This window comes from Eubalaena glacialis, chromosome 6 (genome assembly GCF_028564815.1).
Source record: "Eubalaena glacialis isolate mEubGla1 chromosome 6, mEubGla1.1.hap2.+ XY, whole genome shotgun sequence".
In the NCBI taxonomy this organism is placed as follows: Eukaryota; Metazoa; Chordata; class Mammalia; order Artiodactyla; family Balaenidae; genus Eubalaena; species Eubalaena glacialis.
In genome coordinates this window covers 69,373,089-69,490,734 of record NC_083721.1, presented here as the reverse complement: position 1 = coordinate 69,490,734, position 117,646 = coordinate 69,373,089, and the positions used below count along the sequence as shown (strand labels likewise).

Here is a 117,646-nt window from a genome sequence, read left to right as displayed (position 1 = left end):
GCTAGGAACCCGGGATTGCTGGGGGAAGTGTCCAAGTTTACGTCCTGTGCCTAATAAACAACTCGGAGATCTCCAATCACTTAAGCCATATATTGCTTGCTTCTATATTGGGTTTATTCTCATTTCTGTTGGGTTTATAACTTCATAAATTAGAGCGGGAGATAGGATAAGATTTAGGCGTAGTAGGGAACCCAGAGGATTGCCGCATGAAAATCATTTGTTTTTTATGTACAGTAAGTACAGCCTTGTTTAATCAGCCATTTTTTGTGTGCTTTACATACCCAATGAGGAAATTAAAAACGAGTCAATTTCATTCATGTATATATATACGATATAGATCTCTTTCTACTCTTTTGCCTGTTATTAATAGAAGAGCAATAAAGATATTTTGATTAAAGCTGGAAGATTTTTGCCCCCAAATGACCTAGATTCATCTCCAGTTATTATGATTTTGACTACACGAAGAGTAAACGAGAAGGGTGGAGGTTGTCGATCTCTTGACCAAGCAACCGGTTATTTTGATATACAAATCCAAAAGCCTGACAGCTGTCGGTTAGTGTCCTTGAAAACCTAAGTCAAGCGATTTGGCTTGTTTTGGTCGGGAAATGAGTCACAGGCAACTCAATTAAAGAACATGTGCCTGAGGTTCACATTGCCCGGTAGCCACGAAAACCAGGTGGAGTCATTTTGCTGCCAGAAGGGCAAGAGAGTCGGGAAGAGAAGGGGAAGAGAAGTGTGAGCTCTCCTGGTATCCAAGGCTAAGAGCGACTGCAGAGTAAGCAAACGCAGAGCCACTTTCCACTGCTCCGAGCCCCACAAAAAAGCAAACCATTCCCTAAAACTCCAATACTGTTGGGAGGAAGAAAGCGCCAAGGCGAAAAGGAAGGACTGGAGGAAAACCAGAAAAGAAGCCAAGAAGAGTTTACACCGGAAGACGATTACGGTCTGGGGAAAGTAAAAAGCACCACAACCGCGACCACGTGCTTACATTTCCACCACTCAAGAATCAAAATAAACCGCGTGGCCCCGCCCAGTGCCCGTCACGTGACTTTCACGCTCGTGCCGCTTCCGGAAGAGCCCGGTAGCAACTGCTGCGACTCTTTCCTGTGCTGCGGCTTCAGACCCCGGGTTTTGGCCTCTCCCTGACCCGGCTCCCGCTCCACTTCACTTTTGGGTTCGGGTGGAGCCCGTGTAGTGATCTCCATGGCAGCAGACTCCGGGGCGATCACTAATGAGGACTCTGAATCTGGAGAGGAAGAAGGTAGGTGCTAGGCAGAACTCAGACCGTGAGTACAACCCTGTGGCAACTGACTCTTGGCACCTCTCATGTGGCCGTTTGTCTATTCGGCCCTGCAGTAAGCTATGAGGAAAACTATTTGCTTTCTAGTGAACGTGGCTTTTTTCAAATTGTAGCACCCAGATTTTTGATCATCGTATAGGTCCAGTATCTCTCCATCCTGCCGGTGCTCTTTCACACATGAGGGTGTTGTGACTGTTACAGTGGATTGAACCACCCTTGAGATAAGTGGAGATATCTGGAACTTTTGTGAACAGGAGTATGATTTCAGTGGAATCCTGCTTTAGAGAACGGATGAAGTTTGAAGGCCGGTGAGCCTGAGATCCCTGTTAGCATTTATTGAATGATTGCTCCGTGCCTGGCACTGTTCTGGGTACTGCCATGGTATCCAGAGACTTTTGATTGTATATAACACTGCCTTTTCCGGGTTGAATAGAGGGGCCTAGAAAGGAAAAAGAATGACTAATGCCTGGTAACGTGAATACTATTAGTAGTGCACACTGAAAAAGTCCTGGGCAAATTGATGACAGTATAAAGTGAAAATGGTCAACCTCTTGAGTATTCACTCAGTATGGGCCTGAGATCCTTATGATCCTCTGTTTCTATAGTAACCTTACTTTCTTTCCCCAATGACAATTCCCCAAACACTTTATATCCTCTCTTCATCTCTTCCTCACTTCCAGCTGATGACTTTGCATGTCAGGTTAACTCTGCATCTAATCTACTTTTTTCCTCCTCTATCACACCTTTGTCCAAATCATCCACATTTCTCACCTAAACCACTATTGTATCTTCAGGCCTTGTGTCCCCATTTCCTTTCTTGTGCCCCTCCAATCTCTTCTCCATTCAGTGGCAAAAAGTGACACTCTCTTACTCAAAATTCTTCAGTGAAATCCATTGCACTAAGAACTTAGGTTAAAATCCAAACTCCTAACCACGGCCTACAAAATCCTTGGTCTGGGTTCTGCTGATGTCTCCAGGAGCATCTCTTGTCACTCATCACCCCCTCTGCTCTTACCTGCTTTTCATATAACTGGCTTCTTAGTCTTCAGATTTTAAGGTATGTCACCACCTGAGACCTTACCAGATTAACCTATCTAAAACAGTCATCGTAGTTTTCCCCTGACCCTTAACCCTAGATGTTTTATAATACGGCATCCTGCTTCTTTCATTTCACTTATCACAATCTGTAATTACTTGTTTATTATTGTTTCTTCCCTTAGACCTTAAGTACCTTGAGGGCAGAACATATATCTGTGTTATTCACAGTGTTTGCCCAAGCAGCAAATACAATGTCAGGCTCCTAGGGGGCACTTAATACATATTTGTTGAGTGAATGAATAAGAGAAACCCGTGCCAAGTCCAGAGGCAGGAGGAGAAAGAGCATGGCATAGTCCAGGAACTGAAAGAAGTTGGTATAAGGAATGTAAGAGACAGGGATCCTGAAGGGCACCTTATACCAAGTTAAGGAGTCTGACAGTGTGAAGTCTTTGAGGAGCTTTAGGTGGGGGAGTAATGGGGGAGGAACACAATAAGATTTGGTTTTAGGAAGATCACTGCGGCTGAAGGGTGGAGGATAGCTTGGAGGGCGAAAGACTGAAGGACAAGGTACTTAAACCCCCTTAGCCGCAGCATCCTCCTCTCTAAAGTGCATAACTATTGTGAAAATTAAAGATACTTGTAGATCATCTAGCATAAATGTCTGGCAGGAATTACATATTCAATAATGGTGACCATCTTTATTGTTAATAAAGAGTGCTGGCATTGGTGACTGACTGATGTTGAAACTGAGAGAAAAGAAATTGGAGATATCTCTGAAATTTTTCAGCCTGAGAAACTACATGTAAGTTAGGAACCTGAAGAAGAAGGAGGTGGTTGGGAGCACTGTTGAGTTTTAATGTGAATGCATAGCACTTAGGTTTGGGAGGATGATGCAAAAGAAGATGTTAAGCATGTAGCCGGGGAAGAGGAGGTTTTTATTCTTTATTCAAACACCATAAATTCACCCTTTTAAAATGTTTTTTAGTATGTTCACAAAGTTGTGCAGCCATCACTACTATAATTCCAGAACATTTTCATCACACCAGAAAGAAACCTGGTTCCCATTAGCAGTCACTCCCCATTCACCCTCTCTCCATCCCCTGGCAATCACTAATCTACTCTGTCTCTATGAATTTGCCTGTTCTGGGCATTTCATATAAATGGAATCATATAATATGTGGCTTTTTGTGTCTGGCTTCTTTCACACAGCATAATGTTTTCAAGGTTCATCTATGTTATAGCATGTACCAGTACTTCACTACTTTCTGTGGCTGAATAATATTCTGTAGTATGGATATGCCATATTTTGTGTATCCATTCATCAGTGGGCATTGGGTTTCCACTTTGGGGCTGCTATGAATAATGCTGCTATGGACATTTGTTTACAAGTTTCTGTAGGAACATATGTATTCAGCTTCTCTTGGGCATATATCTAAGAGTGGAATTGTTGGGCTATATGGTAATTCCATATTTAACTTTTTGAGGAAACTGGTGATTCTTAATCTTGAAGTCCTAAGGAGGACTGATGAAAGTATGGATTTGCTCCCCTGAACAATATAGCATGCGTACACATTTTTGCAGGTGACTTCAAATTTTTGTATTAAAGGATTCTCCGAATCCTATCTGTGGAACTTTCAACCCTATTTTAAACTGTCATCCTCCCCAGAAAAACCACTTTGGGGTGACTGCTTATTACCATTTCAAAGTAAGTTAAATGGGCAAAATCCTACTGGAAGAGAAGACTTTGCTTTAAATTAGATAAGGCTTATGTGAATAAAGGGTAAGAAAAATACATAGATTAAATAAATGCATGTGAAAGTTTCACTCTGTTTAGTATAGTAACGAATACTGTAGGGGTCATAGAAAAGGTAATTTTTGAGCAAACTTATTACCACTCCATTATCCAAAAATATTTGAATGTACACTATGAACAGGAGACTCTTTTGTACAGTGAGGTTGAAGATAGTTCTTGCTCTTAAATAGCCTATAAATATACTTTGTGGGAAAAGAACACAGATTAAAAGACTTGTAGTATAATACATATTCTCACGGCAGGAGGCAGTTAGGTGGGCTGTAAATATTACACGCATTACATGCTTTGGGGGTGAGAGGAGAAAGAATGAATACAGATTGGATTGGTCTGTGCTTCTGCAAGTAATTTGAAGGTTTGGCGTACAGTCCTCAGTCTGCACGCAGCCTCAGGTCCCACAGGCCCACTCTAAAGGACTTGAGCGCTCAAGAGTTCTGGTATCCTCGGGGGTCCTGGAACCAGTCCCCCTCGGATACTGAGGGACAACTGTAGTTTGAATATGGAAATGAATGGAAGAAGTTGTTTCTGGCGAGGAGAGGCCAGGAGTGGAAGTGAGTGGAGAAAAGCCCAAGGCACATAGGGGGCAGAGGGTGGGGAAAAAAGCGAGGAGACAGACTGGTGCTACTGGAGTGGAATGTGCAGGGTACACAGCTGAAAGGAGGAAGATTATGTCCTTGGAGACCAGAGAGGAGCAGGGTGAACCAGAACGTTGAAGTGAAGAAGAAGGAAGTCATGGGTTTCACTTTTCTCAGAAGAACAGGGTAAGGCACCCCCCTGAGTGAGGGAGTGGAGAGAGGTATTGGGGATTTGAGAGTGAAGAAGCTTTGTCAAGTTGCTGTTGGGACAGGGGTGATTAGGAGTCAATTAGTGGTGAATAGAGTGATCGGGAGCTGGAGAGGGAACCCGTGGAGGTGAGCATGAAATCGTGGAACTGATCCCTTTGTTTTGAGACTGCTGTGAGCATGCTCAATAGTTCATTTTACAAAAGTGGAGAATACAAATGGTTAATCTTAGTAAAGTTTTATGCATTGTTAAAAATGAGCTGTGAATTCAGAAAACATTTATTTGGTGTTAGTTTATGCCAAGCCCTGTGCTAAGCTCTAGGGATATCAAAGTAACGGGTTTGCTTTCAAGGATGTGATTTTTTTTTTTTAACTGAAATATAGTTGACATACAATATATTATTTTCGCGTATATTACATAGTGATTTGACATTTGCGTGCATTATGAAATGATCACCACAATAAGACTAGTAACCATCTGCCCCATACAAAGTTATTACAATATTATTGACCATGTTCCTTATGCTGTATATTATATCGTCATCATGGCTTATTTATTTCATAACTGGAGGTTTGTACCTCTTAATCTCTCCTTCACCTGTTTTCCCCCACCCACACCTTCCTCCCCTCTGGCAAAACCGCCTGTTTGCGCTCTGTGTCTATGAGTCTGTTTTTGTTTTGTTTGCTTGTTTGTTTGTTTTGATTCCACATTAAGTAAAATCATATGGTATTTATCTTTCTCTGTCTGACTTGGCATAATACCCAATAGATCCATCCATGTTGTTGCAAATAGCAAAATTTCTCTTTTTTTTTTTTATGGCTGAATAAAATTCCATTGTATGTATATGTACCACAAGGATGTGTTATTTTTTTTGTCTGAAGTAACAGCTTGGAAATTATTAAAAACAAACATGAGTAAGCAGAGCACAGAGGATTTGGGGGACAGTGAAAATACTTCGTAGGATATTGTAGTGGTGGATATATGTCATTATACTTTTCAAATCCATAGACTGCACAACACCAAGAGTAAACCCTAAGATACACTGTGGACATTGGGTGATTATGATGTGCCAGTTTAGGTTCATCTTTGGTGAAAAATGTACCATTCTGGTGAGTAATGTTGATAATGCGGAGGCCATGCATGTATGAGGGGAGGGGGTATATGGGAACTTTCTGTACTCCCTCCTGATTTTGTTTTAAACCCAAAACTACTCTTAAAAAAATGGACTTAAACAAACAAACATGAAACTACTTACTGTTAAGAATCAACTCGAATTCTGAATGTGAGATGTTACTTCTAGGATCATACATTGGTTGAAGCGTTTCAGTGAAATTAAAAATCAATACTTTGAATCTGAATCTGTCTTTCAGACTGAGACTGTATTTGTTTACATTGGGCTCTGATAGTTTAAAATTTTTTTGATTAATTTTTTAAATTGAAGTATAGTTGATGTATAATATTATATTAGTTTCAGGTGTACAACATGATTCAGCATTTTAACAGATTATACTCCATTAAAAGTTATTGCAAGATAGAGCTTCCCTGGTGGCGCAGTGGTTAAGAATCCGCCTGCCAATGCAGAGGACAAGGGTTCGAGCCCTGGTCTAGGAAGATCCCACATTCTGCGGAGCAACTAAGCCCGTGCGCCACAACTACTGAGCCTGCGTTCTAGAGCCCGCGAGCCAGAACTACTGAGCCCACATGCCACAACTACTGAAGCCCACGCCCCTAAAGCCGTGCTCCGCAACAAGAGAAGCCACCGCACTGAGAAGCCCGTGCACCCCAACGAAGAGTAGTTCCCGCTCGCCGCAACTAGAGAATGCCAGTGCGCAGCAATGAAGACACAATGCAGCCAAAAAGTAAAAAATAAATAAAATAAATTTTTTAAAAAAGTTATTATAAAATAATGGCTATAATTCTCTGTGCTGTACAATATATCCTTGTTGCTTATCTATACATAGCAATTGTATCTTTTAATCCCCTACCCCTAATCTCATAGTTTTAATTATAGCCAAGTTTATGCCTTGGTGAAGAGAAGGATGCATCCTTTCTAACCGTTCTTCCAGTCATGCCCAAGGAAATATCTCATTCCAGAGTTACATGGACTTGAGTTTCCTATGCAGCTTACACTCCTGCAGAACTGGATTTATTCCTTTTCAGTTAGAGGTGCCATACTCTCCATGTCATTCTTGTTCTCATTTTTTAAAAGGGCAGGAGGAGGCAGGGAAGTTTGAAGAAAAACACAAGCCTGTGTGATCTTAAAAAGTAAAAAATTCTCATGCTAGAGCACTTGTGTAATTTACATGTAGCTAAGGTACTTCATATTTGATAACGATAATATTAGAAAAACAGAACTGTTCAGTATTTTAAAAATTGTGACAAGAAAACAACATAAAATTTATCATCTAACCATTTTTAAGAGTACTGTTCAGTAGTAAGTGTATTCATATTAATGTGAAACAGATCTCCAGATCCTTTTTGTCTTGCAAATCTGAAACTCTGTACCCAGGAAATAACTCCCCTTTTCTCTCTCTCCTCAGCCCCAGGTAATTGCCATTCTACTTTCTGTTTGAATTTGACTATTTTAGTATCTCATGTAAGTAGAATAATACCATATTTGTCTTTCTGCAACTGAGTTTTTACACGTAACAAAATGTTCTCAAGGTTCATCCATGTTGTAGCCTGTGACAGTATTTCCATCCATTTAAAGGCTGAATAATATTCCACTGCATGTATAAACATTTTGTTTATCCCTTCATCTGTCAATGGATGTTTGGGTTGCTACCACCTTTTCGCTATTATGAATAGTGCTACTATGAATGTGAGTGTCCACATACCTCTTCAAGACTCTTCTGTTGAATATTTTTGATGAAAAGAGATGAAATAACCAGTTTATTCTGAATTACGGAAAATTTACTTAGTGGAAGCTGAAGAAATGGAAGCACTTTGGTAGAAATTTTGAAGGTACTTTGAAACATTTTAAAGAGCTCCAGTCTTTGAGGCACCAGTCTTTCAAGTATTAACTTCACTTAAAATATAGATTTACTTTTCTTGCTTTAGGTTTAGGAACTTAAAAGCACTATGAGTCATTTTCTGGTTCATAAATGGATTAAAGTGAGGAGGAGAAGACAATTTTCTGGGTTAACTGGGCAAGAGTTACAAGTGTAAGAAGATGGGAAGAAGAGGATGGTAAATGTCCAGGATGTAACTGTCTCCGGTCCCCAGCCTGAACCTGGTTGGGTGTTCACTACCACAGCGAGCATTGGTATTGGCAAGGTCATGTCAACACAGCCTCAACACTTTGTGGTTTCTTCATCGGCACCACCGTCTAGATCTTGAAATCCAAAGGGTTTATGACAGTTCAGCAGCAGCAGAATTTTCTTAGTTCGTATTGACATTTTAAAATAGTGACTATAAAATTAAAATCATCTTTGGTGTAAGTTTTACCATTCGGTCTTCAGTCTGAACACAGTCATTTTGTTAAGTAGTACTTGCATAATTCCATCAGCATTTTTCTGACCTGATCTAAATGTTCATTTTTTTTTACCCTGATATCTACCATTCCAGATGGTAGATGACCCTTGTGTGTATATACAGTAGTCATCAGATTGATGAAGCCATCATAGGCTTACCTGTATATATTTAGAAATAAATTAGCTCCCAATGCTAGGACCCAATTTTTTGTTCATACTGTATCACTGTGGTGAGTCTCTGCATTGTAACTTGAGGCTTACTCTGATGTCACCTTCTGAAAATTTTTTAATAAAATATAAAACTATTAAATTTAAAATTAATAGTTATTAAAATTATACCTGACATGAGAAGTGAGTTAATTTCAATTTCAGGATCTTTGTCTTTGTTGTGTTCTATCAATATTAGGAGCATATTCTGGAAACTTGGTATTTCTTGTCTTAAATTCTAAATCTCAGATACAAATCCAAGCCAGATATTAATTGACTGAAGCCAGATTGCTAGCAAATTCAGAGAAATTAGGTTTCAAATTATCTTGTCCTTTGCATTAATTAAAGAAAAAATTAACTGAGAAAAAAGTAAATTGCTTTTTGATGGTGTTTCACCATCTCCAAAGAATTGTTACCAAAGCTGTAATAAATCGTCTGAATAACATGCTACATTTGGAGGGAGAAGAGACTATTGTGCGACACCTAGATCACTAATCATTTTTTCCAGCAGTTTCTAAGTCATCTAATTAGAAATTGCTACTTGCTGCAAGTTTAGACCTAAATACATTTACTCTTTAAAGGCTTTTGAGGTTGCTTCAGAATTTTTATAGCTCTTTGCAAATATCCCTGGCATGGAATGACTGGGAGCATCACTAGGCTACTTAATTAGTACAGTGTAGATTGTATTCTTCTTTAAAGAAAATCGTAACACTTAAATTTGTTAATTTAATAGCCCAGTTCATTGTTGATTAAACGATCAGAACCCAGATTACTTGTATCTCACAACCAGCTGATTGTTTTATTTCACTGATAGGCCTGAAATTCTGCAAGTATGCTGATTTCCTGTTATGGTGAGCATCCTACTGATCTACTCTGCATACGCTTTATAGCACTTTTCATTCATTTAGCAAATGTTTGAGCATTTAATATATTCCAATCACTGGGCCTGGTACTTTCTCAGCAAACTTTAGTTTTTAGGGTCTCCTATTAAATAACCTTTGGGATGTTTGGCATTTTTTGATCAGATCATGAAATACTTTTTTAGAAAATTTAATGTTATGTTAGAGGAAAAAATATTTATTTACTTCTTTGAAGCTCCTCTGTCAAAACACTACTCATGTGTTACTAATGCCCACGTACTTAGGTGTACAAATATGAGAACTGTTTTGAAAACATTCAAAGCCATGTGATCTATTGGCTCTGATTTAAGATAAGCAGCATAAATAATTCGTCACCCCCAAAGGACTGGTGCTTCTGTTTTTCTCTGCCCTTTAAAGTTCTAGAAGCAAAATGTTCAAAGCTTGAATATTTTACAACCGTAGAACTGAAAGAATGTTACAGTGAATCAGCCATGATTCATCCAGCCTAAGCCACAGAGCACTCTCTAGGGAGAATATGGTTGTCCTTGAAAACCATAGCCCCAGAAGGCAAGGTGCTATACCAGTTATGAACTAATAACAGAGTCCTGTCTATGAGTTAGTGTATTTATGTGAAAGGGTTCAGGGGATAGAATTTTGCTGGCTTTGGTTCAGGGGCACAAAGATGGACATCTTTGCATTCTTTCAGCCGGTGTTTGCAATTTCCTGGGCCTTTCTTTTATCTGTCGAGATGGTTAAACATGATGTCTGTTTTCCAGGCAAGATACAGGAGAGGAGGATAAGGGGGAAAGGCTGACTCAGCAACTTCCAGATGTATCTCTGGCCACTCCTATCTGCAAAGGAATCTGGGAAATGTAATTTTTCAGCCACTCCCATTGCCCAAAGTTCTGTTAGTGAGGAAGAAGGAACCAGTAGTGGGTAAGGTAGGCAACTAGCAATCTCTACTATAGGTATTAACTACTCCCCCCACCACACATACAAACATGTGCACAAACCAGAACATTCCTCTCTCCCCAACAGCACATGTGGATTTATTATCTGTAGATCCATCTAAAGCTTCCCTGCATCAGCTTATCTTTTCGAATTATACTGTCCCGCTGTTTTTAGTGCTAGTGTTAAGTCCTACAGTTTTAATTCTCTGGAAGCAGGATTATGTGGTAGAAAGAGCATTGGACTTGGAATCAGGGAACCTGACCTATAGTCCTATCATCACTGGTGTTTTGACCTTTGACATCTGAACTTCCATTTCTTCATTTGGATAATGGAAATAAAATACCTTCTCTACCTGTGTTTTACAGGCTTCTTAGAGGATCCAATGAGCACTTTTAATGTATATAAAAGTGTGTGGCAAATAGTAAAGGCTTATACAAGTAAATATATGGTATTGTTATGATGATGATGATCAAAACCAAACTCTCATCTTCCCAACAGAAGGAGATGTCACTCCTAACCTTTCTCTCGTGGCAAGTCACAAAGTCTGGAAACCTCAGTCTTCCTTACAGCTGCATCTGCCTCCTACCCCACATCTCTTCAGTCATAATAGTCTTTGACGTCGTTCTCCTAGTATTTCTCCATCTCTACCATTTCTGCCTTCCTCACTGCCACCCTTTGTTGTTCAGGGCCTTATTACCACTCTTCTCACTTGGCTGTTGCAATAACTCTCTGAGTCAGTTCCAGTCCCTACAGCTCCACACATTTCTACAGAGCCCTCATTTTTTTTTTTTTTATAAGTTATATTTAATTTTTATTTATTTATTTATTTATTTATTTATGGCTGTGTTGGGTCTTCGTTTCTGTGCGAGGGCCTTCTCCAGTTGTGGCAAGCGGGGGCCACTCTTCATCGCGGTGCGCGGGCCTCTCACTATCGCGGCCTCTCTTGTTGCGGAGCACAGGCTCCAGACGCGCAGGCTCAGTAATTGTGGCTCACGGGCCCAGCCGCTCCGCGGCACGTGGGATCTTCCCAGACCAGGGCTTGAACCTGTGTCCCCTGCATTGGCAGGCAGACTCTCAACCACTGCACCACCAGCAGAGCCCTCATTTTTATTATTAATGAATTGAATGTACCAGGGGACTGTACTATGGGAGAAATATTTAGTAAATTATTTTTCTACTTTTGAGACATTTGGTTGTTTATATTTTCAGGTTTTTTATTATGATAATAGATATTTTATGCATATATATGTACATATATATAGTATAAATGAATATGTGTGTAGCTTATGATTATTTTGTTAAAAGCAAATTCCTCTAACATGAGTTATTAGGTTAATGGGTGGTTCTTTGAGACTTTTGCTTCATTTTCCCAGTTGTTTCCCAAAGGGTAGTACTAATTTATATGTCACAAACAACAGGTATTATCATGAATGTATTGCAGCTTTTCATGGTCTAGCAAAACTTTAAAAATATATAATAAAAAATGTGGCTTGTCCATTTTCATACACAGGGAATCCAGGCACTCCAAGTCCAGGAAGACTTGGTACATTGCAATCTAGGTAACCCTGTGCTTACATTTATAGGCTGGCATGGGTTAAGACCTTTTTTAAACAATTCCTGGTTACAGCCTGTTTTCCTTAACAGGGCTCTTCAGTACGTAAAGGTCACTTAAAGATAAACTTGGGCCTTCTTTTACATAAAGACCTAAGAGTGCCTTCTGTCTTCCCTACTCCACGTAGCCCCACCTCTTGCACTTGCCCATCCCCTGAAGCACCCGCACTGATGTCCTCTCATGAGAGCCCTGACTACACAGAAGGGGCCAGAGTGTTCTCAGATGTCAACTGCTGAGGGCTTAGAGCCTGCTCGCTTTCACCACTGGTTTAGGAGAGGTTTCCGAGTTTTGCCCTTGTCTGAGAAAGGAGGGCCAAACTGACCTAAATTTTCATTTTCTTTAAAAAACAAGCCTCACATTCAGACAAGTACAAATTACTCAGGTTCCTCGATGAGTCCTTCTCCATCCCTCCTTTTTTTTTTTTTTTCCCCACACACATTGTATTTTATTTTTACAAGAGATAAATAGACTGACACCAAGCATTGTACATGGATGACCACAACAAAAGCAACAATGATTGCAATTACCAAACATGAAACACACTCATACTATGTCATAATATTGACATTCAGTCCAGTAATCCTCCACTGTAACAGCTTTACTTTGCAGTGAAAATTGATTTGTATATTCTTTGCCTCTGAGTCCTTGTGGGATTTTTTCTTTTTTTTTAAATTCAAACAAAGTCACAAAAATTATACTCATCCTCATCAGTTCACTCAGTCCCACGTAATTAATTTTTTTTTTCATCTTGATCTTTTGTTAGCACTTTTATGAGCTCATCAGTTTTTCATTAGAGTTCTGAAAATGCTTATTCATTCAGTTCAGCAGTACAGTCAGTTACCAGAAACCTGTACTTGTCAGAGTCTTTTCCATGAATTTCCTGAAGATGAAACCCTTTTATAGGAACACATTTACAAAAGCATCAGAGTACACCCAGAACTGTCTGTAAATGACAAAAGACTTAAAAATGACCACAGTTAAAGATTTGATGAAAGTTCATCATAATGCAGTTGACAAGAAAATTAGTTATTTCTGAGATATACATTTTAAAGTAATAACTAGGATTATGACTTATCACATTATACCAGAACATATAAGATTTTTAGAAATTTCATGTAATGTCTGAAACATTTAACATATTTCCATACAAATAATCCAATGAAAGTTTAGTATTAGTTGTTTTGTTTGTTTGTTTATACTGCAGGTTCTTATTAGTCATCAATTTTATACACATCAGTGTATACATGTCAATTCCCATCACCCAATTCAGCACACCACCATCCCCACCCCACTGCTGTTTTTCCCCCTTGGTGTCCATATGTCTGTTCTCTACATCTGTGTCTCAACTTCTGCCCTGCAAACCGGCTCATCTGTACCATTTTTCTAGGTTCCACATACATGCATTAATATACGATATTTGTTTTTCTCTTTCTGACTTACTTCACTCTGTATGACAGTCTCTAGATCCATCCACGTCTCAACAAATGACTCAATTTCGTTCCTTTTTATGGCTGAGTAATATTCCATTGTATATATGTACCACAACTTCTTTATCCATTCGTCTGTTGATGGGCATTTAGGTTGCTTCCATGACCTGGCTATTGTAAATAGTGCTGCAATGAACATTCGGGTGCATGTGTCTTTTTGAATTACGGTTTTCTCTGGGTATATGCCCAGTAGTGGGATTGCTGGGTCATATGGTAATTCTATTTTTAGTTTTTTAAGGAACCTCCATATTGTTCTCCATAGTGGCTGTATCAATTTACATTCCCACCAACAGTGCAAGAGGGTTCCCTTTTCTCCACACCCTCTCCAGCATTTGTTGTTTGTAGATTTTCTGATGATGCCCATTCTAACTGGTGTGAGGTGATACCTCATTGTAGTTTTGATTTGCATTTCTCTAATAATTAGTGATGTTGAGCATCTTTTCATGTGCTTCATGGCCGTCTGTATGTCTTCTTTGGAGAAATGTCTATTTAGGTCTTCTGCCCATTTTTGGATTGGGGTGTTTGTTTCTTTAATATTGAGCTGAATGAGCTGTTTATATATTTTGGAGATTAATCCTTTGTCCGTTGATTCGTTTGCAAATATTTTCTCCCATTCTGTGGGTTGTCTTTTTGTCTTGTTTATGGTTTCCTTTGCTGTGCAAAAGCTTTGAAGTTTCATTAGGTCCCATTTGTTTATTTTTGTTTTTATTTCCATTACTCTAGGAGGTGGATCAAAAAAGATCTTGCTGTGATTTATGTCAAATAGTGTTCTTCCTATGTTTTCCTCTAAGAGTTTTATAGTGTCCAGTCTTACATTTAGGTCTCTAATCCATTTTGAGTTTATTTTTGTGTATGGTGTTAGGGAGTATTCTAATTTCATTCTTTTACATGTAGCTGTCCAGTTTTCCCAGCACCACTTATTGAAGAGACTGTCTTTTCTCCATTGTATATCCTTGCCTCCTTTGTCATAGATTAGTTGACCATAGGTGCGTGGGTTTATCTCTGGGCTTTCTATCTTGTTCCATTGATCTATGTTTCTGTTTTTGTGCCAGTACCATATTGTCTTGATTACTGTAGCTTTGTAGTATAGTCTGAAGTCAGGGAGTCTGATTCCTCCAGCTCCGTTTTTTTCCCTCAAGACTGCTTTGGCTATTCGGGGTCTTTTGTGTCTCCATACAAATTTTAAGATGATTTGTTCTAGCTCCGTAAAAAATGCCATTGGTAATTTGATAGGGATTGCATTGAATCTGTAGATTGCTTTGGGTAGTATAGTCATTTTCACAATGTTGATTCTTCCAATCCAAGAACATGGTATATCTCTCCATCTGTTGGTATCATCTTTAATTTCTTTCATCAGTGTCTTATAGTTTTCTGCATACAGGTCTTTTGTCTCCCTAGGTAGGTTTATTCCTAGGTATTTTATTCTTTTTGTTGCAATGGTAAATGGGAGTGTTTCCATAATTTTTCTTTCAGATTTTTCATCATTAGTGTATAGGAATGCAAGAGATTTCTGTGCATTAATTTTGTATCCTGCTACTTTACCATATTCATTAATTAGCTCTAGCAGTTTTCTGGTGGCAGTTTTAGGATTCTCTATGTATAGTATCATGTCATCTGCAAACAGTGACAGTTTGACTTCTTCTTTTCCAATTTGTATTCCTTTTATTTCTTTTTCTTCTCTGATTGCCGTGGCTAGGACTTCCAGAACTATGTTGATTAATAGTGGTGAGAGTGGACATCCTTGTCTCGTTCCTGATCTTAGAGGAAATGCTTTCAGTTTTTCACCATTGAGAATGATGTTTGCTGTGGGTTTGTCATATATGGCCTTTATTATGTTGAGGTAGGTTCCCTCTATGCCCACTTCCTGGAGAGTTTTTATCATAAATGGGTGTTGAATTTTGTCAAAAGCTTTTTCTGCATCTATTGAGATGATCGTATGGTTTTTATTCTTCAATTTGTTAATATGGTGTATCACATTGATTGATCTGCCTATATTGAAGAATCCTTGCATCCCTGGGATAAATCCCACTTGATCGTGGTGTATGATCCTTTTAATGTGTTGTTGGATTCTGTTTGCTAGTATTTTGTTGAGGATTTTTGCATCTATATTCATCAGTGTTATTGGTCTGTAATTTTCTTTTTTTGTAGTGTCTTTGTCTGGTTTTGGTATCAGGGTGATGGTGGCCTCATAGAATGAGTTTGGGAGTGTTCCTTCCTCTGCAATTTTTTGGAAGAGTTTGAGAAGGATAGGTGTTAGCTCTTCTCTAAATGTTTGATAGAATTCACCTGTGAAGCCATCTGGTCCTGGACTTTTGTTTGTTGGAAGATTTTTAATCACAGTTTCAATTTCATTACTTGTGATTGGTCTGTTCATATTTTCTGCTTCTTCCTGGTTCAGTCTTGGAAGGTTATACCTTTCTAAGAATTTGTCCATTTCTTCCAGGTTGTCCATTTTATTGGCATAAAGTTGCTTGTGGTAGTCTCTTAGGATGCTTTGTATTTCTGTGGTGTCTGTTGTAACTTCTCCTTTTTCACTTCTGATTTTATTGATTTGAGTCCTCTCCCTCTTTTTCTTGATGAGTCTGGCTAATGGCTTACCAATTTTGTTTATCTTCTCAAAGAACCAGCTTTTAGTTTTATTGATCTTTGCTATTGTTTTCTTTGTTTCTATTTCATTTATTTCCGCTCTGATCTTTATGATTTCTTTCCTTCTGCTAACTTTGGGTTTTGTTTGTTCTTCTTTTTCTAGTTTCTTTAGGTGTAAGGTTAGATTGTTTACTTGAGATTTTTCTTGTTTCTTTAGGTAGGCTTGTATAGCTATAAACTTCCCTCTTAGAATTGCTTTTGCTGCATCCCATAGGTTTTGGGTTGTCGTGTTTTCATTGTCATTTGTCTCTAGGTATTTTTTGATTTCCTCTTTGATTTCTTCAGTGATCTCTTGGTTATTTAGTAACGTATTGTTTAGCCTCCATGTGTTTGTGTTTTTTACGTTTTTTCCCCTGTAATTCATTTGTAATCTCATAGCGTTGTGGTCAGAAAAGATGCTTGATATGATTTCAATTTTCTTAAATTTACTGAGGCTTGATTTGTGACCCAAGATGTGATCTATCCTGGAGAATGTTCCGTGTGCACTTGAGAAGAACGTGTAATCTGCTGTTTTTGGATGGAATGTCCTATAAATATCAATTAAATCTATCTGGTCTATTGTGTCATTTAAAGCTTGTGTTTCCTTATTAATTTTCATTTTGGATGATCTGTCCATTGGTGTAAGTGAGGTGTTAAAGTCCCCCACTATGATTGTGTTACTGTCAATTTCCTCTTTTATAGCTGTTAGCAGTTGCCTTATGTAATGAGGTGCTCCTGTGTTGGGTGCATATATATTTATAATTGTTATATCTTCTTCTTGGATTGATCCCTTGATCATTATGTAGTGTCCTTCCTTGTCTCTTGTAACATTCTTTATTTTAAAGTCTATTTTATCTGATATGAGTATAGCTACTCCAGCTTTCTTTTGATTTCCATTTGCATGGAATATCTTTTTCCATCCCCTCACTTTCAGTCTGTATGTGTCCCTAGGTCTAAAGTGGGTCTCTTGTAGACAGCATATATATGGGTCTTGTTTTTGTATCCATTCAGCAAGCCTGTGTCTTTTGGCTGGAGCATTTAATCCATTCACGTTTAAGGTAATTATCGATACGTATGTTCCTATGACCATTTTCTTAATTGTTTTGGGTTTGTTTTTGTAGGTCCTTTTCTTCTCTTGTGTTTCCCACTTAGAGAAGTTCCTTTAACATTTGTTGTAGAGCTGGTTTGGTGGTGCTGAATTCTCTTAGCTTTTGCTTGTCTGTAAAGCTTTTGATTTCTCCATCAAATCTAAAGGAGATCCTTGCCGGGTAGAGTAATCTTGGTTGTAGGTTCTTCCCTTTCATCACTTTAAGTATATCATGCCACTCCCGTCTGGCTTGTAGAGTTTCTGCTGAGAAATCAGCTGTTAACCTTATGGGAGTTCCCTTGTATGTTATTTGTCGTTTTTCCCTTGCTGCTTTCAATAATTTTTCTTTGTCTTTAATTTTTGCCACTTTGATTACTATGTGTCTCGGCGTGCTTCTCCTTGGGTTTATCCTGTATGGGACTCTCTGCGCTTCCTGGACTTGGATGGCTATTTCCTTTCCCATGTTAGGGAAGTTTTCGACTATAATCTCTTCAAATATTTTCTCTGGTCCTTTCTCTCTCTCTTCTCCTTCTGGGACTCCTATATTGCGAATGTTGTTGCGTTTAATGTTGTCCCAGAGGTCTCTTAGGCTGTCTTCATTTCTTTTCATTCTTTTTTCTTTAGTCTGTTCCGCAGCAGTGAATTCCACCATTCTGTCTTCCAGGTCACTTATCCGTTCTTCTGCCTCAGTTATTCTACTATTGATTCCTTCTAGTGTAGTTTTCATTTCAGTTATTGTATTGGTCATCTCTGTTTGTTTATTCTTTAATTCTTCTAGGTCTTTGTTAATCATTTCTTGCATCTTCTCAGTCTTTGCCTCCATTCTTATTCCAAGGTCCTGGATCATCTTCACTATCATTATTCTGAATTCTTTTTCTGGAAGGTTGCCTATCTCCACTTCATTTAGTTGTTTTTCTGGGGTTTTTTCTTGTTCCTTCATCTGGTATATAGCCCTCTGCCTTTTCATCTTGTCTATCTTTCTGTAAATGTGGTTTCTGTTCCACAGGCTGCAGGACTGTAGTTTTTCTTGCTTCTGCTGTCTGCCCTCTGGTGATTGAGGCTATCTAAGAGGCTTGATGGGAGGCTCTGGAGGTGGGTAGAGCTGACTGTTGCTGTGGCGGTCAGAGCTCCGTAAAACTTTAATCCACTTGACTGTTGATGGGTGGGGCTGGGTTCCCTCCCTGTTGGTTGTTTTGCCTGAGGCAACCCAACACTGGAGCCTACCCAGGCTCTTTGGTGAGGCTAATGGCAGACTCTGGGAGGGCTCACGCCAAGGAGTACTTCCCAGAACCTCCGCTGCCAGTGTCCTTGTCCCCACGGTGAAACAGAGCCAGCCCCCGCCTCTGCAGGAGACCCCCCAACACCAGCAGTTATGTCTGGTTCAGTCTCCCCCAGGGTCACTGCTCCTTCCCCTGAGTCCCGATGCACACACTATTTTGTATATGCCCTCCAAGAGTGGGGTCTCTGTTTCCCCCAGTCCTGTCGAAGTCCTGCAATCAATTCCCACTAGGCTTCAAAGTCTGATTCTCTATGAATTCCTCCTCCCGTTGCCGGACCCCCAGGTTGGGAAGCCTGACATGGGGCTCAGAACGTTCACTCCAGTGGGTGGACTTCTGTGGTATAAGTGCTCGCCAGTCTGTGAGTCACCCACCCAGCAGTTATGGGATTTGATTTTACTCTGATTGCGCCCCTCCTACCGTCTCACTGTGGCTTCTCCTCTGTCCTTGGACGTGGGGTATCCTCCTTGGTGAAGTCCAGTGTCTTCCTGTCGATGATTGTCCAGCAGCCAGTTGTGATTCTGGTGCTCTCGCAAGAGGGAGTGAGAGCACGTCCTTCTACTCCGCCATCTTGGTTAATCCCTCCCATCCCTCCTCCTTTTGTCAGATAGTTTAGAAGAAGGTTGGTTGAAGGGGGAATTTGGATTATTCATGAGCTTTTCGTAATTTTTTGAGTAAGTGTAATTACAGATTAGGTAACTGAAATAGAGGGTTTAGCTGATTGTACTAGAGAATCATAAATTCATGTTTTGGGGATCAGAGTATGAAGCATTTTTCAACTTTCCCCCCAGACTTTCATCTTGAGATGTCTTTAAAGAGAAACTTACTTGTTCTTTAATTTTTTTTTTAATATATTTTTTAATATATTTATTTATTTATTTTTGGCCGCGTTGGGTCTTCATTGTTGGGTCTTCGTTGCTGCGCGCAGGCTTTCTCTAGTTGCGGCTAGAGGGGTTACTCATCGTTCTGGTGCACGGGCTTCTCACTGCGGGGGCTTCTCACTGCGGTGGCTTCTCTTGTTTCAGAGCTCGGGCTCTAGGCGCGCAGACTCAGTAGTTGTGGCGCACTACTGTGGGCTTAGTTGCTCCGTGGCATGTGGGATCTTCCCAGGCCAGGGCTCGAACCCGTACCATCTGCATTGGCAGGCGGATTCTTAACCACTGCGCCACCAGGGAAGTCCCTACTTGTTCTTTTATTTAAGAAATATTAATCTTTACCCTCCTATCTGGGATTAACATTCTATGATTGAAATTTATTGAAGTCCTCAGTAAGTCACAGTGTTAGTTTGTGCATATTCCCTTGTACAGTTTATAGATGCAGTCAGAATCAATGATTAACACTGATATCCACCCTAGCACATATTTTATCTTTTTAAATCTTGAAATAAAATAATCCCCTCTCCTGCTCCCCATCCACTGCTGTATGAATGCGGTAGTCTTTTTGGCAAGAACATGTGCTATATCAAGTAGAATTATTGCTGAGTTCAGCAACTCTAGTTGTTCAAGAGTAGGTTCCATCAGCATTTCTTACATAATTCTCTATTTAGGAAATAATATTTTCAAAAAATTGCATCTTTTAAATGTATATAAATACTTGGAAAGCCTTTTTAAAAAAACATTTTTGACATTGAAGATTGTAAATATTTTCCAACATTTACAATTTAATATTTGAGAAAAATCATTGAAGAATTATGGCTGTTTGAGGCCAAATATTTATGTCAACAGTAATAAATGAAGAGTAAATGCAGTGCAATTACACAGAAAGATTTGCCGTAATAGAAATGATATTAGCTATTTATTCTTCATATTATATGAAATAACTTTTAAGTTATTTATTTCTCTCCCTAGGTAAACATGTCAAACCTTTTACACCAGAGAAAGCGAAAGAAATTATAATGTCTTTACAACAACCTGCAGTCTTCTGTAACATGGTTTTTGATTGGCCAGCCCAACACTGGACTGCAAAACATCTTTCTGAGGTCCTTCAGGGCAAGCAGATACGATTCAGGATGGGAACGAAACACACAGATACAGGTAGGACTACAAGGAATCATCATCATAATGTCTCTTCAATAGCATCCCCATATTCTCAACCGTGGTTTCTTTATCTCTAGAGAATCCTTTATTTCAAATCCTCTTTTGGACCATTTTCAGATGGGAAAACTTCATTAGAAATTTTAAAAGGACAGTTTAAGATAATTTTTTTAGACTAAACAACCTATAATTTATAACCCCACATAAAATGTATTTGTTCATGTATCATGGTTCATTGATCATAGTAGACACTTAATAATAATAAATATTTGTTAATGTGCTATTATTTATGTGATTGAAAGAGACCAATACTAATCTAACAATCCCTTCTACTTTTGACTCATGTACAATGTGTCCTTTTATTTGTGGCCTCACTCACTATTTATAGTGCTCAGTCTGGGTGTAATTTTATCTCTCCGCTGTATCAGCTGCCTGACCTCTATTGCATTACATAAATGTGAAACATATGTGAAGCTGTTTTTTTCATCCTCTTAAGCAATTTGATTTATGCCAGCTCCCTCTTCTTCCCTGAAGACTTGTAACAGTTTGATTTTTTGCCTTAAGCCAGATAAAGCAATTACTGTTACTCTAAAAACAGTTTATAGGAAAGAAAGAGTTTACATTAGAAACTGTTTCTAATCTAAAGAAGTCCATGACCACTGTCTGGCTTCAGAATATGTGTTTAACTTCTATTTAAATATGGGTAAATTTTGTAGTCTAGAAATTCATAGTGTTTTAAGCATTGTTGTGAAGTGGCTCTAAGAATATCTATTAATAACTCAGAAGGAACCAGAAAATTACCCAGTTTCTCTTCCAGCTTCTCCAAGCTTCGTTTTCTCATGTTGATCTTCTAGTATATCTCATATAATTATTGGGTTTTTGGTGTCTGGAACCCCTTTGTACTCCAGTGACAGGTAGAGCAGGATTAATAGACCCGAAACTCTTTGGCATCTCATTCTAGTCACAGACCAAAATGTTTATTGTATTTTTAAATTAAATGCTAGACCAGCAGCAGCTATGTAAAAATCAGCTTGTGCGCTTTTCTTCTTGATTTTAGTCAGATAAATTTTCCACTCATTGAAGGGTCTGTTAAACAATAATTTGAAGAAAAATAGAAATTGTAATTTTTTTCACCTCCTGGTTAGACTCCAAATACAATACTACTACTAAGAGCTATTGAGAACTATTGTGTCAGGCACCGTTCTGAGGGCTTTATACATATTACCTCTCTTAATCTTCTTCAGACCCACTTGGAGTGGTACTATTATTATCCTGTTTTATAGCGGAGATACAGTAATTTGACATTTTAAAGTTAGTACTCCAGCATAGAAGAAAAAGGGAAGTAGAAAGTCTCTGCAATTGAGAGAAACTGCTCTGAGTTTTTACTAAAGACGATTTGTTCTTTTTTAAAATTCAGACGAAATTCACATAAAATTCACCATTTGAAAGTATACAATTCAGTGGTTTTAACATCTTCACAATGTTGTGCAACCACAACCACTATCTAATTCCAGAACATTTTCGTCACACTGAAAAATCTGGTTCCCATTAGCAGTCACTCCCCATTCACCCCCTTCTCCAGCCCCTGGCAATCACTAATCTACTTTCTGTTTTTATAGGTTTGCCTATTCTGGGTATATATAAATGGAATCATACAGTTGTGGCCTTTTGTGTCTAGCTTTTTTCACGTATCATGTTTTCAAGATTTACCCATGTTTTAGCATGTATCTGTATTTTCTTTTTATTGCTGAATAATATTCCATCATATGGATAAACAAAATGTTTATCCATTCATCAGTTGATGGACATTTGGGTTATTTCCACATTTTGGCTATTATGAATAATGCTGCTATGAACATTTAGGTACACGTTTTTGTGTGGACATATGTTTTCACTTCTCTTGGGTTAAACCTAAAAGTGTAATTGCCGAGTCATGCAGCAACTATGTTTATCCTTTTGAGGAACTGCCAAACTGTTGCCCAGAACAGCTGAACCATTTCACATTCCCACCCCAACGTGTGAGGGATCCAGTTTCTCTACATCTGTGCCGATACTTATTCCATTTTTTATTCTAGCCATCCTAGTGGGTGTGAAGTATTATCTCATTATAGTTTTGATGCATTTCCCTAATGACTAATGTTGTCAAGCATCTTTTTATGGGCTTATTGACCATTTCTATATCTAATTTGGAGAAATGTCTATTCAAATCCTTTGCTTGTTTTCTAATTGAGATTTTTTTGTCTTTATGTGTGTTTTTTTTTGTTTTTTTTTTTTTTGTCTTTTTGTTGTTGAGTGGTAAAAGAGATCTTCATATATTCTGGATACTAACTCTTATCAGATATATGACGTGCAAATATTTTCTCCCATTATGTGGGTTGTCTTAATAATTTGTTCTTTTTAAAGTTATTTCTTTGAGTATAAATACAGTACTTCCACAAGCAGTGTAGGGTAGTGATGTAAGAGAGCTGACTCAAGTCAGCTTGCGTGGGTTCAAATTTTGGCTTATTCTGTGACTTTGAGCAAGTCACTTAACTTTTCTGTATCTTAGAAATGTTTTCAAGATTAAATGGGTTCATATTCATTAAACATTTAGAACAGTGCCTAGCACATAGTAAATGCTCAAAAAATATTATTTAAAAATAGAAATAATTTAAAAAATTAAAATATACCTTCTCATTTTAGAGAACACTGGAAAAATGGGAAGACCCAAAGAAATTTAAACACACTTAGTCCTATTACTTAGAGGCAATCACTAATTACATTTTGATATATGTCCATGCAAGCCTTTCTGTATTTTAAACATAAAATTGTGTTAATTTTAACAGCCTGTGTTTTCTCTTTTTTTACTTAACATATTCTGAGCAGCTTCTCTTGACATTAAATATGACTTTTAAATGGCTACCTAATATTCCATTGTATGGTAGTACCATAATTTATTTTTAAAATTCTCCTATTTTGCTTAGATTGCTTAGAAGTTTTAAATTTATAAATAGGACTGTACTGAGCATGTTTGAAAATAAATCTTGTCCAAGTTTCTGATTGTTTCCCTAGGATAGATTCCTCGGAGAATGACTGGGTCAAAGGGTGTGAACATTATCGCCAGGAGCAGCACAATCCAAGAAGCTTCTTATGCCAGAAACCTCTGAGCCATTCTGATGGCCTCTCTAAGCGGTGTCTGGTGACTTACACCCAAAGTATCCAGCATCCACCTGCTTCTCTGTCTGAGGCCATCCTCCAGTTGGGGTTACCCTGCTCTCTCACCTCCGTGGTTGCAATAGCCTCGTCCTTAGTCCCTGTGCACTCCCTGCCCTCCCGCCTCAGCCATTCTTCATCCTGAAACCAGAGACAGTTTAAAAGAAAGAAAAATCTCATCTGCTTTCCCTGTTTAAAACCCTTAGATGGCTTCCCATTACCCTTAGGCTAAAGACCAGCATTTTTGTTATGGTATAGAAAGCTCTGTTTGCCTCCTCAGCTTAATTCCTCTTTCTGAGCTTGGGGCAAAAAAGCATTTTTTCCAGTTTTTGTATTTCCAGAGATTTGCTTTTTCTTACTTCAGGGCCTTTGCATACACAGTCTAGCCGTTCTTCTCTCTTTTCCCACTTCCCCTTACCCCAGCTTTACCTAGTTAATTGCTCTGCTTCCTTCAGATCTTAGCTCAAAGGTCGTTCCCTCATGGTAGTCTTTGTGACTGCATCTCCCTCCCCCACCCCCCAAATCAGGTGTTACTATTAAGTTATCTCAGAGCACCTTGTATTTCTGAGTAACACTTAGCAAGCACAGTTGTAATCACATGGTTAGTTGTGTAAGTAATTATCTGTTTAAAGTCTCTCTTCCCCTCAAGAGGGCCACCTTGTAAGGGCCAGGGCCATGTCTCATTATTGGCTGAGCACCTAATATCTGGATAGTCAGACATCTATGGAGTGAAAGAATGAAAGACCTTTGATACATGAGGCCAAGTGCTTTGCAGAAGGGTGGTTTACATTTACTTTCCTTTCAGAACATGCAAGGGTGCCTGTTTGGCCACTCCTTTGCCGAAACTGAAATTTATGTTTTTAAAAAACTATCTTGTTGATAGGTGAGAGATGGGTGTCTCGTGACTTTAATTAACATTTCTTTGCTGGTGATGTTGAACATATGTTCGTGTTTATGAATAATTGGTATTTTTGTCTGGTAATTGTTCTTTCACTTATCCTTATTAGGGTTTCAGGGTTTGGCGTTTTTTTAATAAATAAATTCCTTATGTTAATATTAAGAATACTGTGTTTGTTTACTAATGTACTAATGTACTAAACAAATGTTTCCCAGTTTATTGTTTGCCTTTTGATTTTTGCTTCATATTTTTTATAGTAAAGTCAAATAATATTTCATTAATATTTTTATTCTTATATATTTTATTTAGAAATTCCTTCTGTATCCTGACAATAGATAAATGTTCTAATATTTTCTTCTAATAGCTTAATGATTTCTTTTTTACATTTTACTCTTTATCCATTCCATATTTATTTTAGTATGTGGCGTTCACTGACTTTTTCCCAAATAGTTAAGTTGGAAATAACATCTTTATTGTAGTACCATTTACTGAGTAATCCTTTTTTTCCCTATTGACTTTGAAACCATCTTTATTATATTACTATATTCTTGTATATTCCAGCATCTGTTTTTGGACATTTTATTGAGCTATCAGTTTTGGGGCCAGTAAAACACTTTTTAAAAACTATTTTAGCAACTGGTATATATTTTAATATTTGAAAGAACAGTTCATCCTCCCTAATCACTCTTCTTTCTCAGTATTTTATTAGATACAATTGAATTTTATTCCTCTAAACGAATTTTAGAACTAAACAGTGCGCCCACATTAAACAGTGAATGTTGCCTGCCCTCAAGCCATCAGCCACTGCAGCTGCCTCCCCCCCCATAATGGTGCTCCCTGAGGGGCATTCAGAACGGAGAAAAACAGGATCCTGGCCCTAGATAGTTAAGGTGCATATCAAAGCAATAATATCAGTGAGCCAAGACTTTTGCATCTTCCCATCCATAGAAAAGCACTAAAATCATTAACTTGAGATGTCTGGTTTTTTTGTAATCAGCAGTAATCGTTTGATGTTCGACTCTTTTTTTTTTCCACGAAAACTCCTGTATATCCTGGCACCTCCCTTACCTCTTTAGAACAGTTCCTCAGAGCATCTGAGAGGCCGTCTCCCAGACTATAGTCCTCACTAAGATACCCGAATAAAACATAACCTGCAACTTTTAGGTCATGTGTTTTTCTTTTTTTCTTTCAGTCAACAGGATTTTAAATGAAAATTCATGAAGTGCTATAAATTACATAATTTGGAAAGAATCTACCTTGTGACAATACTGTATCTTCCTACATAAGAATGTGTAATCTTCACTTACCTAGTTTGTTTCACCTCAGTAAAAAGATTTGGGGAAAAAAAAAGATTTGGAGTTTTCATATAAGTCTACAAATTTCTTAAAATATTATAAAATTTTTATAGCTGTTAGGAAATATTTTTGCCTCTTTTGTTTTTCAAACTGTGATTGATACACAAATAAAAGCCATTTATTTTTTGCATGTTTATTTTTTATCCAGCCAGTTAATAGTGTACATAGTTTTTTAGTTTATTCTTGTGGGCTTTTTAGTAAGACAGGCATATGATCTTACAAGCAATGATAACTTTGTTTCCTTACTGTTGAGCATATTTATTTCTGTTTTAGGTCTTGGTTAGAATTTTTCTAGAATGCTTGAAATAATAGTATTAATAATTAGCATATTTGACTGTAATGTGTCTCTTAGTTTATTTTAGGAAGCAGATAATGACATCACAGTAGCTCTTTGAAACATTTTGGATCAGATTCATTTGCCAACATATATTCTCAGTGACAACACTATACTTCAGCTGGCAGTGATTTGGCAAGCAGATGTAGAAATAATCCTAAACATTTGTTGATAGGGAGTGGAGTAACAATCAAAAGTCATACTCAGTACCCACATTCCAAGTGTTTCTTGCTTGTGAAGTGATGAAGTCTAACAAAATGGAGAAATATTTGTTTCACTGCTGTGCAAAAAATATTTTAGGACTCCCTTTTATGAGAGTCAAAAGCAAACTCAATTTATACACTATTTCCAAATCCTAAACTCAGTTGAGCTTCCTCTTACCTAACATTTTGACAGTAAGTAGGATGAAAGTTGCAGCTGCCTAGGCTACATTAATGTTAAACGAAAGAACAATAATAAGTTAGAAAGGAATAATTCCATTGCATAGAATAAACTAAGAAAAACAACTGTACTACCCAGAAAGAAATTGTCATGATAACAGAATGAAAACAGTGCCTTTGGTGCTATTATTACCAGGAATGGGTGAAAAGATTCTATTTTGAAATCACTATGTAAATGAAAAAGTCTGTCATCTTCATTCATTCCATTCATTGTAATTTTCCCCTGACAGTAACAGTTCTCACGTGTAGTTTTTTGCATTTTTAGATTTTCATTCTTTTAAGTACAGAACTTGCTGTGACAGAAAATGAAGTCTTCTGATGAGGGTGCAGTACGGATGTGCCTGTGAAAATTGGTCGTAACTGAAAAGTCCTCAGTCTACCCTAGGGGCAGGTGGCTCAAGCAATGGCTTTAGTATTCCGTTGGATCAGTTGGATTGAATTCTGTGAAGTGAAAACTTACAGGACAGTAGAATGTGTTCAGGCTCACATTGGAGCTTACTGAAATGATTTAGAAATGATTCCAGCACCAAGCAGCTTTCTTGCTACATGGGTTTTTGTTTGTTAAAAAACCGTGTATTCCAATGCTGTTATGGTAAATTCTTGATGATGATGTTGATAATATTAAGAGCTTTTATATATTGATGGGTCAGTGTGTGCCAGCCACTATTCTAAATGCTTCTCAAAAACTATCAAATTTAAATAGTTCTTAAATCTGCAGGGTTTTATCTTTTAGATAAATGTAGCCTAGTAAAGTTTTCCTGCTTCTTAAAGTCAGGTGACAAGTTGATGAAGTAAATGAATTAAGGGTGACACACACCCTCCTCTCCATTATTTCTCTGCCATTATAAGGTTTTAGGATAAAGAGAGGAAGGAGAATCAGGATTGGGATAATCCTAAACAGTTTGGGTAGAAATGGATGGAAAAGATAAAAGATGTTTGAATATCCTTTTCTTCCTACTACCAATTCAGCTAACTTTTAAAGTGCCCCAAGTAAATATATGAATGAATAATAAAAAGTACTAAATAGTGTCTAACTTTTACTGAGCGTCTGCTATGTGTCTAGCATTGTACTGACTGATTTACATGTGTTAGATCTACATCTCCTCTTGAAAGGATTTCATGTTTTCCAAAATAGATCATAATCAGGTTTCTTGAATATTAACATCCCAATGTACATTTAAAGTATTCAGCTAATTGTAAAAAAAAACTCATTTCATCACTATTTAGAGGAATAATTCTGGAATAAATGAGTTCTACCCGTAATAACAAACCACTATGGACAGACAGACTTTTCTTCAAGCTTTCCTGATCAACCCTCATCTCCGTGGTCTTTGCCTTTTCCTAGGTGTCTATGGCACAAAATTTGGCATCTAGTTATATGATGCCTCAAATTCCCTATTATTCTGGTTGAAGTTTTCTTTTTATCTAAATATAGTCTAAACTCAAGAGTATTATCTATTTCTTTTATGTTCCTGCAAGCCTGAGCACAATGCTAGTTACAAATTAGGTACTTAATAAATGATTCTGAAATAAATGGGTTAATGAATAATTGAACAGACTTTAAATTGCCGTTGTCTACTTAATGATTGAGGAGCTCTGTATGATAAATGTGCAGTATAAAGTTGAAACTTTTCAAAAGACAGTTTTTTGTTGTTGCCTTTTTTTAAAAATTATTTGAAGAAGTAGTTCTCAAACTTTTTGGTCTCAGGATTCCTTTAGACTTAAAAACGATTGAGTACCCCAGTGAGTGAGTTTTTTTGTCAATGTGGGTTATATCTAGTGATACTTAGCATTATGAGAAATTAAAACCGAGACATGTCTACTTAAAGAAAAATGCTCAGTGTAAGAACTGTGAGTTTAAGTTTTATTCAGGGTCTTAAAGGACTGTAGCACAGGAGATAGCCTCTCAGGAGCTCTGAGAAAACTTCTCCGAAGGGTAAGGAAGAAGCCTGTATACATATGATTTTTGGCTAGGGAATGTGTGCAGTCAAGCAGACATCTTGGTAAAAGATTACTGCTAGTCACAAATAACAAATATCTACAGTTAATGATTTTAGTGCTTTTCTTTAGGAAGATGCAAGAGTCTGGGGTCATTGAAGTTCTTCCCGAGATATACATCTCACTATCTACGAGGCTTGCTTGTCCAAAGCACAGAGCATGCTGTTATGGTCTTAACTTCCTCTGTCTGAAGCACAGAGTGTTTCATCCTATTATGTCTTAATTTCCTCTGAGAGTGCACTGGTTGGTCAGTGACTGCAGTGGGTTACGACTTAATCCTTGTAGAACTGTTTGGTGAGCAACGCTCTTTGTTCTTCTTTGTTTCCAGACATTTAAAAATATAAGAACATAAGCACATAGTCCACTAGCTGTCGGAGCAGTGACGTCAACACAAGTTGTGTAGCCCCTGGAAAACTCCACCATACTCTTGTGAGAGAATAAGTGTGAAAAGGGCAAATACTGTCGTAGTATTATTATGAAAATAGTTTAGACCTCACAGACCCCTGAAAAGGTCTTGGAGAAGTGATAAACTAAAGTATTCCACTGGATTACTGCATCAGGCTATAGAAAGGGTAGTCTTTAATCTTAAGGTTAAAATTATGGTTTTTACTTTTAAATTTAATCATGAGTATTGTTAAGTGTTGTAAATGGTTCTAGTTATTTAGCAAGTACATAATTTCTAATTAATGTTAAATAATAGTTAATACTTCTTGGTTGAAATTATCCTCATTTAAGAAAACAACAACATTTGGAAACTGTTCAATGCACATTTAAAGTTGGGTTCTCTTACATTGCAGCTCCTCAGTTTGAAACCACATGTAGTTACGTAGAAGCTACGCTTGAAGAGTTTCTGACCTGGAACTGTGACCAATCTAGTATTTCTGGACCGTTTAGAGACTATGATCATTCCAAATTCTGGGCTTATGCTGACTATAAATATTTTGTCAGTTTATTTGAAGACAAGACAGATATTTTCCAGGTAAGTCAGTACATTTCTTTTAATCATAGTATAACTTGTTCTTGAGAAAAGATCACAAATTAGAATCTCCTTGGTACTTTTTTCCTCACTGTCTTTTTCTCTGAAAAGTAGTCACCGTGAGTCTTGACTATCCTATTGACTCAAGCCCAAAGATTTGTTCAAAGGAAGTATAATGTTTGGCCTACAAAGATGAGCAGCCTTCTTACTATTTTCCTAGTCACCAAACTTCCTGCACACTCTCTCCTTTGCCGTTAAACAGCACCTGAGCCGATTTGGAGTATATCAGAAACATAGACTGTGTGTACAACTTCCTTTCCTCCTGACCTACATCTAAGTCCTTGTTCTGTCAGTGAGGCAGATGGAGGTACAAAGCTGATTACATGAAGAAGCATTCAAGCATTCCTAGAATCCTAGAAGCCTTCCGGGCTGCTGCTGCCATCTCTCTCTGCTCTGGGGTGTTTAGTACAGGTTTATGGCCTGAAGCAGAGAGTGCTGGGCTCCCAGTGTTTGACTGTAGAAGTCCTGCAGAAGGATGGGGGTGTTTGCAGAAGTAAGAATGTGGAAGTTCTCTGCCATGCGTTGACATAACTGACGGCAGTTTGCAGACTACCATATCCTCTTTTCAAAGTGTTTTCTACCGCAAACTGCCAGTTCAGTTTGTGGGGTGATTTTGCAAACTCCCTGCTCTGGTTTCTGTGTGTCTTAGGCATCGGCCAGGAATGGGAGTAGTCCCAGAAGGCTGTTTGAATGACTCTGCCTTGCCCAGCATCAGGTCAAGGTTCTAGAGTCCTTCATCCTGCTCCTACAGGATATATTTTGCCATCACAGCAGGGTGTTCACCCACCTGCTCTTCTCCTGCCAGTCACCACCACTCTCCCTCTGGACTTTTCCTCTCATACAGGCTGATTGTCCTTGGACTCTTGAGTCATTTTCCATTCTGCTTATATTTTTTCTTTTTCACTTTGAGTGAAGGTTTGGATGCTGGTGCTTTCATAGTTATAATATTATCATACAGCTATCAATACTTTGTATCTTTCCTTTATTAAATTTTTTAATGTTTTACTTAAATTTTGGTTTTTGTAAAAAAAAAAAAAAGGAAAAACACATCACTTGCCCCATAATTGTTAGTTGAGGATACTTTTTTTTCTCACAACAATAAAAGAAATGCATTGGTTTTGAAAACATTCAGTAGATGTTTTCTGAATCCAAAGTCTATACCAAATCTATTATTTACTCATTTTTATTATTTATTTATTTTTTCCACACACACACACACACACACACACACACACACACACACTGTATTTTATTTTTACAAGAGATAAATAAACTGACACCAAGCATTGTAAATGGATGACCACAGCAAAAGCAACAGTGATTGCAATTACCAAACACGAAACACACTCATACTATGTCATAATATTGACATTCAGTCCTATTTACTCATTTTTAAATGATAATTTTGAGGTAATTTTTTTAATAACCTTAATTGTGATTACTCTATGGATCTTTAATCCTAGACCTTTTAGATATCATAGTTAACTTTTAGAGTATCTTATTAATATTTCTCATACCCTAACCCACCCTGTATATTAGACTAGTACTTTATTACTCCATATTTCAGGTAAAACACTGTAATAGTAATATTTATCAAGTACTCATACTTGGTGCTTTTCTAAGTGCTTTACCTTTATAATCCTCACAGTAACCCTATGATTTAATAATTATCCCCATTTTAAGAAAAATGAGGGCTTCCCTGGTGGCACAGTGGTTAAGAATCCGCCTGCCAATGCAGGGGACACAGGTTTGAGCCCTGGTCTGGGAAGATCCCACATGCCGCGGAGCAACTAAGCCCGTGTGCCACAACTACTGAGCCTGTGCTCTAGAGCCCGCAAGCCACAACGAGCCACAACTACTGAAGCCCGTGTGCCTAGAGCCTGTGCTCCGCAACAAGAGAAGCCACCACAATGAGAAGCCTGTGCACCACAACGAAGAGTAACCCCCGCTCGCCGCAACTAGAGAAAGCCTGCAGGCAGCAAAAAGACCCAAAGCAGCCATAAATAAACAAACAAACAAATAAATAAATTTATAAAAAAAAAAGAAAAGTGAGGCACCAAGAGGTTAAGTAAACCTTTTCTGAAATTATACAAGTAAGAAAAGAATAACCTAAGCAGTCTGCCTCCACGAGCTTTAACTACTGCACTATATGCCTGCAGAGGGTCTGGATACATTCAGTCCTGTGAGGACTCCCAGCTAGGATGAAGGACTTCTGTCTGTGCTGAATCTAGGCTCACTCTGCCTTGGGTGAATCTCTAATCTGACCCCATCAGTTGTTCTGTTTCAGGCCAGGCATGGTAGCACTGTGCAGAAACGTGACCTATTTATTAAGTGTGGGTATAAAAGGCAGCCTTTTGATAATGTGCTGGAATTCTAATTGAGCCCTTATAAAATATGATATTTTTAGTTAATGAGTTTTCTTCAGCTCACATTATGGTGATTAATTCTCTGGATTAGAACAGGCAAATCTGCTATGAACAACCAAGTCCATTAAGATTATGTCATTTTTTTATCTCAAAGTTTTCTGAGCATGAAGTGATCTTATATCAAAGGTACCTAAGTTGTTTTACTTTTACCACCATAATTCATTCAGTCACTAAATCTTACTTCTTATTGTTTCAAGCCTTCTTCCGTCTGTCTTAAAATGGTGGGTAGTTAAACATTAAAACTGATAAATTTTTTAAATGTTTATTTAAAATAAACTCATTGTATGTGAATTTAAGTGACATTTTTATGAAAGTAATTATATTCCAAATTTCTTTTTAATGTTATGAGAGTAGTGGCATTGTTTTACATTCTTGTCTCTTTAGTGTCTGGCTTAATAGAAGACAGCTGGTTTCTTCTGTCTGCTTCATTCAGTCTTGCGATCTGTTGGTTTGTTTTAAGTATATGAAGAATATCTTGCTTTACACAAATATGCAGCTGAAAAAGAGAGGAGCATTTTGGCAACCTTTTTAGATAATTGTGGATTTTTTTAATACTCCACCAAATTTGGGTTGTTTCTACCACTAATGAGTAGTCTCTTAAAGGTTCGTTTGTTGCAATCAAGAATCTGAACCCATGATCAATGAACCCTTCATAGTCTTTCAGTAAAATCCATTGGTCTATCTTGCATGGAATGGATCTTTTGTAATACTTTTCATTGTCCATTTGGAAAATATTGGTTTACTAAGTTATATAGATCTTCCAAATGTTGATGCATCTTTGTATACTTTATTATAAAAAAAGTGACATTTGTTAATAGCATCACCATTCTCATCAGAAAAGTCTTTTAAGTTTTAGGAAGCTTTCTAGCTGATGAGTTTCAAGATACAAGTTTCCAAGATAATTTTTATTCTGTTCAAAATATTTTCTAATTTCCCTTGTGATTTTTTCGTTGACTTATGGTTTACTTAGAAGTATAATGTTTAGTTTGCACATATTTGGGGATTTTCCAGCTGTCTTTCTGTTATTGATTTCTAATTTAATTCTGTTGTGTTCAGAGAACATACTTTGTATGATTTCAGTCCTTTTAAATTTATTGTTTTATAGCCCAGAATATAGTCAATCTTGATAACTTGTACACTTGAAAATAATGTGTATTCTGCTGTTTTTGTCTTTTATAAATGTCAATTAAGTTGATTGTTCATGTCTCCTGTATCCTTACTGATTTTCCTTACACTTGTTTTACCCATTATGTAGAGACAGGTATTGAAATTTCTCAACTATAATTGCATATTTATTTCTTTTTCAGTTTAGGTTGGTCAGTTTTTGTTTTGCAGCTAGTAACAGTTTAGGTTCATGCACATTTAGTATGTCCTCTTAATGGATTGATATTTTATCAAGATGTGATGATCCTCTCTTTCCTGAGTTCTTCCTTGTTCTGATGTCTACTTTGTCCGAAGTCTGCTTTGTTTAGTTTGCCTTTGGTTAGTGTTAGCATGAAGAAGGAGTACTTGCTATATGCTTCCATTTATATAAAATTGTAGAACTTGTAAACAAATTTATAGTGACAGAAAATAGATCAGTGGTTATGTAAGAATGAGGGGGTAGAGAGAGGTTACAAAAGGTTATGGGAAAGCTTTTGGACATGATCAAAATGTTTGTCATCTTGATTGTAGTGATGGCTTCTCAGGTGTATACGTATGTAAAAATTCATCAAATTGTACACTTTTAATATACACTGTTTATTGTACATCAGTTATGCCTCATAAGGCTGTTTAAAAAAAAAAAAAAGAATGCAATGCTATTAGTACACTTTGGTTCCACAGCTTGACAACAGCAGTTTTATTCACCATTGTTTTTGTGCCATCAGTGCAAATGTCAACACAGTGAAATAGGAAAATAACATCTTAGTAGTAGTATGAAAATAGTTTCAACCTCACAGATCCTCTGAAAGGGTCTCAGGGACCCCCCAAGAGGTCTGTGCACCACTTCGAGAACCTCTGGTCTACATCATCCTTTCTGAAATTACTCTCCTCTAGTTCTGACTCCTCCTCTAATTATTTCTAAAACTGTTTCTTATGAAAATATTGAAATATGTTAATTATATTCACAAACATTTCATGCCTTTAAATTGTGTAAGGATAGTAGCATTTAAGACTCTCCCCAGTATGACTGACATGACCTGTCTCCTCTGCATATGTCCCTGAGTAGTCTCCTTGCAGAGTGCTGGACCACCGTGTTCTTTCGTCTTCTGGCCTTTGCTCATGCTCTTCTCAATTTCTCCCTATTAAAATTCAGCTTCTTAGGGCCCGGCTCAGATTCATCCGTGGCTATGAAGCCTTGTCAACCACTCGTACCTACATCCATCCATTCCTTGCCTTCATTCCTGTACTTTTTATTTGGATTGTTATTTAAATGGCGCGTGACATAGAATGCCTGTGACTTGTTTCTCTAACAGCATTGTAAGCTCTTTGGGAACAGGGACTATGTTGTATAATTTTTTATTCCCCCAAACTGCTAACATAGTGCTGAATCCATAATGGGTATTTGAATGATTACATAAGTGTATTTTTTTCCCCTAGTCTTACCATTTCTTGTTCTGCTATTTCTCTGGTCTTTAGGGCCCTTCAGAGGGTGTTTTAACTTAAACCCCACCTTCACCCTTGTCCAGTTTTCTGTGGCTTCTAGTTAATCAATTGTAGCATTTGTCAATCTTGACAAGAAATTCTTGGCTCTCTTCAGCCTTCTAACGAGTTTTATAAGTTTTTACTTAACAGCTTCTACTTAAATTCATTCAGTGATAAATATGTAATATTTATATATACTGATAAATACACTGGTAAATATAGTAGTATTGTTGGAAAATATCCTGTAGCCTTAAAGGTGGCCAAAAATTATGATTTTGACACTTAACTGACTTTCATATATGGCAAATGAAATTGGCCTCGTTATTTTTTTTAGCTATACATTATATCATTGACTGATCTAAGTAAAGCATCTATTTGGAACATTTTATTCTCTACTTCGTGAGGAAGGTAGGGAATTTGTGACAGTACCATAAAATTTCTTTATCTCTGACTCATTAGGTAAGAGTGACAGGTGTTACATTTTATAATCATCTATAAGTATCATCGTAATTGAAGCTATTAAGAATCAACGTATAGCAAAAGGGATTTGCCCCAAGAACATTTCCCAGGTAGATTCCATTTTATGTTGTGATTCAGGTTGACTGCTGAGAGTCAGGAGCCTTGTTAAGTCACCAGGACACAGAATCTCAAAATGCAGCACATGGAAGATTAGTTCTAGCCTGTCTTGGGCTTTATAACATAGTTATGAGAGTATGTTGAAATGAGCCAGGTGGTTTAGTAATGTTTAAAGGGGTTTCATGGCCCATGATGCTTTCTGATGAGGCAAATTGGAATGTAAGAATTTGGGTATTTATCCAAGCCTATCTGTGGGTAGAGTTAACTACCTCTTTTCTGTTTGTTACCTGAGGTAATTTTTTCAAGGAGAAAAGGGCCTTAAGTACTTGCTAATTTATAATGTTCATTTAAGGGGCTGTTTGAAGTATTTATCCTTTATAAGTTTTACATAGTAATTATAGTTAATTATACTGTTTTAAAGTTCCATTTTTGTTGGGTTTTTTTTCTTTTTTTATTCAGATGTAAGTTCATTACAGTGTTATGTATATTCAGTTTTCCTGTGTGTATGATCTAGGCATGGAGAATAAATAGAATGAGACAACTTTTAACGTGATAGATAGACTCCAATTAACCATGACCACAAGTCACCCAAACAGCCCGGTAAAAGAACAAATAGTTTTGAATTGGGGTATTCTCAGAGCCTAGAGCTTACACTATCTAGGCTCTGAGAACACTCCAACTCAAAATATACCATTTTTTAGTGGTAAACAAATTAAGGATGAATTATTTTCTGGTAATGGTAGGCTTTAAAAAAAGCCACTATTCTGTATTATCAGTATCTTACCAGTTTTTCTTAAGTTCTTTGGTTAAAACCGTAAAATTGGGCTTCCCTGGTGGCGCAGTGGTTAAGAATCCACCTGCCAGTGCAAGCGACACGGGTTCGAGCCCTGGTCCAGGAAGATCCCACATGCCGCAGAGCTACTAAGCCCATGCGCCACAACTACTGAGCCTGCGCTTTAGAGCCTGCGAACCACAACTACTGAGCCTGCATGCTACAACTACGGAAGCCCACGCACCTAGAGCCTGTGCTCTGAAACAAGAGAAGCCACTGCAATGAGAAGCTCGCACACCTCAAGGAAGAGCAGCCCCCACTCGCCGCAGCTAAAGAGAAAGCCCGCACGCAGCAACGAAGATCCAATGCAGCCAAAAATAAATTTTTTTAAAAAAACCTGTAAAATTATGGAAGATTTGGTTGCTTGTACAGCATTTTTTAAATGGTGTTTGAGTCTGCAACAATTATTTAACTTGTTAATTGGAACAGGTTTACGAGCGACTCAGTTTCAGCATAAAATTAGATCTAGTCACCTAGATCAGTAACTCAGCAATTTTTGAACATTCGTTGAGCTGTGTTAGGTACCGGGGATGCCAACTTGAATAAAAGACTTGGCTCCCGTGGGAGTTTAAAGTTGAATGTGGAGCCAAGCCTTAAGACAGAAAAGTGTAAAATGTGCTATTAGACTTTAGTACTTTTTCTGACATTATTTTATCATTTAAATGATTGTAATAGTTTTAGAATATTATGTATAATCAAGAAGATTGAAGCATATACATTTTCTTGAACTTTTAAAATTACAACCAGATTTTTAGATTCTCTTATTTAAAATGTTGGAGACAATTTTATTAAGCAATTTTAAATTTATTTATTTATTTATTTTTGCTGTGTTGGGTCTTCGTTTCTGTGCGAGGGCTTTCTCTAGTTGTGGCAAGCGGGGGCCACTCTTCATCGCGGTGCGCGGGCCTCTCACTATCGCGGCCTCTCTTGTTGCGGAGCACAGGCTCCAGACGCGCAGGCTCAGTAATCGTGGCTTACGGGCCCAGTTGCTCCGCGGCATGTGGGATCTTCCCAGACCAGGGCTCGAACCCGTGTCCCCTGCATTGGCAGGCAGATTCTCAACCACTGCGCCACCAGGGAAGCCCAAGCAATTTTTAAAACTCATCCTCATTGCTGTTATGTGTACTTAAAGGAATCCAGTTTCAAAATATTGGGATAACAGAAAGTAGATCGGTGGTTGCTTGGGGCTGAGAGTAGAGGCAGGCAGATTGAAAGCACAGGAGTAAGAGGGAACTTTTTGGGGTAGTAGACGTATTCTATATTTTGATCATGGTGGTGATTATTCCAGTATATACATTTGTCAGAACTTGTTGAACTGTAGTCTAAAATGGGTACGTTTTATTGTATATAAATTTTACCTCAATGAAATTAATGTAAAAAGAAAACTAGGCAGTGGAAAAAATATTGGTTCTAAATATTTCCTTATGTTGGTATTTAAGCAGTTTCTCCCCAACTAACTTATCTTCACAGGTAGCACAAAAGTGCGTTGTCATCCTTTATGTCCTGGCTTTTTAATTGGGAAATATGATCACTCTATGTACACAAGAAATAAAACCATTATTATTTATAAATTACATATTATGTTCAGGACATCATGACAAGGCAGAACCATCCAAAGGAAAGAGGAGAATAAAGTATCTGTACTACTTTTGTGTTATAAACCAAGTTCATTTTCTTTGGCCAGCCAGTTTTCAACTATGAGTAAATGATGAATTTTGCTTATAACTCTCATTTTGTACAGAAGCTGTGCCATATTTGGTCTTGAAACACTGTAGTGTGTTATTTCCATCCCTCTTCTCTTAGGTGTCTTTTTTTTTAATAGTTTTTTAAAAATTAATTTGGTTGCACTGGGTCTTAGTTGCGGCAGGCGAGCTCCTTAGTTGCAGCAGGCTGTCTCCTTAGTTGCAGCTTGAGGGCTCCTTAGTTGTGGCTCGAGGGCTCCTTAGTTGTAGCATGCAAACTCTTAGTTGCGGCATGCATGTGGGATCTAGTTCCCTGACCAGGGATTGAACCCGGGCCCCCTGCGTTGAGAGTGTGGAGTCTTAATCACTGTGCCACTAAGGAAGTCCCTCTCTTAGGTGTCTTTAAACTGCAGATAAATTTCCCAGAATATGTCTGGGAAGAGGCCAGGAATTGAGGCTGATAGGAAACCATTGGGGTTGGATGTGGGGGAGGATGAAAAAGCAGGACTGAATTCCTGGTTAATTCCTTTAAGTACTGGGGTAACATGTGATATTGTCTTCTTCTAGAATTACCCCTAACCACTAGAGTATCTAATGGACTACTAAATTACAGTACTGCAGCCCTACATTAGCACTTCCATAATAACTGTGGTCTTATTTTTTAATTAAAGAGTTGATTATCAAGACCTTTTGGTTCTTTTTACTCTTTTGCTGTCTTTTGTAATTTTCATTGCTTGTGTTCTACACATTTTATTTGTATATCAATTGTTTGGACTCAGAACTTTTTTTTTTTTTCCTGGAGGAACAGTGCAGATCTTGGCAGTTAGTTCTCCAGGCTAGCCTGGGGAAGCCTACTATATTTATAATATGCTCAAAGAATAGTACCATGAAACTCTCCCTACTTCCACCCCAAAGTGTCTACAGGCGTATTTCTTCAAGGATATGTTTCTCTGATATAGGGTTTAGGACTAGCATAAATGCAAACCCAAGATAAAGGCTCTGTCAGAATGAGATTATTGGGGAAAGACAAGGTTCCATGGGTTAACCTCCTGAATCAATTTGGGTTAGGCTTAGTTGCTTGTAACAGAAATCTCAGAATGGAAGTTGCCTAACTAAACGCATAATGGTGAATTTTTTCCTCACCTAAGGAAAGTTTGGAGGTATGCTGGCCGGGGCTGGAATGGAGGCTTTGTCATCCCAAAGAACCCAGCTTCTTCCTGTCTTTCTACTCTGTCTTTAGCATGTGGCTTCCAAGAGAACCATCACACTGTATTTCAGAAAGGAGGAAGGAAGGACAAAAGTGTACTCCCAGCTCTCTGCCTCTCTTTTAAGGAACTCTCCCAGAAGTCCCATCCAACAACTTCTGCTTAGTGGTTAGAATTTAGTTTCATGGCCCCACTGAACTGCAAGGCAGGCTGGAAAACGGATGTCTCTTAGCTGGGCACGTTATCTCTCTGAATAAAATTGGGAATGAGATATTAAGAAAGGTAGGCAGTTTATGGCACACTCTGTTCATGGAAGGACATGAAAAATTGAAGCAAGATTTACAGTTTCTACAAAAAGTGCAGTTATTCCAGGGCCTCTGCAGGCAGCAAGTATAGGGACTAGAGAGAATTGCAGCATTAAAGGGAGGGTTCCAAGAATGAGTCTGTACAGCCATCCTTAGTGCATAGCTAAGAATGCCCTTGTCAGCTGGGGAGAGAGGATTTTGAAGCCAGAGGGATTTCTTAGGCAGCCATAGGGCTGGCAGTTTCAAGGGGGGGCCCCTATGGCCAGATCCCTGGGGCAGGATGATTGATGGTCGTTTTATTTAGTGGTTAAGTTGATAGGTTAGCAATCTGCTCTATGTCTCACTGAAGAGAGGAAAGGAAAAGAACAAAGTTCATATGTCTCTATTAAGTACTAATGCATTAGTACTTACTGAGGGATCAAGACAGAGAAAGACAAAAGCAAATATCAAGCATTCTTGACCTCTTAGTTTATTGTACAGTTGTGTGATCATGATAGAATTGCCTTCTGGCATATTGGGGAGGGGGTAATTGATTTGTTTATGTTGTTATTTCAGGTTGGTGTCTTCAACTAGATTTTAGAGTTCTTGATAATAGAGATGTTTATGCCTTACACTTTTTGAGTCTCCATCCCCTATTAGCATATCACATATATTATCGGTCAGTAGTTTTTGATTCTAATAGTTGTGCTATAGCAGTGATTCTCAACTCTCCCAGATCTTGCACTCCCTTTATACAGTTTGTAGATAATACAATTACCTACACATGTAATTCTTTTAAATTGTTAAGATACCTTACCCATAATATAAAGGAGAATTTTCGAGGAAGTAATTTATAATAAACAACATATATTTTGATGTGTTAATGCTCAATAACTACACTAAAAGACATAACAGCATAGTCAAGTCCAGATGTGTGATTAAGTGGACCTCCAAAGCCAACATATAATCATTTTGAATGGATAGTCCATTTATTCCAGAAACCAGGCCCAACCTTGATGCACGCTGTGGTCTGGGATGCTCCTCTCTGATGTTGCAGACCCGGAGGGAGCTCGCTGAGTTCTCTGTGACGCTGTCGCCGGTGGCTGTTGTCAGCCACTGTGTGTTGGGAGAATTGTTTAGACTTGGGCACTGGCCTGGGATGACCAAGGAGCTCCAGGACCATACCCACCAGACCTGTATTTTCCCAAGAAAAAACTTCCAGAGGCAAAGCAGAGTAATAAGTCTTCCAGCCAATTAAAAAACATGAAGCCAAAGCTGAGGGTAGATGAATGCAGAAACTAGATTCAAGCTCTGTTGTGTGCTGTGGACTCTGCCAGTTGCTGGGGTCTGTGAGGTGAATATGTGTTCAAAAGACAGAAAATAACTGTAAAATGTGAATAATTGTTTATTCACTCTACAGACACCTGTTTTTCAACTACTGTGCTAGGGCTAGAGAGTCACAGACAGCCTTGGTCTCCTCTCCTCAGGGAGCTCATATTCTATGGTGAAATCAGACAAGTGAGTCTAACCGATTGTCGTAACTGTTATGAAGTAAACAAAAATGGGCCAAAATTAGTACAGCAGAGGAACTTCTAAAAGAGTAAGTTGGGAAGCCTTCTCTGAGGAGGTGATATTTAAGCTGATTCCTAAAAGATGAGAAGCTAGCCAAGTGAATGGAGGGTCAAGAGCTTTCTAAGCAGAGTGCAAAGCCCTTGAATGTGAGAAGAGTTTGCCTTTTTGGAAGAAAAGAAAGAAAGCCATTGTGATTGAAGGCCTGGCCAGTGAGACTGAGAGGGTTAGAGGCGTCAGAGAGGTGAGAGGGGCCTGGTCATGCAGGCCCATGATAGAGGGCATTTGGATCTAATTCTAAGTGCAGAGCAAAGGGGGGACAGGACTTAATATTTCAAGATCACTCTTTGCTGCTTTGAGGAGAATGGGTCAGACAGGCAAAGAATCAAAGTTCTTTGGGAGAGAGAGACCAAAAGAGAGAATGACCAGGTTGCATGCGGCAGGGGAGGGAGGGGGCGGGGTGGGGAGTGTGGAAGGGTTCAAAGACATGACATTTACATTGGGTCTTGAAAGAGAAATGTGAATTGGGGTGTGGGAAGGGCAGCGAGGAGACCAGCCAGGCAGAGGGAACAGCAGAAGCAAAGGCAGGGAGGTGTGCAGCCCATGCTGGGAGAGCAGTAGAGAGGTAGTGTAGCAGTGGTCTCATACCAGAACCTGCATCCCCTTTACTGTTCTGAAATGCAGTTTGCAGGTGATATAATTACTTCCACAAATAACTTTTAAAAACTATTAAACTACCCCAGCTATAAAATACAGGAGAATTTAAGCAGAAGTATGTGATTTAATGTGTAAATATTCAAGCGTCACTATACTAGAAGACATAATGAATTAATCAGATGCTTGTACCTACCTACAAGGAAAAGGTTCAGTTTTGAAGAGTTAATATGAAATTCCATAGAATATCTCCAATATTTTATATTTAACATTTTGAAATGAGGCTAAATGAGTATGTTTGTATCTATACACATAGAGTCACCATGATGAGACAGTACGGGCACAGACTGATATTGGTGTATACATTGCTCAACCAGATATCATATGAGTTCCAATGCTGCTGGTGAGTTAATTTTTCAAAGCGGTGAACAACTCTTGATGAAGCTGCAGGAACACAAAGTACAATCCTCCCTCGACTTACTTAGTAATTGTGTTTCTAGAAAATTCAGTATGTGTTAAAACCATGCTAAAGTCCTTTGAGGATATATGAAATTAAGAGTCAGAGCTCTAATCTCAGATAATTAAGATCAGATTTTTCAGTGTTATGAAAATTGTGCAAGATACAAAACTTCTGTTGTTGTGTTGAGCTGGATCCCTGACCCCCATCCACTGAATACCAAGGCACCCCCATCCTATTTATTATGACAACCAAAAATGTCTCCATGTTTTTTAACAAAAGGACAGAACTGTCCCTCAGTTTCCACATCTGTACAGTAGATATAACTACCTTCAATCTCATAAGGATTAAATGAGATGATACATAGAAAATGTTAGTATCAGGGCCTGTCCCACCATATGGATTCAATAACCTGATAGTTAGCAGCTGAAAATAGAGGTTTAGCAGTTGAAAATATAGATTTAGTCGTAAATAGAAGAGAAGTTAGGACTGGAGATGAAGGTTTAGGAGTCATGTATGTAGGTTCATTTAAACATTACAAAACACCAGGCAGAAACTTAACATTCAATTTAACAGGGATAAAAGTAGGGTCCCATGGCCTTCTCCTAAACTCTATAACGTCAAGGATGAAGAGATATGGCTAGGCAACAGTTCATAAGAAAAAGGCAGTCAAGCCTAGATTAGCCATGGTATAATTCAGCTGCTTTAAAACAAAAAACAACAAAAAAACTGTCTGACAGTGTAGTAATAGTGTAATGTCCAGATCATGGAATGTTGAGACCCATATGCAAGGTACTACATAGGCTCTGTCTGGGGTTCATTTTGGGAGCCAGGCTTTAAGAGGGCTGTTGACAAAGGTAGTCAAGAGGAGAGAAACTGGAAGGAAAATTTAATGCTACTGAGTCTAGATATTTGAAAAAAATGATAAAGGAGAAGACATGACCATTTTTCAGATAATTTAAAGACAACAGTTTTTGGCAGAAGAGAAGATAAACCTGTTGTTTGTGGAAAACAAATCTAGGACCTTCTTCTGGAAGTTACAAGAAAGCAAATATTGATTTTGTAGTAAGCAATCAACCAGACGCTTGCTCTTTTCAGGGATGATGTAGAATAGAATTTCATGGATAGAGATGATTTCTAAAGACTTTTTCAACTTTTGAAGTGGATGTGGGAATAGACTCCAGGATGGATCACCCCCCCAGTCACCTGTGTTAGTTTCACTGATGTGGCTGCCTAACAGGGTCACTTGTTTCTAGCAAGACCCAACGCAGATTCCTCCTGGGCCTGCACTCATTTCAGAGATTTGACTACCTGTAAGTAGCTGAACTCAATTGGCAAGAAAGTCCCAACTCTCAAGAGCCCGTGGGGAAAGAAAGCCAAAATAGGTAACACTCAATGCTATCTATTTTCTGACAAATTTACTTTGACTTACTCTCTCTCTGCCTCTTTCCCCCAAACCCTTCACCCTCTGGTTTTCCCAGCCAGTTTGCAGCTGAATTTTAGGTCACCCTGATCTAATCATTCCAAAATAATTTTTCCTTTTTTAGTCATTACTCTGTTAGATGAGAGGTCAGGGAAGCCTCACGTCAGTTTTTCATATAGTCACCCCCAACCTGGTAGAAAAACTTTCCTTCTGTGATTCTTTCTGAAGTAGTGCTCTAGAACAGTTTCTCACCTGGGGTTGGTCCACCGACTCCCTCAAAGTGTATGTGAAAGAGTGTGTGTGTGTGTGTGTGTGTGCGCACGCGTGCATTTCTCTGAGGAGAGGGATATCGGCATTCATTAGACTCCCAAAGGGGTGTATCTGTAAGAAGATTAAGAGTCACTTAAACCAGCCTCTTCTTAGGTAAGACAGATCCCCATTTTTTGTTTTTATATTGCGTGTCTTTCATCTACCTTTAGTTAAATTCCAAACTGGGGTGTGGTGAATTGTTCAACAAGGACCAGGTTCATTGGAAGCCTCCCTAAGCTCCCTGCTTGGACTGGGAGCCCTTCTTCTGTGATCTTAGAGCGCTCTCTGCTCACTGCTGTGAGAGCACTTTCTGCATTATATCGGAAGGGTCCATTTATGGGACTATCTTCCATTATGAGATTTGAAGGGAGGGCCTGTGTTGTATTAATTTTCATATTCCAAACATTCAACATCATACCAGGTATGTAATAGATGCTCAAAAATGTTCTTGACCTGAACCATTTACCCATAATAAGCCAACAGATTCTTCTTTCCCTCCCAAGCAGCCAAGGTTTTAAGCACTTAACCTGAGCCAGGTATTATGTTAGGCATTGGGAAAACAGAGGTAAGCTCGCTTCACGGAGCATATGGGCTATATCCAGAGGGGACATGATTTTTGCCACCCCCTGGAGCTGCTGCACGTGAGCCATATGCGTTTACAATAGTGCTGACCTTGCAAAAACTCCCCTTTTTATAACAGATATTAGTTATATGCACATATTCTATTTTTATCACTCAAAACAAAAATGAAAAAGCTTTTTCTAGTCTTCCTTAAAGCCATCCATTAAAAATGTCTCTCCAAAATCCTCTTTCTCTTTGAGTAGTGTTAATGTTTTGCCTCTAAAAAGAGAAAAGTTTGACGATACTGATAAAGTAGTGTCAGCATTTAAGACCATGTTCTGCACATAGAAGTGTTTTTTGTTTTGTTTTGTAAAATTCAAAAGGAAAAATTCATGATTCAAAAAAAATAAAAAAGAAAGCAAAACTTTCCTGCCTGGTTCACTACTGTGTTCTTTTTCTTTTTCAGCTTATACATATCTTAAATTCCATGGATTTGAGTTTATGTCAAACTACGTTCGTAGTTTTCTAACTTTTATTTAAAAGCAGGAACACCCTCTCTTCAAACCTAAATAAAATCAAGCAGAGCAGTTTGTTGAAAGAAAGAGCCTTTGCTGCTACCCCCAGTGCCCTCAGGGGATGCCAGGGAGCCTGGTTTGAGAACTACTGGACCAGATGGTATTTATGGATCAGTAGTTGACTTGGGCAGGATCTGTCCACAGAACTAGACATAAGGAGTGCCAAGTTGAAAGCACTGTGCTGTCTCTTTTTCAAGTTCTTTACACTTAAAGAGTTAATGACCTTGAGGAGCACAGCAAAAGTATTTCAAAAGATATGCTGTGTCTCTACCTGGAGACTCTAGTTTAGTAGGTATGAACTACTATAGATGCTCCAGCATCTCTAATTTTAAATAACTCCACTAACCTAGGAGAAGGCTTCTTTCATGTGGTCTTTGAAAGTGCAAAAAGTTAGTACATTACTTATGCCTCAAAATATCTGCACTGCTTAGAGGGAATGTGCCTTTTTGGATTCCTGAGTTGAGCTTCAGAGATTTAAAACAATACTTCTATTTCCATTGCAGTCACTGTTCCTGCTGCCTGAGCCACTTCCCCCATATATCTGCATAACTGTGTCTAGTGTTTATTGTCGGTCTCCAACCTCTGGGTGGGCGTTTTTGTCTATTTTGTGCATTGATTCATCACATGCTCTAGAAGAGTGCCAGGCATGTTATAGGCAGACAGTAAATATTTGTTGAATAACTACTATTAGTGGGGTTATTCAGATATGTTATTGGTTAAAAAGACTTCTTGAATTGCTCTGGAAACCTAACCTCTTCCATCTATAGCGATTTCTGTAAGAGAGTGTTCCAAGTGCCCAAAACCAGATGTGTAAGTGAAAATGTGTAACACTCCTATACAACAGAGTTGGTTGGTTCTTGATGGTCTGTGACTTTATTTTCAAAACAGGATGTGATATGGTCTGACTTTGGGTTTCCTGGAAGAAATGGACAGGAAAGTACGTTGTGGATCGGCTCCATGGGGGCCCATACACCCTGTCATCTGGACACCTATGGTTGCAACCTAGTATTCCAGGTACAAGGAAGGTAATGCACATGTGCATGCACATGCATGAGGGAGAGAGAAAGAGAGAGAGAGTGTGTGTGTGTGTGTGTGTGTGTGTCTTTGTGTGTTGCACAGGAAGAGGAATGAGTGTCGGGTAGGGGGCAGGACTCCCTGCTCCATCCTATCAGCCTGCCTCATGACCAGGGCAGATCTCTTAACCTCTGGTTCAGTCTCCTCCTTTGTGAAATAAGGGGAACAGTATAGATGGTGGTTTCTGTGTGTTGTGTCTCTCAGCCATGGTCAGGATTACTGTCAGAAAGCTGATCCTAGAACTCTAGGAGTACACTCCCAGTTCAGCTAGACAGTTGTCTGCTTAGCTCTATAATGTAAGAGTCTGCATTAGTAGCTGTAGAGTGTAGGGGGTGGGACTTGCTCTCTTGTTTTAGGAGAGCAGTGGGAAAACGATGACCGCTCGCGCCCGCAGGCTTCGGCAGTGCAGCATGAGATTGCCTTGTCCGTGCACGCGTGTTGGCTTTCCAGGAGCAGGAGAACGCTGTGACTACTCATGCTCACCAGCCCCAGCCAGGGGGCAGGGATGTGTTGCAGCCTCCCACACTCACAGACTTTAGCTAGGGAGCAGGAGAATGCCGGGACTGTTTGTGCCCACCTGCCTGTGCCAGGGCTGGGGAAGTGCTCTGGTCACCGGAGCTCTCTGGCTTCAGCATTGTGGCAGGGTAAAGCCACAGTTGCTCGCCCCTGCATCTGAGCTTGCCCACCTGTGCCCGCAGGTTAGGTGGGGAGCACAACAATGGCGTCTGCCGGTGCTTCCATCCCGGGGGAGCATTTCCATCATTTCCCACCCCTTCGGTGGATACTTTCAGATTCTAAATGACTTTCCTTCACGTATAGTCTCAACACTTTTCAAACTGCTGTTGTTTTGCTAGGGTTTGGGGCAAGTGAGATGTACGTGAACCCTTTACGAGGGGAGTCTCAGTTTCGTGTAGCACTTGGGGACCCTTAGACATCTGTCCTGTTGGTTTCCTAAGCCAGCTGTTAGGGGGGCTCATCTCTGTGGTATAGATCCCAGGGGCCGGGGCTCCTGACGTGGGGTGCCAGCCCCTCACTTCCCGGGAGAAGCCCTTGTCTGGTGAGGTCCCTTCCTGTTGTGTGCCACCACGCGGGGGCTGGGGGTTTTGGCGGGAGCGTCTCTCTGCCTCTCCTGCCCATCTCGATGTAGTTAGTCCTTTTTATTCTTTATTGTGGAGCAGGTGTTCATCTAGTTCTCAGGTTCTTTTCAGAGGGAACTGGTCTATATGTACATGTGTATTTTTTTGTGTCTGTGGGAGGAGGTAAGTTCAGGGTCTTCCTCTGCTGCCATCTTGAACTGCTCCCCCCACGTGTGAAGTACTTTGAAAACTATAAAACTGTATGAGATAGTTCCTCCTGGATTCCTCAGGTCTTTATTAAGCAGCCTAGAACGTCTAGGTGCATTATTAATGCACTATGGTTGCAGCAGTGAATCAAGTGTGCCTGGTCCCTGCCCTTATGGAGTTAATAGCCTGAACCTTAAACTTGGTTAGAGAGGACATCATTTTAAGTAGCTGCTTTCTGTGTGTTCTGAGTGGAGAAATAAGCCAAAGAAATTCAGTTGGAAAAACATTACCAAAAAATACCTGGGTTCTTTCTGTGATATAAAATTAATATAGCTTTACTTTAACTTTGTCGTAGACCATATTTTCTGGCCTCATATAGCTCTGGAGTAATAAAATAACTAACTATTCAGTAAGTATTTATTGAGTATCCTGCCGTGCAGATACCACGTGTTACAGTAGGAACAGAGGTGAACAAGTAAGACACCTCTCTGCCCTAAGAGCGTGTATGTACAGTTAGGGTGCAGGGAAGCCCACGGATTGCTGTGATATATCTAGGCAGAATGAACATGCCCTTGAGGAAGGTTTCGTAGAGCCATGGAACTGAGAAGTAGAAGAGAAAATGTTCCTGTTGGAAAGATTAGGGAAGATTTCAGAGGGGAGCTGCCATTTGGGATGGGTTTCGAAGGGTGGGTGAATGTTCAAAAGACACAGGTGGGAGGAACAAAGGGACCAGCATGAGCAGAGCCCCAGGAAAGCGTGGGGTATACAGAGGGCCCAGTGAGTTGTCCGTGTAAATTGTGCATTAGAGACAGAGGGATTAGTAGGAAAGGCAGGGTGGAGCCTGAGGGTCTTAATGCCCAGGCAAATACTGCTTAGTCTCTGTTCTTTCAGCATCAGAACCAAGAGGTTTTTGAGCCAGGGATGACATGATGATTGACTACCTTTTCTGATTAAGAACACAAGGATGCATATATATTACATTTTAAACCTAGCAGAGCAAATTGTATGGGATGGTTATCATCGTGGCTGTTCCTTTGGGAAACACAGCTGTAGTGCAGGGGTCTGGAGATCTGTGACCTAGTACTGGGTCCACCACTCACACCAGCCCAGTGAATGACACTGAGCAAACCCTGGCTCCCTCTTCCACTTCTTTGAATGTAAGATTAGACTGATGATCTCTTAAGGGTCCTTCCAGCTCTAACATTCTAAACATCCTAAATGCCAAAAATTCTCCCAAACTAGTCATAGGTCCAGTGGGAGGGAGCAGCTTTATCATCTCTAAGGCAAAATAAGACTTTATATTTCCTAGTTTGAGAAGAGCAGTCAGCTCTTTTGAAAGGACATGTTTTGAAAGGACATGATAGCCCCTCTGTAACTGCCAGGGGTCACTAGAGGGCTTTAGGGCTTGTCTCAGAACTAGGTTCTTTTCCCTCTCTCTTTGCTTCCCCATCTGTGTATTTCTGTCTGTCTGTGTCTCTTCCTTTTTCACACTTCTCCCTCCTTTGCTTCAGATGTCCTCCCTCTGTTGGCTCAAAGTATTGGTGTGTCTAGTGTTTTATGAGTTAAGGTTTATCACTTCCATTTTTCAAAAAATTTTAAAGTGACTGAAACATTTTACAGTTTTCTTTTTGAAAATTCCTATATTATACTACTTTTTAGTTGTGTGGCATCATTCGTGCATTTCTCTTCCTTAATGGATCAACTTAACAAATGTTTAGGTTAAGGAATTTACAACCCCAATAGGGAGAAGTCTGGAAACTATTTGGTGGGTAGTTACTCTGGATGAATGGTTACTCTGTATAAGAGAAGAATACAGAGATTTCAAAGGGTAGAGATTATTCTGGGGAGCTCTAGACTCAGGGATGGAAACAGTTTATGAGGAGGCTGACTTTGATTTGAGATAAGAAAGAATGATCTTACAAAGTAGCTCCTGTCCCTGCAAATAGGCTGCTCAGGGCATCATGAGATACCCACTGGTTGCTGCCCTTCCTTTACCAGGTGTCTGCAGAGGAGATTCCAGCCCCGAGTGAGAGATGGGCCAGGTGACCCCTGAGGTGGCTCCTTTATTCCTTTATGGATTGAATGAAAATGAGTGAAAATGAGCACTTAGCTGCTGCCTTCTTACATGTTTTGTCTCAAGTTTAGAGTACTAACTTGTATCTTATTTTTTTAACTAGGAAAAGATGGCATCTCTTTCCTCCTGAAGATACTCCTTTCCTTTATCCAACTAGAATCCCTTATGAAGAATCTAGTGTGTTCAGTAAAATCAATGTTGTCAATCCTGATTTAAAATGTTTTCCTCAATTCTGGAAGGCTCGAAGACATATGGTTACCCTGAGCCCCGGACAGGTAATGGGAGCTTTAAAACATTGGTGACCTGTCAGTGGACACCCCAGCTATATCTTCTTTCAAGTCTTTATGCCACGTGCCTCCCTACCACTACAAATAACAATGGTTCCTTCCCTGCTGCTCTGCTATTGGAACGTAGCTTCCCCAGCTGTAGGCCTCACATACAATCCCTGCTTCACAGGTCATGGGAGGGAGATGGGAGGAGGGAACACAGCTCCTCCTGCTGGTGAAGAGGAGAATGGCCTGTGGAGGAAGATCCAAAAGCTCAGTTATTTTTATTCAGGTTAAGAGAAGGTGTCAAGGCATGAGTACTTGAACATTTCTGGAACATTTATTCACAATTAATATCTGTTCAACCACGATAAAATCCAGACATACAAACACAGGTTCGAATGCATCCAGTTAGTAGGCCAACAAAGGCAGAATGAACTAAGAACGATTTAGGGTTTTTTGTTTGTTTGTTTGTTTTAATTGAAGTATAGTTGATTTACAATATTGTGTTAGTTTTTGGTGTACAGCAAAGTGATTCAGTTATATATAGTTTTTCAGATTATTTTCCATTATAATTTATTGCAAGATATTGAATATAGTTCCCTGTGCTATACAGTAAATCCTTGTTGCATATCTATTTTATGTATAGTACTTTGTGTCTGTTAATCCCCCACTCCTAAGTTACCCCTTTCCCCATAACCAAACATGATAATCGTAAGTTTGTTTTCTATGTCTGTGAGTCTGTTTCTGTTCTGTATATAGATTCATTTGTATCACTTTTTAGATTCCACATATAAGTGATACCATATAATATTTGTTGAGAATGATTTGCTCTTAAGCAAGAATGGATGTTACTTTTGTAACTGACTGTCTCTGAAACATTTCCAAAGGTTTAGTACTTAGTGCTGCTACCCAGTGGGGAATATCACCTTTACAACACTGGCATTTGCTGTCTGATATTTTATTAACATTTGCAAGGTTTTCTTAGTCTCTTAAGGAGATTTTATTCCCTTGATTATCCCTCTGACCTGCCTGTGTTCCTTCTTTTGCTCCCTTCTCACTGGCTCTTCCTGCTGCCTTTACACGCGAGTGCTCCAGCTCGAACGATTTGACTAAGTTTCCTCAACCCATCAGCAGTCATTCCCCATTCACTTATCCCCCCCAGCCCTTGACAACCACTTCTCTGTTTTCTTTCTGTATAGATTTACCTATTCTGGACATTTCACATAAGTGCAGTTGTGCAGTCTGTGGACTTTCGTGTCTGGCTTTTTTCACGTCGCATAATTTCCTCAAGGTTCATCCAGGCTGTAGAATGTTAACAGCACTTCATTCTTTTTTATGGCTGAATATATTCCATTATGTGGATATACATTTTATTTATCCATTAAACAGCTGATGGATATTTGGGTTGTTTCCACTTTATGGTTATTATGAATAATGCTGCTAGAAACATTTGAGTACAAGTTTTCGTATGAGCATATGTTTTCACTTCTCTTGGGTACATACGTAAGGGTGGAATTGCTGTGTCATATGATAACTCTGTGTTTTTTAACTTTTGGGGGAATTGCCAAACTGTTTTGCACAGCAGCTGCACCATTTTACATTCCCACCAGCAATTTATGAGGGTTCTAATTTCTTCACATCCTCACCAACACTTGTTATTTTCCGTTATTATTATTATATTACTACAACTATAGCCATTCTAGTGGGTGTGAAGTGGCTGCTAATTCTTTTTTTCTTCTATTTTAATAGCCAAATTCGAATGAGTATTTCTGTCTATTGTATCAGTTTTCCTTACATCATGCTGTTTCCTGAATCCACCGTAAACTGGCTCTCTCTCTTACCACTTTACTTGAAAGTATACTCTATGATAGGACATTCATGACCTCCTAATGACTAAATCCAGTGGCTGAAGTGGACGTTTTTAGTGCCCAGTTCTCTTAAAAGGAGCTCTCTTCCCATCTCCACCTTGTCCATAGCAAGTGCCACCATTTTCCTAAATCCGAAGCCCAGAAGCTTCAGATCATCTCCATCTGCTGTACTCAGCCTTCCACAGACTCCTGTAATGGCTCTGGATAAATGCAGTCCTTCTTGACTCTGCCCATTGCTTTCGTTTGCTATATCTTCCTATTTAAATCTTAACACTTAATTTAATAATTGGACCATTGCAAGAATCTCCTGTCCTTCCCAGACTCTCCCACAATGTCACTGTTTTAACCATCCCCCTACTCAGAACTTCTCAGCAACTCAAAATGCCTACAGGATAAAATCCAGATTCTTTATTCTGAACTCAGGGCCCTCCACTGGCCCTAACCTGATTCCCCACTTTATTCCCCTTTACTCCTTCTGCAGTAGTAAGACAGGCCTACTTGCTGTCCCTCGACAGTCCCACCTCCCTTGCCCGCTTCTCCCTCCTGGCATGTCCTCATTCTCTCTTAATCCTGGTTCAAATCACACTCCCTCCATCCAGGTTGCCCCTAACCTCCCTAGTTCATGCCTGCTTCTCCCATCTCTGAAGGTCTCTAGCAACAGTGTCCACTCCTCTGATTTACCACTTACATAATTTGTAAATTATATAAGTGGTAAAAAGTGATTTACCACTTTTCTATATATTATTTTTTCATTGGCTAGACTTTAGACTGTGAGAAGGCAGAAACTATGTCCTATGTGTTTACCTCTGCCCTTTCTCAGAACTCATACAACTATTATGTGATGGAAAGGAGGAAAAGTTACAATCTCAGAATCCTTTACTAAGATTTGGATGCAGACAGAGAAGGTCCAGGATATAGGAGAGTAGAGACTGGAGAAGCCAGTAATATCCTTTGTAGAACATGCAAACTTGTTAATTTAAGAAAAGGAATAAAAGGATTGTGGGGTTTTTTTTCTTGTTTCCCTTTCCTATTACAATATTAGTATAAATTCATTTGAATTCATTTTTTTTCCTTAGCAACTTCATTTAAGATCTGATTCTGACATAAAAATAAAATGTTCTGTTCTTGTGCTAACCGTTTTTTGTTTGGTTTTCAGGTTCTGTTTGTCCCCAGACACTGGTGGCATTATGTGGAATCCATTGATCCTGTCACTGTCAGTATAAACTCATGGATTGAGCTGGTATTTTTTTTTTTCTAACAAATGTAATCTCCCTGCTTTTAAGATATACAGTGCCTGTCTATAGAACTTGGTGATTAATTTTCACCAACACTCCAGTGTTACTTTGTTTTGCTGTGCCATAATTTATGTATTCTGTGCTCTGTTGATGGATAGTGAGGTTGGAAATAGGATTTTTGTGACACACTATTCTCTTTCGTTTAAGGGCACAAAATGGGCCCTGATGTTGGTGTGCCGGGTCTTCTCCCTTGACCGGTGTTGTTAGGAGAATCATGTTGGGCCTGGCTGGATCTGCCACGTGTGTCCCATGTTGCCAGTCCCATCCCACACCATCTGGGCTGGAAATACCTGCTTCTTGGTTCAGGGTCCTCATTAATAATTGCAGAATTCTCAGTCCTGACTTACTTACACATTTTCTCAGAGCAGTCTTTCAGTGCTAGGTGTTATCATTTTATTTCTCCCAAAGGCTTTTCCCCTCCAATATGCTGTGCTTAATCCTGGTTGCCTTGCTCTACTTGACAATTAGAATGGCTACTCTTATGGCTCAAGTCTGTCTCTTCCACCTGAGGTGTCATTGCATCTCTGTATGCTTTAACCAGAGGCTTTGACTGCACCTGTGCCCTCGTTAACCTGAGGCCTTGAATGCATCTCTGCTCTCCTGTACCCAAAACCTTGATTGCATCTCTCTCCTCTCTTTGGCTGCTGCGTCCTCACCTCACTCAGACTTTTCTTATCCTTAGATAATGGGAAGGGCTTTGGCACAGTGGGAGCATAAGGAATACTGTAACAGGAAGCTCTATTGTGTGGCTTAGAAAAGAGTCGTAACCCTTGGATGAGAAGTATAATGGGAGATCAATAGACTTACAGTTAGAAATTCTGCTTAACTGATTGCCTTGCTTGGTATCCACCTTTCTGCTCCAGTGTTCAGAATGTCCCTCTGAAAAGAAGTTGGTCAATTATAGTACTTAAGTCATTTATTTTCTTTTTCTCAGAGATCACATTTTTATGTTGCCTGAAGTCCAATGTCTGAAATCCTTTAATAATATGTATTTGTCTAGTTTTCCAGTTGTTTATGGTAGGAAAGTAATTAAGTTACTGTTACTCTATCACAGCCGGAAGTGGACATCTCAGCTGAATCATTTTTGTGCCCATTATCTGAAATATGTTATTAATGTTTACATTTTTTTTAAGATAAGATTTCTTTGTCTCTAAGGGTAGTCAACATACTATTCTTTAGTGCATGGTCTTATACATATTAAATAAAAAATACTAGGTGCAGCGCAGAAGGAGAGCCACTGCAGGCCAGCTTCTCCAACTCCGAAGGCACTCCAGGGATTGGAAACCATGAAATCCAAGCATCAAAGTGAATGGCTTAATTTGCTATACCTCAAACCATCTTCAAGTGTTAATTAAAATTATCCACAGAACACTGAATCAAAATTAAAATTAAACACATATATAGAGAAGCAAGAAGACCTACAATCCTGCAGCCTGTGGAATGAAAACCACATTCACAGAAAGACAAAATGAAAAGGCAGAGGGTTATGTACCAGATGAAGGAACAAGATAAAACCCCAGAAAAACAACTACATGAAGTGGAGATAGGCAACCTTCCAGAAAAAGAATTCAGAATAATGATAGTGAAGATGATCCAGTACCTTGGAAAAAGAATGGAGGCAAAGATTGAGACGACGCAAGAAATGTTTAACAAAGACCTAGAAGAATTAAAGAACAAACAAACAGAGATGAACAACACAATAACTGAAATGAAAAATACACTAGAAGGAATCAATAGGAGAATAACTGAGGCAGAAGAACGGATAAGTGACCTGGAAGACAGAATGGTGGAATTCACAGCCGGGAACAGAATAAAGAAAAAAAGAATGAAAAGAAATGAAGACAGCCTAAGAGACCTCTGGGACAACATTAAATGCAACAACATTTGCATTATAGGGGTCCCAGAAGGCGAAGAGAGAGAGAAAGGACCCGAGAAAATATTTGAAGGGATTATAGTCAAAAACTTCCTTAACATGGGAAAGGAAATAGCCACCCAGATCCAGGAAGCGCAGAGAGTCCCAGGCAGGATAAACCCAAGGAGAAACACACCGAGACACATAGTAATCAAATTGGCAAAAGTTAAAGACAAAGAAAAATTACTGAAAGCAGCAAGGGAAATCGACAAATAACACATAAGGGAACTCCCATCAGGTGAACAGCTGATTTCTCAGCAGAAACTCTACAAGCCAGAAGGGAGTGGCACGATATATTTAAAGTGATGAAAGGAAAGAACCTACAACCATATTGTGGATTATTCTACCCAGCAAGGATCTCATTCAGATTCGATGGAGAAAGCAAAAGCTTTGCAGACAAGCAAAAGCTAAGAGAATTCAGCACCACCAAACCAGCTCTACAACAAATGCTAAAGGAACTTCTCTAAGTGGGAAACACAAGAGAAGAAAAGAACCCATAAAAACAAACCCAAAACAATTAAGAAAATGGTAATAGGAACATACATATTGATAATTACCTCAAACGTGAATGGATTAAATGCTCCAACCAAAAGACACAGGCTTGCTGAATGGATACAAAATCAAGACCCGTGTATATGCTGTCTACAAGAGACCCACTTCAGATCTAGGGACACATACAGACTGAAAGTGAGGGGATGGAAAAAGATATTCCATTCAAATGGAAATCAAAAGAAAGCTGGAGTAGCAATACTCATATCAGATAAAATAGACTTTAAAATAAAGAATGTTACAAGAGACAGGGAAGGACACTCCATAATGATCAAGGGGTCAATCCAAGAAGAAGACATAACAATTATAAATATATATGCACCCAACGTAGGAGCGCCTCAATACATAAGGCAAATGCTAACAGCTATAAAAGAGGAAATCGACAGCAACACAATAATAGTGGAGGACTTTAACACCTCACTTACACCAATGGACAGATCATACAGAAAATTAATAAGGAAACAAAAGCTTTAAATGACACAATAGATCAGATAGATTTAATTGATATTTATAGGACATTCCATCCAAAAACAGCAGATTACACGTTCTTCTTAAGTGCGCATGGAACATTCTCCAGGATAGATCACATCTTGGTTCACAAATCAAGCCTCAGTAAATTTAAGAAAATTGAAATCATATCAAGCATCTTTTCTGATCACAGCACTATGAGATTAGAAATAAATTACAGGGGAAAATACGTAAAAAACACAAACACATGGAGGCTAAACAATACGTTACTAAATAACCAAGAGATCACTGAAGAAATCAAAAAATACCTAGAGACAAATGACAATGAAAACACGGCAATCCAAAACCTACGGGATGCAGCAAAAGCAGTTCTAAGAGGGAAGTTTATAGCAATACAATCCTACCTCAAGAAACAAGAAAAATCTCAAATAAACAATCTAACCTTACACCTTAAAGAACTAGAGAAAGAACTACAAACAAAACCCAAAGTTAGTACAAGGGAAGAAATATAAAGATCAGAGCAGAAATAAATGAAATAGAAACAAAGACAACAATAGCAAAGATCAATAAAACTAAAAGCTGGTTCTTTGAGAAGATAAACAAAATTGATAAACCTTTAGCCAGACTCATCAAGAAAAAGAGGGAGAGGACTCAAATCAATAAAATTAGGAATGAAAAAGGGGAAGTTACAACGGACATCGCAGAAATACAAAGCAACCTAAGAGACTACTACAAGCAACTCTATGCCAATAATATGGACAACCTGGAAGAAATGGACAAATTCTTAGAAAGGTGTAACCTTCCAAGAGTGAACCAGGAAGAAATAGAAACTATGAACAGACCAATCACAAGTAATAAAATTGAAACTGTGATTAAAAATCTTCCAACAAACAAAAGTCCAGGACCAGATGGCTTCACAGGTGAATTCTATCAAACATTTAGAGAAGAGCTAACACCCATCCTTCTCAAACTCTTCCAAAAAATTGCAGAGGAAGGAACTCTCCCAAACTCATTCTATGAGGCCACCATCACCCTGATACCAAAACCAGACAAAGATACTACAAAAAAAGAAAATTACAGACCAATATCACTGATGAATATAGATGCAAAAATCCTCAACAAAATACTAGCAAACAGAATCCAACAACACATTAAAAGGATCATACACCACGATCAAGTGAGATTTATCCCAGGGATGCAAGGATTCTTCAATATACACAAATCAGTCAATGTGATACACCATATTAACAGATTGAAGAATTAAAACCATACGATCATCTCAATAGATGCAGAAAAAGCTTTTGACAAAATTCAACACCCATTTATCATAAAAACTCTCCAGGAAGTGGGCATAGAGGGAACCTACCTCAACATAATAAAGGCCATATACGACAAACCCACAGCAAACATCATTCTCAATGGTGAAAAACTGAAAGCATTTCCTCTAAGATCAGGAACAAGACAAGGATGTCCACTCTCACCACTATTATTCAACATAGTTTTGGAAGTCCTAGCCACGGCAATCAGAGAAGAAAAAGAAATAAAAGGAATACAAATTGGACAACAAGAAGTCAAACTGTCACTGTTTGCAGATGACATGATACTATACATAGAGAATCCTAAAGATGCCACCAGAAAACTACTAGAGCTAATCAATGCATTTGGTAAAGTCGCAGGATACAAAATTAATGCACAGAAATCTCTTGCATTCCTATACACTAACAATGAAAGATCAGAAAGAGAAATTAAGGAAACAATCCCATTCACCATTGCAACAAAAAGAATAAAATACCTAGGAATAAACCTACCTAAAGAGGTAAAAGACCTATACTCAGAAAACTATAAGACACTGATGAAAGAAATCAAAGATGACACAGACAGATGGAGAGATACATCATGTTCTTGGATTGGAAGAATCAATATCGTGAAAATGACTATACTACCCAAAGCAATCTACAGATTCAATGCAATCCCTATCAGATTACCAATGGCATTTTTTACAGAACTAGAACAACAAATCTTAAAATTTGTATGGAGACACAAAAGACCCCGAATAGCCAAAACAGTCTTGAGGGAAAAAAGCGGAGCTGGAGAAATCAGACTCCCTGACTTCAGACTATACTACAAATCTACAGTAATCAAGACAATATGGTACTGGCACAAAAACAGAAATATAGATCAATGGAACATGATAGAAAGCCCAGAGATAAACCCACATATCTATGGTCAACTAATCTATGACAAAGGAGGCAAGGATATACAATGGAGAAAAGACAGTCTCTTCAATAAGTAGTGCTGGGAAAACTGGACAGCTACATGTAAAAGAATGAAATTAGAATACTCCCTGACACCATACACAGAAATAAACTCCAAATGGATTAAAGACCTAATTTAAGACCAGACACTATGAAACTCTTAGAGGAAAACAGAGGCAGAACACTCTTTGACATAAATCACAGCAAGATCTTTTTTGACCACCTCCTAGAGTAATGGAAATAAAAACAAAAATAAACAAATGGGAACTAATGAAACTTAAAAGCTTTGCACAGCAAAGGAAACTATTAACAAGACAAAAAGACAACCCTCAGAATGGGAGAAAATATTTGCAAACGAATCAACAGACAAAGGATTAATCTCCAAAATATATAACAGCTCATGCAGCTCAATAGTAAAAAAACAAACAACCCAATCAAAAAATGGGCAGAAGACCTAAATAGACTTTTCTCCAAAGAAGACATACAGATGGCCAAGAGGCACATGAAAAGATGCTCAACATCACTAATTATTAGAGAAATGCAAATCAAAACTACAATGAGGTATCACCTCACACCGGTTAGAATGGGCATCATCAGAAAATCTACAAACAACAAATGCTGGAGAGGGTGTGGAGAAAAGGGAACCCTCTTGCACTGTTGGTGGGAATGTAAATTGATACAGCCACTTTGGAGAACAGTATGGAGGTTCCTTAAACTAAAAATAGAACTACCATATGACCCAGCAATCCCACTACAGGGCATATACCCAGAGAAAAACATAATTCAAAAAGACACATGCACCCCAATGTTAATTGCAGCACTATTTACAATAGCCGGATCATGGAAGCAACCTAAATGCCCATCAACTGACAAATGGATAAAGAAGATGTGGTACATATATACAATAGAATATTACTCAGCCATAAAACGGAATGAAATTGGGTCACTTGTAGAGACGTGGATGGACCTAGAGACTGTCATACAGAGTGAAGTAAGTCAGAAAGAGAAAAACAAATATTGTATATTAATGCATATATGTGAAATCTAGAAACATGGTACAGCTGAACCGGTTTGCAAGGCAGAAATAGAGACACAGATATAGAGAACAAACATATGGACACCAAGGGGGGAAAGCAGGCGGGTGGGGAGTGGGGGCATGAATTGGGAGATTGGGATTGACATATATACACTAATATGTTTAAAATAGATAACTAATAAGAAACTGCTGTATAAAATAAACTTTTAAAAATACTATACATGAAAAAAAAGAAAGAAAGAAATTCTGCTTGCAGCACGCTGTATTGGAATCAGAGCAAATATCAAGGTAGAGTGCATGGAGTTCACTTCCACTCCCAGTGCCAAAGTCACGTCTACAATAGCTTTACAGATGCTTTGCCTCCCAAGATAGCTCATTCCATTGTGGAGCTGTCATCTGCCTGCTTGTAACCATACCCATTACTTCTAAAACTATACAGAATTTTTTTTTCTGTTTTAACTATTTGAAGGGGACACCTTTTATGGCTGGCGTCTTTCATTCAGCATAATGTTTTCAAGAATCATCCATGTAGTAGCATGTATCAGTACTTCATTCCTTTTTTTTATGGCTAAAAAATTTTTTATTGTACAGATATACCACATTTTGTTTATCCACTAATCAATTGATGGACGTTTGGGTTGTGTCTACTTTTGGTTATTATGAATAATGCTACTGTTAACATTTGTGTACAAGTTTTTGTGTGGATGTATGCTTTCATTTCTCTTGGTGTGTACCTAGGAGTGTAGTTGCTGGGTCATATGGTACATCAGCCAAGGCAGGCCAACAGGCTGGAAATTCAGACAAGAGTTAAAGTTGCAGTCTGGAGTCCAAAATCTGTAGAACAGGTTGGCAGGCTGGAAGCTCACTCAGGATTTCTGTTGCAATCTTGAGGCAGAATCTCTTCTCCAGAAAACCTTAAATTTTACTCCTATGGCCTTCAACTGATTGGATGAGGTACACCCACGTTATTGAGGATAATCTCCTTTTACCTAAAGTCAGCTGATTATAAATGTTAATCGCATCTATGAAATATTTTGACAGTGACAAACTTCACAGTGACAAACACTAGACTAGTGTTTGACTAGACAGTTGGTCACCATAGCCTAGCCAAGTTGACTTATAAAATTAACCATCTGGTAACTCTAAATTTAACCTTTGGGGAATTGCCAGGCTGTTTTCCAAAGCAGCTGTACTATTTACATTCCCACCAGCAATTTGTGAAGATTCTGATTTCTCTATATCCTCACCAACACTTGTCGTTATCTGGCTTATTATAGCCTTCCTAGTGTGAAGTGGTATCTCATCTTGGGGATTTGCTTTTTTTTTTTTTAATTTAATATTATGTTTCTAAGATTCATCTGTGTTGTCACACGTAGCTGGTCATTCATTTTCACCATGATATAATATCCTCTTGTGTTAATGTACTACAATTTGATTCATTTTTCTGTTGATGGATATTAGGGTTGTTTCCAATTTCTTTTGCTTTTATAAATAGAATATTCTTGTACACATGTGCAAGAGTTTCTCTAGAGAATATGTATATATGTATATATATAGGAGTGGAGTTGCTGGTCTGTAGGGTACACAATACTCAAGTTTATAAAATAACGCCTGCATGTTTTCCCACCATCAGCAAGATTTCTGTCAAGCACATTTCTCCACCATCTGGAATTATCAGACCCTCTTTTGCCAGTTTCATGGGTTTCTTGATTTGCATTTCCCTGATTATGAATGAAGCTAAGCCTATTTTCTTGTGTTTTTAACCTTATAATTGTTCTTTTTTTGACATGTTTGTCTTCATGCCTTTTGCCCATTTAAAAAAAATTAGGTCATTTGTCTTATTGATGTGTGCAGATTCTTTATATATTCTGCATATTCATCTCCTATCACTTATATATGTTACAGACATCTGGCTTGTTTTTTCCTTTATGGTATCTTTTGATGAACAAAATTATTGATTTTAATGTAACATCACTAGGAATTCCCTGGTCGTCCAGTGGTTAGGACTCTTTGCTTTCGTTGCTGAGGGCCTGGGTTCAGTCCCTGGTTGGGGAGCTAATATCCCACAAGCCACACAGCGTGGCCAAGATAAAAAAAAGGATTGCCAAAAAAAGAAAATTTTACATATATATACACATATATATATAATGTAATTTATCATTAATGCCATAGTTTATACTTATTGTCTCTTTAAAAAAACATATTTAGATATTTGGTCATCTCATTCTTGTGGCCAAGAATGTTTATTATAATTATTTCCCGTTCCTCAAGAAATTAGCTTATCAAAGTGATCCTCTATAGCAGGGGTCCCCAACCCCTGGGCTGCGGACCGATACTGGTCCACGGCCTGTTAGGAACCGGGCTGCACAGCAGAAGGTGAGCAGCGGGCAAGCGAGCAAAACGTCATCTGCCGCTCCCCATCGCTCCCCATCGCTCACATTACCGCCTGAACCATTGCTCATGTTACTGCCTGAACCAATCCACCCCCCACATCCCATGGAAAAACTGTCTTCCATGAAACCAGTCCTGGTGCCAAAAAGGTTGGGGACCACTGTTCTACAGGGATTATTCCTTTGTATGTAATACTTTTTTTTTTTAACTTTAAACATGTCAGAGAATGGAAAATATTGGGAAAAAAATCGCAAGGTGGTTCATACTTAAGGTCTATGTCTTATAGACAGGATACACGCTTATATTTGGTTGGTGAAATATTCTAAAACTCTTCTAGATGGCAGAGGAGAGTGAATACATAAAAATTGTGGTCTGCCAACAACATATTCCTTCAGTAACAAAGCTTATGTTAATGAGAGAACAGAACACACAATTAAGAGACTCTACTCTGTTTTAAGCAATGAGACACAGAGACAAATGAAAAAATGTGTCTTTTTTTTAACCTTGATTTAGGAAGAGGACCACCAAGCCCGGGTAGAAGAGGCAATCACCCGCATGCTTGTGTGTGCCCTGAAAACTGCAGAGAATCCACATGATACCAGAGCTTGGTTAAACCCAACTGAGGTAGGTCCCTTCTGGTTTTCATCATGGCAGTTAGTATCCTGTGATAAACCAATCCCGGCTGGAAAATTTGTTTTCCAATTTATGTAAGTGCATATAACCATTTTAAAGAGTTTTTCTTTTTCCTTAGGTTGAGGAAACATCCCATGAAGTCAATTGTCGCTACTTAAATGGAGCCGTTTCTGCTTTTTTTGATCATTATGGAACATCTAAGGTAGTAGAAACCCAAGCGCTGAGCACAAACGGAGAGTACGTGATAAAGGAAGAATTAAATGTGCACAACCACGTGAAGGTAGAACAAACTAGTAGCCACAGCTTAACCTTGGGAACAGTAAGTCAGGAGGCAGCAAGTCCCTTTGGTCCTGATCTGGTTCCTGTGATACCAGGTTCCCAAGAACCACCCTCAGAAAGAGGAGGCATGTTTGAAAGTGATGGTGAAGACTTTGTTGACAAAAATGGAAAACGCTTTGGAAAATTGCATTATACCAAGAGACGACGAATGATGAGTGAAAGTGAGAATGCAGTAGTGGAACAAATTGCTTCAAATAGTACTGTGGCCCCTTCCCAGACATTCCTTTCTACAGATGACTTGCTGGATTGCTTGGTGAATCCACAGGTAACCAGGATAGTGGCACAACTTTTGATTCAAGGAAGAAGTTTGCGACTCTAATAGAAAATGACTTTTTCAATAATATTTTAAGAATATTTTAAAAATAATATAGTTTTAAAATAAAAGATGAAATGGCAAAAGGTCAATTTGCATATGCTTATAAATGTCCTGTTCTCACCTAATTAACATTTTAGTCTCTTGCCACCTTCTTGCATACACATTGCTCTTTGGACAACCTGGCTCTTTGTTATTGGTAGGCCTCTTTCTTCAGTGCCTTTGCCTTTCCTTACCTATCTCATCAGCCTATCATCTCAAATGTAAGCCCTAGTGTTCTCACCAAGAAATAGTCTCTCCATCATCAGGGGTCACCTGCTGCTTGTTTTTGTAAATAAGGTTGTATTGGAACACAGCCATGCCATTCATTTACATATTTTCTGTGGTGGCTTTAGGGTTACGGTGGCAGAGTTGAGTAGTGACAGAGGCAGTATGGCTCGCAAAGCTGAAAATATTTTAAAAGTTTGCTAACTCCTGATCTAATGCATCCATTGGGTGAATTCTAGCTTTTTGTGGGGGAGGGGTGCAGTTGTTAATTTCAGTAGCTATCATGGACTCTTTGTCATAAGATGGTGTGGGAAGATTTATTATTGTTTTAAGTTCTTGACCTCTTAATTCAAATGCAGGTTGAAGTCTAGCCTTGATCTGAAGTGATCACATTTCTCACATCTGTGGGATTCTCACTGGGTAACCCCTGTAATCCAGAGCAGAATACCAATCAGGAGAAAAGTAGGTGGGGGCCCAATAAGAGGCCTCCTTGTGGAAGGAACTGGGACATCTAGGAACACCAGCCCTGGAATAAAAAGGACCAAATGCTGCTGACTTCTGAAACTAACTAAAAGCTTGGCTTAGTGAACTTGATCCCACTCTCATTACATTTGCAATACGTGGGGATAATTATTATCATTACCGTCTAAGTAAGAATTTAAAAATTATAAAAACATATTGAACTCAGTAACCATTCAAAACAGAAAAGACACACAAAGTCACCTTTTAAGAAGAATTGACTACTGGCCCCATCCTTCTCAGGTCAAACTGACGGTATCAGTAAATCCCAAGAGAGTACATACTTTCTGGGAGAAAGGAGGAAGGGAGGTGAACATGCCCAGGAAAAGAAGGGTCTGAAAAAAGACCCTTCTGTAGCACTTACCACCATCTGACCACTATATATTTGCCTATTTATTTGATTACTGTCTATCTCCCCCAACGAGAATGTCACTGCATGAGGGTTTGGACTTTGATTATTCTATATTTGCAGAGTCTTGATCACTGCCCAGCACATGGTAGGTGCTCCTTAAATATTTGAGTGGATTTTTTAAAAAGGAGACCTTGTTGGCCGATACTCCTTCAGAAACACTGGGGCAGAAGATGTTGTGGCTAAGGGTGAGATGTCTGTTACCTGTGGTAGGTATATCCCTATCGCAGAAATAGACATTTGTCTTCAGCTATATATTTTTTTTACACCTGCCCTCACTGAGAGCTCCTCCATACCCTCCTTCACACAGAATTCCCTCACCCCCTCCCTCCCCCAGGGTTCCCTCACACCCTCCCTCCCAGATATTTTATTATATTTGCTACTACTTGGACCAGTGTTTTTCAAGTTGTAGATTGTGACCCATTAGCAAGTCATAAAATCAATTTAGTGGGTGAGACCAGCATTTTTTTTTTTAGTGGAGCAGAATATGTAATTTCAGTGAATTCAATAGTAAATAGAAGTATTATTTGTGAAACTGTCCAGGAAAAATTATTTTCAGTGTAAATATACTTCATAAAACTTTTCAGTTATATCTGTGTACTGGGCCTGATATAAAATGTATTTCTTAGTGTATGTTGGGGTCAGAAAGGTTTGAAAGCTGTTCTGAAGGCAAAGTATTGATTTCAGTTAGAGGTAATAGTTTCTGGCATGCAGAGACCTGGGTAGAGAGTTAAGACATTGATATGAATGCATTTGAAATGTAAATGGGTGTTGGGAGATGATAATTTCCTCATTTTATAGAATAGAGATTATGACACAGCAAGAGATCCTGGCTGTCTGCAACCGGGGAGTGTGGGAAGGAGAAAAGACAGTCAAAGGGGGAGATGGTCAGCCACCAAGTAGGGTCCCATTTCATCCTGCATTTCTCAGATGAGCATGCCCGAATGAGTGAACTCAATTATTAAATAAATATTAATACTTTGACCCTCCAGAGGTTAGAGGGATTGAAGTGTTACACCTAAAGGTTACAGTATCCACGTATAAGCAGGGTGATCTATCCGGTAGGCAAAGTAGCTAGGGCCCCTGAGCTTTTAGGGTCTACAGAAATGTTTTAGTTTCTTTAAAAATAAAAAAAAGAATATAATCTAGTTTCGATTACATTCATGTTTATACCAATGCAGTAGCGAAGTATCATGTTTAATACTTTTCATGGAGTAAGGGGCCTACAAAGGCAAAATTGCCTGGGGCCCATGAAAGTCCTAAGCAGCTCTGGGTATCAGGGATATCAGAATCATTTGAGGGGCTTGCTGAAGATGCAGATGTCTGGGCACCACTCTAGAGCTATAGAATTTGCCTCCTTCGGGATGGGCCAGAATTTGCAGTCTCAGCAAGCACCTGAGGTGCTTCGAATAGCAAAAAAGTTTAAGACTCTCTGGCCCTGGAGTAGACCACCAAGACCTAACACAGGCTCAAAGTGGGCTTGTTTTAGCAGGGGCTACTTGTTGGGGTCAATCTGCCCTTCAGATTTACTGAACTAAAGCTGTACTGTGCCCTTCCTGTAGTTTTCAGCTGAATGCTATTGATAACTGTGAGGAGCCCTTGATGCTGTCATGTTTAGTTGTGGTCTTTTATCAGCACTGGCCTGTGTTTATCATCAAGCTCTCCTGTATTTGCCCTAAAGGATAAAGATGTTTAACCACCAAATAACATTTTCCAAGCATTTTATTCAAAAAGGAGGAAATATTTATTTTAAAAAATTTTTATTGACGTATAGTTGATGTACAATATTATGTGTTGCATGTGTACAGTACAGTGATTCACAATTTTTAAAGGTTATACTCCATTTATAGTTATTATAAAATATTGGCCATGTTCTCTGTGTTGTATGACATATTTCCTTAGATTGAGGGTAACTATAACATTTACGGACTGAATCATCATACTTGGTGCAATACACCCTGATATTCAGCCTTGCCTAAGTTAACCAAACCACTGGAGAACAAGAACAAATTAGAGAGCGGGTCTCTCCTTTTTTATTTCTTACATTCATTGTCAAGCCCAAGTTCAGATGCCAGTGGCTGGGAAGCTACTCCTATGCAATAAGAAGTCTTTGCCAATCCACTTAAAAAACAGCGACAGCAAGAAAAATTTCAAGATGTCTGTGTTTAATGAAGCAGCAACTGTGGCCCCCTCAACCTCCTTTACTTGAAGTGCAGGCATTGTTCCCTGGGGCCAAGAAAGAGTGCCTTTATCCTCCTGGTGACCCCTAGCATCCAAGTTCACCATCTGTCCTGGCTCCCCATGGGCATAGCTCTGGCCTCTTGGCCTACAGAGCTTCAAATGAAGAGACTCTACAATGAAAACCAAAGCCAGAAGGGACAAGGCCAAGGAAATATGAGGATAATTCACAGATTGTCTGAGATATTCCTGAATCAGTAACATTAATCTAGAAGCCATGTTCTACAGTGGGAAGAGCAAGGGGCTTGATGACATAGAGACCCAGATTCAGTTGCTGGCTCTGAGGCCTGTTACCCAGGTGACTTAAGGCAAGGAAGCTTCTTGTGTTCTGAGCATCGGTTTCCTCAGCTTTAAAATGGGGATATAATTCTTACCTCACAAGACTGTTTGGGGGAAGAAAATAAATACTGTTATGTGAAAGCACCTATTATAGTACCTGGTTAATCTAGGCACTCAATAAACAGTGTTAGAATCTGAAATTTACCTGAGGAAGTTAAAAAAGAAACTTTCCATTACTATCCTATAGCTACTGAGTTAGCAAATTAGTAATATGACTGCTTAATTCCTTTGGTTTATTTATGCACAAGGCTTTAAAATCATCAAAAGCTAGGCTGCCAAGGAAAATGTGCTATTTAATACCCTTAGATTCATTTAATCTTAACATAGTAGAAGGGGTTCATACTGAAAATACAGCAGGCATTATCCCTTTTTTCCACTGGGCAGAACTAAGACCATGAATAAAAGTTATAAAAAGGCAGATTTGGGTTCAACATTAGAAAGTACCAATTGGAAACAGGGCTGCTGCACTGCCCAGCTCCATGGGATACAGCTCACCTAGTCCCCAAGCTAGACCACAGCCCCCTGGACTGTGCAGGACATGGCTGCACTGCAGTCCCAGAGCCCTGACCGGAGCTGTCCCACATGTCCATAGGCTGCTTTGTGAAAAAGCTCCCTGCCATGGAATCTCATCGATTTGAGGCAAAGTGACAATAAGTCAAGGGTGTTGATGAGATGGTTCCCACTTTGGTTAGGAGTCTGACAGGGCTTCTTCATTCTTAATTGGTTTATGAAACACTTATGGAGCACCTACTGTACATCAGGCACAGACCTCAGCCCAGGGATAAAGAAGATTAGACACCATCCCTGCACCCAGGGAAGACAGCAGCCCCACCCACTTAGTAATACTGTGCTCCCCACAGCAGTATGGAGTCCTGACATGATACCAGCTGTCTCTCAGTGGCAGCTGAAATTGCATCACTGTGTCCTCTGCCTTTAAGATTAATGTTATTCTTGTATGTGGACTCTAGAAAAATGGTACAGATGAACCTATTTGCAGGGCAGGAATATAGATGAAGACGTAAAGAACGGACATGTGGACGTGGAGGGGGAAGTGGGGGTGGGATGAACTGGGAGATTGGGATTGACATGTATACATTACCAGTGTAAAACAGATGGCTAGTGGGAACCTGCTGTATAGCACAGGGAGATCAGCTCAGTGCTCTGTGGTGACCTAGATGGGTGGGATGGCGGTGGGGGGGGGGGAGATCCAAGAGGGAGGGGGATATATGTATACACATAACTGATTCACTTGGTTGTACAGCAGAAACGAACACAACATTGTAAAGCAACTATACCCCAATTTAAAAAAACAGATTAATGTTATACTCTCCCCTCTGGAAATAAACACCTGTACGTCTACAGATTTGATATCCATGGTTGAGGACGCACAGTTGTAACTCTAAGTTATCCAATTAAATTCTCGAATTTATTGCTCTCAAGATAGGTTCATTCCAGTTTTGAAAGAGAGGCTGGAGAAAGTCTGATTTCAGTGACAAGGGTCCTCTGATCTTAGAAAAAGTTGTTAAGAGAAAAAAAAACTACAGCTTGCTTTACAGTTAGCTATGTACAGATGAATAATATCTTCTGCAAAAGATACCAAAATGTTAACATCTAAAAGTAATGAGGTACTCTGGGTAAGCCTGGTAGTCATAAAATACCACAAATAAATTTGGATTTTGCACACAATCTGTGACAGTGTCATACGAGTCAGTAGGATTTTGGGGGTCCTTTAGAGGAGGCACAATTAATGACCTGTTTCCAACTGTGTAGGATCCAGTGAGTACTCGCACATAATACATACGTTTCTTCCCATTTATGTCCGGTCTGGAGTATGTATCACTGGCAGAATAATGGGCACTGACAGCAAAATAGGTTCCCTTTCCAAATACCGTAGCTGTGAAGAGAAAAAACATCTTTAAGGATTTCAATTTAGTCTATAATTTGACGTGTTGACCCAATATGTCAAATAATGTTAAAATAATGTTCAGTTCTCTCTTAAGCTTCTTTTAAATTTTTGTGTGTGTTTTTTTTTTTTTTTTTTGGTTATGTTGGGTCTTTGTTGCTGCGCGCGGGCTTTCTCTAGTTGCAGCGAGCGGGGGCTACTCTTCGTTGCGGTGCATGGGCTTCTCATTGTGGTGGCTTCTCCTGTTGCGGAGCATGGGCTCTAGGTGCCCAGGCTTCAGTAGTTGTGGCACAAGGGCTCAGTAGTTGTGGCTCGCGGGCTCTAGAGCGCAGGCTCAGTAGTTGTGGTGCATGCGGCATGTGGGATCTTCCTGGACCAGGGCTCGAACCCGTGTCCCCTGCATTGGCAGGCGGATTCTTAACCACTGCGCCACCAGGGAAGTCCCTGGTTTTTTATTCTTAAAAATCATTCTCCCACCCTGGAGGGCCAGTCAGTCCCTTCGGGATGAAATATAGTGAGTCTAACCTAAAACTTTGGCTGTAACATGGCCCCCAACAATGAGAGAACACAACACCATCCATACTGTCCCCAGCCAGCTTGGGTTCTCATGGCTGACACCTCATTTGAAGCAGCCAGATTACTTGCGTCCTTACCATTTTTTCCAGCATAACTGCGGTTAAAGCCTTTTCCGTTGACAAGTGTCACTGAGTCGGCATCTGTCCCATGGAAGAGCAGCTTCTCATTTATTAATTGGCCATTTTTGGCATCCATGTTGTTTTTCTTTGTCTGGTAGTGTTTCCAGAGCTCTGGATTCTGGATCCTCTCAATCTGCAAATCAATAAGGAAAAATTTTCCGTCAATGCCAAGAGCCCTTGGCAAGATACAACAGATGAAACATGACCATTATTTTTCATAAGTATATACAAATTACAATAAACAGCAAATTCAATGCCAGATGGCAGCTTTCTACATTCAGAAGTCTTTTTAGATCCAGAGTTTCACAGAAACAGGCCTTGGTAAGAATGTTAATTTAATTTTAAACATCTTTTATGTACCACATGAGAGCAGACAATGTTTAGGATGTTAAGTCCTCATGATATGAACTTGGCTAACCAAAGCCTCTTCAACTCCTAACTGCTCCTGTTGCCATCTACCTCACTATGTCACTTTGTCTCTCTCCTCCCGTGAGAGAGTATTCTAATAGTGGGAGAAGCACTAGTGTCTAGGCAAGAAGGAAATTAATTAGTGAAAATTAATCTCTGGTCCAGTTGGAAGAGTGGGGCATGAATCCTGGTGGGAGGGGATCTGGTTATAGACCAAAGTGGCCATGCTTTGACCATACTCTTTGGCCTCCAGGGCTGTGGTAGAAACTCCTTGGGTCTTGGATTGCAGATCAGTTTCTACACTCCCCTAATCACAGGGTGGTGGCAGTTTCATAAGGTTGACTTGGGAAAGAGTGAAGGGTGAGTAAGGGAGGCAAGGACCCCCATGGACAGGCACAAGGTGAAGGTTCCATGTGGTCAGAATCTTCCAGTCCAGGGAACTCTCGAGTCTGACACTATTATTACCTGCCTTTATTGGGTTCTTCTTCTTTTTTTTTTTTTTTTTTTCAGTTTTGGGTTTCCCGTTTTTAAGATACAGTTTGCGGGCTTCTCTGGTGGCACAGTGGTTAAGAATCCACCTGCCAATTCAGGGGATGCGGGTTCGAGCCCTGGTCAGGGAAGATCCCACATGCCGCATGCACCACAACTACTGAGCCTGCACTCTAGAGCCCGCGAGCCACAACTACTGAGCCCTTGTGCCACAACTACTGAAGCCTGGGCACCTAGAGCCCATGCTCCGCAACAGGAGAAGCCACCACAATGAGAAGCCCATGCACCGCAACAAAGAGTAGCCCCCGCTCGCCACAACTAGAGAAAGCCCATGTGCAGCAACGAAGACCCAATGCAGCCAAAAATAAAAATAAATAAAATAATTAATTTTAAAAAAAGATAGCTTGCCCTCTAGTTCCAAGTCTCAGCATTATCATGTAGTTTGTTGATCCAATTTATAATCTTAAATTTTATTTTTCCTTTTACCTACAACTAAGTTTCTAATCTTCAAACTACTTCCAATTTATTTCTATTTACTTTAAATCTTATTTATTTTACTCATTTTTAAAAGCCTTAAAATTTTATTCATACCGAGTTTTGCAACCATTCTTAATTTCTTAGTCCTTTTATTCTTGTTTCTCACCCTTGTTTAGTATATATGCTGCTGAAGTGAGCACAAACCCTTTTAAAATTTAATAACCACACAAAGAAAATTATTTCAAGTAATTTTGAACACAGTAATTGAGTCTGTATTCCTAGTAGGATAAATTCTAAGCTTTACTTAGGAGGCTTATTTTAGCAGCAGGCTTCTGGCTATGATAGACTACTTGTATCAGACCAAACTTCTTGCCAACAACTACAAGAAGAGCTAGTGGGAAAAAAGTCTGTTTGAAGGCAACAAGGATTTTAGCCAAGTTCCTGGAAAGAAGGGAAGTGCAGAGTAAAACAAAGTCAGAAGATAATAGAATAACTTCTTCAAAGTGCTTAAAGAAAATAACTACCAATTCAGAATTTTGTACCCAGCAAAAATATCCTTCAAAGAATGAGGGTGAAATAAATTTTCAGACAAACTGAGAGAATTCATCACTACCAGACCTGCACTAGAAGAAATACTAAAGCCAGAGGAAAATGACCCCAGATGAGGCACAGAAATACAAGGACTGAAAAGCAGTGGGATGAAAGGGTAAATATGTATATAAAATTATATACATATTATATATACACACACACACATCTGAGTCACTTTGCTGTATACCAGAAACTAACACAGTATTGTAAATCAACAATAGTTAAATAAAAGTAAATAAATAAAAAGAAGCTTCTTTGATGCCTCACCTACAAAATATATTCTTGCAAAAAATATTCATCTGAATTTACCCAAGCCTTTCAACCTAACTCCAAGTTTACCAGAAATAAAGCGGATAGAGGAATAAATTAAATGACACCATGCGCAATCAGACAAATCTAGAATCTATAAGAAAACTGCTTGGATTCTTAAAAAATCTAGGCGAGGCAGAGCCAGAATGTGGAACATTCTACAACACAACTAGCTTAAACTCTTCTAAAATTTCAATATCATGAAAAATAATGTTTAAAAATGCAGGAGTACTGTTCTATATCAGAAGAGATGAAGGAGACACAATGACAAAATGCAATGTGTGAGTCCAGATTGGGGGCAGGGGTTGGGGGGAAGTTATAAGAAAGCTGTTTTGAGCAACAGGGGTGATTTGAATATTGACCTTCTATTGGATATTATTATAAGGGATAATAATATTTGTGTTATTTAAGAGAATGTTTTTATTCTTAGGATACATATGCTATAATATTTAGGAGTGTCATGATATCTGCAACTTACTTTCAATTGTTTCAGGAAAAACAGAGAGAGTGAGGGAAAAAAAGCAAATGTTACAAAATTGTTGAATCTAGGTGGAAGTTCATGGGTGTTAAAAAATCTTAGTCACAAGACATGACAGTCATGGAGGATGACAGACCACCCATTTTTCATGTTAGCGCTTTTGCACTACTAGACACCTCCACAGAGGTGCCTTAAGTACAACCTAGCTCTGCTTTTACTGGTGTCATAGACTGGGATTTCACATAAGATTTTATTTGAAAAAAGGGTTCCACTACAAAAGGGTAGTGAAGTCATTTCTCTGGTGAAGGTCTGCCAACACACAGTAAGACTCCAGGGCCCACTGCAGACATTTCTGGTCAACTGGGTGGTCCTGCTCAATTTGGACTTGGCATCTCATCACAATGTGCCAGTCAGCCACTCCCAGAGGACTGTAATTGGTATCTTTAATGAAACTTATTGTCTCAGAACCAGACCATGAAAGAGCTGCGTACTTGAATTACATTTTCTTGGTACCACATATAATTGTTTTGCTCAACATACAGGGATCTATCTATTTGGCAAGGTTATTTATTCTTCCAGTCTTATTAAGGTATAGTTTACATTCATATAGCACTGTATAAGTTTAAGATGTACAGCATAGTGGTTTGACTTACATATATCATGAAAAGATCATAAGTCCAGTGAACATCCATCATCTCATATAGATACAAAATTAAAGAAATAGAAAAAAAATTTCTTCCTTGTGATGAGAACTCCCAGGATCCACTCTCCCAACAACTTTCACACATAATATAGTGTATGAAAGCACTGTTGATTATATTTATCATGTTGTACATTACATCCCCAGTACTCATCTTAAACTGCAAGTTTGTACCTTTTGCCTACCTTTCATCCAGTTCCCTCTCCCTATACCCCCTGTCTCTGGTCACCACAAATCTGATCTCTTTTTCTATGAGTTTGTTTTTTTATTTTTGAAGTATAACTGACCTACAACACTATGCTAGTTCCTGTTACACAGCATAGCGATTCCATACTCCCATATATTTCAAAATGATCACCAAGATAAGTTCAGCCATGATCAGTCACCATACAAAGATATAATTATTGACTATATTACCCACACTGCACATTTCATACCTGTGACTCAGCTACTGTGCAACTGTAAGTTTGTACCTCTTAATCTCTCTAACCTATTCCTCTCCTTCCTACATTGAGGGATGAAAAAAAAATGGTATAAAATTTGAAATTGAATTTATTGTGAGGATGATTTTGAAGATATTCTCTAGTACTTATTCACAGGAGAACTCTTTCAGGAGTCAGTCTCAGTATTGTGAAAAACTGTTGAGTCTCCTGATCAAATGCTTTGCTCTTTGATTTATGGACATTATGAATCTTATAGCTGAGTGTTTACTTCTTTGCTTTGTCTACTAGGAAGATCAAGGACAAATTTGAGGGCCTCCTCTAGTAACTATCTAGGACTTCATGTTATGTATTTTTGTGAACTAACAGTACCTCTGTAATTATCTTAATTTCTCTGCCCTACTTTTCTTTTTGTCCATATTTATGTTATCTGAAGGTATATCTTTGTAGGACACTTCAAATCTTTTTTGAATTATTATGTAATAATAATAATATTATATGTATTATTAAGTACATGAATAAACAGAGTGGTGGCAGTGCAAATAGAGAATAAGAGAAAATTTGCAAAGAAAGACAATGCAGGCCTTACTGGCAGACTTGTTATTACAGATGAAGGGAAGGTACTCAAAGATCTCTAGCTTTACTCAGAAAGTGGTGGAACCAAGGACAGAAAGCAGGAAGGAAGGGGAAATGATGAGATGAGTTAGATTTTAGGGAAATTGATTTAGCAGACATATATTCAAGTGGAGACATTTTTAGGCCACTTGGGAACTCAAGTTCTAGAGCTTGAGTCAAAGATCCAGGTTGGTGATGTTGATTTGAGAGCTATCAACACTGAAATAATAGCTGCAGCCAAGAAAAGTAAAAACATTCCCTGGCGAACTGCAGAGACAGAATACCAAAATATAAATCCTGTGGGTTACCTAGGATTAGGGGTTTAGAGGAGGAACCATTTACATGGTTAAACCACTGGGTTTAGATGCCAGTGAAAATGAAAGGAACATTAGTTAAAGAAGGAGAAGAAAGCATCAAAATAATACTGTCCTAGAAGTCAAGGGAGAAAAATAATTTCAAAAAGGAAACTTTCTAAACTAATGTTTAAAAGCAGAAGATGCCAAAATAAGGGAAATGAACAGGGAAAGGACCGCTGGATTATCAAGGAAGCAAGGACTGTTGATCTGTGAATAGTGGGGCAGAAGCACATAATCCTGATATGATTTGCTAGTTATCAACTCCAACTTTGCTAGTTATCAACTCCAACTTTGGAGCCATATCTAAGAATTATTAGCTTGCTTCACAAAGTAAATATATATCTTTATTATTCTAATATATTACAATCTAATATTATATTGTAATAACTGACACAAGAATTTCAATGTCTCAGTAATCATAGTGACATGAGTAGAATCTAGCATTTAAAACCTAATTGCCATAAAATATTCTAATTCTGGGTAAAAAATGTGATAGGAAGTGAATGAAAATGTATTTATCCAGGACGATGATACCTCTATTTCCACCGTGTAGAAACTCCACGTCAGCGGAAGGCTTACCTTCTCTATGATGAAGTCTGCACAGGTCTCATTAAACTTGCTTGCCACAGTTTTGTATTCTGAATTATCAGGCTGTAGCTCAACCACACAGACTTTCTGCTGCTTCATATCACTCCAGTATAAGGGGATCTCAACTGCAAAGTAGACATTTGAAAACTCCCTCGCACCTAGGAAGGCTCATCCGCATAGTCCACATTCCTGGTATGCTTCGAAAAACTGAGTATCATGTGTGCTCTTGTTTTACAATCTCCTAATTCAAGGTGTTCAAGAAGCCCCTTATCTTTCTAGAAGAATGTTTTCAAAATGTGGACCACAGATAACCCACCTCAGAACCAACTATAACGCTTGCTTAAAAAAACCTCACAGATCTACCGAATCAAAATCTCTGAGGGTGGAACCTGGGTACCTGCATCTTAACAAGTTTGATCATGCTCAGATTTGAGAACTGTTGGTGTAATATAACTCAGCTGCATATTCTGTTCAGTCTCTAATCTGTCATAATTTAATAATTTTACATATAATATAAATGATTTTCCTACAGTGTTTTCAATATATAGTCATTAATGTTTTGCTTACAAGTGCATGGCTTTTTGCCAGAACTCACCACAACCACCAGGCCCTCCACATCTATTCTTTCATTATTCTTCACAGCACCCTTAAGAGTTGGGTGGGTGGGAGATTTTGCTACATGGCAGGTTGTGGTGGCAGCTCTGTCTCCCCGTCTGCTAAACAGAATACTGTATTTAACTTGTCATTTCCCCAGGGTTGCTCAGAGTCTGAGGAATTCGTTCACATTGATCTCTCAATGTACTGAAAGCCAATTTAGTAGTTTTCAGTGGGGGATTTATGTGTCAAAGGCAGGAACAGCTGACTACACAAGACAAGCATTCCCTTCTCAGGAATCTTGAAGACTGCTTCCTGATGTGTGTGTGTCAAAGAATCTTATCCTCAGGGCAGAGGAGCTAGTGACTTCTGGGAGAAGGTCCTTCAGGCTCCCCATCCACTCTGGGTCATCAGTCACAGACACAGAGTGCCCACTCTCTGACTAGGCTGTCTTCAGTCTTTTGTTCTAGAAAGCCTTGGGCTACTTTACAGCCCATGGCTTTCCCTTTCCTGACAGAAGCAGCCATTACCTCCCCAGCAAAACTGGCTCCGGGAAGCTTGTAAACTGTAGAGATGAGAACAAATGCAACATTTGACTATCGTTACCATTAAGATAATAATGATCAGCTGTTGGGTGCACCCGTGCTGTATTTTCATGGCCAAAGTGTAAGCTCCTTCAGCTGAGACCAAGTTTTCTATTTTCTTCTATAAGGGTACTTGGATTTTATCTACTTGAACAACATTTTGATGTATGTACAACACACATCACAGGCATAAAGTAATGGACAACAAGCATGATAGTTTGATTCACCTTCAGATTTTGTATGGCGCCCAACAGGTAAACTCTTTCCCTTTGCATCTGTAGCAAGGTATGTTTCCAAGTCCACTGTGTAGCTCTGATGATTAATTTTAACAACAATTGTCTTTCTCTTTTGTTTCTTTGCATCCTCCAGTTGCATATTGGTAATTTTGTCAAAATTATGAAACTTGTTATCGTCCTTATATTGCCATTCCACAAAATCACTGGTACGATCTGCCAGGTATTCCTGTTCTTTGGACAATCTAACTCTCTTGATCATGTCCTCAATTGCATTTCTAACCTGTATCACATCTTTGGTAATTCCAGAAACCTCAATCAAAGGTCTTTCACGGTCCAAGGAAATGGAAATATTTAACTTCTTCTGAAGCTCATTCAATTCCCGATATTCCTTTACATCAAAGTTTTTGATACATTCATCTTCACTGGTGTAGGGACACTGTTCCTTTTGAATGAGATCCTGTATCCAGAAGAAGACGTTTTCTACACTTTCTACATTTTCACCACACACCTGAAAAACTGCTGATTCTGTTTTCTTTTCTAAAACCAAAGGAGTCTGTTTTGGGGGAGATTTACTTGAGAAGCCCAAGAATGCTAAAAAAGAAAAGAAAGGAAGATTAGCTCTTTCTCTCTTTCTTTCTTTCCTTCTTCCTTCCTCCCTCCCTCTTCCCTCCCTCCTCCCTCCCTCCCTCCTTCCTCTCTTCCTCTCTCTCTTTCTTTCTTTCTTTGTCACCATGCTGTACATTACAACCCTAGGACTTGTTTATCTTATAACTGGATGCTTTTACCCTTTTGACCAACTTCACCCATTTCACCCAACTCCCACCCCCCTCCCTGCACCCACCGGCAATCACCAATCTGTCTTCTGTATAAGTGCTATCATACAGTATTTGTCTTTCTCTGTCTTATTTCATTGAGCATAATGCCCTCAAGGTCCACACGTGTTGTTGCATGTAGCAGGATTTCCTTCTTTTTTATGCCTGAGTAATATTCCATGTACACCACATCTTCTTTATAATTCATCTTTCAATGTTTCCATGTTGTGGCTATTGAAAATGCTGCTGCAGTGAACATGGATTCCAGAGAGTGATTTCATTTCCTTCAGATAAATACCCAGAAGTGGAATTGCTGGATCCTATGGTAGTTCTACTTCTAGACTTTTGAGGAACCTCCATGCTGTTTTCCACAGTAGCTGCACCAATTTACATTCCCACCAACAGCGCATGAGGGTTCCCTTTTCTCCACATCCTCACCAACACTTGTTATTTCTTGTCTTTTTTTTTTTTTTTTTTAATCATTTATTTTCCCCTATGTTTTCTTCTAGGAGTTTTATGGTCAGGTCTTAACATTTGAGTCTTTAATACTTTTTTTTTTTTTTTTTTTTTTTGCTGTGACACGTGGCATGTGGGATCTTAGTTCCCTGACCAGGGCTCAAACCCATGCACCGTGCAGTGGAAGCATGGAGTCTTAACCACTGGACCACCAGGGAAGTCCCTTGTCTTTTTTTTTTTAATATATATTTTATTTATTTATTTATTTGTTTGTTTGGTTGCACTGGGTCTTAGTTGCAGCAGGCGGGCTCCTTAGTTGCAGCTCACCTGCTCTTAGTTGTGGCATGTGAGCTCTTAGTTGCGGCATGCATGTGGGATCTAGTTCCCTGACCAGGGATCGAACCTGGGCCCCCTGCATTGGGAGCACGGAGTCTTAACCACTGTGCCACCAGGGAAGTCCCTCCCTTGTCTTCTTGATAATAGCTGTTCTATCATGTGAGGTGATCACTCATTATGATTTTGATTTCCATTTCCCTGATGATTAATGATGTTGAGCACCTTTTCATGTACCTATTGGCCAGTTGCATATCTTTTTTGGAAAAATGACTACTCAGATACTCTATTTTAAAATCAAATTGTTTGGGGTTTTTTCTATTGTTGTATGAGTTCTTTATATATTTTGGATTTAACCCCTTATCAGATATACGATTTGCAAATATTTTCTCCCATTCAGTGGGTTCTCTTTTCATTTTGTTTATGACTTCCTTTGCTGTGCAGAAGCTTTTCAGTTTGATGTAGTCCCGCTTATTCATTTTGCTTTTGTAATTTTAGTGTCAAATCTAAAAAATCATTGCTAAGACCAGTGTTGAGGAGCTTACCCATATGTTTTCTTGTAGGAGTTTTATGGTTTCAAGTCTGTTTGTTCTACTTCAGTGAGAAGTGCCACGGGAATTTTGATAGGGATTGCATTGAATCTGTAGATTGCTTTAAGTATTATGGATATTTTAACAATATTAATCCTTCCAATCCATGAGCATGAACTATCTTTCCATTTATTTGTATCTTCTTCAGTTTCTTTCATCAATGTTGTATATTTTCATGATACAGGTCTTTCACCTCCTTGGTTAAATTTATTCCTGGGTATTTTATTCTTTTTGATGCAATTATAAATGGGATTGTTTTCTTAATTTCTCTGTGATAGTTCATTAAAGATTAGCTATTTCAAGTCAGACAGAGAAAGACAAATACTGTATGACCTCACTGATATGCAGAATCTGAAAAAAAAAAAAACTCATAGAAAAAGAGATCAGATTTATGGTTACTAGGAGGTTGCGGGGTGAGGGTGGGAGGAGATTGGAGAAAGGCGGTCAAAAGATACAAACTTCCAATTACAACATAAATAAGTACTAGGGATGTAACGTACAGAATGATGACTGTAATACTGTGATTTATAAGAAAAAATATATTTGGTCAGAATGACCAAATATTTTTCTCATATATACAGTATTTGGCTTGTGATTGGTATCTGAAGCGGAGGGCAGTCTTGTGGCACTGAGCCCTTTACCTGTGGAATCTGATTCCATCTCTGGGTAGATGGTCAGAATTGAGTTGAATCCTCAGACACCCTGCTGGCATCTGAGAATTGCTTGTAGGTACAGGGAAGCCTCCATACACACAATGGAACTGGGTCCAGAAACATTCTTTAGTGACTGTAGTTAACACTACTATATGATAGATATGAAAGTTGTTAAGAGAGTTCTTGTCACAAGGAAAAATATTCTTCTTTTCTTTTTTTACTTTCTCTTGTTATTGTATCTATGTGAGATGATGGATGCTAACTAAGCTTATTGCGGTATTCATTTCACAATATATGTAAGTCAAACCATTATGCTGTATACCTCAAACTTATACAGTGATGTATGTCAACTATATCTCCATAAAGCTGGAAAAAAGCTAATAAACTACCAGAAAAAAGAATAGCTATTTCTCATGTGACATCAATATTAGGAACATGTATTTCATAAAAATGAACAACTCACATGCAGTTTTAGACATCATAGGCTGCTGGGGAGAAGGCTGAGATCCTTCTCTTTTCTTCATGTTGGCATAAAACACGTCCAGTACTTGAGGCAGAAAGATAACAACTTTAACTTTTTTCATAGACTGGACCAATCCTTTCTGAATAAAGTCTTCAATGGCATCAATTATGGCTGCTGCAACCTTATCTGGATCTTGTTTGGCACTTCCTAGAAAGGCAAATAATAAAAATGATTGGGAAAAAAAGAGATCCAACTGGATTTGAAAAAGAAGACCCAACTGGAAAAGGCCGAGGAATAAATTAGGGATTCTAATTCTCAGAATAAATTCCCACTCCCCAACTCTTTCATCACCATGGACTTTTCTAAAATGCATCAGCAGACACCCTTGAAGTCCTAGATGCAATGGGGAGTTTTTGTTCCAGGATGTCAGGAACAGCCCAACAATGAACAAAGGACCCAGAAACATAACTTGGTGTCTGATATCTGTTATTTGCTCTATTCAGCTGATCCCAGCTCACTATGTTCCTCTGTGTTACAGAGCACAGTTAACCTTTCTTGGCTCACTGGTGTCCTCAAAAGATCCACAAAAGCAAAAGAAGCTAATGTATGTTGAAATATCATGCTCTTTAAAGAGAACAGGTCTTCCCTGGTTGTACAGTTGGTTAAGAATCCGCCTGCCAATGCAGGGGACACAGGTTCGAGCCCTGGTCCGGGAAGATCCCACATGCTGCGAAGCAACTAAGCCCATGTGCCACAACTACTGAGCCTGTGCTCTAGAGCCCGCGTGCCACAACTATTGAAGCCCGTGCCCTAGAGCCCGTGCTCTGTAACAAGAGAAGCCACCGCAAAGAGAAGCCTACGCACCGCAACGAAGAGTAGCCCCTGCTCGCTGCAACTAGAGAAAGCCCATACACAGCAACGGCGACCCAACGCAGGCAAAAAGTAAATAAATAAAAGAGAACTAATTATAAATAAATAAATTAATTTAAAAAATAAAGAGAACAGCATTATTTTTTGTTCAGTCATTTCTTAACTATTACGTATATATCCTTATTCTCTCAGATGTCTTTGGGGACCTGATTTAAACTGAGCTAATTTCGTAAGACACCTAGAGCCATAAGCTATTTGTTATAATCTATAATTCTTTGCATACAAGTTATCCATGAGCCCCCAAGAAGTTTTTCGCCCCACGGTCACTGTGATTTTAGCTGACTTTCAGGGTTCAAGGTTGCCACCTGGGCAAGGTCTTTTCCTATTTTAAGCATGCTCCATATCTTGTTTCTCAAGCCTACTGGCTAGGTAAGATCATGAAAAGTTCCTTGAAAAGGCTCACGAAAAGCCATGGAAGCAGTTCCATATGAATAGCAGCTGTCACACTGTGGGGTGGGGAGTGGGCAATGTGAAAGTCCTCTGGCCAACTTGGTGTGATAGACGAAGGGCCTACTTGGGTTATCCCTGTTGACAGTGCCCGCTATTACTGCAGAAAGGAGAGCAGACCTCTTTGACTTGGCTATGGAGACAACTGTAGGAATGTAGACAATCCCCATATAAAACTAACCTAGAGGGTTTGTGCAGGTTTTTTTTTTATTAGATGATCAGGGAAAGAGGGAAATTCTCCATTGCAATGCTGTAGTTATTCCATGCTATTCGGAAGAATTTAAATGGGAATGTTCAGATATATTCATTCACTCTCAATAATCTAAGCACTTGGGACACAGAGGATGTGATATGTGGGGATGAACAGGTGTTCAACAGGTGAAGTATGGAAACCTGAGGGAAAGGCTACGCCAGACAGAACTGTGTAAAAAGTGTGATATGTTGAACCTGGTGTGTTCAGGGGAACAGGTTTGTTTTTGAGAAAGATAAACGGGGGAGGTAGGGGGGTAGGTGGAGGAGGCACTGGAGCAGGGAGCCAGGTCTAAACAGGAGAATTTAAATAAAGGTTTAGGCAAAAGACAAGAGCTGAACAAAGAGAGGAGGCCAGAATGAAGAGCTGGGTGTAGGGATTGAGGAGATATTTAGAAAGTAAAGTCAGCAGGACCAAGTGGCCAACTGGCTTTATACTTGCCCCTTTGTTCCCCGTCTTTTGCCACCCACAACCTTCACGTGTATTTCATAAGTCCCGTTGCACTGCAGTTGTTTGTTGACATGTCTGTGTCTCACAGAAGGCGAGGTGCCCCTTGTGGACTGGACCCTTTTCTTAGTCATCTTTCTATCCCCACTGCCGCAGCTCAGTGCCCGGCACATAGCAGACACTCAGTAAATATTTAATCAAACTAATTAATAAACTAATACACATAGGAGTCATGAAGAAGGTAGAGTCAAGGATTCTAGATAGAAAGTGATGTTTTTAACATGCTCAGGGATATAAGAGGAAGGGCAGGTGTGGGGGAGAAGACAATGAACTGGAGTTTGGAGTTTGCTTTGAGCTTGAGGTACTTGCAGGTACCAGTGAGTACCCATTCTCTCCCCTCAAGCCTGTGAGGAACAGGGAGAGGGCTCCCTTTACTGCCAGCAACTGTCTCAATCACAGTCTCAATTCAACTCATAATCACCACTAAGGGAAAAAGCTCCCCATCTGTTAGTCTAAGGGCCTGCTCAGGTGGTGATAGAGACAGGTAAAGAAGATGAGGAAGGAGAATTTGCTAACTTTGATTTATTTGTGCAGACCAGCAATGCAACCAGGTCAGTGGAAAAAACAACAGGTTTGCAGTAACCCAGAAATAATTATACAAAACTAAAACTGCCTCATTTCCTTATTTCTTCTTTGACTCCACCCAGGGACTCCCTTGGGAAGGTCTGTGCCACCCTTAGGCTGCCTGCTTTCTTGGCACAAATAAAGTTAAGATGGAAACACAAGACAAGAGCTCAGAGGAAAAAGCAGATGGAGATAGAGACTGGGGAATCATTAGTGGGTGTCCATAGAAAATGATAGATGATAAATAGATAGATAGATGATACATAGATGATAGACAGACAGATAATACATTGGCTAATCTGCTAGGATTGAATGATACTACAAGGGGAATGAAAGCATAAAGGGAACATAAGTTATACTTTCAGAAACAGAGAACTAAGGAGACGTAACATTCTATGTGGGAACATTAAGAGGAATGAAAAATAAGAGAAATCAAAGTATGGGAAAGAGAATTAGAAGAAGGCCCAGAAAGTGACAAGGACGGTTAGGTTTATTAAGGCTAAACTTTTGGAGGGCCTAGAATGCCAGTGTGAGACACTCAAACTTAGATTCCTGAGCAATGGAATGATTAATCCAGTGCTGAGCCTTCTCTTTCTGGGACCAGTCAGCTCCATTCCACTTCAAGCCTGAGAGTATTTGCCTCCCCTGAGCAGCTCTCTTAAAGGAGACCGAGCAGGAATCCCTGATTAATGCACATGACTCAGATTGCTGGGGAAAGAGCTCAAGGAGCACCACCTTACAAATGATAAGCCCAAAGCACCATCCTTATAAATGAAGACTCATACAATCATTATGTAGTTTAAGGAAAACAAGAAACTTCAAAGAGGCAGGCAGGCTGAAAGAAGGAAGGTGGAGAGTTTCTGACTCATGAGAACCCACTGGATTCTGGCGACTGAGAGGTCACGATGCCCCATGGCCAGCCCACTGTCGAGGAGGCAAGAGAAGACGGACAGCCATGCTGTCTGAGAGTCGGCCATGGGGAGGCGGAAGTCCGTGCACTGATGTTTCCATGGAGAGGGGATGGAGGGGAAGTCAAAGACTAAATAATGGGGGATGTGTAGAGGATGGAAAAGAGAAAGGAGCTGATGAAAGCAATGAGAGATGGACTTTCTTTCCTTTCCCCTCCCTTCCTCTCCCTTCCCTTCCACATTAGAAAGCACATGTCTACTATCCCAATACTCTCTTCAGTTTTCTTCATTTTTCCCTTTTTTACTTAAACTACCCAAAGACTTTGCTCCTTCCCTCGGAGGCTGCCCTGGCTTGAGGAAGCTGCCCTGATGTAGACTCAGCAGTAAGTACATTAGCCATCAGCACCAATCCAAGGGAGACTGGTCACCTTGGGATTTAGCCTTGACAGCCAAAGGCTACAAACCTGTCCCGATGGCTGGGAGGCAAACGGACGAGTAATTCTGCTTTTCACACTCTTGCAAAACACAGGAAACCGATCTCTTGACATCATTTCCACCAATGACGTGAATAATATTCTTGCACTTCAATAATCCACCTTTGGTAATTATATAATCTCTGTGGCCCCCTTGAGCTGGGAAACACAAGACAAGAAGATGCAAAATTAGATGCTGAACCCACTCCTTTTAATACATCTTTATTGGACTATAATTGCTTCACAATGCTGTGTTAGTTTCTGTTGTACAACAAAGTGAATCAGCCATATACATACATATATCCCCATATCCCCTCCCTCTTGAGCCTCCCTCCCACCCTCCCTATCCTACCCCTCTAGGTGGTCACAAAGCACCGAGCTGATCTCCCTGTGCTATGCTGCTGCTTCCCACTAGCTATCTATTTTACATTTGGTAGTGTATATATGTCGATGCTACTTCACCCCAGCTTCCCTCTCCCCCTCCCCATGTCCTCAAGTCCATTCTCTATGTCTGCGTCTTCATTCCTGCCCTGCCACTAGGTTCATCAGTACCTTTTTTTTTTCTTTTTAGATTCCATATATATGCATTAGCATATGGTATTTGTTTTTCTCTTTCTGACTTACTTCACTCTGTATGACAGACTCTAGGTCCACCCACCTCACTACAAATAACTCAATTACGTTTCTTTTTATGGCTGAGTAATATTCCATTGTAGGTATGTGCCACATCTTCTTTATCCATTCATCTATCAATGGACATTTAGTTGCTTCCACATCCTGGCTATTGTAAATAGTGCTGCAATGAACATTGTGGTACATGTCTCTTTTTTAATTATGCTTTTCTCAGGGTCTATGCCCAGTGGTGGGATTGCTGGGTTGTATGTAGTTCTATTTTTAGTTTTTTTTTTTGTTTTTTTTTTTTAAATAAATTTATTTATTTATTTATCTACTTTTGGCTGTGTTGGGTCTTCGTTTCTGTGCGAGGGCTTTCTCCAGTTGCGGCGAGTGGGGGCCACTCTTCATCGCTGTGCGCGGGCCTCTCACTATCGCGGCCTCTCCCATTGCGGAGCACAGGCTCCAGACGCGCAGGCTCCGTAGTTGTGGCTCACGGGCTTAGTTGCTCCACGGCATATGGGATCTTCCCAGACCAGGGCTCGAACCCGTGTCCCCTGCATTGGCAGGCAGACTCCTAACCACTGTGCCACCAGGGAAGCCCCACTATTTTTAGTTTTTTAAGGAACCTCCATACTGTTCTCCATAGTGGCTGTATCAATTTACATTCCCACCAACAGTGCAAGAGGGTTCCCTTTTCTCCACATTCTCTCCAGCATTTATTGTTTGTAGATTTGGGGATGATGGCCATTCTGACCGGTGTGAGGTGATACCTCATTGTAGTTTTGATTTGCATTTCTCTAATAATTAGTGATGTTGAGCATCTTTTCATGTGCCTCTTGGCCATCTGCATGTCTTCTTTGGTGAAATGTCTATTTAGTCTTTGAACCCAGTCTTTGATTGTTTAAAAAACAAAATGTCTGAATTGGCAGATAAAGCATTTTATGTGAATAAGAAACTCCTGAAATACTACCTTTGATGAATGTTTCTTGCTTCTCTTTTTAACTGTGAGATTACTTTTCACTTCTAATTCTCTACAACTGGGATTCTTTAGTAAAAGGTATGATTTTAAGATCCATACGTTGTCTCCCCAATCCCAGGACTTTCCTCATCCTCCACAGCCTCCCATATTCAGTCTTCTACTTAAAACTTAGAACCAAAAAGATAGCATTGTGCCTTACCTTGATGAGAACATTCCATTTCCACACTTTTCCCAGCATGTTCTAAAATTGCTTTGGAGACCCCTGCATGAGAAAAGATGTTTACACACATGAATAAAAAAAATTACAGGACATTTGGATCAGAATGACTGCCTAATTATCTAAATGCTTTCCCCATCCTCAAAGGAATCCTATAACTTGGGTATTTCTGATAACAAAGAAGAAAAACTCATAAAAGAGCTGTTCCCAATTATGAGAAACAATGTCAAAATAATTTTTAAATTACTAATTAATATCAATGAGCCAAAGTTGTAGAAACCAGTTTGGCTATAGGAACTCTCCTTCACAGGCTCTACTGTGACTATTACACTAGTCAAAATTCTATAAGTCAAGTACCTGCTTTGAGATTAAATGCCTTTGATGTTGAATTTACAATCACATCTGCCTCTTCTTTGGTGATATCTCCAGAGGCTACCTGGAAAATGATGGGCCCAATCTTCATTTCATGCACTCCTGAATCAGGGTTAGAAACAGTCCCATATAAACCTGCCAAGAAAAAAAAAATAGACTCAGTAACAAGTCGACAACAGCAAGAATGACTTAGGTCTCATGGTTCTCACCTGTGCCCCTCTCATCTCTCTCTCTCTCTCTCTCTCTCTCTCTCTCTCTCTCTCTCTCTCTCTCTCTGTCTCTCTCTCTGTGATTTCTGGCATTTAACCTGGCCCTGGCCTTGAGCCCCTGATGGTCTGTTTCTGGAAAAGGATTATAAAATATAATACATATCAAACATGGCCTTCTGCTGCTGGCTGAGGTGAATTAGCCCACTTGAGCCTTTCTTTCCCACTGACTACAAGTAACAACATGGGACAAATACAAAAAGCCACTCTGAGAACTGAGACGTGCACAACAGCAGGCAGACTGGGGAAGGGAGTCAAAACTTGAAGAAGCAGCCTGTGCTGCTTCCCATTTTGTTTTGTTTTGAAATTTTTCCTCTTTTCTCTCCCAGCTTTGACCCAAGCATGGCCCTAGTTACAGAACTACACGATGAGAACAGGCAGCAAAACTCTCAGAGAATCTCTGTCTTTGTGGCCAGAGGATTGAGAATATGGGTCCCTGTGAGCTGAAGAGTATGGCAGAGAAGCCTCATAATTTTCCATATTTTTCCTTTTTAAATCCAGGCCCTGTACCAAGGTGCCCCGGTTGCAGAACTCCACAGCGGCACCGCAGGGAGCTAACACTCTGAGAGACATTCTGTATTTCTGTCCAGAAGAATCAGGAAAAAGGGCCTTGTGGTCTGAAAAGTGTATATGTGGTGTATGGGAAATCCCTGTGTTTTTGTTTATGTGGTTCCCTCCCCCCACCCTCCACCCCCTCTGCTTTGCCCAAGGGCACCCCTGATCACGCAGAATAATGAGGCAACAGAACAGGCAGCTTCACCTCTGAGAGAACCTTGTCCTTCTGGCCAGAAGACCTGGAAAATGGGCTCCTGAAAGTCAGAGAATGTAAGGGGAACGCTGGAGTGGTGACCCCCTGTTCTGTGTATGACTGGAGTCAACCCTGAGCTCACCCCAGAGCTGTGTACGTGGGGCAGACCCAAGCTGCACAGCAAAGGCCTTGAGAATGGAATTGACCTTGGAACCACTGCCCACACAGGAAGTGAGGCAGAACTTGTAGAATGACGTTAACTGACTGGCTACCTGCTCAAACAAACAAACAAATCACCATTTTCCAGAGGACTTTAACAGGACCCAAGTCTTACAACACAATGTTTAAAATGCCCATTCTATAATCCAAAATTGCTTGTCATACAAAGAACCAGGAAAATGTGACCAATTCTCAAGGATAAAGACACTCAATATAGATGCTAATTCCAAGATGGTTCAGATGTTGGAATGATCAGACAAAGACTTCAAAGCATCTACTATAACTACGCTCCCTAAGGTCGAAGTAAGCACACTTGAATGCATGGAAATGATTTGGAATGAATGGAAAAATAGGGGTCTCTGCAGAGAAATATAAACTATAAAATAAGAATCAAATGGACATTTTAGAACTTAAAAATACAATATTTGAAATCAAAAATTCACTGGATAGGCTCAATAGTATAGTAGACAGAGAAAAGAATCAGTGAATTTGGAGGTAGATTAATAAATATTATCCAATCTGAAGAACAGAGAGAAAAAAGACTGAAAAAAAAAAAAAAAAGAACAGACCCTCAGAGACATTATCAGAAGGCTTACCATTCATGTTATTGGAGCACCAGAAGGAGAGGAGAGAGAGACCAGTGCAGAAAAATATATCTGAAGAAATGACTGAAAAATCCCCAGATCTGATGGAAGACATACATATTCAGATTTAAGAAGCTTCAGCAAACTCCAAATAGGATAAACTCAAATATACAACAGTAACTTTGACAGAGGAGAAGCATTTGGTTGGTATCATCTCTTTAAATGTGTCTATTTCTGAAAACACTTCAGAAATCATATCATCCTTAGAAAATAGTAGCCTCATCACCACTTAAAAACCCATTGTACAGATTATATAATCTGGCCTGCCTACTCTTTCACCCCAGATCACATAAACATGGCCAGTGTCTTGCATGCTCAGGTGTATAGAGTATAATTTATTATCTTCTTTATCACAAATTGTTTTTTTCATAAAAATTATCCTATCATTTTTCACTTAACACTGAACACTTATTTAGCAACTAAAAATAATTTCTCTATTTAAAAGCTTTATTGAACCTTGTGTATCTTCAGCCTTGGGAATTTTGTCACTGATGAAATTTCCATTAGCCCTTCTGGCAAATTCATCTGAGAATGCCTAGAAATACAAAGACAGTTTTAATCACTACAATTCTCTGTAGATGAATGAATTTGACTCATCAGACCTTTTGATCCTACATGCACAAATATTTAGGAGAGAACAATTCTCAGAGTATCATTTATTTTCATTATGGATTTTTAAGTTATGAAAAATTCATAAATTCTATTTCTGTAAATACAAACTATGAAAATTATCAAAGATGTGAACAAAAATATAACTACAATGCTATTTGTAATTGAGAAAAAATTAAACAGTTTAAAAATCCAACAGGAAAATGGTTAAATAAATTTTAGTATGTCCATATGTTGGAGTATTTATCAGCCATTAAAAATTATGTTTTCAAAGAATAGTTAATGGACTAGGGAAATGCTTATTTCATACTATTAAATGAAAAAAGAATGATACTAAATTACATTATATAATACCACGTTTAAAAGTCCACATATATAAAAGAAGACTAAGATGAAATACAACTAAAAGAATTTATGCATTTTTTATTGTTCAAAGTTTCTACAATGAACATGTATTACTTTCATAATCAGTAAAACAAATACTTTGTTGTTGTTAAAACTACAGTGTTAAAAGAAAGACAATCACAAGGACCCAGACACTTCAGTTTTTAACTTCTTATTTGTACCAGGAGAGAAACAGCTAGGGGAGTAGTGCTTTTGGAGCAAGAGGCTGGAATTCCATTTCTTTGCCTGGTTAGTGACACCCCAAAATCATCACTTTCTTCCTCCTTGTAAACAAGCAACAGGAAATTTTGTTGGAAAAAAAACAAGTAACATCTTGGCTAAAAGGCTGATACAATAATGGGAGAAGGACCAGGAGAGACTACAGAGCCAGGGTTCTCCAGGCACCAGGCACGTGAGCTACAGGTGTAAAGGTGGACTGGTTTGACTCTGGAGAACTAGAGAGCAGCTGCCATTCGGCCACAGTGAACTGTTCAGGCAGAAATCCATGTCCAAGGTGCCAGAACTTTTGAATTTTTAGGTTACAGTGGACATCTGGAGTTTTATGTGACAGGTTTGGTTCTTAAATGCCAGCAACTGATTCAAATTTTTTAAAAATAGCCCAAATAAAGCACATCTAAAGGCTATGTTCCGACCATAGGCTGCTGTGTGCAACCTCTGTTAGTCTCCACCTATAAATATTTCAATAAGTTTTGCTGATTTTTGTGAAAATATGACCAAAGCTTAACTGTCTTTAAAAGTCTTAAGAGAAAAATTGTTACAGCCATGTATGGAGAATCAATACTATTTCCAATGGCAATAAAGGTGTCTGTATAGACTAATCCCTTTACAAAATACTTGCAGAATTTGAATCTTTAGGAAAGATAACAAAGGCTGAGGTTGCACAGAAAGAGTGAGATTCGAGGGTTCAGATCCATGTCACAGGACTCACTTCCCTACAATGAATTCAGCCATTCATTCAAAAACTCTCAGCACTTCATGTCTCTAGTTCATTTTATGCGTATAAATCTTAGCTCCCAAAGTAATTATGATTTATAGGGAGAGTACATGCAACATACCCATTCTGTAATCCACATCACTTTGTACAATGCAAGTCATAGGGAGGTTGTTCACAAAGCATTTATTGACTAGAAATGACTGTAGTTATGCAGGCCAACTAAATGGACCACATATTTTGCCCGGGTGGTTTAGCTGTCTGATTAGAATTTAGATTTGTTTGCTTCCAAAGTATTTAAAGGTAGTGTCTAGATCCAAAAAAAAAATTAAGTATGACCTAAAAATTCAGTTAGTCCAATGATCTATGGACATCTCTTGGGTTGCTAGCCTTAATCTGTTTAATTCTTGCATTATCATGGAACTTTTCAAACAATTAATATCATCTACTCTCCTGGACTCTAAGGACTTGCAGGGCAGGAATAATGGCCTCTTATTAAATGCCTCTTGTTCCCCCATAATGCTGAGTCCAGAGGCTTACTCACAGCTGGTGTTCAGCAAATGTGAGCTGGTTGATGGACTCTATGACCAAAGATGGTTCTGGTATTTCTGGTCCCAACCGTCTTACTCCTATGGGGATGTGCTGAGCCTTCAGTTGTATCTTATTCTGACATTCTCCTATTTGTAGGACCACAACTGTGCTTTTATATTATGTATTAAAATTTCTATGTTCATATGGAAGGAAATTCTATAGATTAGAAGAGCCGTAAGGGATATGTCAACTCCATTGCAATATTTGGGCCTCATTTGGATTCTGATTCAAACCAATAAGCTATAAAAACAAAATAAAATATTTATGAAACAGTTGGAAATGTGAACATTGACATGATAATTGATGAAATAAAGGAATGATTGCCAATTTCTTTTAGGTGTGAAATAGTATTGTACTTAGATTACTTTTGAAAAAGAATCCTAATGTCTAAAACAAATACTAAATTGTTTATGGGTAAAAGGTATATATGGGATCTGCTTCAAAAACAATATGGGAGGAAGGGAAATAAATGGAGATAGAGATGAAACATACTGGCCATAGGTTGATAACTATGAAGACGAACAATGGGTACAAGGGATTTCATTATACTATTTTGTTTACTTTTGCATATGTTTCAAATTTTTCTTAATAAGAAGTCAAATTTTTTTCTATATCCATAAATGTGCTTGAAATTTGCCATGCTGCAACTAGTCCACACTACTCTTTTACTTTCCTGTATGAAGATACATGAAAGAAACAACCTATCAGACCAAGAAGACACTTGAACATGTTAGGGCTCAGTTGCCAAAATAACGAGTAATGAGTAAGACTGTACCTGAATATTTCCATGATCACTTGGGTGCAACAGAAAGCAAACCTCTTGTAAAGTTGTGGGTTGATTCTTGCTACTGAATTTGAACACTTCTGAGGTGATTAATTCAGCAAAAATGTTTTTAGGAAACCCCAGATTTCCTGTTCCTATTGCTGGAAATGCAATTGAGTTTAAGGACAAACTCTCAGTGATTTCCAAACATTCTCTGATTATGTTTTCCATGATCTGAAAAGCACAAAGCACATTCTTATACATTTTTCCTGGAAATTGGAGTTTGAACAAAAAGAACAAGAATTTAGCAACTCTGTGATCTCTGTCTACTCCTTTTTGCTTTCAACAAAAGGCAGGTTAAGGGCAGTCAGAAGGGGAAAGGAAAACAGAGGAGTAAACACGGAAAAGGAAAGAAGAATGTGTGAGACCCTCCAAAAAGATTCAAACTCACTCAGCAATGAAGGAAAGAAGCAAAGCAGCTACTGTTCTGTTCCTTCAGTCTCTTCCACTCTTCTGCCCTCACCTTTCCTTCCTCACTAAAGAGTGCTATCTTCAGTAATTCTTCCCTGAGTCCCAACAATGGTTGAGAACTGTAATCAATTTCTATTATTAACTGGTCCTCGGGAGAAGTCAGCTACAGCTGAAAGAAATGGCTATGAGAATGTGCTGTTATTACAGAACAGACACAGCCAGGGTTCAATCTACATTCCACTGAAAGGAGAGTCCAAAGGGCTACTTAATTTCCTGGAGAATTTAAAACCAGGTCCCACCTTGCGTGAAGATGTGTTGTCATTTGTCCAGTCCGGAGCCACCACGTGAAGCACACGGTGGCAGTGCAGATTGCAACCACTGGTTTGGATAACTGTGCCCACCTCAACAGCCACCCCTTGTCCAGCCGTCTTCAGCTCCTCCTGGAGCTTCTGTCCCGCTTTTTGCAAGAGGGCCTTGGAAAGGGGCCCTCTATCGAGCTCAAGATCCGACGAAATGGAGTTGACAACCACATCGGTCTTAAAGACAAAACCAACAATTTGTTTCAAATTGTAAGAAAAAGCATTCATCAAGGATTACTGTATTTGAGCCACCGGGCTTGGCACAATGGGGGACAACTAAGATGATTAAGTTTTCAGAGATTGAAATACCACCCCAAAAGAGAGTGTTATTAGATACTTATTTAAATAACACTCTAGGACAAAAGAGAGCTGTCAAAGAGCAATACATAAATGGTATGGGATCACCAAAGGAGTCCAGAGGAAGTGCCTTCAGAGGCTAGTAAAGACACTATGAGCGATGTGGTGTCTGAGAAATGGGAATAGTTGCAGCAGGCAGAGAGAGATGGGGAAGTCATTCGGGAGGGGCAACAGCATGGACAGAAGCATGGTAGGTTGTGAGCGGCAAGTAGATGAGTTTGACCTGATAGAGAGCTTCTGCAGCAAAATGGTGCCAGCCAGGCTAGAAATGTTACGCTGAGCACAGACTACAGAAGGCCTCAAGTGCCAAGCCAACTGGACTTCCCAGCAGCAGTGAAGAGCCATGGGAGCTTTTTCAGCAGGACAGTTAATGTGAGCAGATTAATCAGGCTTGACTAAGACACCAAGAGAAGACGGGAGAGGGAGTGTGACCAAGTGATTGTCAAAGCTGCCCCACGTGGGTCACTGAGGAGTAATGCAGAGCAGGTCTTGGCTTCAGAGGGCACACACCTATGGGAGTGAAAGGCATGGAAGGAATGTCTTAGTACTCAGCGTTCAAGGTGAATGAGGATTGGAACTCACTCCAATTACTGACCCTTGGCCAAAAGAGATTTTTGTTTATTTGCTTGTTTTTTTCAATGAGAAACAAAATTATTTTTAATATTTTGAAATAGAGCAATGCACATTCCAACCCTAGCTCTATCATTTGTTAAATGTGGGATTTGGGCAAATTATATAACCCCTCTAAATCTCATTCCTTCATCTGTGAAATGAGAATAATAATAATCCTGGAATCTGCCTCATGGCACTGAATGAGAAAATGCATGTCAAGCACTTAGTAGAGTGCCTGGCTCAGAGTAAATAGTCAGTGTTAGCTATTATTCTTGTAATTATGATTTAAGCTTACTGTAAGTAGAAATCTAATTTTTTACAATCTCTTTCCATATTTTAAACTAAAAGAAAAATATTTTAAACCAAGTAACAACTTGAACAAAACAGGAGGATGACCCACAGGATGGGAGAAAATATTTGCAAATCATATATCTGTTAAAGGACCTGTATCCAGACTATATAAAGAACTCTTAAAATTCAATAATAAAAAGCTAACTCAATTCAAAAGTGAGCAAAGGATGTGAATAGACTTTTCTCCAAATAAGATATGCAAATGGCCTTCCCTAAGCACCCCTGCCCCAGGACTGCCCACATTCGCCCAGCTCAGGAAGTTAACACCTGGCACAGCAGGGGACTTCCAGGACTGTTTGGATTAGAGCCTGTGTTGAAAAGGTTGCTAAGTACATTTTTAAAAAACATGTCACCCCGTGGCAGAGCTATAAGAATTGTCCCCACATAATACCCAGACCTTCCCCAGGTCCCTTTCTACCTTCCTCCCTACATTTTCTTACTGCTGTTGGGAGCTCAGACTCAGAACCCTCTGGTTCAGTTCCGCTGATAAGATTACTGTCTTCCGTCCCCATGTTATGCTCTAATTTTTCTGTATCTGCTATCAGTGAATTTGACAGGAAATTAACCTTAGATTTGCCAAAATATGACAGGTGTAAGAGCACTGAAAAAGTATAGAGAGCCTCGTAAATGTTAGGTATTATTGTGGATTTTCACATTTACTGGAAACTGGTGATCTGAATATGCTATCAGCTCCCCCAGGTAATTGGCCAATCTCAATCAGTGAATGCCTTGGTGAAGTAGCCCAATTTTCTAAGGAAACCTGTTTCAAGGCAGGGATGGAGGGCATGGGATTCTCCCCTTGATCCTAATCTCCCTTTAGCAACAGGCTAACTGGAGTCCCAGCACGCTGGTGGGTGTTCTGAAAACAGGGGCACTCACTGTAGCACTCTGCACGTCTCCTTTCACCAACAGGATCCTCAGGCCTTCTGGGGACAACAGACTTGCTCCTTTTCCATGATCTTTTCTCAAGTTGGGCTGGACTGCTGCTGGTAAACTGGGCAGGGAAGCAACATCAGGCAGGGTGTCTTTAAATATAATTTTTGCACTTTCAGCAAAGGCCTCCACAGTCTTCTCAGCTATATCCACAAGGTAGATCTCTTTCAAGCTGCATCCATTCTGTTTACACTGGAACCATTCCTTGATGGCCAAAATAATGGTCTGCACACACTGGGGTAGGGGAAAGCCGAAGGCTCTGGAACTAATAGCAGGGATGGCTACGGATCGGTACTTGTGTTTTACAGCCAAATGGAGACTTTCTTTCACAGCAGTCTTTAAGTGCCACACACATTTCTGGGCCTCATCGCTCCTCCACTGGGGCCCTACTGCGTGGATCACATGGTGGTACGGGAGCTTTCCTGCTTTCGAGATGACGGCACAGGCTGGTAAGATCCTGACGTTTCTTGTCTTCATTATCTGGTCACAGTCTTTTTGGAGCTCAGGGCCAGCTGCTTTTAAAAGAGCAGCAGCTAAGCCCCCCGTGAGCTTGAGTTCCTCATTGGCCGCGTTCACCACCACCTCGACGGGAAACTGTGTCAAGTCTCCTTGCTGCACAATCAGCGAGACTCCAGGGGCTAAATCCGTCCGAAACAAGCACCTCTGCCCACCAGTGCGGCCTCCCTCCTTTTCTTCATCCTTCTGTAGTTCAATAAAACAACCAAATAACCTTCTGACCTCACTTTTATAATACCGTGCTTTATCCTGGAAGAACTGACTGGCTCCTGGCTTATCAATATGGAAGCTTTTAACACAGATCAAATCCCAGGCTTGTGTGACAATGTTCATTCCCTCCAGGACTTTGGTCTTTGGGCCAGTTAGTAAAATGCCTTTTTGCTTGTTCTGAGGATTAAAAGTTACCTGAACATTCATCTTCTTTATCTTTTGCCACAATAGCTTTTCTGCCCTTAAGTAATCAATAACTAAGGAAGGCTTTACTTCAATCAGTTTCTCTATTTTTGTGTGTTTTTCCATGAAGTCAAAAAGCAAGTCATAGATTTCATTTACTTCTCTCACACAGCCTGTGATGATGACCTGGGCTGTGGTTTCTGAAGTTACCTCATGGATTATTACAGTCTTTGAGGAGGAATTGTGTTTCTTATGCAAATTGCAAGTGAGCCCTTTCCATTTCTTACTGTTAAGAACTTGCCTGTCTTCAATGTCAATGCACTTATAATTTAAGGCACTGACCATTTGCTTTTCAGCTTCTAACAGGACTTCAGAAAAAGCACCAGTTAAGAGAACAGTTGTGCCCTCTAGCTCATAAACTGCAAGAATGTTCTGGGCTATAAAGAGAGACTTAGAGAATTCTGCACAGTCAACCTGTTGCAGAAACTGAAAAACCTCCGGGGGAACCTGAATGTTTCTCTGAGCCATGGTGTATACCTTTTCCTGGATTTCACACTTTACTTTATACACATCTGCAGGGAGTCCTTTGAAGCACATGTGTTGAGAGGCTTCATCATAAAAAATCTCCACCTCTGGGCACTCCATGTGGAGATGCTCCTGTATACCGCTGTGCAACAGAAGTGAATACCTTCCTGGAGAAATGGCCAGTTTTTGCTTCAGACTTTGCTCTTCTCTTCTAATTTCTTGAATGGTGCCTTCTAAGTCCTTGATCTGTGGCTCAATGTTTTGTACATCCTCTGATTTCCCCACTAAGGTTGCAATCCCTGTTAGTGCATCAAACTCAGTCAAAATCCTATCATCTTCTAAATTGTCTTTTATGATGTCCCATACTGTTGAATCCACTTTAAATGAGGTCACTGTATACTTAGACCTGATACCAGAGAATACTGTAGAAGCATCTTTCTGCCAGGTCTTGATTCTTTGTCTTCCTTGACTGACTAAGGTGGCTGCAGGTCTGATGATCACTTCACTGCCGAGTTGGCACAATGTTAGCTCACAGTGACAATGTTTCATTTCATCATTTATCTTGTCAATCAGGTGATTCTTTTTCTGCAAGAACTTCCATAAGGAAAGATCCAGTGATTCTCTGAATGGTGCTGGAAGCTTGATCAGAGGCTTCTCCTGTCCATACAAGGCTGTGCCCAAAGAAGTATAGTACGGGAACACAGAGAGCGGCATATTATTGAGGTCAAGTTTCTTGGTCATGATGGTGTCTAACACTTAAAGGAAAGAAAGAAAGTAATCTCAGTGTAATATGTTTCAGATGAAAAAACAAGCAAACAAGCTTTCCTATTCTAGAGAAAAAAAAATCCTAATGTTTGTAGAACTTCGATGTTACAACATGCTATTAAAAAGAAGCACTACTCCCAGAGTGCTCAGATATAAATTGATATGTATTAACACTGCACAGGTATTCCTTATTTCATGTAATAGTTACTTTCCAGCCAAGAACACTCTATGTTGCAATTCTGTTAAGTAAATTCTATTTTTCTGTTTTTCTGATAACACTGATATATCACCACCAGGTTAAGAAAGAGAGAAGAGGGACTTCTCTGGTGGCGCAGCGGTTAAGAATCCGCCTGCCAATGCAGGGGACACGGGTTCGAGCCCTGGTCCGCGAAGATCCCACATGCGGCGGAGCAACTAAGCCCGTGCGCCACAACTACTGAGCCTGCGCTCTAGAGCCCGTGAGCCACAACTACTGAGCCCTTGTGCCACAACTGCTGAAGCCCATGCGCCTAGAGCCCATGCTCCGCGACAAGAGAAGCCACCGCAATGAGAAGACCACGCACGGCAACGAAGAGTAGCCCCTGCTCGCCGCAACTAGAGAAAGCCCGCGCGCAGCAACAAAGACCCAATGCAGCCAAAAATAAATAAATAAATAAATGTATTTGAACAAAAAAAGAGAGAGAAGAGTTTGGTCACCAGCAAGGGGATAATGTTTGCTCCACTGTGAAGAATATTTTCCCGCTCAAAGCAAAGCTAATCTAAGAATCATGTCATTTATTTCTTCTTGTACGGTCGCACAATTTTAGATTTCACAGATGACTTAGATTCCGTTAATACTTCTAAGAGGAGGAGCATAATAATAATTATAATAGCTTTTACTACGTGTCAGACAATATTCTAAGTGGTTTACATATATTTAATGCTCAAAACAAACCTTTGAGGTAGAGACACTATTATTATCATCCCTATTTACAACTGATAAAACTGAAGCTAGGAAATGTTAGGTAACTCGAATAGGGTCACACAGACTGTACAGATCTGAGCTAAGGTTCAAGCCAGTGTCTGTCTAACGCCAAAGCCCGTGCTCTTGCCGCTCTTCCAAGGGTTCCAAACCAAGATGATCTTCACAGTCATCAGAGAGCCCAGCCCCAGAGACTCTGATTCAGTAAGTCCTGCACATCCCTTGTCCCTGCTCTAATCCCCTTCCTGCCACTTTTACTGGGACAGTCCCTGTGTGTATGTGTGTGTGTAGGGGTACTCTTCTCCCCCAAACCCCTCCTCACTTTGTGTTAGTTATTAGACAGGTACAAGGGGTCTAAGCAGGAAGGGAATTAGAATGAACTCCAGGAACAACTTGGATTAAAATAGCATCTTGTGAAAAGATGTTAAAAATAACTTCACCTTGTGCACCATTGGCTCCTAAGCCTGGAGCCAGACCTAATGAAAAAAACGTGGCCTTCAGACGCCCAGACTCATGGCTTCAACTTCCCACCATGGCCTGGAACAGACTCTGAGTACCAGTGAGTACCACCATGTGCCAAGCACTCTGCAGGTACAATTGAATTTGATCCTCACAACATTCCTCTGAGCTAAGTAGTAATGTGAGCCCTCTATTACAGATGGAAAACAGAGGCTTTGGTGGGTTAAAGTAACTTCCCCAAGATCACTAAGCTAGTAAGCACCAAAGCCAGGCATTTGAACTCAGGTCTGTCTGACCCAAGAACCATCACAGATATCACCTTAAAGTGGCTTAAGCTCTCCATCCTGTTTTCCTCCTCTGTAAAAAAAAAACAAAAAACAAAAAACTATATAACTGTGCAGGTTCTTATGAGGATTCAGTGATGAGATACTGTGGCAGAAAACACAGCAAAAGATCTCATGTAGGGACTTCCCTGGTGGCCTAGTGGACAGGACACTGCGCTCCCAATGCTCCCTGGTCAGGGAACTAGATCCCACATGCGTGCCACAACTAAGAGTTCTCATGCCGCAACTAAAGATCCCGCATGATGCAACTAAGACCCAGCACAGCCAAATAAATAAATAAATAAAATATTTTTTTTAAAAAAGACCTCATGTACAACAAGCATTCAATAAGAGTTCCCTTCCTTAAGATTTTGTGAATTGGATTCTGTGAAGTTGAACAAAATAATTTCAGATTAAAGTGCCTAACTTATTCCTCTCAAATGATCTATATAAAATACAATATTGCTAAATAAATTCTGTTTTTAATTCAGCTTTATCTACAGTTTGCCTCATTATTAACTCATTGTAAGTGGTGAAATATCCTACAAGAAAAATTAATGTCATAGATGTACAGGAGATTGGGGGAAAGTGAAGAAGTTAAGAGCACAGATTATGGGGCCAGACTACCCAGGTTCAAATCCTGGCTCTGTCACTTACTAGCTGTGTAACCTTGGTCAAGTTATTTGACCTTCTTGTGCCTCAGTTTCTTCATTTGTAAAATAGGGATTACAATAATAGCAACGCCCATAAAGCAGTGTCTGTGAATGCACTTGGTAGCACCCTGCAGAGCTGTGCAAATGTAAGTCGTATTCAGAAGAAGACACAGCCAGAGAGAGAAAGGGAAAATCAGTGTATCTCAGACACAGAGAACAGGGAATGAGTGAGTTTTGAGGAGAAGGTGTGGTCAACATAGTTAGATGGTGCAAAGAGGTCAGGGCAAAGAGCAACTTTTGAGAGTGCCCTACAAGTGTGGCTCTAGCATAAAATAAACCTGAATAAAATAGTTCCTATTATTATTCATACACATGTAACATAGACATTCTGAGGACACACCCAACTGCCCCATGCCCTCAAGATGTTCGAAAGCCCCATAGTTGTCAACTCCCACCATAAGCTGGGAGGTTAACTTCTAGAGTAACAGCTCTATGTAGCTCTCTCCCTGGGCCCAAGGCCAGGCTGAGAGAGATTTAAAGAACATGCAACAGAAGCTCATCTTTCATCCCTTTGCCCAAGGAACACTAGGTCTTTCATTCCATTTTAATCCAAACCATACCTTCACCACAATTTCCCCAACTCATAACAGCTGAAAGGAGGTTCCTCCAAGTACCCCCATGAAACAGTTTACTTTAAGTGAGTGGCATTCCACATGATCCTGTCTCATGCTCCCTCAGTTGATCCCAAGCACAACGTTCCTTCTTTCCCTAAGAAGTCTGGCTCCCTAATTCCTACTCCTCAGCCTTGACCTCTGAACATCAGTGGAATCTCCAAGCTGACCTTGCACATGCCTCAGAGAATGGGCAATCTATGTCTACGAATCCCTCAGAAACGTTTTCCTAAGGTTCAGCTGGACAAGGTTTTCACAGGGTCACTGCAAAGAACAATCCAGCAGGCATCCACTGATCATGTGAAACCATCCCTATTAATTTCTGAATGATGACACTGACAAGTGAAGCGGGAAGTTAAGATACTTCATAGGAACTGTGTGTTTCTGAGTATTTCTTTACCTAATCTTGTTGAAGTTAACTTGAGAATTTCTACCAAATGTATAGCTAAAACACAGATCACCTCTATAAATACGGTATCTCAAAGACTCTAAGAATTATATATTTTTCAGTCTGTCATAAGTAGAGACCCATGAGAGAATCTCCTCATATCTTTCAAAAACTTGACATTGCTTCTCTAAAGTTTGAATCACTGGATTCACTTAACATGATATACCAGATGTACAGGATTGCTACTTGGATTTCCAAAAATATATATGGAGGGACTTCCCTGGTGGTCCAGTGGTTAAGAATCTGCCTTCCAGTGCAGGGGACACGGGTTCGATCCCTGGTCGGGGAACTAAGATCCCGCATGCCACAGGGCAACTAAGCCCACGCACTGCAACTACTGAGCACACGAGCCACAACTAGAGAGCCTGTGTGCCGCAACTACAGAGCCCACACACTCTGGAGCCCACTCGCCACAACTAGAGAGAAGCCCACACGCCTCAACTACTGAGCCAGCGCACCGCAACAAAGGTCCCGCGTGCCGCAACTAAGACCCGACGCAGCCAAAAGTAAAATAAACAAATGAATAAATAAATTTTAAAAACCAAAAAAACAAAAATATATACAGATAAAAATAAAATACATCAGAATTCAACGGTTAACTGTTAAGATCTATTAAAATGGTTTTAATTATGCCAGGTAAAGTTTACAAAATTAGGCTAATAGGTATTACCTTTTCTGTCAAAAAATTCAATCAGTGCTGAACTCTCGTCAGGAAAACATTCAATGCTGGCAACTCTTCCCCCTCCGTTACAAGGATTTTCAAATAAACATTTCAAATCATGGTCATCAACACCAGGTGGCAGGTTTTCAACTCGGACTGTTTTTGTCACTTCCAGAAGTCTTGCAGAAAGCTGAAGTTCTTTCACTGAATGGTGCTTGACACATTTATCAACAAATTTCAGCGCATCTACAAACCATAATCAATTAATCAATCAATCAAAAATTATGATTATATCTTTATATTATACAGAAGAAACTGAATATTAATTGAGATAAAGGAGGGAGGTTAAGCACTCAATTTTTAAATGCAAGATTTTAATTCCCACGTGAGAATCTACATGCCTAAAGCTTCCAGCCTCTGAACAGCAATGCACGTAGGAATGTCTTACCTGGATTGCTGACACTGAGTCATGTGCCTGCCTCTAGTCACAGCCCCTTCCACCCCTCCTTGACATCACCACCTGAATGCACTCTCTACAATACAAATCTCCTCATTTCACTCCTTCCTCGAATCCTGCAACGGCTCCCCATTACCTGCAGGCATGAGTTCAAGCTCCTTGGCTAGGCTTACAATGCCCTTGGCTATCTGACTTCAAACTAATTTCTAAATATCACCTCTTGTTATTACCGACCATTCATTTTATTTTCCACACTGCCACAAAACCCAATGATTATTTTGAAAACTACATTCTCTTTTGCCTTCGTATATACAATTTCCTCTGTCTAAAGTGCCCTTCTCCAATTTTTTTACCCTGGTCCTGTTCCTCCTTCCAGACTCAGCCCCATTATCTCTTTCAAATTAATAAATATTGACGGTGAGCCCATGACATAACAGGCTCCGGGCTAGGATCCGGGGATAGAGGGGATGACTATAACAGCCCTCCAGTTCACCATCCAGGAGGGAGGAAGTCTTGAAAGCAAACAAATGGCCTATTTGGGGATCAAATGAGGTGGGAAGATTAATACTGGGAATCAGACAAGGATTCCCAGAGTAAGTAGTCACTGAGCCGAGTTTTGAAGGATGAAGAAGAGTTTACCGGGTATTTAAGGGGAGGAAACATTTCAGGCAGAGGGACCAGCAGGGGCGTGTAGCAACATAGCATATCTGAGACCTGATAGCCTGGTACTGCTGGAGTATAAACTTCAAAGATAACCAAGCCACCATGCTTGTGTCCTCTTTCCTCCCATTCCCCACAGCCTGCTGTTCACAGCTGAGGGAAGCAGTTTCTCCTCTTGCATCTTCATTGTTCACTTATGAATGGATTTCCTCCCTCCTCCACACGAGTTCCTCAAGAGCAGGAACCAAGAATTATTCATCTGTGTACCTACAGCGAGACAAGTACCTGGCACATAGTAGGTATCAAGATTTTTGATCAATGAACAAAAGCAAGTCAACTTAGTTTTACCTTTATAAGAAATAATCATAAATTTGAAGTAAGAATAGCTCCCTTTATTGAGTCCTTATCATGTCTCAGGTACTATGTTAAGAGCAAACACCATCTCATTTGATCCTCACAGAAACTGTATTAGGTATTATTGTCCCCATTTTATAGATGAGGAAAGTAAAGCACACAGAGGGTAGTAACGTGGTCAACCTCAGATAATTAGTTAAATGGTGGAACTAGAATTTTGACTTCATAACCTGTGCTGGTTGATTAAGATCAACCATTCCACTGCCATGGCCATGGAATAGTGAGGGCTTGGAATTGGAAAATTTCCTTGACTTCCAGAGATGGCTCTTCCAATCTCAGAAACTGTCCACAGACTCCTCACACAGACCTTAAAGAGCACTCATTTTCTGCGTCATATGCACTTACTCATCCCTGCATATGTGACAACCATGAAAGTATTTCCGTAAAATGTTACAAAAAACCCAAACGAACTTTTTGGCCAACCCCACTAAGGAAATATATGGTAAAGGGGTAAGAGAACAGGCTCTACAGAGGTGGGCTGCTTCAGTTCAAATCTAGTTCTTCCAGTTATTAGCATCTCTGTGTCTCTGATTAGCATCTCTGTGTCTCTGTCTCCTCAACTGTAAGATGAGGAATAATAATAATCTCAAAAGGTTGTTGAAAGGAACAAATAAATTAATACGTGGAACAAACTTAGCATAGTACCTGACTTATAGTAACACTATATGAGTATTTGCTGTTACTATTACTCTCCAACAAGTCCAGTTTAGTAACACAGATCAATATTTACTCCTCCCAATGAGATAACACATGGGAAAACATTGAGTCCTTTGCTTGGAATCTCTTTAATAACCTGACTTTAGATTTCTGTTGCGGTGTGTTATTTCTGTCTCTCTGTCTGTCTGTCTCTCTCTCACACACACAAAAACTCATACAATAAAGTTTGATTTATTAAACATATCAGAGGGACTTCCCTGGTGGTGCAGTGGTTAAGAGTCTGCCTGGCAATGCAGGGGACATGGGTTCGAGCCCTGGTCCGGGAAGATCCCACATGCCACGGAGCAACTAAGCCCGTGCGCCACAACTACTGAGCCTGCGAGCCACAACTACCGAGCCCTTGTGCCACAACTACTGAAGCCTGCGCGCCTAGAGCCCGTGCTCTGCAACAAAAGAAGCCACCACAATGAGAAGACCACGCACGGCAACAGAGTAGCCCCCGCTCGCTGCAACTAGAGAAAGTCTGCGCACAGCAACGAAGACCCAACGCAGCCAAAAATAAATAAATAAAATAAATAAACTTATTAAAAAAAAATCAGAATTTGGCTTCAGAACGAATTTGCTTCTCTTTCAAAATAAGAAAGCATCTGTATTAACTTGGAGTCCTCTCTTACTAGCTATTAGAAAGAGTGAAGCTTTCAGAAACGTTCCATAATCTAGGTGTCCCAAATCCCAAAGTGTAGTGCAAAGTAGGCTGACAAATGGAGCATCCTTTGATCTTACCGGTATATTTTTGAAAGGTAACTACAGCAACATTAAAATCTTGTATTAATTCCACTTTAAAGTCATCATTGGTCAGGCCACTTAGGTTCTCCACTAACAAGATTAGCATCATATCAGTCACATTTGCCTTGAGATTTTCAAATGCAACCAAAGAGGAAATATTTTCACATTCTTTTGGGGTGTCTTCCTTTTTTTCTGATCTTCTATTGAGAGAGATATTTGCATCTAGTTCTTCTGATGCATCTGATTTTAGGGAGACAAAAAGGGTACAAGATGTTATATTTATCTACCATGTTCTTAGCAAGTAAATTATCATAAGCTAATTACACTGCCCTCTTCCCTTCCTGATCTCTTGGCTAACTCAAATAAAACAGATCTTAGGGGACTTCCCTGGTGGTCCAGTGGTTAAGAATCCCCCTTTCAATGCAGGGGACATGGGTTCGATCCCTGGGCAGGGAAATAAGATCCCACATGCCGCAGGGGCCGCAACTAGAGTGAAGACCCAACGCAGCCAAATAAATAAATATTTTTTTAAAAAAAACAGATCTTAGAGGACTTTTAGCTTAATTTAATTAAAATTAAAAACAGTATTTGTCTATTCATATGATGTTGATGATGATTATGTTCAATTTTATTACACTCTTTTCTGCCTTGTTTCTCTAAGGAACCTGCCTTGTTTTTCATAGCACTTGACATATATTTCTATCACTGCACCAAATTACAGTTATTGAACCAAACTACTCCAAAGCAAGGGACATATTTATTCATCTTTGTATTGATGGCATATGGTATATAGTTGAGGCTCAATAAATGTTTGCTGAATTGGAGAATTACTGCTTAGGTCACTGGAGAAAAGCAAGACTATCCCATGCCCATATTTGGGCATCACCTAACACATTATGCTCTGAAAAGCAATAATTTCCTATCACTGGAGAGAAAAAGGATACTTACAGTGAATGACTAAGGAATGCACATGGAAGATAAAATGGCCCAGAGAATTATGTGTATACCTCAAACTTACAGAATAGCAACCACCCAGCCAGCTTGTTCCGCTTCATCGTTGGCCATAAGTGAGTTACATATACAGTTGACCCTTGAACAACACGGGGAATAGGAGCATCAACCCCCTGCACAGCCAAGTAACTGCGTATAACTTTGACTTCTCAAAATCTTAACTACTAATAACCCACTGTTGACCGGAAGCCTTACTGATAACATGAACAGTCGATTAACACATATTTTGTATGTTATATGTACATCTACATATATTTTATGCATTCATGACATACCTAATTTTTTCTTAATTTGTTCAATGTTTCTAAGCTATGCAGTTCATCTGCGAGTTTTTTCAAATTGTCAAATTTCCAGAAATTTTTCAAATATATTTATTGAAAAAAATCCACGTATAAGTGGAGCCACGCAGTTCAAACCTGTGTTGTTCAAGGGTTAACTGTATACAGAAGGTCCATCTCACTCTATGATTGTGCAATGAAGCACAATGAGTATGTTATGATCTTTAGACATTCTGTGAGCAACTATTCAATTAGCACCCTTATGTTCAAGGCACTGGTTGTGTGGAGATGGGTGCATACAAAAAACGCTAGAAAAGGAAATTACCAGTTTTCTAATGGATGTATACAAAAATAAATAAATAAATAAATAAGAAATGGAACTGACATTTGTAAATGTTTATCATGGCAGAGTAAAATGCTATGTGCTCAACAAATCCATTTTGTTTTCTTCCTAGGCAACATTTCCCAGACTTCCTACAGTTGAGTTCCTACAGTAGAGTTCATGTGGCTAATGGAATATGGGTGGAACTGGTGAATTCCATTTCCAGACCTGGCCAATCAAATCTCCTTTATGTGAATCTCCTTCTCCCTTGCAGTGACCTTGGAGCCACATATCACAGATAACGGTGTCAAAAAGATGGAAGGAGCCTGGATTCCTGAATAATTGTGTGAAGCAGTCTAGACTCCCCCCACCACTCTAGCTGCCGACTACACTGAACTGTGATTTGGGGGGTTGTTTGATACAGCAGTTAGATGACCCTGACAAACACTCCTGTTATGTGCTGGATGTGACACCACACAAACACACACTCATGCCAAATAAAAAATAGCTTAAGGATTCAATAACAACATAAATTAGCATTCAGTGAGACAGGCATGACAAACCAGAACGACTACTGGAGTCGGGGTGAGCTATATGAGTTCGACCCTTGACTCGGCCACTCTTTAGCCATGTGACCCTGGGCACGTCTCTTAATTATAAAATGAGATTATTGGACTTAAGTGAATGGAAAGAGCCTTTCTAGCAATATAGTTTATAACCCCATGACTATTAGAAGTTTCATCACAAGAGTGGCTTGGTTGACTGCCAAATAAACAGTGTCAACAATCAAGCCAGGAATCCAAACAAGAGAGATTAAGGAATTGGGCTGGCTTGGAATGGCTTCAGAGAAGAGGAAGGACCTGAGTAGATATTGAAGGCTATCCTAGAATTTAGGTAGAGAAAAGTGGAGTAGAATGTATTGTGAGCAACAGAACTATAGACAGAGTGCCGAGATTGCACCAAAACCATTTAGGAAATGGCAATTTGACAAATGAAGCTTAAGGAGCACTTGTGCAGAGGTGTAAGAAATGAGGCCACATATAAGTGATATCATATGGTATTTGTCTTTCTCTGTGGAATCTAAAATACCACACAAATGAACATAACTACAAAACAGAAACAGACTCACAGACATAGAGAACAGATTGGTGGTTAGCAAGGGGGAGGAGGGGTAAGGGAAGGAAGGATTGGGAGTTTGGGATTAGCAGATGCAAACTATTATATATAGGATGGATAAACAACAAGGTCCTACTGTATAGCTACTAGGTTGCTAGCTGTTTCCTACAGCAGATGGGACGAGAAGAGCTGCCGCTGGTCTGGAGGGCTACACCCACATCCTGCACCCAGCGCTCAGACAGCAGCACTAACTGACTTAGCCACACACAGCACCCACTGTCACATCATGTCCTTGCTTCACAATGGCCGGTTGGGCACAGGTAGACTCTAAAGGTCAGTTCATCCACCTCTCGGGTACCTCTTTATCCTCCCATCAATTGCAAGGTGTCTCCCAGCCCCCACAGAGAGAGCTGTTCCCATCCTTCTGACCTGAACCCTTAGAGCTCAAGAGGCAACCCTTGCACAGCTGGCTGAGAGGATGGAGATGATGCAGCCCAAAGCATCTCTCAGCTAACAAACCCTGACTTGTGAAGTCAAGAAGAGAAGGATGACCTCTGCAACACAAAGTGTTTAATATTGAAAGCAAAACTGCCTGGTGAATGAGAAGTTACCTGATTCTTTCACACGTTCTTTGGTCTTGGATTCCTAAAACCCAAACAATAAAGTAGCATTAATAAATTACTAATAATCTCTTTACATTAAGAAAATGTCCCTAGGACCAGCCTGGAGATGTAGGGTCTACAGAAATTATAACTAAAAGCTCAGGTAATGATGCTGTTGAATATACAGCACACAAATCACTGGTAAAAACGAGTCACAAATAAAAGAAACCCCAAAGGAGCACCAAGTGTTTGAGGTAAGACCTAAATCAGAGAAATAATTTAGCTCATGTTCTTTTTCCCATTTAACATTTATTGAGTGTGTACTATTAACAAGCACTACGCCATGTGCTTTACTAAGGCTGTCTCATTTAATCCTCACAACAATCCAATAATCCAAAGAGGTCAATACTATTACTATCCCATTTTACAATTGAGGAAATACTTAGTACCTGCAGTATAGATCGCTGGCCCCTCTAAACCATGTGAAAATGAAACAAATATAGCAAGTTCCAGGTTATTAAGTACCTGGGACAAACAGACCCAAGATTTTACGTCTCAAACCACCATTATGGTAACCCCCCAATCTTGAATTTTCAAAAGTGTCAAAAATCAAACAAGAAGTGCTTCTTCTTCCATTATTTCATACCTACCCTATCACCACTCTCACTCCCTCCACATCTGTAAGTTGCTTTCCTCACCCCAGTTTGAGTTGTACTTCTCATTCCACTATATTTCCTCATCGTGGTTCCCATCCCACACACCTTGGGAGAACACCCTACTTCCCTTGTAATCACCCCTTTACTTACCATTGTTGGAATTTTCCCCTCCTGGACTTCATCCGTGGCTCTGGGCAACTGGACAGTTAACTTGAATGTTCCTTTTCCTGGCCATACTAACTCGTGGTTCTCTCTCGCCAGAACTTGCTGCCGAACTGAAATTTTTTTAAAAAGCCAACTGTTAAGCAATCTTTATTCACAAAATTATTCTATGATTTCCATAGGCTTCATCATCATCAATCAACGGCTTGGTCAGCTTCTCAAGAGAGGCTGTGTGTGGTGAAAAGGGGGAAAGTTTAGCAAGCAGACACAGATTTGAATTCTATCTTTAAACTTACTTTTTTAACCCTGAGCATGTTCCTTAATAAGCCTTATTTACAAAATCTGTCCTCTTGTCTATTAATTAATGAAGACTGTCTTGTGTGGGTGTTACATGGATTAGATTCAAGAAACATTATAAAGAACTTAGTACAGTACGTGATGCCCAGTAGGCACTCAGAAAGGTAGCAATATTTATTCTACAGTGAAGGGAAATAATTAAATCATCCCTCACTGTGAGCCAGGGATGCTAGGACATGACATTATGAAAGCCATGTTTTAGGAAAGTGACTCAGGTGAACATGAGCAGAATGGCGAGGAGCCTCATTAAAAAGGTATTTTAATCAATTCTTTAACCTGTGATGATAAGATGGGAGAGATTCTTACCAAAAAAAAAAAAAAAAAATTAACACATTTGGCAGCTGGGCTGCAGTGGAAGAAAAAAATGAACAGTGGACATGAGTCCAAAGACCTGGATTCAAATTCCAACTTTGCCACCAACTAGCTGTGTCACTGAGAAAATATCTTAACTTCTTGCGTCTCAGTTTCCATACTTGAAGCAGCGTCTGTGAATGAATTTTGTGACACCCATAAGAGCTGTGTAACTGTAAGTTATTGTACAATTATAAGAAGGAGCAGTCAGAGAGAGAAAAGGAAAATCGGTGTATCTGAGACAGTGGAGAACAGGGAATGAGTGAGTTTAGAGGAGGAGGCCTGGCCAACGTAGTCAGGGGGTACAAAGAGGTCAGGGCGAAGAAGAACCTTGGAGAGTGCCCTGCATTCACAGGTGTGGCTCTGCTATGGATGTTGGGCTACCATGTTGTATTCTGATATGGTTGCCTGCTGAGGCTGAAGATACGGGTAGAATCTTTCATCAAGAGGGACTTGAATAGCTTTCCCACCTCAACCATCCATGAAGAGGATGAGGGAGGTGATGACTTAATTGGATGCCATCTCAAAAACAGGCCTCAAAAACAATATGAGAAGGAATGCCAGACTCTAATTTCATTCTTTGTGAGCAGGGTGGGTGTTTTTGCATGGACTCCTGATAGGCTGACCTAAGCTGGAGTGAGGACTAAGGACTGGATAGGACCCCTGAGCCCAGAGAGCAGGCTAAGTTTTATAAGCCAAGCTATCTAGAGTCATGGACCTCTGTGTTACATTCCTTTTATTATTCCCTATACTTTGGCAGAGTCCTGTCCAGGTATCTAAATGTGCCAGCTTGTTCTGAGATTGTGTGTAATATGTATGGGCACAACTATTTTAAGAGAGCAAGTGGTAGCAGTTAACAGTAAGTGATCCGCAACAAGGAGAAAGTGAATCTGGGAGGAAGAAGAGCTGAAATGCTGCCCTCTAAACACCCTTACCCATGTGGACAGGCTCTCTTCTGCACCAATCTCAGACCATCCATATTTAATTTTATTTAAGGAGAAGTTGGCAATAATCAGGAGCAAAATTATGACCAGAAAAGATGATAAATGTACACATCTGAAACAGGATTTAAAATCTTTTTTTTTTTATAAATTTTGTTTGTTTGTTTGTTTTTGTTTTTTGGCTGAGTTGGGTCTTTGTTGCTGCGCGTGAGCTTTCTCTAGTTGCAGCGAGCGGGGGCTACTCTTCGTTGCGGTGAGCGGGGTCTACTCTTCATTGCAGTGTGCGGGTTCCTCATTGCGGTGGCTTCTCTTGTTGCGGAGCATGGGCTCTAGGTGCGCAGGCTTCAGTAGTTGTGGCACGCAGGCTTCAGTAGTTGTGGATCACAGGCTCCAGAGCTCAGGCTCCGTAGTTGTGGCGCATGGGCTTAGTTGCTCCGCAGCATGTGGGATCTTCCCGGACCAGGGCTTGAACCCGTGTCCCCTGCATTGGCAGGCGGATTCTTAACCACTGCGCCACCAGGGAAGCCCAGGATTTAAAATCTTACAAGGCAATTTACACTCGACTTTTCAGAAATTCAGCCAATTATATAGAAGTATACAGCTTCCAAATAGTTTCTGTTTGCTACCCACTCATTTCTACACAGGAGTGCTTTTGGGCTCATTCTTATTATGTGAATGATAAGAGTCAAGTTGTGTTACACTATGGGCCTGCACCTGTTGGGGCCACTTCCTTCCCTGGAGGGCAGAGGGTGTTCCTGTGGGAGAAGAGCTTTGCCCGAGGGACAGTGCTGGGGTAGGTAATTTGATGTTAGCAAACTCCTGACCACTTGCTTCTGAGAAAGCCATTCCTCTGGGAGGAAACCAAAACTGAACAGGGACTTTCCACCCCTAAGAACTTTGACCATACAAAGAGCTGAACTAAGCTTTGAGTGTGTATGCTGGGCGGGTACTACTGCAAGAAGGGCATTAGAGCAGTCTAGATGTGGGTGAAGGGAGGAAGTGGGCTGGGAGATGGGAATCACTTCTGCTTTGAGGACTAGAACAGAATGATGTTATCATCACACAATTATATTTTTGCTGTTTGTATTTTTACGAGGTTTGTATTTTCTACAATTATTTCCCTTTTTGTTCATTCAGGGTCATCAACAAACAACAGGGATTCTCAGACTTTAGCAAATCAGCGTCACCTGGGGTGTGGTTAAACATGCAGATTCCCACCCACCCCACACTCAGGGTACCTGAGTCTCTAGGACAGAGCTGGGAATGTGCCTGTTTAACCTGTTGTGATTTGGATGCAGGGGGTCTGTTGCCGCAATGTGAGGCCTACTCTTGAGAATAACGGGATTTTAAAGAAGAAAGAAGTGTCCCTAAGGGCCAGGCCCATGGTGATGTTGACAATCGGAATCAAAATGGTAAAATCCTGGGAGGAAAAATGAAGCCCCAGGGAAATGGCTTACATTGCACAGATGCCCTTTTGAGCATTGCTTGGTGAAATTAACCCTTGGAAAACTTTTTGACATTGTTTTAAGGGCTCTGAGCCAGGCAGGTCTCCTGACCCCTGCCCACCTCGCTTCCTTCACACTGGTCTGTGCACCCCTCTCTTCTCTGGGTTTCATTCTTTCCTTTTTGCATCCCTGCCCTAGAGTATTCCAATTGCTCTGATGGCCTCGTAAGCCTCCTTGCTTCTCCTCTGACCCAAATGCTTCTCCAAATCCAGCAACGGGAAGGCAGGGTCAGGGGTTGTCCACATCCTTGCCTTTGAGATTCTGATGGAAAAAAGTGTGCACTGGGAGAACAGCAGGTCACGTGCTTCCCAGTGCAGACCTGGTAGGTGTCTCGAGCAAGCAGATAACTGGTGGGTACTTGTCCTCCGGCTTCCCTAATAGCAACAGCATGAGGAGGGGTTAACTCAGCTGCTCAATTGCCTATGGGGAGGGAACTTCCCCCTCAAAGCTCAAAACTCCTAACCCTCAATCAACTCAGAATGCCACCCCTGCTCCCAGCCTGAGGACCACCCTGAAGCTGACTGGAGAGGTTCCAGCCGACCCTCGACAAAGATACTGTGCATTGATCAACAGTACCTGCCTTTCCCCTCCAATAAGCCTCTATATTTACATGCAGACAATGAGATTCTAGGCAATGCTTCTGCCCCTCTCCCAAGTGATCCCAGAATCACTGGGAATCTCCATGACCCATGGGGAAATCCCTGTGACTCCTCACGTTGCTTAGCTCCTTCCTTCCCCATCTAAAAAATAAGAGAAAGCACAGGGGCTCTCCCTCTCCCTCTCTCTCAAGTGGAGCATCCTGTAGAATCAGTTACCAAATCCAGACGGTACGCAAACATGCATCTTCCATCCCCATGCTGACTTTCCTTGTTCAAGGGCTCACTGGTCCTCACTTGGACATTGCATGACACTCTTCAAAGGTCTGATGTCTATGGTTTCTCCCAACAGAAATCACTGTACTTATTTGCAACCAAATTTATCTCCCAAAAGTGTATTTGGACATGGCTCTCCCCTGCCTACCTGTGGGGGAAAGTTCATACTCCTTAGCATGTCATGCAAGGTCCTCTTTTATCTCAACCCAATATTCTATTAGCCTTAATTTCCACCCCACTTCTTTTTAAAAAGGAAGTTTAATAAGAGAAGGCCTAAGATTTTTTAAAAGACAAGCACCCTCTTTGTAATCTTATAAAATTTCCCAGATCCTACCTGTTCTTTTTAGTGCCAGTCTCCAGACCTCGCTTGTGCACAGAGATAAGGAGAGGGCTCATTCCTCAAACCAAAGCTACCCAAGGGCGCCCAGCACTTCCCTGGAGACGCCTTTGCTCTCCTGTCCCCAGCACTGCAGCCAGCTCCCATCTGAAGAGCCCTCCCCAGTGTCTCGCCTATCAAGAACTGAATTCACCCTCAGGAGTCAGTTTAGATGTGACTTTCCTGGAAACCTTCTCTTCCCTTCAAATTGTGTTCCCATAAACCTCTGGAGTTCCAGAACTGCGGCTTTCATAGGAAGAAGACAAAAATTGCAATGGCATTGCAACTCTGCCCCTAACACACGATGCCACTACACGATGTAGCCTCGTAAAATGAGGTAGGTGTACCAGCTCTCAGGCAGCTCCCTTCAGTCACACGGTTCTAAATGTTTATTTAACCCACCTGGGCTGTCTGCCGCCAGCTCCGGGCGCGCCTGGAAGCGCCGCGCAGGGGGCACCGCAGCGCCCCCGACGCGCCTTGTCTATTCTGCGCCCCCCACGCTCTTTCCTACACCTGCTGCCGGAGCCGGACGAATTCTCCCGCCGCGCGCCCCAGCCCCAGGTTTCCCTGGAAGGAGAGCCCGGCTGTCCCCTCTCCCCCGCACCCCTTGCCCCCCTCACCGTCGTCGGGGTAGAAGAGCACAAGGAAACGAGGCGGGCTCCCCGGCGCCTGGCGGACCTCACACTCCCCGCCTCCTGATCTCTTCTGGCTCTGGAAGTACATCTGCAACTTGGTGCTCAAGTTCTTCGGGGGCTGGGGACCCCAGGACCCTTCGACCATCAGCGGGAAGGAGCCGGACCCAGCCATCCTCCCCTGCGCTGGTCCGGCTCCGACTGCAGGTCCCACCCAAATCCCGGTGGTTAAGCCTCTTTCGCTTTCGTTTCCCAGAACACTCCTCCCACCCTTAGTTCCCGCCTTTAGCTGTAAACAGCTGCCCGTAGTTGGACTAGAAACCACCGTCCTCCCGACGCCCCCTCCCCAATTCTTCACCTTCATCTCTGGACCACGGCAGAAGGTGGTATCGCCTTCGTGGCCTCCCTGCATCTGTATACGCGGGCCCCTAAGCTCAGGGCACTATCTGCCACTCACCCAAGCCACAGGTGAAATCAGCAGCTCTGGTCACTAGACCTTGCGGAAACAAGAAGAAAGCTTCATTTTTGCCGCAGGCCGCCGTTTTACAAACTCTGATTCTTTAGAATGTCTGGGGCCCATTTTCAGACTTCTTTCAACAGTCAACTAATTATCAGAATTTTACCTTGCTTCCCTCCTGACCTGTTAAATATTCTGTGTCTAGAGATGTGGGGGACACAGTACATTCACAGCCGTCTTTTTATGGAATATTGGCTAGGGGCCATGCAAGCTGAATGGATTCAACAAACAGACACCGTCTGTGCCCTCACTGAGCTCATGAAGCTGTGGGGATGCAGAGCAGTTAGGACACAGTGGAATAAGTGCTTTTGGAAGGAATATACAGGTGTTCCTGGAACAAATTAGGAGGGGCTCCTAGCCCAGGTGTGGGAGCTCAGGGAGGGTTTATGGGGAGGCAACATGGAACCAGAAGCCAAGGGTGATTGGGGATAACCTTGGCGGGTGGGGAAGAGGGGAGTTCCGTGTGATTTACTTGTATGGGATCCCTTGAGCTGCTGGGCGGTAGCCAGAGTAGAGGCAGGAGGCCAGCCGAGTGGCTACTGTAGTGTCTCAGGGGAGAGATGAGGGTGGCTGAGACCAGGGTGCTGACCTAGGAGGACAGAGAAGGGGTGGGGTTCCGAATTGATATTGGACTTGCGGAAGGATGCGGGCAGCGAGAGCAGACACTCAAGCGTGATTCCTTGGTCGTCCATGCGTGGCCTGAGCAGCTGGCTAGATAAAAGTGGCATCTACCCGATGGGAGCACTGAAGTGGGAGAGAGGCTAGGAATGTATGTATCCTTGACCATCATAAGGTAGTGTTTCAAGTGAGAAGGAGGGATCATCATTCAAATACAGCCAATACATCAGGTGAGAGAAATGTCTCTTGGATTCGGAGGACCTGGCAAGCACTGTCTTCTGGTGAGGAGGGAGTAGAGGGTGGTGGTCAGAGATCCGAAAGGAAGGGAAGGGAGGCAGCAAGCGCTGTCAGCTCTTTCCAGAAGTGTGACTGTGAAAGGGAAGAAGTTAGGTAGCAGCTTCTGGGGTTATAGGATCGGGGAGGTGTTGTTCTTTTTGTTTTTTGGCTTTTAAAATATGTTTAAGCTGGAAGAAGCTTAGAAATGTTTAAATAGTGTTAGAAAAGTAAAAGGAAGGTTGAGGACACAGGTTGTGGGAGAAGGTGGGAGGGGATCCTGGGGGCACTGGCCCAAGGAAGGGATGCTTTTCCCACTGCACCAGGAAGGAGGAGCTGGAGTACAGAAGTAGGTGATTTTGAACGACTGCCGATGGGAAGGTCTGTAAATTCTCTCCTGATAGTTTCTGTTTTCTCTGTGAAGAAGGTGATGAGGCCTCTTAGACACTGCCAAAATTAGAGCTGCTTCTCCCTGCAGGGCTGGACCTTATGTATTGTCTCTTAATCACAATGAAACAAAATTTCAGGAAGAAGAGAACCAGAAATGGGCCAAAGAGAGGTTACAGGGCTTTAATTTCTGATGCATAATAATGCTAAACAGTATTCAGCTATTTTCTCCTACCTCCAGGTGGCGCTCATCATCCAGTCCAAACCACCCTGGGCCCCTGCAGGGGGAAGTGGGGAGGATACAGAACAGCCAGCCAGGGCTCTCAGCCTCAGTGGTGACTGTTTCTCTTCAGAGCATTGTCACCCTTTCCCTTCAAACCACAACTAAAATCAGCACCCTCCTTTAACCAGTTTGGGAGTCCAGAACTGGGCAAACAGTTTATCTTTTTCCTCACACCATCGTTTTACAAAAAATAAAATCAGAGAGAAATAAACTATAGTAGAAGTTGTGGCAGGCCATTTCTGGATTTCTTTCAAGGATTTATTTAATTATTAACAGTGTATTTTGTCACACATGGTCTGCTCATTATTCCTGGGTTGACTGGGAAGAATCTATCAGAGGATCAGGATGTCAGGTCTTGAAAGCCAAGGGAAAAAAAAAATTCTAGAAGGAGCAAATGGTTAACTATCATTAGCCCCTGAAGTACTTTGTCTTCTCTCCTCAGTTGTTTTGACCCTTTTCATTTGTTGAACCCATACCCTTCGCCCTCCCCCAGTGTGCTTATCCTCTCTCAATTCTCTGTCTCCATAGGGTGTTTGCCTCCTGAAACTCATTTCCTTCCAAGGAAGCAAGCATCCTCTCAGGGCCTGGGGGAGAGCAGATTCCAGCAGAGAGGTGGCCATGTTTACGTGGCTGTTCCCTGTTTCTCTTTCCACCAAAAAGTCACGGCTGATCTTAATAGAACAACCCACATCCGCATTTTGGGGCTGAACTTCCCTTTCTCTGCTTCATCTAAATTTCCCCTTTCAGCTTCTCTACAAACTTCTATAACCTACCATCAGACTCCTTTCAAGTTCTCCACAAGCCAGCATCAGGCCCCCCATTTCTCCCGCTGAAGTATATATTGGGGAAAGGGTTGACTTTCCCATCTGTCCTGATTCAGTTGAGTTGTGAGCACCTCATGCTGAACTCTCTGCCTCACTTTGCTCCTGCAACTGCTGGCCTGGTCCCCCAAAACAGGATGTGACCTCAGAAGTGAGGCGAGCTCCCCTGCCCGTTACCACTCCAAGTTCAGTCCTCAGATGGAGTCACCTGATGGGCACGCACCAGTTTGTGGACTTATTCCCTGTGCTCCAATCCCTTTTAGGAGTTTCATCGTCTTCACTCTTCCACAAGGAATGTCTCTGATGCCCCCACTCTCTAGTATGGTAATTCCTAATGGTATATTTTCCCAAATAAGAGTCATTTAGGGGCTCCCCTGGTGGCACAGTGGTTAAGAATCCGCCTGCCAACGCAGGGGACACGGGTTCGACCCCTGGCCCGGGAAGATCCCACATGCTGCAGAGCAACTAAGCCCGTGAGCCACAACTACTGAGCCCACATGCCACAACTACTGAAGCCCGTGTGCCTAAAGCCCATGCTCTGCAACAAGAGAAGCCACGACAATGAGAAGCCCACACACCGCAACGAAGAGTAGCCTCTGCTCGCCTCAACTAGAGAAAGCTCATGCGCAGCAACGAAGAGCCAAAAATAAAAACAAATAAATAAATGAATTTATTTTTTAAAAAATAGGGGTGTTTCCAAGTGAAAAAAGGTCATTTAGGTTCATTAATACTATAGTTGGCTGGGAAGTGGAGGGAGACTTCTGCAGAAGAGTCCAGAGCCGACTTGATCTTTCCAAGTTCATGTGATGGGAAGAGTAAAGCAGAGTAAAGATCCTTCTTGGCCATTCAGTAGGTACTGAATCAGACACACATGCACGTGTCTCAAGACAGGCATTAACTCTCAGAGAGAGTACAACCTAGATCATACTAAAAAAGAAAAGCATACAATATTTTATTCCTACACCATACCATGCATGATCACCAGTGATGTGCTGTTAAATATTGAACAACTTGCTCTCTGGGAAAAAAAAAAGTTTACATGTATGTGTGTGTTGTTATAAATTTTACTGACATAAAGGTTGTATAGCACATAGTTTACAAATAATAAAATGTATAATATTCTTTATTGTAAATTTCAAATAGTCAGTTGATTCTCACTGAATGTTTCAAAGATGTTTGCCCAACTCTCATATTTGTAGCCAATCTATGGTTGCAATTGATGAATGAGGGTAGTTCTGATATAAATGTTGGTTGATACTTTTGTTTAAAAAGGGAGATGAAGATGAAACAATGAAGACATGTGTCAGAATTTCTGTTATTTGTCAATGACATGGGCTCCTTCTTTGCTGAATGGGATAATAGTTTTCAACTACCAGAAGAATAATTCCTTTACAAGGTTATGGCTACAGACATACTTTTAAATTTAGTCTGCCTTATTAACATATTCTCCACTACTTTCTTAAGTCTTAATCAACAAAGCAATAAATTAAGCCCTGATTTGTAGTGTTTTTCAATTCCATGGTGTAAATATTCTCACCATGGCTGATTTTAAGCTCCCAGTGTGATAGCACTGAATGCAGAGTTGGGAAGAGATGAACAGTAGCATACCATTGTATAATACTTCTACCATACAGTAGACATAAATAACTCAAGAGTACAGATAATAGTAAAGTGTAGTGAAATAATTAGAAAGTGATGAATCTTTTAAAAATATAATCCATTTTATTATGAGTTTATACAATGTAATTCTAAATAATGTTTTTTAATAACTGGCTCACAAAAATTTTGAAAATTGAACAATCAGTTCTGGTGAGCCAGTATGACCTACCTCCAGCACAAAAACCGTACTCTTTTCGCATCAGAGGTAGTATTATCAGATAGAGCAGTTGGTACGCTCTCCCCACTCCCAACTCCTCCCACACACACCTTAGTACAATTGTTATACTAATATTCTCCTAGTCAAATAGGCTTTAAAGCTGATTGCTTCCTTTCATTCCTATGGACAATTAGTCACCAAGACATTCATTAATCTGTTCATTACTTTTGAGAATTCTACCCTGGAAGAAATAAAAGCGTAATGAAAATCATAAAACAAGGACAAATGTAGTTTAAAATATTAAAGTGTAATAATTAATACAACAAACTTATGAGAAAATTAATATTACCTCCATTTTACTAAGAGGAAACTGAGGCACAAAAAAGGTTAAATATCTTGCCCCAATGTCACACAGCTAGTTAAAGGTCAAGCTGGGATACAAACCCAGGCAACCCAGACTCAACATTACGATTCCCTTGCACAGTGATGTTCTGCTCAGATCCCTTCTACAGGGTAATAAACCCACTCCCCAGCTGCTGGTCATATCAGCTGTTGACAGTTCACAGCAGGATCTCTCACTGGCCTTACCTTTGCTTCATGTCTCC

The 117,646-nt window shown here is 40.0% G+C and overlaps 2 protein-coding genes across 5 annotated transcripts; one reads left to right on the top strand and one right to left on the bottom strand.

Annotated features, from left to right (window-relative positions):
- Window positions 1-1,063: 1,063 nt before the first annotated feature.
- HSPBAP1 (HSPB1 associated protein 1) lies at window positions 1,064-62,809 on the top strand. Of its 3 annotated transcripts, XM_061193169.1 has the most exons (9): window positions 1,179-1,261; window positions 6,400-6,790; window positions 20,358-20,543; window positions 29,558-29,739; window positions 45,863-45,999; window positions 49,509-49,680; window positions 52,699-52,782; window positions 61,962-62,072; window positions 62,200-62,809. In XM_061193169.1, the coding sequence occupies exons 2-9, from the start codon at window positions 6,751-6,753 to the stop codon at window positions 62,737-62,739; spliced, it is 1,452 nt and encodes a 483-aa protein (XP_061049152.1). In that variant the 5' UTR covers window positions 1,179-1,261; window positions 6,400-6,750; the 3' UTR covers window positions 62,740-62,809. The 3 variants fall into 3 exon arrangements, with proteins under 3 accessions (XP_061049151.1, XP_061049153.1, XP_061049152.1); XM_061193168.1 differs by lacking the exon at window positions 6,400-6,790 and having other exon boundaries at window positions 1,064-1,261; XM_061193170.1 differs by lacking the exons at window positions 6,400-6,790; window positions 20,358-20,543 and having other exon boundaries at window positions 1,064-1,261.
- A 2,891-nt stretch (window positions 62,810-65,700) lies between these two features.
- Window positions 65,701-112,530, bottom strand: PARP14 (poly(ADP-ribose) polymerase family member 14). Of its 2 annotated transcripts, XM_061194252.1 has the most exons (17): window positions 112,315-112,530; window positions 107,281-107,405; window positions 106,484-106,517; window positions 103,143-103,385; window positions 100,181-100,417; window positions 93,743-95,985; window positions 91,484-91,720; window positions 90,726-90,947; window positions 87,871-87,949; window positions 85,523-85,672; window positions 85,148-85,210; window positions 83,346-83,513; window positions 79,276-79,482; window positions 75,960-76,559; window positions 74,546-74,679; window positions 69,062-69,236; window positions 65,701-68,399 (listed from the first exon to the last, which is right to left on the bottom strand). In XM_061194252.1, exons 1-17 carry the CDS (start codon window positions 112,499-112,501, stop codon window positions 68,110-68,112), a joined length of 5,394 nt encoding a protein of 1,797 aa, XP_061050235.1. In that variant the 5' UTR covers window positions 112,502-112,530; the 3' UTR covers window positions 65,701-68,109. The 2 variants fall into 2 exon arrangements, with proteins under 2 accessions (XP_061050235.1, XP_061050236.1); XM_061194253.1 differs by lacking the exons at window positions 103,143-103,385; window positions 106,484-106,517; window positions 107,281-107,405.
- Window positions 112,531-117,646: the final 5,116 nt, after the last annotated feature.

What these genes read in the sequence shown, in the direction of transcription:
- HSPBAP1 (XM_061193168.1), top strand. Translation starts at nt 1,204, where the DNA reads ATGGCAGCAGACTCCGGGGCGATCACTAATGAGGACTCTGAATCTGGA. An exon ending in ACAAGACAGATATTTTCCAG is followed by an intron (nt 29,740 to 45,862) that starts GTAAGTCAGTAC and finishes TTTTCAAAACAG; the next exon opens with GATGTGATATGGTCTGACTT. An exon ending in GTATTCCAGGTACAAGGAAG is followed by an intron (nt 46,000 to 49,508) that starts GTAATGCACATG and finishes TTTTTTAACTAG; the next exon opens with GAAAAGATGGCATCTCTTTC.
- PARP14 (XM_061194252.1), bottom strand. Translation starts at nt 112,501, where the DNA reads ATGGCTGGGTCCGGCTCCTTCCCGCTGATGGTCGAAGGGTCCTGGGGT. An exon ending in AGAACGTGTGAAAGAATCAG is followed by an intron (nt 103,386 to 106,483) that starts GTAACTTCTCAT and finishes CCCTAAAATCAG; the next exon opens with ATGCATCAGAAGAACTAGAT. An exon ending in GAGACGTGCAGAGTGCTACA is followed by an intron (nt 91,721 to 93,742) that starts GTGAGTGCCCCT and finishes TTTGTCTTTAAG; the next exon opens with ACCGATGTGGTTGTCAACTC.